The sequence below is a fragment of the Plectropomus leopardus genome, chromosome 2, assembly GCF_008729295.1.
Source record: "Plectropomus leopardus isolate mb chromosome 2, YSFRI_Pleo_2.0, whole genome shotgun sequence".
Lineage (NCBI taxonomy): Eukaryota > Metazoa > Chordata > Actinopteri > Perciformes > Serranidae > Plectropomus > Plectropomus leopardus.
Window position 1 is genome coordinate 21,439,081 of NC_056464.1, and position 125,535 is coordinate 21,564,615.

The 125,535-nt window shown below is 38.2% G+C and overlaps 8 protein-coding genes across 10 annotated transcripts in view; 1 reads left to right on the forward strand and 7 right to left on the reverse strand.

The window, feature by feature from the left end:
* Positions 1 to 5,585: 5,585 nt before the first annotated feature.
* Positions 5,586 to 26,258, reverse strand: vapb (VAMP (vesicle-associated membrane protein)-associated protein B and C). The gene is made up of 6 exons (XM_042505102.1): positions 26,010 to 26,258; positions 18,522 to 18,674; positions 12,170 to 12,273; positions 10,050 to 10,130; positions 7,700 to 7,879; positions 5,586 to 6,173 (listed from the first exon to the last, which is right to left on the reverse strand). Exons 1-6 carry the CDS (start codon positions 26,065 to 26,067, stop codon positions 6,018 to 6,020), a joined length of 732 nt encoding a protein of 243 aa, XP_042361036.1. The 5' UTR covers positions 26,068 to 26,258; the 3' UTR covers positions 5,586 to 6,017.
* A 5,268-nt stretch (positions 26,259 to 31,526) lies between these two features.
* Positions 31,527 to 47,855, reverse strand: rab22a (RAB22A, member RAS oncogene family). Its single transcript, XM_042505131.1, has 7 exons — positions 47,550 to 47,855; positions 45,172 to 45,251; positions 43,917 to 43,998; positions 37,753 to 37,824; positions 36,651 to 36,757; positions 35,991 to 36,100; positions 31,527 to 34,032 (listed from the first exon to the last, which is right to left on the reverse strand). Exons 1-7 carry the CDS (start codon positions 47,583 to 47,585, stop codon positions 33,935 to 33,937), a joined length of 585 nt encoding a protein of 194 aa, XP_042361065.1. The 5' UTR covers positions 47,586 to 47,855; the 3' UTR covers positions 31,527 to 33,934.
* A 67-nt stretch (positions 47,856 to 47,922) lies between these two features.
* ppp4r1l (protein phosphatase 4, regulatory subunit 1-like) lies at positions 47,923 to 71,827 on the forward strand. 2 transcript variants are annotated; one of them, XM_042505120.1, is made up of 20 exons: positions 47,923 to 48,153; positions 50,607 to 50,651; positions 51,202 to 51,331; positions 54,333 to 54,439; positions 55,791 to 55,933; positions 56,078 to 56,224; positions 57,435 to 57,542; positions 58,886 to 58,951; positions 59,230 to 59,388; positions 60,299 to 60,423; positions 61,615 to 62,126; positions 62,222 to 62,535; positions 63,659 to 63,745; positions 63,899 to 64,084; positions 66,097 to 66,258; positions 67,145 to 67,245; positions 67,523 to 67,643; positions 68,839 to 68,973; positions 69,320 to 69,461; positions 70,001 to 71,827. In XM_042505120.1, the coding sequence occupies exons 1-20, from the start codon at positions 48,147 to 48,149 to the stop codon at positions 70,144 to 70,146; spliced, it is 2,943 nt and encodes a 980-aa protein (XP_042361054.1). In that variant the 5' UTR covers positions 47,923 to 48,146; the 3' UTR covers positions 70,147 to 71,827. The 2 variants fall into 2 exon arrangements, with proteins under 2 accessions (XP_042361054.1, XP_042361046.1); XM_042505112.1 differs by lacking the exon at positions 47,923 to 48,153 and having other exon boundaries at positions 50,561 to 50,651.
* Positions 71,828 to 72,337: 510 nt separating this feature from the next.
* LOC121961561 (pre-miRNA 5'-monophosphate methyltransferase) lies at positions 72,338 to 75,463 on the reverse strand. The gene is made up of 2 exons (XM_042511606.1): positions 75,107 to 75,463; positions 72,338 to 73,871 (listed from the first exon to the last, which is right to left on the reverse strand). Exons 1-2 carry the CDS (start codon positions 75,452 to 75,454, stop codon positions 73,314 to 73,316), a joined length of 906 nt encoding a protein of 301 aa, XP_042367540.1. The 5' UTR covers positions 75,455 to 75,463; the 3' UTR covers positions 72,338 to 73,313.
* Positions 75,464 to 76,296: 833 nt separating this feature from the next.
* Positions 76,297 to 79,093, reverse strand: LOC121961568. Its single transcript, XM_042511620.1, has 5 exons — positions 78,922 to 79,093; positions 78,183 to 78,288; positions 77,874 to 78,058; positions 77,161 to 77,271; positions 76,297 to 76,983 (listed from the first exon to the last, which is right to left on the reverse strand). The coding sequence occupies exons 1-5, from the start codon at positions 78,928 to 78,930 to the stop codon at positions 76,582 to 76,584; spliced, it is 813 nt and encodes a 270-aa protein (XP_042367554.1). The 5' UTR covers positions 78,931 to 79,093; the 3' UTR covers positions 76,297 to 76,581.
* A 2,904-nt stretch (positions 79,094 to 81,997) lies between these two features.
* cers5 (ceramide synthase 5) lies at positions 81,998 to 112,343 on the reverse strand. 2 transcript variants are annotated; one of them, XM_042508598.1, is made up of 10 exons: positions 112,042 to 112,343; positions 99,999 to 100,104; positions 97,131 to 97,261; positions 96,714 to 96,771; positions 96,515 to 96,565; positions 93,714 to 93,806; positions 89,400 to 89,528; positions 88,276 to 88,382; positions 86,548 to 86,704; positions 81,998 to 83,105 (listed from the first exon to the last, which is right to left on the reverse strand). In XM_042508598.1, exons 1-10 carry the CDS (start codon positions 112,212 to 112,214, stop codon positions 82,941 to 82,943), a joined length of 1,170 nt encoding a protein of 389 aa, XP_042364532.1. In that variant the 5' UTR covers positions 112,215 to 112,343; the 3' UTR covers positions 81,998 to 82,940. The 2 variants fall into 2 exon arrangements, with proteins under 2 accessions (XP_042364532.1, XP_042364541.1); XM_042508607.1 differs by lacking the exon at positions 81,998 to 83,105 and adding an exon at positions 85,355 to 85,742.
* A 2,399-nt stretch (positions 112,344 to 114,742) lies between these two features.
* LOC121949806 (glycerol-3-phosphate dehydrogenase [NAD(+)], cytoplasmic-like) lies at positions 114,743 to 121,258 on the reverse strand. The gene is made up of 8 exons (XM_042495584.1): positions 121,164 to 121,258; positions 119,032 to 119,209; positions 118,800 to 118,940; positions 118,530 to 118,668; positions 117,657 to 117,769; positions 116,820 to 117,056; positions 116,598 to 116,704; positions 114,743 to 115,335 (listed from the first exon to the last, which is right to left on the reverse strand). Exons 1-8 carry the CDS (start codon positions 121,202 to 121,204, stop codon positions 115,239 to 115,241), a joined length of 1,053 nt encoding a protein of 350 aa, XP_042351518.1. The 5' UTR covers positions 121,205 to 121,258; the 3' UTR covers positions 114,743 to 115,238.
* Positions 121,259 to 123,916: 2,658 nt separating this feature from the next.
* smarcd1 (SWI/SNF related, matrix associated, actin dependent regulator of chromatin, subfamily d, member 1) overlaps positions 123,917 to 125,535 on the reverse strand; it is an 18,111-nt gene continuing 16,492 nt past the window's right edge. Inside the window, exon 13 of the mRNA XM_042505144.1 lies at positions 123,917 to 125,415. Within this exon, the coding sequence (XP_042361078.1) occupies positions 125,362 to 125,415 (54 nt within the window). The 3' untranslated portion in view covers positions 123,917 to 125,361. The remainder of the gene's footprint in view (positions 125,416 to 125,535) is intronic.

Sequence of the window (125,535 nt, forward strand, 5' to 3'; positions counted from 1 at the left end):
TGGCATTCTGAATATGAATATTTAAATCTCTTTAGACTCAGTTACACAATGATTAAAAATGGATGCTGTTGTGAAGAACTAGACCAATTTTTGTTTGATCTCTTTTTGTTCGAAACCAATGTGTGTTTTGGTGAATGGTACTGCATATGTAGACGGAGCTGTAGGGCTCTGAGTCTAATGAATGTCTTCCAGTGATGTCACTTGAGTCTGCATCAATTGAGTCTGAAGACTTCAAGTTTGAAAATAAAGAAATGTGGGGGAGTGAAGTCAGAAAGCAGTGAACTTACCAGACCTCCTCAGCCTGCTTCTCATGTCTGCTTGAAGCTACCAGCTCAAGGCTACATTAGCTGCTACTAATAGCATAACACACCCAAATAATGGCAAGTTGCATTGTGGGTAATGTAGGCACCAGGTTTTAAGAGTGTGTGAAATAATAAGGGCAATATCTCTGAATCTGCTGCATCACCTTTGATACTTTTTAAAAAACCATCCACCATGAGTCAGCATGGAGGAGATGGTGGATGGTGTATCTACTAGGTGAAACACCTGCAAAGCTGCAGACCACTGCAGACTACTGTTTGAGACCAGTAAACAACAAAACTTTTCTTGATTTAGTGAGTCATTGCTGTGTTTTCAGCAACTTGTTTTGTAGTGACCTGTCACTGCTTTTCCAGTACGGATTGCAACCCTAAAACCAAGTATTTATGAGCCAGTACATTATCATAACCATAACCAAGTAGTTTTTGTGCCTAAATCTAAACACGTTAATCACAGCATTCTTTCAAAGTAAAGTTTTATCACAACCACAGCATAATAACATGCAAAAGATATGTGTACGTTGCTCGCAGAAATGTAAAATGCTGACATTTTTTATGGCAATTGGGTTTGGATTTAACAGTCCTGTAGGAGAGCAATAAGAAATCGGCTGTGTACTCTTTTACAAAAAGAAACACCTCATACTGTTAATTTGCCCACAGTTATTCATGAGAGCTACATTTCAGTCAGATGAGCGTCATCTAGCAATTACTTCTCATTTAGTCTTCAAATTGTTCATATCTTGGGGCAACCCTTTAGCTCAATAGCTCAACTGAGCTATGATGTGCACCCCTTATAGGCTGAGTCCTTTGCAGCGGTTCTGGTTGGGTTCTGGCCCGCAACTCATTGCTGCAAGTCTTCCCCTCTCTCTCCTACTTTTCCTGTCTAACCGGTTGTGCTACTGCGATGGAGTTTTAGGGCTACATTGAGGGAAAAAAAAACTTTTTTTTGAGACTTCAAGAATAAAGTCATAATATTTTGAGAAAAAAGTTGTAATTTTGCGAGAATACATCGTAGTTTTATGAGAAAAAGTCATAAAATTATGGCTTTGTTCTCATAAAATTACATCTTTTTTTCATAAAATTTTGACTTTTGTTTTCAAAAAATTCCAACTTCATTCTTGTGATATTATGGCTTTTTTTCATAATGTTACGACTTTATTCTCTAAATTACAACTTAACTCGTAACATTATGACTTTATACTAGAAATCAAACTTTTCTTTTTCTTTAACATGGTCCTAATCCTCTGTCGTAGTACTATTGGTAAAGGCAAAAATGCTGAAAAATACAAAAGAAATGCTCTATTCTTTAGACAGAATAGTTTTTCTCTTGCTTTGATGGTAAAACAAAACCAAAAAAAAAATCTTTCCTTTATGTTCATTACTCACAATACTTTGTTTATCCTTGAACCAAATGAGCAACATCTCTGTAATAACAGCTGGCTGAAGTGAGCTCCACAAAAGAGGAAGACCTGTGCTATGGGACACATCACCAGATCACACAAATACATGTTTATGTCATATTTCAATACTTTAATCAATGTGAGCTATCTGCAGGAGTGCTCAATTCTGATTAAAATAACAATATCATTTATTTCCATTTTTTTTTAAGATCTAACTTTTCTCCTACAGTTTTCAGGGACACCTTTTGTTAACAAAATCCTATTGTGGCTTCATGTGAGCACCATGTAGCCTTAGTGCATACCAGGAAATGACTTCACACGTTTCGGTAGGGGCTTTATTCATTTAATTTATTAAGATGCTACATAGTCCAACCAGGTTGGGTTATTTTTATACACCAGAGAGACTACTTCAACTAGGAATATTAATTTTCTTCTTGGATAGACTTATTTATTTATTTATATACATACAAAACAGTTTGCCGACTGCTTACATTGATCACGGTGATGGTCAGAGACTCCAGGACAGGTCAGTGTATAGTGTTTTACAACCCGCGCCCAGATCAATTAGTATTCACAACTAATTATTAATGTTTGTTTAATCCTACTTGGAGTAATACATTGGTGGGATTTACTGCATCAGAGCAGAACAGTGGTAAAATAGTCATCACATAACAGTATATTCTGGTACTTTTAAATTTTTTTTAATGTAAAATGTTCTGATACTCCAACCAGGATTCATTAAACAAGAAGAATTGTCTGCAAGTACTATGTGACCCAGGTCTGATAACCCAAGATAGGAGTATAGCTCAGGTCAGCTCTGCCCTCCCTCTAAGCAGCAAGTCATTCTCAACCCAACAACTTTACAGAGATACAGTAGAAACACAAGCTCATGTATATTTTAATCTCATACCGTCAGTCATATCCATCATCTTCCACTCTACTTAACATGAAAAGATGGTGGAATTTTGTCATTTTTCTTTCAGTTCAACGGTCATAGTGCACTCCTGCATCTAATGTGGGATAAAAATATGCAGCTCTTTTTCCTTCAGATATTAAAAAGTAGAATACCACCCTCAACTGATTTTCCCCTCATGCAAATTTGGAGATGAAACAATTTGAGAGTATGTTTTTGTTTATTTTTGACCAAAATAACCACTGGCTCTGGAACAGTACAATGTCATGGTGTGGTCCCCTCGAGGATATAAGCTAGGCTGTATGCACACACCCCCTTGCCTAAGAAAAGTAAACGTATGCATCAGGAAGATCAAAGGAGACACACTCTTAATGTTAGTGCATTAAACACGACTGAAATGAACAATGAACACGACTTCAAATGCAGTGAGGATATAACATTAATAAGCAACAGATAAATGCTGAACAAACACCCAAAAAACTGAACACAGGCCTGCAGTGGAGTGGAAATAACCCCCCCCCCCAGCGAAACTCACCAGCAGCAGAGAGCTGGAGCGGGCAGCTTGAAACACTCAGTTGATCTCTGACATACATTTGCCCCAAACAAAACAGAACGTCAACAAATGTATGGCTCAGTAGGAAAATATGAGAGAACAAAAAAAAAAAAGAGCTGGAAATGACCAAGGTCCCTTTGTGAGGACACTGAAACAGGACCTTGATGCTGTTAATGTTGTAAGGGAAACACAGAACCATTCGCCTCTACATGCACCTCCTGTCCATTTCTCACTTTATGTATACATGCTTTCTATGTGTGTGTGTGTGTGTGTTTGTGTGTATGTGTACACTCTTAGAAATAAGGGTTTCAGGGTTCGTCCTGAAGGACTGAGATTCTACCCAGAACCATGTGTTTCTTAAATAAAACTCCAACTTTTTCAACCTTTCAGGGGTTCTTTCAGAGACTAAGTGCTCCATTAAGAACTAGGGGTGATCAATCTTATCAATTCAGAGATCAACAATCTAATGTCATCGATACAAAGTTAAAACATCAATCCATATCATCATTTTTAGGATACGCTTTTATTTTGAAATTCTATGTCACCGTTGAACAGCGCCAGGCAGATGATAGCAAGCAGCCAAGATAATGACGATGAGGGTATTGTTATTAACAAATAAATCAGCAGTGTGGAAATACTCTGGATTTTGGAGAAAATACAAGTAAACAGTCAGAGTACATGTCATACGCTATGAGATAACAATGCCAATGTGAGATAAAATGTAACACAAGGTATCTGCCTGGCTGGGCATCTCACTCTGTTAACTTCTCGGTACTGCAACATTAACTGTTCTGTTTCAGTAATTTTGGGCTAAAAAACGTACATGGTGGCTAAATTTCAACCATGCTGCTCTGCCAAGGGATGCAGTGACTTTAACTAACAGTGAGTAAAAAAAGTACCAACAATACATGTAATTTGTTAAGATATGAGTAGAGAAAAGGCTGCTAGCCATTAAGCTAATTTATGCAATGAAAAATGCTTGAATTGATCATATGTGACTTGCATGTTTTATTGTTATTTATGTTTAGTATTTATCTTCTATGGCAAAAGCAAAAAAGACGGGAGTGGCAGCTTCCTCTGTAACTGACTGTTACAGAAATGGGCAGATAATATTGTTTCATATTGGTCGCAGGTCCCTGAATTGAATTAATTTAAAATTGTATCGCAGCAGACTATTATATCAGCAAATGTTTTTTTTTCTCTCTGAAAAACGCTATATCGTTTTTTGATGAAAATTGTGATTTACACCCCTCTAAGGAACCCTTTATGGAAGAAAGAGTTCTTCAGGGATTGTTGAAAAGCATGGGTGTTTAAATCAGCCTTCAATCAGGTCTCCGCCCTTTAACAAAATGTTTACCCATGTTTTGTAGTATATAAAGAGTTTCCTGGTAGAATCCTCTGAGCGGGTTCTTCATAGCACCCTTAGAAGGTGTTAAAGTGTTGGATATAACCATTACACCACAGAAGGCTTCACTGTGGAACCTCTCATAGGGAGTACTGGGTATAACCCTTAGCAGGTCGTTCTAGTTATAACTCTTAATGTTGGGTCCTGGATAAAACCCCCTGAAAGCGTTCCAAGTGGAACACTTATAAAAGCTTCTTTCAATAACCAAAAAGGTTTCTCCTATGTGTTCAAGGCAAAGAACCCTATATGGTTCTAGTTAGCACCTTTAGTTCTGAGAGTGTTTATACTGTAGGGTGTATGTATGTTAACTTACTGTATATTAACCTCCATCTTGGCCTGAGAATAACTTGCCCAAATAGGTCACAAGGCAAGCTTTTCATCTGAATAACATTTACAGAAATGATCTAATCCTACAAATCTGGAGCTCATTTCTGGTAGCTGCAATATTCTTAAATGCTTCTTAAATGCAACAAAAAAGAAATTACTTAAAATCATAAAAATGCAACACAAAACAGAGAAAGAAAAAAAACTGAAAATGTAATTGTGCAAACCTACAGCCAAATGACATATTATTATCACCATTATAAAAGCAATTAAATTAGATTCAAAAGTCCAGATGCAACACTCTGTGTGTGAACGCATGCAATCAAACATCCCCCTCTGACAACTGGGGGTGTGGTGAGCACTGAGTGAGCGGTGATAGGAATCAGGTAGAGTGAAAATAAAAACAACACGAGGAAAGAAAACCCCTATGGTATAGTGTTTCATACAGTGATCAAGGTTGATCTACAATCAAAGACGAGCCGATTTTACAAAGCCTTTGATTGCAGGAGTCAGTTTGATAGCCCTGTGTGTAACCCCGACTGTGTGGATCATCTCTCTGGTACGTCCCTTCCTTAAAGGGGGTTTAGCTGGAAGGAACACCTGGATATACTGTACAGTGGGGGGGATTACGTATACATATACATCGGCTCTGGCCTCCGTCGTTTAGAAAAAGAAACAACAATACACTAAAATGACATTCACACAACTGCAAACTGACTCAGTCGCACCAACACCACCTTGCCGGTGTTAGAAAATTGGTCTGGATCACGAGCATTAAATCATGTTTCCATTTCCCCCTCCCCCATAGAACCAGTCATCTATATACATGAAACTCTGGGAAAGAGGGCCTGAATGATTATGTGATGATTACGTAGAGGCAAGACCTGTAACAGTAGGTTTGTTCATATCGTTTTTTCTTCTTTATTTTCTCATACATTACCTTTGTTTTTTTGTTGTTGTTTTTTTTTTACATAAATGAGACTGAATCAAAACTAGTATCACCCCCCACCCAGCGGATATGGCATATCTGATCCAAAATCCCAGACCCCGTGTTTGTTTTCATCCCCCTGAAAGCATGCTGCGGCCGACCGAATTGAGCTGCCACCTACAAGACCAACTTGCCAACGATGACGCCCACCACGAAGAAGAGCAGGATGAGGGCCATTGTGCGGGCGCTAAAGCCCTCGTCTTTCTTCATGCCAATTGAGGAGTGCTGAGATGACATCACGTTGCTCTTCCGCATCCGCAGACCATCGTCCTCCTGAAACACGGAGAAAAAAGAGAGTGGTGTAAGCGGGGTGACAGAAATAATTGAGCAATGATGAAAGAAAGGGAGCGTGTGTGAAGAGAAAAAAAGGGTGGTGGTGGGAGTGAAATAAGAAGGGGAATGAAGAAAAATAACAAGAACCAAAATATGACATGAGGGGGGAAAATGGTCAGTTGTCAATCAGTGGATAAGATAAGACTATTTATTTACAAGCTCAAAGAAAAAGGATCTGCTTAAATCTTCATCTGACCCAATCCCCAGAGGACTGCAGAAGGCGCCAGGCTTTAACACACTTCATTTCCCAGCAGCGGGTGGGGGGGGGGGGGGGCTCTCTGTTAGTTTAATCTCAGCCACAGGAGCAGCCAACAGTCGTTCTGCCTCTGGCAAGAACTTAAAGGGGAGGAGGAGGTGGTGTTTGACTTTCTCTTAGCTGTCTGTAGTGTGTGTGTTACTCATTCCCAACCAAACCTTGACAAAAAACTTTACTTCACTGATCATTGTGATTGATGGCATACTCATTGATTTGAAAAATTGCCTTACGAGCTCTGAACGCTGAGGTCGGCCACTGATTATGGATCTAAGTAGGTGCACTTAACAATAAACCTCAATCTTGAGTTACTGTCTCTATTCAAAAGAAATGCAGCAAAGGGTGGAGAGACGCCGCAACGTCATTTGGAACCACCACTTTGTGTGAATTAAATTTCCACTTAATTTGCTTATCTTAATGGAGAACATCAATCAGGATGAAAAAATAACCAAATGTGACTCTGGATGTTCAGTGATGTCATCTGCCAATTTTGATGATTGAGATAAAAGAGGAGCTTTATTTGCTCATTCAGTCTGTCTTTGAGTCCTGAAGTCCAATCCTGAAGTTAGGTTGTTTTGAACTACACCATGAGTAACAAAATTTAACGTACAGAATGTGTTAAAAGGTGAAACTAAAAGTTGATTAATCATTTTGTCGGTCGACAGGAACAATTTGACGATGACGTAATTGTTTTACTCATTTTTAAAAGCAAATATGGCAAAAATAAGCTGGTTTTAACATCTAAAGTGTGAATATTTGGGCTTCTATCAAAATGAGATATCTAACATCATATCATGTATCATCAATAGTTTACCACTACCACTAACTGATGTCCTGATGTACAACAGGTGTGTACATGTGAGAATGACATAACAGTAATACAGTTACCCGGAGAAACCCTGGGAGAAGAACATTGTTTATCACGATTGTCTGCCGATTTTTGGTAGTTTCCCGTGTTGCAGTTCATTTGGGATGTTGTTTTTCTGTTTTGTTTTGGAGTTTGTATGCGTTTCTTTTCTTTTTCTTTTCACTGGCTTTACACATGCAAGATGGGAGGATGTTTGTAATTGTTTCTTGTAATCCCATGTGTGATGGGAAAAATGATTTGGCAAAACATGAAAATAAAAACTAATGAATTAATGACACAAGACTTTACTGTCTTGAAAAAAATTGAATAATTAATTGACTTTTGTCTTTGAGTCATCTCACTCACCCTGATCTGTTTGTTTTCTTCCCGTAGCCTCTGAGCCTCCATTTGCAGCCTCTTACACTCCTCCATGATCTTCTTTACCTCCCCATCATCGAGGGTGGAGCTCAGTGACTTTGGAGGCAGCGTGGAGGAGTCTGACTTCAGCAAGCTGGACGACATCATCTTGTTGGACTCCATGTCATGCTGTAAGTGGGTTAACAGGGCGACAAGTTATAACACAACAAGTCTGTCTGTTTGCTGCTGCAATGTTTCCATGGCGATTCTGACCGATGACTTGGCTGGTACACCGAGGCAATTTTATGTTTATATTTGAAGACTTTCATATACAGTAAAGCAACACAGAGCCTCCTCTCAAGCCGCCTATCTCCATGTTGGTGGGAGAGTTCACCCTGGGGTGCCTTTCATAAGCGGATCAAGCTGGTTTCTATCAGCGTTATCTCCGTCAAAATGGCTCTGTGGTGCACGGTGCTGACTGGGAGCCGTGTGTGTGTATCGCCCAGCTCAAAATGAATTAAAAACAACTACCGCTGGTCCTTTTCCCTCCTTGTGTTCATGAAACCAGTAGACTCGGCTCATATCATGACGAGATAATGTCTCTGCAGCTGTGTGGGGTCTGAGAGGAATCACAACAAAAATAAACTGCATGTGAGAATGAACAAAGTGGCTGCTGATGCCTGAGAGTGTGGGGAAAGAGAGGTGGAGGTGGAGAAAAGTGGAGAAAGGAATGAAGTTTAATGCTTCAAATTTAGAAGTAACATAACCAAGACAGAAAAAGTGACAGAAAGAGAAGAAAAGAAAAAGAAGTTGGGAAAGTATTGAGGCCTTTGCACACTAAATCGACATTTTTAGTAAAAAAAAATAGCTTGTTTAAAGATAAATAAATGTGTAAATGTGAGTTTTTTCAGTCACATTTACACACCAACTTTGGAACTTTCTCTGTCATTAAGGTTTTCAGGTTCAATTTTAGCTTTTTTTTTGTTGTTTTTTTGCATCCGTCTGTGCGTGTGTGTGTGTGTGTGTAATTTTGAGCCCATTTCTGATCGAATTTTTGAGCCGCACCACACATTTTAGAGTGTGCCTGAATTTCAGCTTCATCTGGTGTTGTGTACCATGCAGTGTACAGGGGGAACGAGGACAAATCATGGCTTAATAGACTGCTCCCGATCAGCAGTCGAACATTCGGATGAGTTTCTGTCATGCCATAAATTTTGAACAACCATCATCAGGCTCTCACACAATTGAAGCGGAGCCACAATTTGATTCCCCAAGACCAGTGCACGTAATCAATCATACAGTGTATACCCGGCTGCTTTCTTGATGCTGTTAACTTGCTAATGTGTTTGTGTGTGTGTGTGTGTGTGGGTGTGCGTTTGTGAAAGACACAGAGAGGGAGACAGAGAGAAAAAGGGAACCAAAACTTGGACTGACCCACTTTTGCAAAAATTGACTTTTAAGCTGTTTTTGAGACCTCTGTCTCTACATTATTGTGAAATGTACTTCCACTAGCAAAATAACATATTCCTGCCCCAAAGTGGTCAAACAAATCTGTTCTTACAATAATTAATACCCCGAATGGCCTGCAAGCATAGACAGGCTGTTTAATTTTCTATCTTACAGTATAAGCACTCTGGTCATGGCTTGAAAATCAGACCACAGTGTAGGCAGATAAATACAGAGCTTTCACTTTACATCGCAGACGATTTACTCATATAAAAATATTTCTAAAACAGGCTCAAACTGTACAATGTATGCCCAGCTTTATACATACTGCCAGTCGTTGCTGTATTGAGGATCGAAATCAATAGTTCAATAAACTGTATCAGACTTGGTGTGCAAGGTTTATGTTTTATCGGGTGATTGATGAACATATACAAACAATATAGACCCGGTGTGCAAAGGCCTTTAGAGTGCAAAATGTAAAGGAGTGATGAACGCTGAGATGGGAAAGGATATAGACAGAGGAAGAAAAGGCAGACACAGCAGAGCAGTAAAGAGGTGGAGTCCTGGAAAACAACAATAACCATCATCTCCCCATAAATAATGCAGCCCCTCCTTGACACAAATATTAACAAGCAAACAAATGTACTGCGCAGAAAGAAACCATAAAAAATGAATCGTTATGTTATGAAATCAAGTAGCATAAACGATAATAGATGACATACCAACAATTAAATCACATTATGGCACTGTCTGCTGCTGAGGCCAATTAGTGTGATTTTTGAAAAAAAAAAAAAAAATGAAGGGAACAATGAAACAAATTGTTCCTTGTAGTGTCTTTGATATTTGATCTGTAGTGGCAACAAACAGCGACGTGCCGAGGCAAGGAGAGAAGTGGAGAACAGCGTGTGCTTACCGTTTTCTCGTTCTCCACTGGCATGTCAAAAACACACCTCAATTTGGAGTCCATCAGCTCATCTGCTTTGGCCTCCTTCCACTGGAGGGACCAAGGACCGGGAAAAAAAGAAAAAGAGCATCAACACATTATTTCTTTATCATTTAATCCAGTCAAAAGGGACCATTTACAACAGTCTGTTATTAATGGCTCTACACAGGAGGATGATAGCTCAGATAACCCTCCTGCTGTCTCCCATATTAATGTTTGACTGTGTAAACTCCTTTGACATATTAAACATATTCCTACATGAACACTCATTTAGGAATTTAAGTAGTAGGTTTCTGTGCCGTCTGGCTCCAACTGAATACAACATTGCATTTATTATTGAATGACCAACATTTATTTTTCTCTCTTTGATTAAGACACTTCTAACTGAACCCCTCATTTCCATGATTTAAGAGATGCATTTATTCAGATGGACTGCAGAATATTTTTTGTTAAGTTTTTTATTTTAATTTGATTTTTTAAACGTGCAGGATGTCTACAGACTGAACCAGGAACACGCACGCCATCTGTCCAACACTTACGTTTAACGGTTTGCTTATGGTGGTGCATGCTTTTTAAACTAGATTTTTTTTGGAATTTAAGATGTATCATCTTACTGTGCGTTCACAAAAAAAAAAATAAATAATTGCGTCGCGTGTTTATTTTTGAGCAAACTTGCGAAAATTCTCCCTCAGCAGCTGAGGTTGTGCTCAGAGCCATTTAAGACATTTATTCTAGCGCACTAGTTGCGCTTACGTTAGCCAGGAGAGGTGGCTAACGGCTAGCGTGGTTTGCAGTGATCAGACGCCTGGATGTAAACACGCAGGCTCCCTACTCTGAAGCAGAGTGAACCAAGACGCACACTCTTTATTATTTATGTCAAGGCACATTACACGCCACCTATTGTGTACTCTCCACAATAAAATACCAATTTAGTTACTCAGAGCGTTTTGCTCAGAAGCAAGTCAACAAAACTAACTTACACAGGTGTCTTCTCAAAGCTTACCATGTAACTTCGCTTTGCTCACTGATCTCCAAGCCCTTCAGGTCTTCTGCTCTGTCTTTGTACAGTACTGACGTTGCATAAAGCTCCGTGTCTCAGTACCGGCAGGAGAAACCCAAATGACACACTATTGCAATACAGCCTTAATCCAAATTCTTGCTCAAGTTGAAAAAAAATTCAATTTGCACGAATACGCATATCAGGCGTTTTCGTGTCCATCGCGCCGCCCGCCCTGAATTCGCGTCTGTATGCATCTTTGCATTGATTTTGAATGTAAACATGCTCGCTTCCGGTGTGAAGGCACGGTTAGATTTTGATCATTTACATAATAAATAGTAATTTACAAATATCCCAGGTTAAATCATTTCCAGTGCATAGTTTAAATCTTTTAGAATATGTTCATTTCTCTGAGAAGATCAAAGGGGTTAAATCTAACAAGCCTCCAGTGGTTCGGAAAAAAAGTGTCGGCATACCAATGTTTAGGGGGAAAAAAGCATTTCAGTGGTGACAACTATGAAAACATTATTTTGCAGATGCTTGCAAAGTACAAGTTTCAATACAAGTTAATCAGTTTTAACTCTGTTAACACAAGCAGATCTGGGAAGCAATTTACCATCCATATGATCAGTCTATCTCTTTTGTGCTGTTCTTCAGAAATCTGCCTTCATTTAAATGTGTGTGTGTGAGTGTGTGTGTGTGTGTGTGTGTGTGTGTGTGTATTTTCATATGAGTGTGAGTCATAGTATAATACCAAATTCCTAAAACACTTGTTGGCATGTTAATGATGATTTACTGTATGTATATTGGCCTGTGATTGCAAAGATGACTTAGAGACCACACACACATTTACGGCTAAACGGTGCTCATTGTGTTTTTTATGGCTGTGTGTCCAGACTGAGACACAGCCTCTTGTCCAGGCTGCCGATCGACTGCCTATTTCTTTACAGTTAAATGCAATGGATGTATTTCCTGAGTCGATAGCAGTGTCTGCTGTACGAGCAATATGTGTTTCCTTTTTGTGCAAAGCTGAAGCTGCTAAAACATAGGCTACTGATGATGAGAACTGATTTTTGGAAGAAGATACACTCACCACTCCCTCCATATCGGTCATGTCAGGAGGTGCTAGCACGGACTGGACCATGAACTTGTGTTTGCTCTTCTCATTTGGGTCATAGTCGAAAGGCTGCAGCATAACTGAAACACAAAATTATGTCCAAGGTCACACATGACACTACCATAAACTTCATATCATAGGACATTTTATGTTTTCATTTTTATTTATTTCCATTGGCATTTAGTAACAACATAAAACTAGGATTAACAGGAAATATTAGCTAAGCAAAAAAGGGGTAAAACTTGAATCCCTGAGGCCACAGTGTGAGAAGAAGTCCCTGTATGACTATTATAGTAATTATGTTTTGTTGTGACTCCCTCAGTTTTATTTACCTTATTTCAAAACCTCATCATCAGGAGACTCTGGAGAATGTGTCAAATAAAGTGTCTTGATAGTATCATTCAAAGTGCTGCAGAGAGGCAGGAACATAATATGATTTGTGGGTAAAATCTGTTGTCCCAAATACAAAACAAACTCCAGCGTTTAAGCAGACACCTCTCTTTGTCAGCAGTTTTCCATCTCTCTCCTCTTCTCGACTCTGTGTCCGCTCCTTGGATTAAAACGGAATTAGTGAGTATCAAATGTGTGTTCATCAAAAAGTTTCTCCAAGTTTTCGAGGCTCTATGCTCGCCCCTGCTGCTCGGAAAAAAAAGCAGTGGAGATGATTTATTTCTAAGTTTGTGTTACCATGACGGCGAAACACTGACGGATCTACAAATACCCCAGGGGGTAATCTTTCTAACAGCTTCCAACCCTGTCTTTTTCTTTCTTAACATTACATATCGCTCTAACAAAAAGCAGGTGTGGGGCTGGAATACGACTTCAACCCATCACCACATCAGTCCTCTCAGTCAGTGGTGTGTTATTTGATGTCATTCCAATGACTGAGAAGGTATTTTAAAGCTGTAGCGGTGATTTACAATGATCGCTTTCTTATGTCAGTATTCAAGTTGAGGGTGGAAGTACAGAGGGGATGAAAATGGCTATTGATGGGTGATCTTTTTCTCCTTTGACTTTTTAAACAAGGGTGTAATTGAAAGGCATATTTTGAAGTCAGGACCAACTATGTCTACAATGCCTGCGTGATTCTTTGGCTTTCACTCTAAACAAATGACCTCCAAATTTCAAAGCCGGTGCAGCTATCAGGATGGTTTTCATATATGGCACATGCCAATTCTCCCTAGAGTGGAAAACCTCAGAGATGTAGTGCACCATTACAGCAATCAGGGCAGTTCAATATCGCAAACCAGAAACAGACGGCATGAACAGATTGAGAACGTCCTGTTTCAGTCAGACTCAATTTGCACGGCCATCTACCTCAAGTCCAAGGGGACAATACTAGAGAATGGAGGCAGGAAGGCATGTAAGTTCTTTGAGCAACAGTGAATAGCATGAAAAAGGTCCTGAGCCAAAGTCTGAGAAGGAAAAAGCAAAGCCACGGGAGGGAGAAATAGTGATTTAAATCATCACTGATCGACAGCCTTTGAACACACCTTCACAAAAAGCTACTTCTGCTAATGGTGTGATTTAGTATTCCTGCTGGGCAATCATTTATAAAACTCACAGAGGCTAATTGTGTTCAACACGGTCAAGCAGGATGGTAATCGCCTGCCTGCTTGTTGATGATGAATGGAACCATTAGAGGGGTGAGGGAGGAAGGTAAGAAAACTTTCCCTTCCTGTCACTAATTAATTGTCTCCCATGAGACAAGATACTCACGACAGAAATACCACTGATTATTTGTGTTGAAGTGCTTACAGAGGCCCACCCATGGAATATGACTATTATAAGGTCTGCAAAAGTCTCTATTGTCGGGCTGCAACTTAAGATCAATTCTCACTTCAGTTCATTTAAGAATAATAATCTGCCATTACTGAATTAATCAATGAATTACTTGGTCAATCAAATGTAAAGGAAAAAAAGTTAAAATGTGTGTCCAGTTTTTCTCTGAAAAACATTTAAAAAAACAAGGAAATAATGACATTCCTTTCTCTGTGATAAGAATCAACAACAAAACAAAACAAAAAACAGTGTGTCACATTTAAGAAGCTAGAACCACAAGTTTTGGTATTTTTTGTGTAACTGATTGACTGATTAATAACCTAAGTGTTTCGGCTCTTCTCTGGGTATTGGGTGTTAGCGTTGTCAACAATATTGATTTACTGGTACACATCGATTCTTCATAGAAAAGGTTTCAATACTAACTTTCAACAGTCTCCATGTTGGTACCAGCTTTCTCGCTCTCTCTTATTGTTGTCATGTTATATCTTTCTTATATTGTTCTTTTACAGGTCCAGTGTGTAAAATTCAAGGAAATATATTGACAGAATTGGAACATTATATCAATTACCACATTTTTCTTAGTTTATAACCTGCAAATAACAAGTCTTCAGTTTTTTGTTTTTAGAGTGTGCCATTTACATCTACATAAAGAGCGGGTCCTCCTTTACAGAGTCCACCATGTTGTTTCCACAGTAACTGACAAAACAAACACTGATAGGGACATTTGTGTTTTAGCATCAACCACCGTAGTTCTCATTCTCCCTTCGCAGAGAGAAGTTTTAGTTCTGCAACCTCAACGCTTGTTTCCACTAAATCCTACACAGTGGACCTTTAAATTCAAAACCAACATGTATGACCTCAATGCCAATTGTACCCTTTGAAATCTAAAATGAATCAAATATTGATATTTTTCGAGTTACTGTATGGAAGTGAGAAATTCCATTATCGTGACAACACCATTGGGTGTGACAAAATTCATTGCTCAATTCCACACAAATCATGAGTCATGTGACATGTCCTCCATACAGGAACAGTAACATGAGAATGTGCCCTCCATTTCCATTTTCAGTACTATGTCACTCTGTTTCAATAAAAGTATAAAACATGAGGCTTCATTTCCCTGACACACTTAATGTGAATGCCTAGCAGCATGGCAGAAAACAGAAAGTGTCAATGATCTAACAAAAAAGAAACATGTCAAAAACAAAAGATTAGGTCTACAATCAACAAATTCAAAACAAGATATGAGGTGAGTTCACTTTAAAAGCTATGACACAAAATGAGATATGACACTCCACACCATACAGCTAATTGTTACACCCTGATCTATAAGAGTAACCTTTTCACACTTATTAAAGAAGCCTTACTCGTAATGAGGGAGCTCCCTGTCTACTTTGTTCAATATTACTCAACACAAAAATCCTGGTCAAAGATCAGCAAACCTACCGAGACACTATAGCGTGGGAATGGGGAAGAGAGTGAAGTCGACCGGTGCTGTTGCGATACAGGCCTAGAGGGAAAACTCACCAGGATGTAAGAGCTAACTCTTATAAAACGTATTCATGTTCGGGCTTCTCAGAGTAGCAGGATCTCACACTTCTGATTGTGCTCTCCTGGGTCCATCTAATTCAATATAATTCAAAAGGGGGAAAAACTGCTCATGATACACCAGCAAACCTATTTCAGGGCAGGAAATAACTCAGGAGTCAACAGCTTCTTATCCACAACACTGCAGGAATCAGCTACCGCTTAGAGATTAAATTATTTTATAAGAATCTAGTTGTTGGGAATAATAATGGATGCAGCTTTTAGATATTAGATATTTTTATTGTGGTATGCTTTTTTTCTTCATGCCTCCCTTGAAATCATAACAAGTCCCGAGCACGTGAGACAAACTTCTGACATATTCCCAAGAAGAAGCTCAATATTTGTGGACACAAGGATTTTTTTTTTAAACATTCACGCCACATATTTTTCCACTGGATGCTGCTACATAACACCAATCAACCTCAGCAACATTCCTGTGGTTATGGCTGTGTTGAACATATAAAGTTACTGCTGGGTTGAGCTTCAAAAGCACTGTGTGTATCCTCAGCTGAGCCAGCAAATGACACATCTCGGGTTTGTAGGTATCCTGTGGCAGACTGTTTCCCTTCGCCTCAATGCAAGTGGATGTCTGTGTAGTTTTTGTGCTGCTTTGTTAAAGATTACAGGCCAGAAAACCAGACAAACTGGAGTGCAACAAGTCACAGATCTTTTGCAATCGCCTTAGATGGAGAACAAAAACTTGGGAATGACTTTGTGCTTTCGGAATATCTCCACATAAGAACATTTCTTTATCAGTAATGTTGGTTTGACAACCAGGCGGTGTTTATTTCACTGACTCAGAACAGTCTGGTATGTTGAGATTTTTATCAATTAACTGTAATGTAAACAGCAAGGCAATCCAGGCACGGGACAAATATAAGGACAAATATATCAACAAGAAAGGAAATACTAAAAAGCAATGTCAGTCTTCTTCAGGGCTTTATTTAGCCACCACAATGAAGGATTTTTAATATTTCCTTCCTAAATTATATACTCTTAAATTTTGGATTGCCTTTCTGTTCATCCTGTTTTTTCCCCCGTTTTTCAAGTCCACCCACTTTTTTCAATCTACGTGTAATTATACAGAGCAACCCATCACCTCTGTTTTCCTGACTGTAATATAGCTTTTAAGAGCAGAAAGAAAGAGCACTTAAAAGGTGCCCTGCAGGGCTTCCTTGTCAGCAAAAAAGTTATGTTTACATTAAGCGTTAAACAAAGCACATTGTGCGTATCCTTGAGGTCTAACAAACAAGTCGAATGCTTTTCCTTTAGCATAACATAGTTACAAAGCCAAATATTACTGCACTCAAGTTAAATAGAGTGCAAGTGTATTACAAAGGTGCAGATACAATATTGAATCACTACCAGCCTATAATTGAACAGTAGTGGAGATACTGTGGCAAACTTTAATTTCATTTTTTGGTGGCATTTGATAAAATGTTTAAGGCAGTACAATATCTTTACCATTTGGATTCAGCCACAAAAAGACATGTAAAATATGTTTATAAGTCTACAATGTTTGTTACAATGTGGAAATGGCACAGATGTTGCGCTAAAAGAGAACCGTTTTTGTTGTTTGTTAGTCTCAGACAGTAGTCTGCAGCTTGAAAGCAGTCTCACGTTGATATAACATGATGCACATCCCCTCCACTTCCTGATGATTTAAGTCAGCTCATATACATGTAATAGGAACTACCTCCCTTTAGAAAAGTTGATATGATACGTATGACACATACAATTGTAACATACAATGCTAACATTTTCTTTTGACAACTGGCCTGGTTACCCTCAGAGCTCTTGTTTCTACATAGCATAGGCGAAGTCGCATGTGCTGTTTTGCATGCCGAATTAAAATGCAGCGGAAACCACACCCAACTGGATGTGGAGCACACCTTTTTGTAAAGGTGCATTTTATCCCGCCCTATGAGTTACTACAAAGCTAACAGCAGAGTCAGGTGGCCTTTACTAAACCTGGGTTTTTCATAAGAGTAACTGAACAATGCCTGCAAGATAACAACCCACAACCGCTTGTAAACCACAACCACTTGTTGTCCTGTAAATACACTTCTTTCAGAGCTCTCCGCGCTGAGGGAGGTTACAGACCATGTCTATACTGTATGTTTGCCTATAGTGACTATATTCTAAGAAAAGCAATGTCCCCCTTTGGGACTCAAACCTGTAACCTTTCTCAGCCTAATAAGGGTGAAAAATGAAGGTAACTGACAGAGGGGGCGGTGCTGATTTGTCGCCCAAAGCTGACTGCAGGCCCCAGTGACACAGTTTGCAGTTGCTGACACCAGATAGGGGAGTTTGTAAAATGAGTCTGCGTCTGTAAATGGCAGAGGTGGCACAGTGTGGAAACATTAGCCTGTACCTGTCTCCCTCAGAGTGCATGGCTGGTAGTGAGGTCTGCCAGGAGAGACTGGGGAAGAGATTCGGGGGAATACTTGGTAGCGAAAAAACAGTGGTGTGCGTGTTAATGTAAAAAGAGCAAACTCATTCAGGATACTAGAGAAACAATAATTTGCCTTTCTTTTCACAGATGCTTGGTCTTGAAATCAAGACACAAATAAAAAGTCAGTGATATTTACATAGCCTCACGGGTCACTGTTTAATCGGCTAGGGCTACAAAAATGATTAAATCTCAACACATACCTATTAAACCTTATCAGAAATGACACCTTCATGTTCCTTACTTTGTCTGACCAAGAATCAAAACACAAAGAGCTATACAGAAAAGACAGCACATTCCTCGCATTGGAGAAGCTGTAAACAGCAAACATTTAGTATTAGACTTGATAAAAGACTAAAAAATATAAAGTATAAAAACTGTCAAATTATTTCTCTTGTGATCTCCTAATTGTTTTAGCCACAGTAGCAGCTATGTTTTAAGGTAGCCTGTAAGTTAATAATAATTACCTTGAGGGGCCCTGCTCAGCCCCTCTCCTTCAATTTTTACCTGAGACATTGATTGAGGTGCCTGCATCGATGATTCCACTGTTTGGCCGCACACAGTACCGGCGCGGCGCTGTCGTCTTAACCTTAAAACACACATTCCTGTCTGTTGGGTTGGAGAGCTTGAGATTTGTGGTGACCACGTCTGAGAATGGACCTGTGAAGAAGGAAAATAAGGTGGACACTTAGAAACTCAAAAACATCACTATAGTTCTCCTTATAAAGATTATACAATTTCCTCCAGAGACTGACATCTTTTCAAGAAGAGTAAAAAAGTAAAAAGAATCATCAAAGACTTGAGGCAAAGACAAAATTTACAACTACACAAGTCACACAAAATGGCAACAAATCATAGTAACATCAATTAAAACTGGAAGGAGATCCATTTTAATTTTGATGTTGGCCTGTGTTAAAGAGTTATGATCTCACACACATTAATTTCAAAATACCCGGTCTATTCATCACTCAAATTGTATGAATGCCAAATGGTTGGAGAAAATGACACATGTACAGAATAAAACTGCCACTCGCACACAAACTCAGAAAAGCTCTTACTGTGTGAGCCAAGCAGTCAGAAGGTATAATCAAAGCAAATGAGTGTCTCTTAGTCAACTGAAGAAAATACATGAAAATGCAAAGCCATCAAAATGCAAATCCATCATCCACTGCAGCAGAAAAAGCACCAGTTTGAATGAAAAAAAAGAAAAAGAATTTACACCCAAGCTCAAGCAGACACTACTCTCATACAAAATGAAAATACTGTAAACACTGTCTTTATACTGTCATATCAAGGAAGAGAGAAGAGTGGGAGATCTATCGGATTGAGAAAATGTGTGGAAATTATAAATATTATGTTGTAGTATATGTTAACATTAATACTGAAAACCTTTTGTCACAACAGAGAAGTACATGAGAGCAACAGAGAAGTAAATAGGAAAGTTTGCCAAATATTTAACACAGATTTGACTGAAAATACCGTTATACTGTGCATAAACTGCAGAAAAAGACTTATTTATGGTTTTTCAAAATAAATGAGATGAGTGAAATACCAGTGGGTAAAGCCTATTAAAAATAAGTGACATGTATGTTAACACATTTAAATGTGGTCTGTCAAACTCTAACTGGATGTGACTGTAATTATAACAAATTCTTTTTAATGCCCACTATTTGGACCTTCTGTTGCACATTTTCTTTATTTGACCTGACATTTAAGATAAACAGGGGTTTGCCGCCAATTCAACAAATGCATATTTTTATAAGTTTGACTGGAAGTTGTCCTCAAGATAAATAATTCCAGTCTGTTTCTCACATTACAACTCAAAATATGGCGTCTCAGTAACACACCCTGGTGAGAAGTGGATTGTTGTAAATATGTCAAGGATGCAAACAAAGCCGTCTGCTTTTTCGTTTTTATTTGACATTGCTCTCTAGATTGATTTTGACTTCTGATGTCTAGTCTGACGATTTGGTTAGGAAAAACAATTCTAGAAATCAACTTACAAAAACATTTTAAGAGTGAACTGTGATCCACAAATCACAGGCCTCCGACGTTGCACTACCACGATCAGAATAGCTGATGCAGTTTGGCTTCGGCCAATTACAGATATCCTTGTTGATGCAGGCCACATATCTCTGAGGCTCTCACAGGCCGGATGCATTAGGCTGCACAGACTTGTCAATAATGCAGAAAACCCTTACAACAAAAGCCACAGTAACAATGTGCAAAATCTAAAAGTTGAGTGAAGGTTAAGTGAATTATCCACCCAGACTGCAGAGTGTTTTTAATAGGGCACTCACTTTTTTAAATTCATTTTAAAAATGTAATTCGTCTACACCATGATTTCAACCATTGTTGTTCCTCCTTGCCCCTGTATCAACTACTTCTTTTTTAAACTTCAAATAAATTGGTTCATTTAATTTTTTTTAATAATATCCCATCCCTGGGAAAGTCCATGTTTTAACACATTTTCCTCCGGTATAAACCTTTGTAAAACACCTGGGTAGACAGCAGCTACATCCAATTTGTGTCTACTAATTTCTATTGGTTATGAAATGACATGGTGGGCAGTCAAGGTAATGAGGAGATGAAAGGAATAAGAGGCCTGGGTATAACCTGCAAGTTCACATAGCAAGATAAGACAAAAAAGAAACGCATATTTGTTGCCTGATGTTTGCATTGTTAGTAATTTGGTATTTGCAAGAGTTAAACCTAAAATGGTCGATCACTGCTTCAATGAAGAGAAGTATCAGTCGAGAGTACAACTGTACAGTAGGGCTGCACAACGTGAGGAAAATATGCAATATGAGATAACGTTGTTGAATATCACGATAACAACATTACTTGTGATAGATAAACAGATCTTAAAGTGCACTCAATTCTTGACTCAGACTTTACAACATTACCTGTTGTGCCATGACGTCTCTCCTGTTTCTCTCCTGTTTCCGAAATATTGCCAGACAGCTAATTTTTAGCCATTTTCGGTTTGAGAGGAAGCATTATTTGATTGACAAATCAGCAATAACTCTTTTTTGGCTTTTTTTATTGTTTTATTTCTCTGTGGGCGCTTTTATTTGGCACACAAAGATGCCATCTCTATTCTTAAAGAAATACTTTATCTACAAAAAAACATCAGTATATCAATAAGATGTGTGGTGTATACCTTGAGTTTGTGGAGAAAATGTTTTTCTTGCATGCCTCCTTGTAAAAAAAAAAAGCAAATACATTGATTTAGTGATTGATTGGAGACAACGTTTAGCAACAGCAAAACATTATCAAACGTCAAGTGTTGTTTTCTGTGGAGGCATGTGAGAGACACAATTTTTTTTTCACAAATTCAAGGTAATACTCCATGACAAATTTATTTAAAAATTTATGGGTGAAGTATTCCTTTGATCAAAGATTTGATTATTTCAGTTGTTTAACAGCCATTAATGAGCACAGCACCAGACCTTTATGAATGGCTGAATATACGATCTACCGGCGATGGTTTAGAAATTCAGAGGCACCAGATAAATTCATGAGTATAGTTATTGCACTCACATTCAATACCCACCACAAGCAACCTCCATGTTGCTGTAAGGTTTTCCTTTCACTTTAATGGTAATGGCATTAACAGAAAAGTCAAATCTGTTTCATACGAGAACTCTTGCATTAACACTGTAAAAAAAAAAAAGACCAAAACCTAATCCAGCTAATGCATTGACCCTGGAGAAAGCCAAGAGTCTAATGAGCCTTCTTTGATATTATCAGCACATTATACACATTGGAAGGGGTGCAAATTCCAAAAAATCTCAGTCTATGTGTATTACCTAAGTGCTTCCTTGCAAAACCACAGTTTTAAATGTCTTTAATCTATTCCTGTTATTTCTGTCAAAAGTTTCTTTAGTGATCAGACACTCCAGAAACTGCATAGCGAAATGTATCCCGATCGCTACCTGGCAAACATTAGTCACTTCGGTGTTTTTCCAGTACCTCTAGTGAGAGCAGAGCTAATTCAAAGTCATGACGAATGAATGTATGACTTCCCAAACCTAGCGAATACGGTGCCAATACCACACACTTTACATCAGTTGGACTTACGGAAACTAAGTTTTCATTTTTGGGACTTTATAGTTTCATTAAAAAAACACATAAAACAAACATTATTCATGAATTCTCCGTCTATGAAAGAATTTATTTTTTGCAGCATATAAAGATCTACACATAGTGACCCACCAGCATATAAGTAGACATTTAAATACTGGTGGATTTTTTTTTTTTTTTGACACATTGATAGTCAGGTGATCTTTTTTGTTTGTGAAAACATTCTTCAGAAAAGCACAACTAATTACTTCTTCAAAGTGTTGACAGTGAACGCATTTATTTACCAACTTCCAGCTATACAAATATAATTTTAACATGATTTTCTGCTACATTACCACAAACCTGAAAACTCAGCCTGGCCAGGTTTTTTAATCAAGTATAGTTTTCTAACAAAACAACAAATCAGGCCACTCCAGTAGCTATTATGGCTTGCAAAACCTTTCGTGGTTGAGAGAGAGGCACACTCACTGTTCATGAAAACATGGGGCTATTTCAGAATTAGCACATACACCAGATTCAAGATAAAGTTTCAGCTCAGCAAACATCCAGAGCAACTGACACTTCCCTTCCCCTTTGAGCAAAGACAGAGAGGAAACTCAGACCCTCACAAGCTTGGCTTGACTTCTGAAGGCTTTTAATGAAAGGGACTCACGCCACCGACTACTGTACACCTGATCTACTACTTCCTGAGGGTTTCTCGGATAGCATCCAACTTTTGGAAAACCACAAACGCCAGTTAAAAACTATTATGAAGAGCTAATATTTGAAGTTGTCATCTTCCAAGTTTAGATTTTATAAAAAGCAGATATAAAGTGAGGAGCAGGGAGGTTTTTTGCAAAGATTTGTTAATAATACCCCTGACGAAGATAAAAAATTCATAAAAACTGAAGAAGTCCAGTCCCTAACACTTAAGCATTATTTGGCCCACAAAGGATCTGAGACCTAACAAGCTACTACTAACAGACTCACTCTTGATTTCCTGATGTTTCAGAACGTGTGCTTATAACTTGAGTTAGCATGTGATCTGTGGTGTTGTCGAGTATACTGAGAAGGCACATAATTCCTTCTGTCTCATGTATTAGCACCTATGAAGACACATCATATATGTCTATGCTGCTTGAATCTGAATTGCTGGTATGTGTCCACTAAAATCAAACACTTCAAACTTACTTTCAGTCAGTGGTTTCACCACAGTTATAAATCAATGCCCATTAAACTACAGGCACCCTGAGTAACACTGCTTCCGTTTCATAATGCTTAGTTACCTGTTATAGTTTAAAGATGGTGATATTCTGCCTTTTCTTATGTCAACAAATGCCATGAAAAGATAAAAAATCAGCAACGAACTGATCCTATTAACAAGTATTGCCTGTGTAGCCAACACCTGAAATAGCTTAATCCCCCCAAAACTATTTAGAATTACTATTTAGAAGTAAATGAGCCTTACATTGCATGGCATGTTCTTTTATTTCAATGGATTACTTTGATTGAATTTCACAGCCTCTTGGTGCTGTAAATACTCACATTATGTATAAATCTGTGGATGAAAATACTAGTACAAAACCTGAAAGTCCCTTAAGATTTTTTTCAACCACTGACCTTATTTCAGCCTTCTAACCAAAAATAAATAAATAAATAAATAAATTAACATTCAAAAAACTCATTGACTTCAAGATAAGGGAACCAGAGGTGCTGAAATAAAAAGTTCCAGATTTTAGGACTCAATCCTGGGGTACTCTAGATTTGTGCCTGTTTTTTTTGTTTGTTTGTTTGTTTGGTGTTTTTTTTTTTTTAGATTTACATGTTCAGTAGAAAAAAATGACCAACAGGCAGGGCAGGGAAGTTAAAAAGGATTGAGTGAAGAACTAATACATTGTTCCTTTTGGGTGATATCATAGCATTTGTTGCCAAAAAGAAAAATGTAGAATAACACAAGTGTTGTTCCTATAGTCTCACTGGTGAAACAGACCTACCCGAGGGTTAAACTGACTACAAACAAGCTTTCAAAATTGATAGCAATTTCAAAACAGCTTCTTTCTTTGCCTGTGGTACATTAGTTTAGAATACACTGAGGTGTCTAAAAGTGGAGAAGAGAAAATAACAGATTTGGTTGAGCAAACTGTATTGTAGTATGTTTTGCCTCTGCTTTGTTCATTATATCCATCAGGGCACCTTAGTGAATATTATCACTAATGCAGGCTCACTCAATAATTCTGTAATTCCATAATACCATGAAACTGTGATATTTCGTGAGACAACATACCGTGAAAATCTCATACCGTTGCATCCCCACTATATATACTAAAATGTGTTGAATATGTCATTACACTGTAATCATGGTAAATAGCATGAGTTATTAAGGCAACACCTTAGCTGTACAGTTGAACATTTATGTTATGTTACTTTAAACTGGCAGTTTGCATAAAAACGCAATATAACCAACTTGTAATCTTATCCATTGTGTGATCTATCAGATCAGTTTGGGGGTGAATTGTCAAGTCATCACACTACAATAAAAGTAAGGATGTTCCGATCAGATCCGTATCAGGATCAGTATCAGGTCTGATCAATGCATTTTTTAGTTGTTTGGGATTGGTTATTTTGAGCACGTGCCCCGCCCAATCCTAACTGGAATTGTGATCAGAACCACAGATATTTTTAGGTTATTTACTTTGTAAGTTTTATTTCGTAAAACATTATATTGAAAAAATCCTTGGGAAACTGTTTACATTCAGACATTTTTCTTGTATTGTATTGCAGAGCAATTAAACAGTCAAGGATATACACTGAATTGATTTTTAATTTGTTTAAAGTACTTGATGTGTGCATTGTTCATCTGAATTAACAAGGTAAATACAATTATTGGATCGTGATTTGATATTAAAGAGATATATCAAATGACTTGGATCAGGATCGTGGCAAAAAAACTTGATCAGGACAGCCCTAAATAAAAGTTGCTTTTGGGGCAAACAGTTGTATATTCTTTGGGTGCTACTGGTTCTTTTAAGTGTCATTTTGGGCGTGTTTAAATCATACACAACTTGCCACATTGTATTTGGGAGACCTACAGTTGATATCTCTGCACCTCACTACTGATAAGAGCAAAAGTTTTACTATGTTTTGAGGTTAATTGTAACTGAACAAAAAGAAAATGCATCACAATATTTAGCTTCTTAATCCAATGTTCAAAGTTCAATATTTCAAACGGTGGTAGGATCTCTATAATCTGTTGCAAAACGGAGTAGCATATGTGTTTATGTAACATTATTTGGGCCTAAAGCAACGTGACATCTTGCAGCCAAAAGCCGAGCTTCACTAAAATGTCTATTAGCGATTGTAAAGCCAAAGCGATCAGCATGTTGGGCATGTTGATGACCCGTGGCTAACACATATTAAGTAGCAGGGGCTGTCCAGTTATTTGGTCCTGTGAGCTGTCAAGTTATTAAATGACAGCTGGCTGACCAACAGAGCGAGACAGCCAATCAGAGAGCGAGCTAATGTTAGCTAGCTAGACCTGCTAAGGATGTTGTAACTTGTATGCAATGAGAGGTAATGAAGCTGAGAGGCGAGGCGTGTTGTTACATATTTATTATGATCGGTATTTCCCGGTGGACACGTGTGTTGTGTGCTGCACTTGTAAACCGCTTTAAAGGCAGTTGCTGCAGCAGAAATGTGTGACAGGGCCTGGCTAGCCTGGTGAGCCGCTGGAAGCTAATCCAGCTAACAGGCTAGCTAGCTGTCAGTTGACCCGCCGTCCTTTCAGAGCAGTCTTATTCTTCTCATACGAGGGCAATATTGTCAAAATGTAAAGCCCGGCTTCTCCCCCGTAACACTGATCTGCCCCCCCTCGTAACCCCGCTGGCAGAGGCAGCTCCCCCCTCCCGTCCAAGCCGGGCCCTCCCCTCTTACCTCTGAATTTCAGTTCGTGCTGAGGCTCCAAGAGCAGAACCTGTTCCGGCCTGGCCATATCCCAACAGCTGGAGCGGGGCGATCGCACTGCAACCAGTTCCTGTCCGTTACCCCCGTGTTAGGATGTTGTTGAGTGCTGCAACGCCAATAGAGTTGTTTTATCAATGAATAAAGCAGTGGATATCCTGTCCCCCCCGGTCACTAGTGCTACTCGAGCTACTGACGGCTGTTGTGATGCAGCAGGAAGGGAGCGAGAGACAGCCCGGTGACGTCACTGCCTCTGCATAGCCACCCAGCGGGGAGGGTGACAGGGTGATGATGGGTGATGCCAGGGTGCACCCAGGGCTTCACCTCAGGTTTTAGGAAACCTCAAAACATGGAGGTTTTTATCTCAGTCTCCAAAGTTCAGCATCAAATAATCATGAAGGGTGCAAACTTGCAAACTCTCTTAAACTCATAAGAGTTATTATTCTGATGGATCCTTTTGTTTAACATGGATAGCACTTTCATAATGAAATGCAATTTTTACATACAAAGTATGCTGAGGTTTTTTTTGTTTGTTTGTTTGTTTGTTTCTCTTTTTCTTCCTTTTTGGTACATTTCTTGCTTTTTTTCTTTCCCTCTCTCCCCTACATCTGAGGGGAGTAATGGGAGGTGGATAATATTCCTCTTTTTTTGTAGCCGTCTCAGTGCTGTTTCTCTTTTCTTTTTGGAAAAAATTTAAAGTAAAACATTTTTTAAACGTATGGATAGCACTTTTAAGTGGTGAAAGAGAACTCTCTGGTCTTTAACTTAAATAAAAGTAGTTCTGCCAGTGATGGATTATGTATTTGAAAGCCACACTTGTCATTTAAGTTTTTATTCAAGTCTTTGGTATTAATCAAACATCATATGAGGAAAAAAACAACAACAGACACTTCAATATAAAAATACAATCATCTAAAAAAAAACACACGCACACAAACACACAAAAAAACAAACAAAAAAACAGCCAAACAACAGCAACAATGTATGTATCTCAGCACATAAACATAACATAACAAAACATATCATCTAGGGGTCTACCAATGTTGGTTTTTCAGGGTCAATAAAGAAACCATTTATTAGTACTTAATGAGACTGATAATTGATATTTGGTACCAATATGCAAATACAATACAAATTTTAAAAAAAAATCTGTCAATATTTAGAATTTGGAATATAATAAATCTAACTCAAAACTTTGTTTAAATGCCTTTGGCAAATGTTCAGTCGAAACTGAGGCTTTCAGCATCACATACAGCAGGTTCCCAGTAACTTTTTTTATTAAAGTCAAGTGAAAATTTAAGTAAAAAATGAATGAATAAAAATAGCTCCCTGAGATTTTACAAAGTAAAAGTTTCTCCCATGCTGACACTTTCTTTGCATTTATTAACTAATTTTATCAGCGATCATTAAAATAAAATGGCATTACAAATAAGTCTTTTGATTTCTCTTACATCTCCATAGTAACAATAAAACCACGAGAACTTTTTTTTAAAGATGCTATTACAGTATTCCATGTAATCTCATAATGGAATCACTTTGTGTATAAGTTGGCATTGGCTCTTGTCTAATCTTTATCTGATGACTTAAAAAAATTTAGTTTCTGTCAAACTTGCTTTGACATTTCCTCAGCATGAAATATTAAAAAAAGTAGTTGCCCTTTTGAAAAAAAAATTTTTTTTGAATAACTTCTGTGTTTCTATCAACAGTTGTATCAATTAACATTTTATATTATTTTGAAAAAATGTACATTGCAGCAGCCTGGATGAAAGTAAATTTTAAGTCTAACAAATATTCAAATATTTGGGGCTTTAATGTTTTTATTTACATTTCATTCATAAATACAATGCATATAAAATATTTACCTTCACTCAGTTTGTTTTATATTAAATTCAAAAACCATAAAATTATTAAGCCTTTTTTTTTTTTTTTTACAACCTCAGTGTTAATCATACAAAGATTCTGCACTTTCACGTGTCTCAATACAGTGAAAAAAAGACTTGATATATAATCTATGGGCTACATATGTGCATTATGAATCTTCTCACCATGAAAAATCTGCATTATTATAGCAGAACAAACACAGGTGCAAGTTACAACATTAATAATGACTCCATTCCAATAAAGTGGATCAAAGAAAAAACATTTTAGCACCCCAGCACACTTGAGCATCTAACTGCAGCCATTATTAATGTTATTAGCTACATCTGTATTTGGCAGGTGAAAACTAGGGCAACAGCATAAAGAAAGACATTATGAAACACTTCCATGTTTTCCTAGATGGAAAGCAGCTCAATGGCAAAATCGTCTAATTGGAAATACACTGGTGTGTCAGTGTACCTTTAATTTATTTCATAAATCACTTTATTTTTCACCTGTCAAGCTAGCTTTCATTTACACAAGCTCCCATGTTACTCTCACACTGCCATGTAAAGTTTAATTATACAGTATAACTGACACCTCAGGGAAAGATGAGCCCTTAATTATTACAGATGGAAAATTTTACAGGCATACTTTCATATTTCCCATTCACTAGCCTACATAGTTTGTAAACATGCTTTATAAAGACAGTGCAGGCTCAGTGGGGGATTGTGGGGTTGTCAAATAAGTGTTCTGCGCTCTCAGCACTATTCGAAGAGCAGTGAAAAGCTCTCTGCCAGTCAAACACGCATCTCAAGTGTCATATTTATATATATATAGCCAGGCGGTTGTCTGCCAGCTGAACAACACAACCAATCACTAACAACATTGTCACTGAATCTCCAGGGATCCAGTTAATGCAGACATAACTCATGGGCCTAACACAAGGAGGTGAAGACATAGGACCTACACTCACTATTTCCCTTTCTCTCTCTCTCTCTCTCACACACACACAAAAGGAGGGAAAAACATATTTTTGTCAATCTTTTATTAGTAAATAAATTGACAATTCCCTTTTTACACATTTGGAAACACACTGCAAACAAGTGTTTTCAGGCATTTTGTTACAATCAATATGAAACATAGAAAAAAGCTAAATATGATAACTACAATGCTGATGGAATTACTGCAAATGGTGTACAAGTCTACTGTAGTCACACGACTGGCTTAGAATAGAATAGAGTCATTGTAATTTGATGGTATATATATTTACACTGAAAAATATACATAATATAGATTAATCACATTCCCAGGGCCAGCCCAAGACAAATGGTATTTTTCAATGCAAAACTGGTACACAGTCTCTAGCCATGCCGTTTCCAAATAAGGGGACAAAAGGGGATAATGTCATTATCAAACTCAAATATTTTAAAGCATTTGCGTGATTAGCACTTTAAATCATTATATTACATTGTCAATAAAAAAGGCTAATTATGTGCAGTGTAGCAAAATGGTTCTGACATTATTTGGCACTGTGTTCTTTTTAGCAATAAGAACTGAGCAAACAGTCGAAACTGAAAACAACATTGAGGGACATAAAGAAGTCTGTTTACAAGGATGTTCCATCAGGGGATTTCTCAGAGATTTTAACAGACTGCAGACAGATTAATAGTTAGTGAGGATCAATTAATAGTCAAAGTGCAGCTTTTTAAGTATCAGTGATTCCCTTTTTGATATAAATGCTGAAGCTGTATTAAATAATAGTTAAAGTTATCAATTACAATGTCACACAGGGACGAATATCAAAGAAAGCAGAGTGAATCAAAATTAAAAGCAAGTTTAAAGGGATAGTTCAGATTTTTTACAGTGGGGTTGTATGAGGTGCTTATCCATGTAGAGTGTGTGATATACTGCAGGTTTCTGTCAGCACGCACCCAGTTTGGACAAGCAGGCTGGAGTCCGACATGGAAGCTGAGCAATGCACTGCTGCGGACAACGTCAGCAACAAATCATATTTAAGCCACCTGAAAAAAGTCTCACCTAAAAAAAAAATATCTTTTTAAGTGTATGCTATTTTTGTAATATTTCCACTGCTTACCTAAGTTGTTATATCACTTTCTTCAAAGCCAGAGCCCACTGAGAAAAAGAGTATTTTACTTTGCAGAACACCGGAGCTGCTGATCTATGGCTGCCTTGATCAGTTGGTTTGTTTGTGTTATTGTGTGACTTTGGCATTTAAAAGGGTTAATTTGGATTCACCAAAGTCATACAATAACACAACATAACTAACTGATCGAAGCAGTGGTGGACCAGCATCTCCCGTGCTCAGGGAGGCAAAATTACTGTTTTTTTCAATGGAGTCTGGTGGCTTTGATGAGAGCATAGATGTGAAACTAAAACTGTTCACGGCTTCCCCATCTGAACAAGCTGTCTGTGTCGAGTAAAGACTGTGAAAATATTTTCAATGTGGCGTACACTTAAGCTGATATACATCTTTTCAAGTGGGCACTCTTTTGGTTAGCAAAAATACATTTTGCTGCTGCCCCCATGCACAGCTGTACATTGCTTAGCTTCCTGTGTTGGCACTCCTCCTGACGTAGGTTATACAATGACTATGGATGAGTACCCCACACAACCCCACTTCAAAAAACTCAGAACTATCCCTTTAAGTTTTAACCTGTGATGTCACTCTGGTTTTAAAGTGATTTGATCTGCCCAATCACACATTTAGATCAACCATGAATGAGCAAAATTGTCATTAATCAACATAAAATTAGATCGAAATAAATCGTCCATTACCATCTGCGTCACGAGTGTGTGCTCTGCTGTTTGAACATTATCACTCTGTATCTGACTTCTTGGATAAGGTAACATTTTTACCTTTTGTCTTAATAATAACTATTGCACTCCATAGGTAAGTCCTAAAGACAAAGGCAGCACTGCTTTGCACGCAACTCATGAATAACAGATACATTTAAGACACTGAAAGGCAAATATAGTGGCTTGCATTGTGGGAAAAGCACACAATCCAAATTTATAAATGTGGAAATGCAGTCCAATTAAGCCAGCATCTGTATTTTTTGGCAACTTTGAAAATAGATTTTGGGGCTAAAAGGGCTCAAGAGATACAGACGAGCAATTTAACAGAATTAATAAGTCTATGGGGGCTCATGAGTCTAAGGAAGTTCAATTAGGCCAGGTAAATCAAACTAACATAGCAAGGATTGCAGAGTAGTAAGAGGGGATCATAGAAAAACCTGTTGTATAGTGTACCACGTTTGTTTGAAACAAAATGAAAGCTGGACTTAACACAAGTGCCTGGAACAAGGCAAAAGAAGTTCAGAGAAAGGAAAATCAGAAGGCAGAGCTTGGAACGAAGCATGTACAGTAATTCAGAGCAGAATGGAGACCAAGGTTCACTAGGGGGTCAGCATGTCGACACAGTGCCACGTCTGATTCTGCACCTATAACCTTCTGCTGAGGGGAGATTCAAGCTGTAAAAGTCTGAGTTTCTTCTGAATGAGGCCGAAGTAGTTTCCAGATCTGTTTTTATCACAGGCCAGGTAGTAAAACAACATTGCATGTGCAAGCCTCTGCTGATTATGTGCAATAGAAAAAAAGAGAAAAAAAAGAAAAGATGAAAAATGTTTATGGGACAATTACAGAATTTGGCAAGACCTCACAAAAATCTGCCTCCTCTGTAAAACTGTTGAGAAGTAGCAGCAAAGGATTGAGGACAGGCGTGCTTGCCAGTTAAAATGAGATTAGAGAAAAATAAAGCTGAAGTAATATTGTGAAACAACTACACTGTGTGCACTATGGTGAACCTCATACACAGGATTCTGTTAATACCTTCTCAGTAATTACAAGTACAAGTGTGGCGTACACGTGAGCCGCTGGAACTGTTGACATGTAACAATAAACTTGAAGAGAGAAGAACAACACAGTTCACAACAGATATATTTTTTGGGGGAGAACTATGCTTGTTTGTTTTCTGGTGTGCGGATGGATGATAAGAACGATACCATTCTCATATTTGTCTATAAAATATAGGGCAACAGCCAGCAGCTGGTTAGCTTAGCTTAGCGTAGAGACCGGAGAGAGATAAACACCTGGCTCTGTTTTGTTCAATTTGTACAGAAATTAAAAGCAACAATTTTCCATTTTCCAAGTGGTTTATGTACCTGACTAATTCTTGGCTGAACCACTGACTTCCTGGATTGCTAGTTCCACACTTTATTTTTTGTACGGATTAAACAAACAAGATATAACGTGTTAATTGGTGAGCTTTAGAAACACTACTAGCTGTTTCCCTCTGTTTCCAGTCTTTATGCTAAGCTCCTTATTTGATAGGGGTGTCAGTTTTGGTTAATTTCGCTTTCAATAACCCAACATCCATTAGCGAGTAACTAATTTGGTAATTTCTAAGAAAAAATGCTAAATGATATGAATACTAAAAGGCCTTTCATTAAGTATGGCACTCAATTGCCTCTGAGATTAAGCGCTGCAATTCAAAGAGCTATCCATTTAGAGGTGGCAAAAGGTTAATGTATTGTGTAGTGAATGTCTTGCTTATTTTTCTGTTGGCTTTGCTGACAGACAGCTGATTAGCTGTGTTAACATTCAGAAATGTGGTGCCCACCGCTCAGCCTACGTTCTTCACTGGTTAACTAACATAAGCCTTGGCTGCTCTGCTACGCGCACCAACCCCAGCGGGTGCAAAATCTCTCTGCAGGTAACCCTGGTTTGTAAGATGCTTAATTTTGCGCTGCAAAACCCCATAGCATTGTAAACTATGTTAGCACTACTAGCTGTGCTGACACTACTAATGGTGTCAACATAAGTAATGCTAATAGGATTTTGTGGCCTAAAATTAAACTGTATACTCATCGGGGCAACCTGGGAGGAGACTGGAGGGTGAGCACAATATTTCGGCATCAACACTGTTCCACCACTGTGGGTCAGGCGCCACTAGCTATCTTCCATGTGGCCCTGGTGGTGGAACACAGCGCAGTATATTAAAAAGTCACAAAAACAACCTATAGACTGACACCCTTACACTGTCAAAAATAACATTATCAGCTGATAACTGATAAACAGCTGATCAGTGACATCCCCAATATTTATTGTTACGACATGAGTGGTATCGATATTCCCATCTCACCTGAGGCAAGAACACAAAAAAAGCATGTTTCTCTAAATATCAAACTGTTCCTTTAACGTAAAGGAAGTAGACTTCCAAACACCTTTCATTTCTTCATTTTTTACCGTGTGATTGTAATATTAATTAACACACCCTCTTGGTGTTTTGCCTTCAAAAACATCTTAATGAAAACTGCAAACACTGCTAGATTGCTTGCCTTGTTGCTTAACTGTGATTCATAAACATCGCTACAAAAATCCGAAATGCAAAAACTGAGATTGAATATTGATACAAACACAGGTGGCTACTGTAACCTCTTTCATCAAACTCTTATGATAAATTATTGATTACACATTAACTGTAAAGATGGATCCTTTACAAAGTTGAAAATGTTTTGGGTGGGATCTCCTATAAAACAAAAGGCAATAACTTAAACAGTTCGTGTTTTGGTTGAAAAGATTTGTACAAATTTACACGTACAAATGATCTCTAAATTCATGAATCTGTGGCTGTAAAGGTCCTCAGATCGGCCTGGGGCTATGGTACACCAAATACAGGCCATGATAGAATGTCCATAATAGAAGCTCATAGCATTATGTGTATGAGGGTCTTTCACTTACATGTTAAAGTTTCAATGCAGACATTTTTGTCGACGCTCAGTAAACTTGAAGTACTTCTCCTGCCAGAAATGTTCAGATGATATATGACAATTTGCTGTAGCTGAGTGCCGCAAAAATGCATTTGCTATGGTCGTCAGAGTGGAACTGCTTCACCTCGGTATCCGTGTCGGTTGGGTGTTTGAGGGTGTGTGTGGTGGCTGTAAGCTTAACCAGGCCAGGGACACAGAGGGTGAGCAAAGGTCAGGTCACAGGTCATGTGAGGACAGTCACCGGCATCATCAGCAGCACGTCCTGCGAGACTCTGAGGCCTGACGTCCCAGTTTGAAACCTTTTCCTGAAGTTCCTCCTGCTGCGTCAGCAACAGGGATACGCTTACCTTTGAGGAGACGCGCGCACGCACGCACCCACACCCACACACACACACACACACACACACACACACAGGTTACCAGCATTCAGCTTTAGAGTTTATGTAAAACACTGATTTTTTAATACCTATTTAAATATACAATTTTAAAAAAGTATGTCGATAAAGAGACGATAAATACATTATTTGCTTTAACTTATCACTACAATGTAAATGTTGACTGCATAATGTAATGGCTATAGTAGATGCAGTCATAATGCAGATGTTGTCATAATAATGACGACATCTGCATTTAGACTTGCTTCCTATAAGCCTTGTTTTCACTATGCAATTTTGTCTGCCACTAGGTAAATTTATGGCTAATTTTATGGCACAAAGGAAGTGGGTTCCCCATTGTTCAAACAACAAGAAGGGGACAATGCTTTTGTTTTCCCTGATAGCTATTGGTAGCTATCCCCAGTTATTAAAGAGTATCAATGTAAGTTCTTTGCAGTTAATATCCCCAGCTACACAAATGGCAGACAGTGGAACAACCAAAGTAATGGTGGAAAACAAAATGCAGTGTGTTGTGTGTTGATGGTAGTCACTAGGCTCTGAGGAAAAGTTGTCTGCTTCCACTTTAACTGACTATAGGTACGACCTTGTTTCCTACAGCTCACTGATTCTACAAAATGTTTCAGTATTGAGTGTTCACACTGGAAAAATGGGTTCAAAGTGGGCTAAAAAAGTTGGTATGCATACTAAAAACAGGGGGATCCTCTTCTGGCACTTTCTGATTGACAAGTTCTATTATGATGCTTTTTCTATGCACTCTGACTCCTCATTTACAATTTGAGTCCCAAAAAAGTTCCCAGTTTGAATCAATTTATGTTCATTGTGAATTAGAAAATAGGGTGCTTCAGTCTTCCTGAAGTCCTTAACCCCAGAAATGAGTTAGCATTTCAGTACCTCCGGTTCCCTGTCTCAAAGTCAGTGGTTTTTTTTATGGCTTACTGGTTATATGCCTGATATGAGGTCTGTGGTTAACAGGAGTTTAATAAACATTTACATTTTGTTGTACGACATAAAATATGTCAGTAAATATTCGACTGTGAAATTTGAAGCTTTAATGTTTCCTAAAAAAGGCATTTGCTAATTTTTTTTATTGTGGTGGCAAAGTTAAATCATGCCATTGTGGTGTAGTCATAGCCTACTTTAGCTTTTACTTCACTTCTTTTACTCTGGTGACTGCATTTAGGCCTCAAAAAATGGTGCACATTTGTGAAGATTATCTTGCTGAATAAGGCAAGCAAGTATCATAAACGTTTTCTTGCCACAGACCTAATTTTCTACAGAAATCTGACATTCAATGGAAAAACCCCATTGGCTTTTGATGAGGGAACCACGGCAAAGCAAACTCTCACGTCAGCCTACAGAAAGACGTCATTCCTGGGGCACTCTATGATCTGCAGCACACCCGACTCCCTTTCTACATATCTAGATGTAGCCTGTGGGCCATAAAATGAGAATCACTGCCCTAGGCATTGGTCAGTCAAAACCTGGTTTGAATTAATGTGTAGTATGAAACTGGGACTAAGGTAATGAGCATGTGTCTTTTCTCTCCATATTATCAGCAGCTTCTCAGAACTGAATCAACTGCTCCTTTAACCCCTCATCTTTGCAGATGTTTGTTTCAAAATTACATGTCAGGATGTCGTGATTAAGTGGATTCTGCTTTGGCATTATCTGTTGCTTACTCTGAACTGGCTCATTGCTATCAGAGTCTGATACAAACACAGAAAAGAATGATTACATTTTTTTTAAAAGTTTAAAAACTACTCCTCTGATAGGCAATGCTGTTCAAAACATAGTCAACCTGCTTTGAAACATTAAGAGAGACAGTTATCTTAATGCAGCAGCACAATGCTTAATTTATCACAGCTCAGTGGGAACCTGGGGATGTACAATGAAGAAAGAAAGACACTCACTTATCTCTATAAACACCTCATTGATGTTAATGGCATTCTTGGCGCTGGTTTCTACAAAGATGGCATGGATGGAGTCAGCGTAGTCCTTGGCATCCTTCTCTGACACTTCCCTGTAAATACGAGAGGAATTCCAAAATTATTATGTTGCAATATGAAAACAGATTCTCCAGTTTCATGCAGTACCATCAAACTGTATTTTCACGGCTATTATGTGGAAGATTTCACAATTTCATGGATGATATTACCAAAAGCATAGATATATCTGTGTCTGGGAAATTTTTCAATTTCTTTCAAATATTTAAGTATGATGGATTATTTAGCCAACTATACATAACCACAACTTTCCCACTGGAGTCTGATCGCCTTATTTTCCACAAGAGACCACTCACAAAGAATAACAATCAGTCCAAGAGCCAATATTCCTTGTTGCACAGCAGAATGCACTCAAACTCCACATACGGTAAATTCCAATGATATTTCTAGGCAAGTATCAGGTATTATTCCAGTGCTAAAAAGTTCATATTTCCATACAAGACATTTTCCCATCTGAGCCAGACATCTGAATCCCATCACCAATCTCAAACTGTAAATGTGGGGGCACCATCATACTGAACACCTGCGTTCATGACACACACAGTATCATCTCTATTTCGGGTTCACCTGGCATCTGAAAGGTCACATTTGTTTCCAGCGATGGCGACCACTATATTAGGAGGACCATGCTGGCGCAGCTCCTTTACCCAGTTCTTCAGTGTTTGGAAGGACTCCTGATGACACATAACATGTTTTAGTGAATGAACAAATAAGCAGACACAGAGTATCTCATAGGAAGGTTAAAAGGATTAATTAGACATCCATGTCTTTATGGAAAACTAGAGCCAGCAGTGGGGTCATTCCTATGTTTCCAGGTCCTATGTTCCACAGCTCTATATGGCACATAAAGGGAACCTGAAAGATGTTTCACAGCTCCATGTTCACTTGAGACATGGGTAAGGTTTAGGGTATTAACAAAATATTGAACTGGGGAACACTGGATCCAGGGAACACAGGACCTTGGAAACTTAGGATCCTGAGGACATAGGGCCTTGGGAACTTAGGACCCTGGAAACATAAGCCACTGGGAACATAGGACGCTGTAAATAATAGGATCCTGGGAAGTAACGATCTTGGAATATATGGACCCTGAGAACTCAGGACCTTGTAAACATAGGATCCACATAGGACCCTGGGAACGCAGAAACGCTCCCTCCAGGAGCCAGTGAGATTAGAAACAGCTAACTTGGTGCTGACCAAAGGTAACAAAAAACCTCTACACTTTACTACTGAAGAAATCACATCTTGTTCATTTAAAAACCTAATTTTTCAGTCTCATAGCGAGTCACTGACTTCTTGGACTCTGCTCTAGTTTCCTGCCAGCTGCTACTGACCAAAAATTATTCCAGCATTTAACTGAAATAAGCTAGAATTTTTGCTTTTACACGTCATTTTTTATATGGATTAACAAACAAGATAGGTGATAATTACTGGGCATGAAAGTTGGAGACTGGCAGGTTTCAATACCTTCAGACAGAGCCAGGCTAGTTGCAGACTCTGGATGTAGCTTTGTGTTTACCATACACATATGAGAGTGGTCTCGACCCTTTTATCTAACTCTTGCCAAGAAAGCTAGGAAGAAATTATGGAAAGACATGGAACAAAACAATGAAACTACACAGTAAGTACTTAGAGGATTAAGTGGCTGAGGAGAAAAAGTAAATAATACCTCTTTTGTGATGTCATAAACAATGATAGCCGCCGCTGACCCTCTGTAGTACATTGGTGCCAGAGCACGAAACTATGAGAGGACAGAGAAAGTAAGCAGTGATGAGTAGCAATACTTTGAAGACGTGCTGCAGGGCACTGTTGGACAGAGAGGAGGATCACAGGTCTAAAGCCTTTGAATGATTTTCATCTCTGTCTAAACTAGACTCTATAACCTGCATATAGCTTTGAAACCATGTCAACATGATGATCAGAGTATTTCATTTAGAGGAAATCAATGCTGACTCATCTTTACAGACAGTGTACCTTGAATTCCTTCCAGTTTTTCATTTTGGGATATGAAAAAAGTACTAAAAATATCATTGCACTTTATATATTTTCACACCCCATGGATCAGGAAACAGTGGCGAGGCTTTTCATGGACTATGGCTAATCCGTTACAGAGGCACTGGTGATTACTTCACGGCGAGTTTCAATAAAATAAATCATACTGACTGTGACAAAATAAAAACAGAGTATACAAATGAGCAAAAGTAGACAAAGAGCACCGTTTTACTAAACCAGAGGCCAAGTGTTCTGAGCCTATAAGCCAAGTAGCTTTATTTAAAATGGAAGTACGGCAAGTCTTTCCACCAAGACCTCACACATGTGGTAGCCATCAAGAGAAAGATGAGCAGAATGTGTCAAAAGCTGTTAGCGTTCTGATATTTATGGAAGACTATACATTTGATCTCAAACCAATGCATCACAAAGCCCCACATAATCAAAACAGCATGTGCACTTCTGAATCCATAGCTGCCTGAGAGGCGGGAGGTTCTTCTTTGTTGCCAGGTTTTGGTATTTTTCTGGTAAAATTCTTTCCAGTGCTCGTTGAAATCCAGCTTCAACAATAACCCTGCTGTCATAATATCTTCAAACATTATTTTCAGCCATGGTAGAAGCATATCGGTCTGTCTGTTTGTCTGCCAGTTCATCCACTACTATGGACTGGTTTTGGGTGGTATCTATTTTTTCATATCTTCCTTGCATTGCACTGGGGTAGACAGTATATGACAGTATTTGTGTAAAAATAAAAATAGAAATACAGTATAAAAGCTACGCTGCTGGTGATAGAAGCCATTGTAACATGAATGACATTGTCTAGCCCACAATGCTGTATGTCTAATATGTAATTAGCCTACTTTGTTAAGTCTTGATGGGTTCAAATACTTGTAACCCATAGAATAATGAACAGTATGCTGTCATAAAAGCACCCTTCCTCCATAGACTCTTGCTGGAGGACCAGATGACACACAAAGTGAATACTGACACATTAGTGGCCTGAATGCAGATGATGTGCAGGTGATGGTGGCAATCTGCCAGTTGAATAAAATCACGTGGCTAATACTAAAAAAGTGTTTTTTTAGTTGGAATCAGTCATCTCAAGATAAAGTTATGGCAATATTTTCAGAGGCATTTTTCTCTTTTACAAGTCCTGTAATGTTTTCCCCACCATTCACAGTGACTGCCTTTCTCAGCTCAGCTGCCTGTTCCACCAGTAGAGGCTGACCTCTGGTGCCATGTGCTGTACACTACAGTACATCACCTCAACACAGCATCTCTGTATAAGCTGAATATAAACAAGAATGTCTGTATTTTTGTCGCGAAAATCATACCGTTAGAATTTTCTAACTACCCTGCTATACCGTGAATACATCCAAGGCTTTTCCAGAATGAAATATCAAAACAGCTACTGGAAAGATTGCCAAGAAATTTGGTATATACTGTATATATTACTTGTGCCCAGAGGATGGCACTTACTGACTTTGGAGATTCCCTGACTTTCCATCTTTCTGTCATCAGGTCACTTCATAATTTCTCCAATACTTTGGCTGACATTGTGTGACTTAATAATCGCAAAGCATTCCAGTAAGCCTCAGCTGCACTTTCTGTTAGTGCTAATTAGCAAATGTTAGCAAGCTAACATACTACACTAAGATGGCAAACATGGTAAAACGACAGCTGCCTCAGCATTTATGACAAAGCACAAATGTGCCTAAGTACAGCCTCACAGAACCAATGGCAAGGCTGCAGACTCTCACACCATATTTACATTACAACAGAAAAACAAGGGTCTATGTTTGCATCCCTCAAACAGTGTTTTTTAACAAATGCATTAACACGCTGACATTTAACCAAGAGAATAGTTATCTTTTTGTCTAGATTTTTACCATTCTTTGACTTCAAACAGCTTCGAGCCAATCTCTTCCTTTTCTGCCTCCTTCCAAAACACACAGAAAATAGGATAACTATCTCAATTTTGGAGAACATTTGATTTAAAAGTTGTTTTGGCTGGCATAAAAAGAATCTTACTTCAGATTATATAATATATTACTGTGTATATGACAAATAAAAATTGATTTATTGATTTGATTATGAGAGCAACACAAATGCTACAGATCCAAAACAGTGAATATCAATATTGCCTCCTGTCTGAAGGCACCCTAGCAGAAAACTGGAGACTTAATCCATTTACTCACTGTTTAAATGATTTTTCTGCTGAAAAAATATGCACATAAGCTCTAGGGCTGCAAATGACAATTACTTTCATTGTCAACTAATCTGTCGATTATTGTCTTAATTAATGGTTTAGTCTATAGAATATCAGAAAATAGTTTTAAAAAAAGCGAATCAGTGTTTCCCCCAGCCTAAGATGAGGGAGTAAAATAACAAAATATTCTTATTGAAGAAGCTGTAATCAGGCAATTTTACTGTTTTTTATTTTTATTTCTCAAATCAATCTAATAACTTAGTTTGCAACTATTTTGATCATTGCTAACTAATTAATCAGTTGATTAATTGTTGCAGATCTTATTAGCATTTGATCTCAATAAATACTATTACTGGCCTCTATAGGACTTTGCAGTTGTAACTGTTTCAAAATCTTTAAAAAAAACTGACTTACAGAATACTTCAAGATATGAAGTGATTATTTTCCCTGTCCAGCTCCTATCCACTTTTCATGCCTTCCTGCAATATACGCTGGACTAGGGCTTTTAACAGACTAATAAAACCATGTGTCATGTATTAACTAATGATATTTATTTTAATAGAAACAACCCATGTCTGAAAAAGACCTTCACTTGGAATGACCCTGCCTTCCCGCCAATTTTATTTTCCTTTACAATACGATGGAATAAACTATCCATCTTGGAGTGACACTGTTACCTCAGGAAAGCACACATTCCACATAATTATAGTTGTTACTGGCCCCAGGTCCACCAACGGGAATCCAACTCGGGATACTTGGCAGAGGCACTGAGGAGAGCGCTGCCTGTTTCATTGGCTAGTGTCGGGCTGCACCACCACCAGTCCTGTGTGGTCTATCTCTGCCTTAACCCAGAGAGCAATCACAACGAGGCCAGACGTCTGGCCACACAGCAGCCCAGAAAACAGCCCCAGTGATGCCTGGTGAGTGCTGATTAATTGCTGAAGCCGCAACCCGGGTGCATAATGAAAGAATGAAAGGATCCCTCCTCTTCCAGTAGGATGCAAGGTTCCCCTCGCTTGTTTTGTATGAGAAGGAGGGGGGAGGATTCGACGAACTGTTGACAGCTGGGCTCAGATGTACTTGTGAGGCCTCATCTGGTCTCGAGATATGGATTGTGGAAATCACAGAGCTTTCCTTTTTGCTCCGGTCTCTCCTTCCATGTGCATTGGCTGGCTTTGTGTTCCCCTTTCTCAACTCAACAGATTCAGAAAGGCCAAAGCTCCACCGAAGCTAGAAAACAGGCCACAAAGGCTTCAAAATACCACAGCAGCTTTGTATGAAAACACACACACACACACACACACACACACACACACACACACACACACACACACACACACACACACACACACACACACACACACACACACACATATGCAAAACCAACCAAAGGAATGTTTCTACTCTTTCACACACAGATGTAAAACCCTTGGGGAAGCCTTGAGGCCACATGGAAGTAAAAGAAGTGGATCTGTGGGAATGAAAAAGGTGGAGAAAATGGAAAAGAACACAAAAGAATCACAGAAAAAATAGACTGTTGCCAAGAAAGGAAAGATTCCACCGGAGAAAACACAATGGGAAAAAAAGAGGACGTGGAGTAGCAGTGACTCTCAGATAAGACACAGTGGCAGCACATGCCAGTGGGCTGAGGCAGCTTGGGTTTCATCCTCTCATCTTATCTCAAACGAGGCTGCATTGATGTCCCCTCAAGGCCGTGAAAAAGCCGAGGCCCAGGGGGAAAGGAAGATAAAAGGCATCTTATCTCACCTCTCTGGAGAGGACAGAAGCAGGGATAAGACATTACAGCAGCAGGGGATTGTGCATAAGAAAAGGAAAGGGACACGCAGGGAAAAAGGGGGAAGTGATGTGGCGATCTAATGCAGAGCAATGCAAGATGCAGTGTGTGAGTCAAAAGAGAAAATAGTTCCTTTCGCAACAACCGTCTGGTGTTGTTTGGATAGGCTTAAATGTGAAAACTGTACTCCAACACCAAGATGTATCCTGTTTCTTCTATCATATATCATCTGTAAGTGGTTAAAGTCCGAAACTCCCTCTGGGTGATCAGGCATTTCAAATATTCTTGCTACAGACGCACAGGAGTGAAGATTACACAAAAAGTGGCACCTAGACATGACAACTGCTGACAGATAACACTTTTCAATCGTTCATGCAAGATATAATAACACAAAAAGAATGGCGCTCCCTTATTTGTGTCGCTAAATGCAATGAGGAAGAAGGAGTGAGAGGCAAGACAAAGATGACAGAAGCGATAAACTGCGCAGACTTGCCGATGTTTCTACTCAACCAAACAGACGCCACTCACAAATTCAAATTCATTACACCACACACGTCATTTAAAAGTGGGCTTCTGAATGAAGAGCACTGAAAGAAGTAGGTTAGCAGGCAGAAAGGAAGGTAAATGTTGCCCCCTATCAGAAGTCATGAATAACTGCACTTTCTCCCAGCCTGCTTTAGGGAGTGGTGCACATAGAGGCAGCTTTCTCACTTCCTCTAAAAACTACATGGAAGAAATGAGTACATTTTCGAATAAACCAAGTCAAACTGATTTAATACCATCTCAAAAAAAATCTGTGTTGTTGTGGTTTGACTGTGCAAACATTTATTCAGAGGTGTAATGCATTTACGTTAGAAAAATAATAGGATCATCAAATTCATTTTCTGAATTAACAAGGTTATCATCTCAGAACTCTGAGAAAACTCCTCTTTTTTCCATTTTGTTTTTAATTGGAGAAGGGAATATAAAAGATAAAAGCCTTTAGATATGTTTACATTAAACTCTTTTCCATTTTTTAAATGCATGTTAATATGCATATGCACTGAAAAAGGGAAGAGCCACAGTGGTAAGGGCCACAACCCAGTCCTCGTGGGAAGCTTTCAGTCCTCTATCTTCACTTCCAGGAGTATATACCCAGTACAGCCTTCCTCTTTTACAGATTTAATACATCTTCATATACACATAATCACCTGCATATCCACATGTGTACAACTACCATATCTATGAATACTTTATACTCACTCTGTCTGCAATTTTTGTGTTAGTCTTTCTTACAAAAAAAAACTTTTTATGGGAAAAAAAATGTGCTCTTGCTTTTCTAAAAGAAAACAAGAATTTACTGGATTAATTATTATCTGTAACCGCTTATCCTATTTAGGGCCCTGTGGGGCTAGAGCCTATCCCAGATGACATTGGGCGAGAGGCGGGGTTGACCATGGATAGGTCACTAGAGGGCTGACACACAGAGACAGACAACCATTTACCCTCACATTAACACCTCCAGCGATTTTAGAATCGCAAATTAACCTAAAATGCATGTCCTTGGATTGTGGGAGGAAGCCAGAAAACCCGGAGAGAACCCATGCTGACACGGGGAGAACATGCAAACTCCACACAAAGGAGCCCCAGCCGACCCTGACCTTTGAACCCACAACCATTTTGCTGTGACGCAAACAGTGCACCACCATTTACAAGATTATAATCTTATTAATTCAGAAAAAGACGGACAAATATTTTTTTTCTCAAGTGAATGAATGATGCTTCTGTAGGTTCACAAATCACCAAAATAAAAAATAAATTAAAAAACGCTGAGGCCAAAACCTCAGTCGATGTTACCGACCCGCTCCTGTCCTGCCGTGTCCCAGATCAAAAACTTGTGCAGCTCGTTCTGGTATTGCACTGTCTTGGTCATGAAGGATGCCCTGGTGAAAAGAAATGGCTTCATGATTGATGTGCCATGTCAAAATAAAAAAAAAAATACAGACAAGTATCAAAGCTACAACTAAAACTTACAGGTTTTTATTCCAACTAATTCTCAAGAGTCTAAGTGAGAAAAACACATATAGCCATTTACATCATCAGTTCATTTTGAGATATCTTCTGGTGAACAATAAAATTCCAAATGTAAAACATTATTTATCTACATTAGTAAATTAAAGTCCAATGTATACTGTACTGCACTGTACTGAAGCTGATGACTGCATTCAATTTCTAAAGAAAACTTAGACTTTGTTGTAAAAAATTAATAACAATACATCTGCCAATATTCAGTGGGTACTTTTCTGTTGAAAAATAAATTAATCAGTGTAACGACGAGGCTGTTTGAAATGTACCTCAAACATATCTGGCATACCTGTACTGCCAGTTCTTGTTTATCACCCAGCATATGCTGATATATCTGGAATAAGCTAAATTTAGCAATTCTGATATACATATATTGGTCGGGCTCTTGAACAGACTGACCAAATTGTCCACAAAATGTCAAAAAGGACAACAGATGTCACAAGATGACAGAGCAAGGTCTTCAAATTGCTCACCTGATTTTATCCAAAGCCACAAAACACATTTTTTTTATAAGGTCATGAAACAAAAAAAGCATACACATGTGCTTATTTTGTGAAGATGGAGCCAGCAAATATCGTATATTTTTAAATGGGTAAAGGAATAAATATGTAAAATATCGAAATTGGAATCAGGGCTGCAACTAACGATTATTTCATTCTGTCTAATCTGCGAATTGTTTTCTTAATTAATTCACTGTTTAATCTATGGAATTCCATAAAATAGGATATAAATACATAAAATGCATAATAAATAAATCCAATCACAGTTCACCAAAGCCCTTCATGACATATTAAAATTGCTTGTTAAAAATCCCAAACCCAAAACTCCCCACATGTGAGAAGCTAAAACCGAAAGTTATTTTAACAATCAATTGATTATCAAAACTGTTGCTGATTAATTTTCTAATCCAGCTCTATCTGGAATTGATTAATCCACTACATACATTAATCATCATTATGTCCTGCGACAACCCTAAACACAAACCAATGGACAAATATAACATTAAGCGTGGGAGTCAGGAAGGAACTTACCCAATTGTTGGGTTGATGTTTGGGTCAAAGCTGTCCTCCACAAATCTCCAAACAATACTTGACTTTCCAACGCCGGTGTCCTGCAGAGACAAAATAAAGTTGATGCTTAATAAACATGGTCGGATACAATTACTAGAAGTGCAATCACAAGTAAAAAAGCACATTCTCTGGCAAAATGCCCAGACATGATTGCTTTTCTGAGGCATCTTCTTCCTTCCTGCTCCATTAGTAGGCCTGTAACTTGAGGATAGTTAAACAGGACAGACGTAGTTAAGCTTTCACTGTTTGTCTGTTTTTTAATTGTGTTAGTTCAGGAGGAAAAGGAAATGTGATAATGTTCATACAGGAATGTGTTCATGAGATATTGGTAGAGAAAATGATATGCTCTTGTTATTAATGTTATTACTGTGACTAATGTGTAAACAGAGACTGATGCAAGAAGCAGTAATATTATTTAGTTAAGTTAAAAAAATATATCTATATATAGAAAAATAAAAAAATCAAAATTTAATTTTACTTTACAGTAAAATTACATTTACATTACAGATGATTATTTATCAAAAATCTAATTTTGTAAATATTCTGAAAAAGCACCAATAGTCAACCCTACAATATTGTCACAATATTGATAGAGACATTTTGTCAAAATATTGTGATAATCAATTTTCTCCATATCACCCAGTCATAGTTAATAGATTATCAGTTTAGTTATCAGGCTTGGACGGTGTCAAGGTAATACAGTATAGTGGGGCATTTAGAATTCCTGAGGGCATGATTCAGTGCCTTCAAAAAATACAGACGCTCCTCTTTCTTTTAAACTCATATGGAGATGCTGCATTGAGGCGATGTATTGTAGTGCACATCATGTGCCACCAGAGGTCTGCCTCTATTGGTGAAACAAGCAGCTGAGCTGAGAAAGATGGTGACTGCAATGGTGGGGATAATGTTTCAGGACTTGTAAAAATGAAAACTGACTACCCCTGTTTGAGAGTATGACAATATATATCTTTATTCTGAGATGACTGCTTTCAGCTACAAAAGCAGTTTATTAGCCACATTATTTATATCAGATCAGACTGAGATTGATATTTATATTTTGTCCTCTGTGGAGAAAATGTGTTTTTACTGTGTAAACAAATATACTCAGAGCAGTTAACACACAAAAAAGTACACAGACAAGAAGATCACAGTAAACAAAAACACGAAAAACAAGTTTTTTGTTTGTTCATTTTTTTTACTCAAATACTGTCATATTCTGTATACTCCAGGAAAATGTCAGGAAGGTATTGAGGTACGAAAAAATAGCCTATAATTAGTCTATTAATTGATTAATCTATTATCAGCATTGTTGAACAATACAATTAATAGACTTATTGTTTCAGCACTATTTTAATCTTTTAAGTATATGATGTAGAGGAGATGTTAAGAGGTAACTTCAGGAAAGTATTAGCGGGATGTAGCTGGCTAGGAAAATGATACCTGCTTTTTGTTTATATATTCATAAATGTTGTTTGTGACTTATTTTGAAATACTAAAGGCAGCAAAGCCCTACAATTATTTAAGCCACCTGTATAAGGATAAGGTTTTATTTTCATCAGAACTTTAAAAATTAATTTTCCAGGCTTTAAATTGTCAATAATTGTTAAAGAAAAAAAAGCCCAAATTTATTTAGATTTAGATTTAAATTTAAATATTGATAATAATTATAATAGTAACAAACAAATTTGTTCATAAAGCGTTTTCAAAACAAAGTCACAGTGCTATTACATGATTGAACCTAAATTTAAAACAGTGCAGGATTTAGGCTAAATAAATTGGCAAATTTAAGAAATACAAAGATGAAGGGCCCCAGCAATAAACCAGATTAAAAAAATAGATCAGATTACATTAAACAGATAAGCAATATTGGAAACTAACTACCCTGAAGATTGCAGTGGGGCAAATTAAATCCTTTAATTATAATAACGTAAAAACAAAACAAATCATGTTTCAATATGATTGATTAAACAGTTTCAGCAAAATTTAAGCTTATTATGGTGAAGAGGAGATGTGCGGAGGATACTTCGGGGATGCATTAATAGGTTGCTGGCAGCAAACATATGGTCTTGTATTGCCTTTTATGCGGTTTAGACATGAAATACTGCCGTTCCTATTTTTACAATTTCCAGTACAGATTAGTCATCACAGTAATAAAATACTGGTATTGCCACCCACTTGATCTCATGTGTCAACACATTTAAACTATGTAAACACACCTGTCTGGATATAAGGGTACACACCCTGATGGAGGAGCAGTATGGATTATTTGATGCCACAGGTACAGTCAAATGTACAGTGGGGACTAATACGTGATCACATCAAAATCAGCGTTGACTTACCCCCAGGAGACAAACTTTTAACTCTCTCAGCGCCATATCGATCTCCTCTCACTCAAAACGAGTTTGTAATGATGACCATTGACAGTTTTCTCCTCGGGTTGCCTTTTAATCTTGAATATTCTTCAGGTGTTTGTATGTTTACAAATAACAAGACTTCATTGTGGTCAAAAGCTGCCAAAAGCGCATCTCAGGTTAAGTCATAACACTCGATAAAAGCATTAAAACGTCGATCAGTTCGTCATAATTGCCATATTGTTAATATTGTAAACAGCTAACTAGCTAACAGTAAAGCGACCAAATCGTTCAGTCTCCATCTTGAACTACGGCGTGTGGTCACGTGACTGTTCCGGCTCTTTTTTTTTTTTTGTTTGGAGAAAACACACAAAGCCCACAGTTATTTATGCCCAGTTATGCCGAGTTTGTGCCCAAGCTGAGAAACGGCTATCAGTTCGAGTTGTTTTATAAAATTATCTACCGGTGAATCATCGCATCAGGAAGTACCTTCAGGAAGTAGTTTGCTCCGTGTTTGAGTGACAGCTGTGCGGTGGTGACAGCCCACACGGGACGGCAGCCCGCAGAGCCGAGCCGATACTCAAGATGGCAGGTAATGGTACTTTTCAAATACTGCTTTCTCTAATACTTTGACGCGGTGTTGCCACTTATAAAGCTGTATTTTAGTCTACAGAGCACAAATATTTAAAATAGCGGCTACATTTTTACTGCATTTGTGGTTTACTCGGCTAAAGCCCTAGCTTAGGCGAGTCCAGTCAAGCGAGAGGACTGGACAAGCCTTGTTAGCAAACTTAGCAGCCAGCTAGCTAACGGTAGCTACTCATGGGTATCGAAATGTGTGACTTCGAGGCCACATTTAAACATTAAACTACTCAGTATTTGTAGATGATTTTGTAAATTACGACTCTCTAGTGTAGTTAGCCAGCACCGCGTGATTTCAGTCGTGGTTATTATCGAACTGTTGTCATAGCAAAGGCTAGCGAGTTGACCTAGCTAACGTTAGCCGAGTTGCTAAAGTCATTTTCAGCCATAAGCTGACCAAATCCTCCTTTATACCAAAACAAAGGGGAGATGTTGTTCTTTGCCAGCATGTTTTGTGGGGGTGTTGTTAAACCAGTCGTAACGCTTTTTACTCCACAAGCGAAACACCGCGTTTATTGTGTGTTTGCGGGATATGAATTGTTTTTATGTTTGGAGCACATTCCCCTGCATGCCCAGCTGTAAACACTGGCGTTAGCCGTCCCAGCACATGCGTCTCCTTCTGAGATATCTTTCTAGGCTTTTCTCCGACTACAGTGGTCTGAGCTATCGTTCTGCATGTGTGGCTTTATGGCAGTGAAAACAACTCAAGAAGGAAAATCTTCTTGAAGTGCCTGTATTCTACGTTATCACGCATATTAATCTGTTAATCTTTGCATGTTTGCGTCGATCACGTTGGATTGCGCGATAATGAGATGTCAAACTGGAAGATTTTTTTTCCAACCAAATTAATTAGACATCATCCCAGGAGAAGTGTGACTTAGTGGCTGATTTGAAGCTTAGTCTAAGCAACGTATCAGTTAAATGTCCTAAAAGGCCTTGCTAAAAACAGGCTTAACTGTTCGTGATATGACTTAGTTGAAGATCAAGTCTATTTACTGTATTTAAAAAAAATAATAAAAAAAAAACCCCAAACAAAACAAAACAAAACAAAAAACCTTAAAACAGACACACATAATGATGTATTTTGTTCCTAGACTCTTAGTGAAACCATGTGTAGGATCCACTCGAAACATTACATTGAATTGCATACTAATGGAATAACAAACTGAATATGCAATTTTCAGCCACATGCTGTAGAATCTTCTTCTAGAAAAAGTATGATGTAGTAGCTGCTTTGTACTTTAGTGCATGCAACATAACAAATGATGTGGCCTTAATAATCTAACTAGTTAGTAAAACTGTATGTGAAGTGATCCTGTTAAATATCTACTGTATTTAAAAAAACAGACAAAACGTGTGATGTTCCTTGTCTCTGATTGAAAGCACTGTGTAGGATCCAGACGAAATATGACATTGGATTGCATAATAATTGAATAACAAACTGAATATGCAATTTTCAGCCTGTAGATTTTATTGCATGAGGATTCCAATTTAGATCATGATTTGTAGTCTTCATTCAAGTCACCTAATTGCCGAAATGATCCAACAAAGTCTGAGGAGATTAGTCAATATGTTTGATATCTGATCTAAAGGAATGTGCAGTAGTTAAGTTGATTTTATCTTAATTGATCTCATGCAGGGACATGTATGTGCTACAGGTGGATGTTATACATAAGCAATTTTAAAAACTTGATTACTTAATACATTATTAGTATGTGCTATGTTCAAAGTGAAGCAAGAAACAAAAAAAGTACTACATACTATACTCACCAATCATAAAGGGCACATATGAAGGGTATTAAGACAAAAATTGGGGGCTGGTAAGTGAAGTAAATCTGAGAGCAGCCACTTGTATATTTTACCAGCATTTGGCCAGTGCATGGGGCTAATTTCGTACCATGTGCACACTGAAATGAGAGGTTCTTTATATTGTGATGATTATTTTGTATTATAAGTTTATATTAGCAGCGTTTGAACCGAAAGGGTGTATATATACATACATACAACGAATTGACCACTGATGACCAGTACATTTCGTGCACATTAAGCTTTTAGATTATGTCTCACTTATTGCCAAGAGAATGTGTCAAAGAAAGATCAGCTAAAACAGTAGTTAGACATTACATTCATATTTACTTACTCGTTTCTTTTTTTCTCTTGTAAGCCACTACACCGAGAGTGACATAGTCTCAGTTTTGCAGAGTGGTTAATCAGTGAGGCCACTGTGATTTATTGTCAATATTACTGAAGAAGACTCTGTCCCTCCTTGGTAATTGTCCACCTGTAAAACCTGCCAACAGAGACCTCCTTTCATTTTGTAAAGGGAGTGGGTTGTGGAGTGATGGTATGTTGATGACATGTTTGCCACCATGGATTCTCCTTCTAACTTCCTTATCTTTGCAGGTCTATCTTTATACTTTGAAGATGGCCATGACGATCTGGATGATTGTGAGTACTTTTTCAGCTATTTTAATAAGATAACAAAACCATATTAAACAGTTCTTGGATTGGTGGACTCATTTCTTGTATATATTTGGGACTTTGTTTTCCCTCCCTTTAGCAGGGAGGTATATGAAAGTGTCATCTTTCTGGGCAACCCCATTCACCCATATGAAATATAAAGCTGTCAACAGTATTTCAAGGTTTTACTTATGCTATTATTAGCTGTCATACAGGCCGACATTCCCTGTTGTCTGCATTAGCGAGGGTGATGGAACAGTGTTTGGATCCAACTGCAAAGCCAGTGTGTGTATTTATGGTTGGAACATTAAATGGAATAATTAGTTAGACTTGAGACTTTGTGCTTTATTCACACATTGGAGGTTCTTTGCTCCTTACATTTAGACTGACTCAGTTTCTTCAGCACAGCGCTATGACTACTGTGGTGCTTCTGTCAGTACCTCATTCAAATGTTTTGTTTTTATAGGGATCAGCTATGTGCTTCGGGAATGGCTCCAGTTTGTGTGAATATAAAATAATCTTTTTTTCCATCCCACAGTTGGATTTGATGACTATGGTTCAGAGTGTGACGGCATCCGTATCACAGCCTTTCTTGATGCAGGACAAGACAACCTCACTCCTCTCGGGAGACTAGAGAAGTATGCCTTCAGTGAAAATGTCTTCAACAGGTAAGTGGAGGCCCGTAGTCATGCTGTAAACTCAACACAGTAGTAAAGATCAGGACAGCAGTTCTATTATAACTTTTTTATTGGCACACAGACGTTTTGGGCCTGACGCCCTTCCTCAGCGTGTAGATTTGGCAATATTACAAAAGAACCCCATAGACAGGGCAAATAGAAGTCACCACCTCAGAACATAAATTGTACATCTCAACAGGGGGAGCCAATTTTTTTCAAGGTACAGAATCACAGTAATTTGTCAATTCATATGTATTAATATGTATTGTTGCATGTGATTCTGTCTCTAACCTTAATGTCAACACTAGACTTGGGGTGAGTGAAATGACTCCCCTTGATCATAGAATCACAGTGTATTCATTTGTGACAAGGAAAATTACCACTTTGAATTTTAGAAAATGGGAAGGTCTCCTCGGCAAATCAGACTTCAATTAGGTAATCTCGCAAGTTGGAAGACGTCTTATAAAATATATAGGTGGGTTTTGAGAGGAACTTAAAATCTGAGGGTCTCTTTTAAATATGTCCCAATATTTACTTACCACTCCTTTAGCAGACTTTGTTACAGGGCTGTAGAAACAAATGCAGGACACTGGGAGGTGTCTCTGGAGCTGGGTTTTAGTAAATCAGAGTAACAAAGTACTTTAGCTTGTGTTTCAAAAGATTCATCAGAGTAGAAAATTTGTTTGGCCCAAAATGTCCATGTGGCAATAAAAAAAATAATTGGAGTGCTGTCCTGATCTTTACTACAATGGGGATTTAGCACCCAAAAAGTAAAATTGCAATCAAGCGCGTTGTGTCTTATTCTACTCATTTTGTTACACAAGTGCTAAAGATGGGTCTGCACCATTGCGATGCTGGCGTTTGCCTGTGGTGTGCTGAGTAGGTGCAGTCTGCACACCATTTGACAGTTATTGTGGCTGGCAGATACGCCTGATCCGTCGCAGAATTGAGTGGCCAGAGCAGTGTTTACGTCACCACAACCATATGGCCCATGCAAACAGAAACAAGTCAAGGGAGATTGATGAGAAGAGAAGACAGAGAACTGATGAATCTCATTTATGCTGACATGAAATCATATTGTGAACACGACTGTCCTTACAGGCAATTGTTTGTCAACTAGGAAACGTACCATGGCTTTTGCTGTGTAGGCTGACATTGTTGTTTGTTTTGTCAGCTGACAATTATGAGGTTGCTGCCGCTGACTGACCGATTACACTTCATTAAAACAGCTTGGCCGGCCCTTGCTGTTATGTGTTAAGCAGTGCACTGACGCATTGTAATGGAGCGGACCCAATAGAAAAGCTTAGAACAGATTTTTTTTTTCTGACCGGGATGTAAATTTGTCTTTTGTCCACCATACACAGGAGACAACATAATAAAAAACAGACAAGACAAACACAAGGTCATTAAAACACTTTACACATAAAATCAGTTTATGTCAGTGTCCGTTTATGGCATGTATCCCATCAGTCACTTTGTTTAGCTAAGAATATACAAACAAGCTGTTCAGCTGATCAGAGAGACTATGGGATGTTTATGATAATTTCTTTGGGTTGTGAGGATACATTGCCAAACTAGTGCAGTAAAATGAGAATTGAAGAACAAAAAAAACACACGCACATATATTATATATATATATGTTGGTAGCTTGATTTCAGAGATAAAGTGATGCAAAACTTGATGTTACACTGCTTCAACTGAGGTTGAAAGTAACTGTATTTCTACAAAACAAGTCACAAATGTACAGTTACACAAAAAAAGTAGCCAGAATTGTGCATTAATCCAGCTGCTGTTTCCTTTCGTGGCTTTTTCCACACAAATATTGGTATTTCATTTTTCCATCTCTGTGATCACACATTTTATATTTGTCTTTGAACACAAAGTTGTGATTGATAAACTGCATACCAATTATATAGCTGTTGTTTTTGTTTTTTACAACCACTACAAAAAAAGAATGCATTTATTTTGTTTTGGCATTTTTGTGTGGAAGCCAAACTTGTAAAAGACGAGAAAATGGTCAGTGTGAGCAGAATCGTGTTTGACATGTAAACAGTGATCTCCTCATATTGATGATTTGTGCAGTATGTCACCCCTAGTGACAAGCAAGAAGGAAACATCTGCAACTGAGTGGAACTTAGTATCGAGGAAACACCTGGCAAATGGCTCAGAGGTGTCATGCAAGAAAATTCATTATTTGCATTGTTAAAAAAAAGTTTGATTGCTAGATTGTTCACTTTATTCTCACTCATTGCAAGAAATCATTGCTGAAGGGTTTTATGACTCAGACAAGTTTGGACATAATTTTGCACAATAACTTGTTTTTGTTGTTGTTGTTTTTGTTTGATGTTCTTGCCTTCATATTAATTGTATAAATTGTGTTAATAATAGTGGCTAAATTGTATCATAAACCCCTCGTCTGAAAATTTGAATGTGAGATTAACAATCTAAAATCTTTTCAAGATGTTCAGTTGTTTTTTAAGTCATCCGGGTGGACGTCTGCATTCCTTTGCATTTACTAATCAAATACCTGCTTCAACTCTGCAGTGCAGGAATGCCTAAAGACTAAAGTTGAGCCATGGGTGGATGGTGTCTGCTTGAGTTTATCGTAGCTTTAAAGTCATGAATGTTGACACATTTTAATTTGGATTTTAGATTTATATATTTTGTGTCATTTATAATGTGTATTTTAATGCTCTACTTTCTGCATAGTAAACAGCGAAAGCCTGCCAGATGGCCTCAGTGTGTTAAAATCCTCTGCAAACATTTAACACTGCTCCATTATTCCCACACAAACATGTTTAGTTCCTGTCTTCATGCTTTTCATGCTCAGCTTTGCAGGGTTCAAGCCCTGCTGTCATTTACAAGTCCATGTGTATGTGTGTGTGTAATGCACTAGACAGCTCTGTCAGGGTTGGGTGTCACGCTGTGTGCATTCAGCACTTGTAGGTATTGGCAGGCAGTCTACTAACTTGACGCTCCTGTTGCTTTCTAGGCAGATCGTGGCTCGCGGCCTGCTTGATGTGCTTCGAGAGTTCAGTGACAATGAAAATGACTTTATCAGTGTCATGGAGACAGTTGCCAGAATGTCAGAAGACGGAGGTAGATGCTTTTCTTTTTCATCAATATAGTTGTCATGTCTCCAGATGATTGTACACCTTTTGACTGTGGTTTCTTCCTCTTTTTTTTAAATGCAGTAGAGAGGTGAAGTCCCTCCGCTCTAGTGTCCCCTAAGGGATGTTATTTTGAAAAAAAAAAAAACATATTTAGGGTGGTCACAGCAAGAGACAAATAATCTTTTGATCCATATTCATATCCTGAGTTACACATATGATGTTTGTGCTTTTCTTGCCATGTAAGCTTATGATTTAAATGAGCAGTTGTAGCACCACTTAGTTTAGTATGAAATTGCTCAGTGAAATTCAGACAAATTACAATCAGCAAATCTGACCATTACCACGGCACATTTCACTTAAATCTTTCAGAACAATGGATAAACTGTTAAAAGAGGTGAAAATCAGTTTAAAGCCTGGCCTTGTTGAGAGCTGCACCTATGAGAGGAGAGTTGGGGCTTATTTATGCACACTTTATGTATGATAATATATATATGTCAGTTTCAGATGTTGCAGACATCACTGTTTTCATACTTCCATGCGTTCTTTATTTTTGCATAGTTACAGACAAATGATGGCCCCAGAGGGCAGAGTCAAATGTTTTAAACACCAACAAACAAGGCAATAGTGGAGGTTGTCATTAAGTACCTTTTAACCGTGGCAATGTTATAGACGGTAGTTATCTCTGAGGTCATTATATATATATCACGACATGTGGATGGGGAATTCTTTGCACTATATTATAGATTTGTTCTGGTCTGCTATCTCCTATGGCGTATATCGCTTGAACTATGCTACTTTGTCCCCACCATCTCTGTTGGTACTGCTCCACTTTGTCCGTATACGTGAGCTTTCAGGAAATGTGCACAAATCTGGACAAAAGGAAGGTAGAGTACAGATAGAAGGCTCCATCCATGTCCACATAGGCATGTAACACTGAGCATAAATTAGCCCTTAGACCCAATGCTTGTGTAAGTACATCCCACTACAAAACATAGAGGCATCATAGCTTCAGCGAGAGATTAAGTTAGGGCATCATTTAAGTGACTTTTGGGTGTTTCGTCATTCTACTTGCATATGTTCACAACTTGATATGTGTAATTTATGGCACAATTTAAACAAGATCAAGAAATTATGTCTCTTGCTTATGACTGTTGCACATATTTTTCCTTAATTACAGTCTCCTGGTGGTCCTGCCAGAAGGGGAAGGACTTGGCCTTTCTATTAAAGCCTGTCAGGATCTAATCTTTGCATTGTTGCAAGCACATAAAGCTTGTTGCCTTGTAATTCCCACACGTAATGTTTGTACATTAAGTTTATCCTTGAATGTGTGCACTCAGAGCCCACAGTACGAGCTGAACTGATGGAGCAGGTCCCCAACATTGCCATGTTCTTGCACGAGAGTCGGCCCAACTTCCCGGCAGCTTTCTCAAGATACTTGGTACCCATCGTTGTCCGATATCTCACGGATCCAAATAATCAGGTGGGTTTGAAATTCCCCTCTTTTCTAGCTGTTTTTTACAGTCAAAACAACAGGAAATACTTGTCTTATTCCATGTGCTCTTTTTCTCAGCTTTTAGGAAATAAAGGCAGTTTTAAGAGTTTATCTTATTCTCATCTTGTCCAGGTGCGGAAGACCAGCCAGGCAGCGCTGCTCGTTCTCTTGGAGCAGGGCCTCATCTCTAAAGCTGATATGGAGACCAAAGTTTGTCCAGTTCTGCTTGAGCTCACAGAACTCAGCAGTGACGACGACTACAAAATTGAGGCAGTTGCTGTAAGAAACCTCATCTATTTTATTTTCACTAAGAGATTTAATTTTAAAAAACATCTGTGATTTATTATGAGGGAAATGGTCTTGAATTAAATTTAGCTGAAAAACCACAAGGTAACAGACAAACTGCAGAGGCACAGTTGATTTCTTTTATTGCTTTACTGCGATCAGTCAATGTCATTATCTGATCCATTCACCAATCAAGGCTTCTATTTTGATGTAACATGATGGATTCCAGAGGAGTTTGGTTTTGAGTTATCTAAACTGTGGTTTGTCTGTTTTTTATCTGGTTGAAAGCTTTAGTATGTGTTGTTCTTGTAGGACTGGGATACCTTTGATTAAAAAAAAAAAAAAAAAGGCATTATCCTGTTCCCAGTAGAAGGGTGGATCTAGGCTATATTTTAGGAACAAATTGTAATATAACTATTAAATTGGTCAAATATTTACACATTTATTTATATTCTGCACTTAAGTACATAAAATAGACATTAGGCTACCTATTAAGCCTTTTCACTAAATTAAAATTCAACAGAAGGATGTTGTCCCCATCAAATAATCCCCCAACTAGCTGTCGATATCAACAAAAAATAAATATATATATATATATATATATATATATAAATATTCAGACAAAAGAACCCATAGCCTGTTTAGCAGTCCTGGCATTGTTTCTTGACAAGATCTGACTTTTTGAAACAACAGTGCAGCAGTATGAAACACTGTAATACTGAAATTGTAATTGGGTGTTTATTGAGTATTTTACCATAGCTTCAAATGCAGCTCAGTCATATCAATAATAAAGGACCAGAATTAGCTGTTTAATAATCAAAAACTGAAAAAAACTGTGATTATTTATGTTTTATTGTATTTATATTACTTACATTATGGAAATTCTATCCACTAACTCACACTTAAATTTCAATCTTTTTTTGATTTTTTCTCAAATCAGGTTCAGTCTCCTGAAATACACACGCACACGCACACGCACACGCACACGCACACGCACACGCACACAAACACACAGACTCCACTTTCCGTCTCTACCCATAATACCTCGATTGTTTCCCTCAGTTGCACATTTTGTAGCTTTCCGTAAATCTTTCACTTCAAATCTTCATCTAATTTTCCTTCATCAGTGTGGAATAGTTATGTAATCGAAGCACAGTCTGACCTGTGATGGCACTAAATGCTCTCCATACGTATCCTCTTACAGATCATGTGTAAAGTCGTCACCATGCTAAGCAAAGACACAGTGGAGCATCTATTGCTGCCACGCTTCTGTGACCTCTGCAGTGATGCCAGACTCTTTCAAGTTCGCAAGGTAATAACCTCCAAATCAGTTTCACCTCCTCCTCCATCTCAAAGGTCACAACACTTTTTAACAATTTAAAAGTACTTATGATTATAACCTTCAAGAAACAGCTGAGCAAACAGGTTTTTGGAGCTTGAGTATAATGGATAAATTCAATAACAGTGTGAGTCAGCCTTAATTCTGTTTTGCACATCAGTGACACTATGCTGTTGTTTCCTGTGAGGAATGTTAATTCTCCGGTGCAGCTGGTGCCAATAGGGGAAGGGTATTTAGGAGCTGCAAATGTGGTTAAACATTATTTTTTGAGCACTTTCATAATTGTGAGTCTACACCCCCCTCTTTTGTAATCTGTCTTTTCCCTGAAGCCAAACTTTAAAACTGCATGGATTTCTTTGCTGCTTAAGCCTAGAACTCCAAATTAGCATCTGTGTTGCACAGAGCTGCAGTCTCAATAAAACACAATTCACGGAGAGCAACTTAGGAGGGATCCCTCTGCCAGGAAGGAAAAACATGCAACAGATGGTGTGTGTACAGCAGACCAGCATAATAGAATTACAGTAATTCATTGTACTAATCCGTAGTTCATTCAACGAATCATCACAACTACTGTATGTGTGAAAATTGTTCAATAAGAATACAACTTTACATTTGTTAAGTAAATGCAGATAGTCAACGTTAGGACTACGACTCACGATTATTTTCATAAACGATTAATCTGCACATTATTTCTCGATTAATTGTTTTGGCAATAAAATGGCAGGAAAAAGTGTAATTGGCTGTGTAATTTCCCAGAGCCAAGGATGGTGTGTTTTTTGTGTTTTTTTGACCAGCATTTAAAAAAATCAAAAGCTTTTCATTATATTATCATGTATGACAAAGAGAAGCATTAAAATCTCACATTCAAGAAGTGTTAAACCAGCAAATGTTTGTTTTTTTTGCATAAAAAATAACCAAAACCATTGTTCGATTAACAAAATAGTTACCAAATTAATTATTTGATCAATTTATTAATAATAAATCAGTAAAATTGACTATTATTGCAGCTGTAGTCTACATATCTAAATTATTATAATGATCTGAACACTAATTTACTGGTAGAAATGTTTTCCTTAGTATTTTATTATTATTATTATTATTATTATTATTATTTTTGTTTATTATTATTATTATTATTTTTACTATTGTCATTATTATTATTATTGCAGCAAAAGTTAGAACTATAGACCAAGTCACCTTCCTTTTGAGACTCCATCTATAACCTCTTTAGTTGGATTGTTTAAAATAAATATTATTTACTCTTTTTTTAGCACTTAAACTGTTGTTCATTATTATGGTTGTATTATGTGTTACAGGTCTGTGCAGCCAATTTCGGAGAGTTTTGTTCTATTGTGGGTCAGGAAGCAACAGAAAAACTACTGGTGAGAAGACATCTTTGGCTTTGATTGGAAAATCGGAAACCACAACCCCCATTTACAGCTTTATTATGTTACATGTTTCACACTGGTGTGCTGAAAGGATTTCCTGATGTTTGATTGCTGTGTAGTTAAAGTGCTGTCCTGTAGCTTCACAGTATATAAAATTTTGCCTTCCATGAATGGCTAAATAGTGTCTTTGCACCACGGCTGTTGATAAATCCATTCACAGTTCAAACACTAAATGGGAGTTTCAAGTTCTTCTTACTTGCTTTTGTTTTTAGATGCCCAAGTTCTTCGACCTGTGCTCAGACAGTCTGTGGGGCATCAGAAAAGCCTGTGCAGAGTGCTTCATGATGGTCTCTAATTCCACCTCTCCAGAGGTGCGACGTGCAAAACTGTCCCCCCTGTTCATCAGCCTCATCAGTGACCAGTCTCGCTGGGTAAGACACACACACACACACACACACACACACACACACACACACACAGAGTAAAAACTGCATTGCATAAAATTACATCATATGTATGTGTAACTTCTTCTGTACTATGATGAAAATAGAACAGTTGATGCTTAGATCTACAATCTAGAAATAATATTTTATTATTTCCCCATCACTGTGTGCTTTTTGGGGTTCTTTTTCATACTGTTCAACACGTTCAAATAATAAAATAAATAAAGTTGTGTTGCTGCCACTCATTCTGCAACATACTTCCACACCAAATTCTTCTTTTTTTTTCAATTACTATTCCAAATATTCATCAGTCCAAAAAATTAGATCGACTAAATAGCACTTATTTAATAAGAAAATATGTCACTTTAAAGATGGTTCATACAGTAAACATTGGTTAAGAACACCAGGAGCAAAGGCCAGGAGTTTTCATGAAAACAGCCTTCGGGCAGGTGTGTTAACTGCATGCCAAATTAATTAGAACACACCACGTGCCTTCTAAGTTATCACTGTTTGCTCTAAGAAATGTAGCATTTAAAAGACAATTTTGCATCTTTCTGCATCTGTGTTGGTCCACATGACATGGAAAATGACACATGTATATTTGGCATCTACCCGTGTCCAGCCCAAAATTTATGATGCTTAGACAGACAGATGAACATGTGTGATCTTGTCTGTGAACGCAGACACTTAGTGTACTATAAACTGTTCTGCATGCTGTTCTGCTGTCAGAGTCTGTGCATTATTGTTAACTCCACCCCTTAAGATGATGGTGCCCCGTGCAGATAGTCCTGTTCATGAATGATTTAAGATCAAATGAAAATGACTGGCTTCAGATGTGAAAAATCTTGTGGTCGTGAGGCTGGTGTTGCTGACAGTTTCCTCTCTGCTCCACCTTCAGGTGCGACAAGCTGCCTTTCAATCTCTGGGGCGTTTCATCTCCACCTTTGCCAATCCCTCCAGCACAGGCCTTCACTTCAGAGAGGACGGTGCCCTACTAGAGGTCCCCAGGTGTACATTGGACAGGTAAGACCACTTCACCTTTATCACTGCAACAACTGACATATATTCACAGCTGTTGATTTAAATCAGTAGGTCAAAATTTGACAGAATATGTGTTGTTATTTCATTTAGTGAACTCTATTATTTATACTCTGGCAGTACTATAAAAATACGCTGTAGCACTACGCGAGTATGAGTTTGTATTTGCACAGAAAGATTTCAGCATTGCGTCATAGGTCAGGTGAATCACCATTATGATTCACTGGGTGTGATCAGGTCAGACCAGTTTTTTTGTTTTGTTTAAAGGTTTTAGCTGCAGAAACAGGGAAAAGAAAGGAAATGAAGTGAAACTCCTTTTTACCCAGAAAGTCATGTTACCTGAGTTTGAAATTTAATCGTAAATGCTTCATTTTACACTTATATTATGTTTGACCAATTCTGAGCTTTATGTTTGTTTCCATTCAAAACTTAACAATGTTGAGCTCAGATGCAGGTGGAAAAATGTACTCGGCTTCCAGTAGTGCAGCTTAAAGATCCTCACAACTTAAAAATGATGTTTTTCTTGTGTTTCTGTTTATTTCCCTTACAGTGTCTAATCCTGACTATACTGACATGTATCTGTGCAGAGTTTGTCACTGGAGAGCTATTTTCACAATCTTTCCCAACATCATTCTGTGTACCTTCTCTGATTTTTCTGCATTTCTGTCTCTCTTCAAGCATTTTCCCCCTCAGCAGTAGTTTTATTATGATTATTTATTTATTTATTTTTAAGTTGCAAGGTGGTAAATTGATCAGATGATCTGTTTGTGGTGGGATGTATCAGAGTATATCAAATCAAATAAATGGATGAGATGATAAGATAACATTAGAGGCGCAGCTGTCACAGAGGTGAGTGAAAGCAAACTTTTAGATCCATAGCCGTGGGTCCATAGTTTCTGTGGGAAAGCTGCTGGTTTTGGTTAAGGGCCTGTGTCCCAATAGGTAGGTAGCTAATGAGTTGCAAGCAGAGGTAGTGGGCCAGGTGGAAGCCAGATCCAGAGTATCTAATGAGGGAGATAGTTGAAATGCTTCTAGCCCCTTTTTTAAGAGTTTTTTTTTTCATGTCTGGTGGGGAACTTAAACATTTACACAGGCTGATGGCAAGTTTCGTATGTCCTCTCCAGTTATTCTGTATTAGATGTCAGTATTTCATACATTTTGTTACTCTCATTTCAGCGACTGCTCCCTAAACTCTCTGAACTGCTCCGACATCAGCGGCTGCCACACAGGAAGAACCATCGCTCACACACCTCCCAACCAGGACGGCCGTGCCACACCATCCCCAGAGCACGTTTCGACCTCTGACGCCGAGGAAACGCACAATGATGATGACAACCACGCTTCTGTTCCCAGAGAGATGCGCAGTGGCTTCACCCGCACAGTCTCAAACAGCAATGCCAGCCCCATGACCACAAACAATGCTAAGAACACGAAAGACACGGAGCAGACGGACGAGAACTTTAACTCTTTCCACTATTGGAGATCTCCTTTACCAGACATCAGCGGGGAACTGGAGATGCTAAATTGTCAAAAGTCAGAGGAAGTGATAGAGAAGGAGGAAAAGAAAGAACAGGAGGAGGAACCTGCTTGTCCTGATTCCAAGTCCAGCCCGGGCAAAGCCACCAGTGACCAGATCCAGAAGGTCTTGGACTGTTTGCAGCCGCACATGGATGACCCTGATGTACAAGGTGTGTATACAGAGATGGAATATGTATGATGAGCTGTAAACTTTAGGTGATTTATTGGCGTGCAGACTGAGCTGGACATGTGAATTTACCTGCAGCTCAAGTCCAGGTCTTGTCAGCGGCTCTGAAGGCAGCACAGCTCGACAGTCCAGGAGACGACGGCCCGACAGATGACAGTCCGACTGAACCTGAGCCAGAAGAACAGCCTGACGACGACACCGCCAGCCCGTCTGTGGAGAGCAAATCCGTGGAGGTTCAGTCTGAGAGTGAAGAGAGTCCCACAAAGGAGGAGCAGACAATGGAAACTCCTCCACCCTCTGAGTCAAGCCCTGTTCAGGAGCAAGGGGACGAGGAGACACAGACCGAGCCCCTGGAAGACCAGGAAGTGTCTCCTCCTGACTCTCCGATTTTAGTAAGACACTCCTCAGATCTTTGTAGTTTGTTATGTGAGCTATTGTATGTTGAATAACAGAACAGATAGACTCAGTAATAGGGGTTAACAGCTATGTTTTTTTTTTCATAGCTGAAACTGATTATTAGCAATCAAGGAGGCCGATGACAAATACTTGAACAGATTTTTTTGCAAAAAACTATACATTTTAGTGTAAAAAAATTAGAATAAAAGAAACTTTGTTTAAATTCATTATGTTTACTTTAATGGAGAAAAAGAGGGTTTTTTTCAACATTATATTTAAAAAAAAATTTAAAAAGTCCATTGCTCTTCCCATACTGACACCTTCTTAGCATGTATTGTCATGTCTGGCTTCCCTGGTATTAGTTGTAATACTCCCATACTGCACCTTTAGTCCTTTTTTAAGTCCATCGTGAGTGCAGAGAGAGACAGGGAAGGAGTATGGACTGAAGTTATGACGCAATACAAAAACCAGAGTGGTGACTGCAGACAGAGAGCGGTGGTTGCATCAGAGCCAGGGTAGCGGTGGGGTGCAGCAGAGATGGCTGTGTGTTACTGAATAAGAGATTACTGAGCCTTTCTTCAACTCCCTCAAGGTTGTCTTAGCTCTCAATAGACTTTACCAGTATCTGAACCTGATAGGAGAAAACACAGTCATAGTTCCCTGTCCCCACACGTATATTAAAATTCGAAATGAGATTATAAGTTATCTTCGATTTTGCATATTTTAAGTGTTGTCTTCCTGATTGTAAAGGCTTTATTGTACTAAAGTGATGCCATTGCAATTGTTGCAGCTTACCAGACTGTTTTAGCTGTTCTATTGTTTGCCTTTACACACTTCATCATCGCATGATGATTTATCAAAAATTACCAGTGGTCAATCCCACAAAATCGTTGCAATGGTGATGTTAAAGTATCTGGTCAAAAATATTGTCATATTTGATTTTCTCCATATTGTCCATTCCAACCTACGTGGTATATTTGTAGCCTCGGGTTATAGTTACATATTTTTAGCAGTTAAAAGTCAGCATAGATTTAGCCAAGGGCAAACACGCTATTAGCATCATTTATGTGAAGTATGTTTGCTTGTTCCCTGATGTGTGTGTGTTTGTATTTTCCTCAGGAGTCTGAACTAATCGAGAGCGTGGAGGAGGAGGGAAAAGACGAATCTGCTCACAGCCCAGGGTTTGAGGATAAGCCTAAGATCCAGGTCAGTCAGCACTTCTGTCATCCATCCCAGAACATATTGATCAGAACCTTACAGCTGATCAGTGCAGACATGGATGATTAAATATCTTCTCTATGTGCATCCTTATTCTTCTTTGATCATCACACTCTTTAATCTCTCTTGCTCCGTCTCCAGAATGTCATCCCACAGCAGCTGTTGGATCAGTACCTCTCTATGACGGACCCAGCCCGGGCCCAGACGGTGGATACAGAGATAGCCAAACACTGTGCCTTCAGCCTGCCGGGTGTAGCGCTCACTCTGGGACGACAGAACTGGCACTGCCTCAAGGACACATATGAAACCCTCGCTACTGATGTGCAGGTAGGCAGAGAAATATATATCAGATGCCACTCCCTTAATGTAAAGCTCAAGCCCTTGCCAAACAACTTCATAAAATGCTAGTTAAGCCTATTGCCACCAGAGAAAACTTTCTGTATTTCTCTGTATACCAAAGTTTTGGTGCCTGTGGCAAAAGTGATTTTTTTTTTTATCAGCCAGCCAGAGTGAAAGGGATGAATTTATTTATTTTACGTAACCTTTGTTTTATTTTGGTTATTTTTTTTCTGTTTGGCACGACTTTTTGTTTTGATTTCTCAATGCTTGATCACTGTGTGTGTGATTCTGATGTTTTCCTCTGATTCTGTGTATGTTGGCAGTTTGAAATAAAGATTAAAAAAAGGAAGGAGGGAGAGCTGAAGTATGCCGAAAGATATGGCAGAATGTCCTGAGTTGATGTTCCAAATTAATATGAAATTAGCTCAGATGATGGAATAAAGTCAAAGAAAGACATTAAGAGAGCATTCCTGGGGGTGGGGGAGATTCGCATTCACCTGCAGGCATATGTCAAAAGCACACATCGATAGTCTGTAAGTACTTACTCTCACTGTCAGAACAGGGAAACTGAAGTTCTGCGTTATGGCGCACAGCTTGATAGTGCTTGACATTGGCTTTAGTTCCACCCATGCCACTGATTGTGTAATTTTTGGTCCCTTTGCTGACTTTTCTGGTCATCTTGTATTTCAACCGAGAAACCGATTTCCATTTCATGTTATGATGCCATACAAATCAGTCAACTCTGTTGGGTGAGCAGATTCAAAGGTCTGGACATAGGAAAGGGAAATACTTTAGCCCTAAAAATCTGCCGCAGTTGTTTTTTGTGATCACTCTATTGAGTTACTCTAAATTCAATGAGCTTTATTGGCATCAATGTTAGTTATGTGGTTGCCAAAGCTAAGTTACATTATGTTGAATAATTATGTTTTACACAAGAAAACAAATTGGATCATCAAAAAAAAAATGAATAGACTTTGAACAACACAATGATTGTTGACTGTTTAATTGATGAAAATGTTTGGACATGTAGGATCAATAAGGAGATGCATGTTTTCTCTTTTACTGTGATAAGGATGTATGCGTTATGTAGCTAAGAGAGATGTGGTAGAGGACCTCTTGACATGTGATGCCGGCTTTGTGAAGAACTGATTATACTTGGTTCATTTAGGGAGGAAGTCTCAAAGGCTTTTAGATCACAGAAAGAACTGTCATGTTTCGCTGCGTCTGCCTGTTTCGATGGCCTGGCTGAGGTCAGTGAGTCTGCTGACATATGGGGCAAATGTGTAACTGCATCAGAGGGCCAAATAACAACCGAGCTTGTGTTGTGTTTTTGGTTTTTTTTTGTTCCAATTCCAATAGATGCAGTGTTTTTTGTTTGTGTGTAATTTGGTTGGCATTTTTTATTCCAGTTTGTCATTCTGATGCTCCTCTGTGATTGTTTGTTCCTCACAGCTTTTTAAAGATAATTAGTGAAGCGAGCTGTTGTTTTCAGGTGCTGCCAGAACTTCTTTCAACCATGTTAACAAGAAACTGATCCACAACGTACAGGATTTTTGTGTTTGTAATGTCCTCAGCTTGACTTGAGTAACAAAGAGCTTGTTGTGCAAATGCATCGCTTGAAGATGTGAGTGAGAAAGGGATCTGTATGAGGGGAAACATTGCTTCACTTCACAGCAGCAGAGACAGCGTGACACCACTCAGTCACACTGTTGCTCATTACTTCATCGCAGGACTGAATGTCACTGTTGGCATGACAACATTTCACTGTACAATGGATTCAGACCAGTCACTGGAGGGGTTCAGATAAATGGTTTCTCAGCATCATTTTTGGGTTTACAGTTTTCCTGTATTATCACTAGACATAAATAAACCAAAAGGCAGTTATTATTCAGTATCAAAAAGTGTCCAAATCTTTTTTTTGTTATCAAGAAACTTGCTTGTTCACGATTGGTGCTTGAATCTACTTGTGTTTCTTTCTCCTTTTTTCTCCCCACCCTCAGTGGAAGGTGCGGCGTACGCTGGCGTTCTCCATCCATGAGCTGGCAGTGATCCTCGGGGACCAGCTGACAGCAGCTGATCTGGTGCCCATCTTCAACGGTTTCCTCAAAGATCTGGATGAGGTCCGCATTGGCGTGCTCAAACACCTCTATGACTTCCTCAAGGTGAGATTATAGATTCATACACTACTGATTTCGCAAGTAAGATGAATAAGTTTAGTCTTGTTTCATAGTTTGAGCATCACAGAGCAGCAGACTTGTAAGTTTCAGTTAAGCACAAGGGCAAGGCAAGGAAGCATTTTGATCTACAAGTAAATTAAAACATTACCCTGCAATGAGAAAAAAAAGAGGTAAAGGTATTTTTTTACCTGGATATATGCTCACTTCGTCCCTCCTCTGAAGTTTCAGCTCTCTACTTTTAACAAGGTTCCCACAACCATAGAAAACCTGGAAAAGTCATCTTGTTTTCCAGGCTTGGGAAAGTCATAGCATTAGTAAAATCCTTCAAAGTTTTTGTAAAATTATGGGATTTTGTTGTGTGTAATGAAAATAATTGTTAAAACAATCTTCTGTGGATAACTTTCCACATAATGTAATGTAACAGCAAATTTATTTTCTGTAGCTGTTGACGTTACAGAGCTTTAATTCATGTTGATGTCTGACATTTTATTTACTGTCATGTATGTTTCTTTATTTTGATCTATCCATCCATCCATCATGAATCTCAAGTTTCCACACCTATGGTTTGCCCCACTACTACTTTTTCATTGTGCTACATTTTTGAGATGGAGCAATGTTTGTGTAATAAAAATTTTAGTATTTGTCATTGAAAAGTCATGGAAAAGTTTTGAAATGGTGTCTCTGATAATATGTTGGAACCTTGATTTCAGCAATACTGTTGTGATAGGTGGCTAAAAGGACTCACTTGAATTCAGTTTTGTTAAGATTTAAGTTCACCGTTTTGCAGCTGTTTTGGTTGCCAGTTAAAGAGGAAAATCACACGATTCATCATCGATAACTGAACTGGTTCTTCTGCCTCTTTGTGTTGCAGCTGCTGCACGCGGACAAGAGGAGAGAATATCTGTACCAGCTGCAGGAGTTCATGGTGACGGACAACAGTCGCAACTGGAGATTCAGATATGAGCTGGCAGAGTACGTCTCCTCCTCTTCTTCCAATCAGGAAATAAACATTTAGTTTTAACTGATTCTCTTATCCAGACTGATTTCCAGTCAGTGTGAACTGATCTGTGTCTGCTATTGTGACACTGAATATGGATTTGTTTTAATTCTTTGGTGGATTTACTGTCAGTGTCACCTAAACAATGAATTTCCTCAATTTTGATCCATAATTAGATATTAAAAATTACCGTTTAATTTTGGTCATTTGGTTTCATGAAACTGTACTTTTATGTGCTTTGTCCCCATGCAGGCAGCTGATCCTGATCATAGAGTTGTACAGCCACTACGATGTGTATGACTACCTCAGACAGATAGCACTCACACTCTGCTCTGACAAAGTCTCAGAGGTCAGGTGGATCTCCTACAAACTGGTAAGTGTACGATATTGATTTAGTGTTTTGACGAAGGGAACATCTGGTGACAGATGGTTTAGGTCACAAACGGGAAATAAGTCACTCTGATGGATGATGCTCAGTACGTGTTGTGGGAATGTGATAAAGTAATGCCCTGACAGATGGTCGTATTTGATCATTTTACTCTGGCTGCAAAGTGTCTGGAGGCGACTTACGTAGTCACCCAGAGGGTTCTTGTACACCTGCTATAGTTTGGGGTCATTTGAGGAAATTGTTATTCCCCTGGCCTAGAAAAACTCACTGATTATGTACACAAAGACTGAGCTGTCTGTTTAACTTACAAAACATACATTTTCCAGTTATCTGGAGAAAGTTTGAAAGAAGAGGGGAAAAAATACTCTTTATTAAGATAACCTGTAGATATTTAATAGTTTTCTCATGGTAACAGTTCATTTTTGGAAATTGCTTTTGTTTTGTTGTTGGGTTGTTTGTGTTTGTTTTTGCTCACGTGCTTTTTATACGCAAAAATAGAAGTTGTTTGTTCAAATATGGTGTCTTGTAATTCCATGTGGGAAGGACTGCATAATTTTAAAGCGCAAAGATAAAAAAGAGTGAATGATTAACTTGAGTTCCAGGAAGTTTCTGTAGCCCTCCAAGAAATGGAGCCTATAATCAACCATAAAACCACAGCCTGTCCTTGTTACCCTCATGTATGTATTTTGTACAGATCAAACAAACAACATATGACCTGTAAATTAGTGACTTTAATAAACTACAGGAATATCATTTTGGTACCTTTAGACAGAGCCAGGCTCGCAGTTTCCCGTTATTTCTATCTGTTTTTCTAATCTTAGATAAGTAGCTACTGGCTATAGCTTCATATTGAATGGACAGACAATCGCATAGATCTTCCCATCTAACTTTCAGCAAGAAAATAAATAAGCATATTTTTCAAAATGTAGAACTATTTTAAATGGCATTGTGAGATTTTCTGGCTATTCAGCAATCACTATAGCTACTAAAAACAGCATCTTGTCTTTTCATCTCATAGTTTTTTTTGTTTTGTTCATTTTCCCTTACTCTGTCGGTCCAATGTTTGCCTTTGAACTTAATTAAATTTCTTAAACACCTCAGAGAGTTTCCTTCATTGTAGATTAACTGCAATATAAAATCCTATTTTTTTTACGGGTGTGATCACCTCTCATGTTCTCAGGTTGTAGAGATCCTCCAGAAGCTGTATGCATGCGGGGCCGATGATCTGGGCCTGAACTTCATCAACGAGCTCACCGTCAGGTTCTGCCACTGTCCCAAGTGGGTGGGGCGGCAGGCCTTCGCCTTCATCTGCCAGGTCTGATCTCACTTTAAACATCAGCTTCTGCACTGACTCTCTGCCTGCCTTTCAACTCCATAAATAGCTGTGTACCAGTTTGGTTGCTTGTCTGATTGTTATCTTAGCTGCCTCTTGAAAGTATTCACTTGAGTTTTGGTACAGATAAACTTCAAATCCCATTTATGGTTCCTGAAACATTTAATGCTCTTCCTTTTCAATTTTTCACTTAAAACATGAGTAAAAGTTTTGTATGATACTTCTGCTGTCATACAGTGTTGTTAAATCATCCTCGCTGAATGTCTCGCTCCTGTGTTTGACTACCTGTCTTAAACACCAGCCTGTGTGTGTCCTTTATTCTCTGCAGGCCATAGTGGAGGAGGACTGCATGCCAATAGAGCAGTTTGGCCAGCACCTCTTGCCCAGCCTGCTCAGTCTCTCCTCAGACCCGGTGGCTAATGTCCGTGTACTTGTGGCCAAGGCTCTACGACAGAGTGTCATGGAGAAAGGTAAAGTTCAAATAAACAACATTTTTGATGTCGTCTTTTTAACCTGAAGTGCAGGACTTTTACATATAAATGAGCACCTGTTACATTCAAGCCCCCGCCAAAAGAGTTCACACAATGCTGATTAAGCCTATCACCACAGCGGGAAAGCTGTGCGCACACAGTTATGGCGGCCACACTTTTGCTGCCTGCTCTTTAGCTTACGCGTTAGCAGTTGTGTCAGTGCAGCTGGAGGTATTGCTGTCAGCAGAATTCAACACGAGGGATGGTCACACAGCACTTGGTCCAACCCATCGTCAAATGGGCAAGTCACAGAGCGTTAGCACGCTGTCACCAAAACAACCACCACATCCTGCACTGATGACGTACTCCTTGTCAAAGATGTATCAGGATGGTGTTAGGGTTTATAGTACAAAAGATTTGAGTTAAAATGGGTCCCAGACAACCTCAGCAAGTGGTTACAGTGATCAGATCACCTGAGAAGCATGTCAGCACCAGGTGTAAACGGGGTGAACTGACGGGGTCTTGTGTTTTGTGTGCAGCTTACTTCAAGGAGCCCGGCTGTGCCTACTCTGACGAGCTGGAGGAGACCGTGATGGCTCTTCAGTCCGACAAGGACCGGGATGTCCGCTTCTTTGCCAGCCTGGACCCCAACAAGGGCTTGATGGACACGGCTCCCTTGATCTAGCCTCTGATCCCGTGACCCCTCACAGCCCACCTGCCTGTCTACCTACCTGTTTGTCTGACTGATGCACAGTCGGCGTAACCTGCAAAACACCAGCACCCGACCAGATCCCAGACCACTCGCCTGCTGGGCAGACCTGCACCAACGACCACTTGGGAATTATGTCAGATGATCGATATAAAAGTATGAGCATGCTCAAACGACACAGCGCAGTCTCTGGTTGGGCACTACACAGCGCACATCGCATTCACAACACAAAATGCATACTTGTCAGAGTTTTCAGCAAATGAGCAGGACTCAGAGGTTCAGCTGCACCACTCTGTGGGAGCTGACGTATTCACGCCTAAACTCTTCCCCTCACCCTCCTCCACACTAACATCCTCCCCCAATCATAGACTTGTAAAACTACAACGGGCTGTTTCTCTCCAAAGCTAATTGTAAGCTTGATATAAAATTGCTGAATTGATTTTTTTTTTTCTTAATGCTTCTTTTTTGTGGATTTCTTAACGAACAAGCGGGCAAGGCCTGCCTGACTCTGACGTGTGCACTAACTCAGGGGGACTCATCTGAACCTAAACAGCATTATTAGCTTACATGATAAGCAGCAGCTCGTGGATCCCTGGTGACAAAAACAAACAAACTCCAGCTGTCTGAGCAACAGACCAGCCAAACCAAGTAGCTCTGCTGGTGTCTCTCGCCTCATTTTCTCTTAAAATGCCTCCGTTGATTCCTTTTGTCTTCTGAGACGTCCTCTGCGTTATCGTCTGTTTTCCCCTCCACCTTCTTCTCTTCACTCTATCTCTCTGCATTTCTCCACCTGGTCTTCACGGGCCGCTGAAACCACTACTGCACAGAAGGAACAGTGATTCTGCCACTCAGCGTTGATTAAAACCATATCTTTTTGAACTCCCCCCTTCGTGTCTGTTTACCAAAAAATGTGACACAACGCGTCTCCCAAACGGCCGGAGACTAATGAAATACCTCTGTGTGGACATGACTGGCCAGTGTTGGCATATATGTAGAGGAACATCAAACAGGCTCTGAATGTCCTCAACGGGTGACTAAAACATCTTAACAAGGGCTCATGATGAAGTGACACAGGGTGACTCAGAAAGAGGAGGAAGACAGAAAGCACACTGTTGGATTATGCATGCCCCCCCTCCCTCCTCTTGTGTATAGTCTATTCCAGTTCCTTAAAGTCGACCTCCTGATTTTGAATTATGTGACCATGGTAGCTTTCAGTGGATCTGACTGACCAGTTGTACAGTAGGAAATAGGAATGGCTGCGAGACGAGACTGAAAAAGACAGTCTTTCTGTCTCGGTGGAATGATTTTTAAGGTCTCTCCACATTTTGCAACTCTTTTGTACAGTTTAAACCTGTGGAAAACAGTTTGTGTTTATGGAACCAAGGCCAGTGTAGTCGGGTTTTACCCATCGAGATGCGTGTGTGTGTGTGTGAGAGAGTGTGTGTGTGTGTGTGTGAGAGAGTGTGAGAGTGTGAATACTGGGAGCAGTCACCAAGTCACTTTTTGTAGTCTCTTGAGCTCGTTTGTTCTCCTCTGTTGTAAATGGTAACCCCCTCTTTTTTTTTGAACATAGACATAACTTGAGAACTTAAAGCTGATTGTGGTGTGTGCTGTGCATCTCAAGTCTTTCTTCCTTCGAAAGGAGAGCGCACCGCGGTAATGGCGGTGTCCACTCATCTCGTCTGTCTGCGACTTGTGTCCATCTCATTTTTTATGTAGTAGAACAGTTAATATATACATTTTATGAAAATTATTTTTCTTTTCAATTATGCACCACTGTTCAAAGATTTTATATCCTAACTTTACAAAATTTACAACCTTTGTAATATTCAATGGTTTCTTTTAAAAAGACATTTTATGTAATGTTATTTTTAGTATTCTGTAATTAAAATGATGAAAATTAATATGTTGTAATTATTTTTGTTATTGAACTAGGATTGTAACAGTATGAGATTTTCATGGCACAATAACCATCTAAAAATATCACAGTACGCAGTTTTTCACAGTTATCATTTTCCATTACTATGACTCTTAAATACTCTTTTTGGATAAGCAAATATACACGGTATGATAAGCATTAATTTTTAATACTGCTGCAACCTTATAATGACCATCATGGTCCACTCAGCTCTGATACAGACGGAAGAAGCTACTTGATAACGGAGAACACCGTTTCATCATTTAATGTGCACTGTTATGATTGCATACATAAACAGTTGTATAGCTAGCTTACTTTTTGGAAGTTTTTTGTTAATGACAAAAAACAAATGTTTTACAGTTTTGGCCACAAAACATCTTTAAATGTGTTACAGCTGCCAGTTTTCCTGTGACAATCAGTTAAATTTGCAACAGTGTTGATAATCAAATGTTTTCATTTTTAAGCAAAATGTTTAAATATCCTCAGGTTCCAGCCTCTCCAGTGTGAGCATCTGATGCTTTTCTCTATTTCATGTCATTTGAAAACAAAACATTTTTAGGTTTTTTGTTTGGTTGGATAAAACAGGATACTGGAAAACAAAACCTCAAAATCTCTGACAAACTGTAATTAACATTTTACACTCTTTTCTGTCATTTTATAGACAAACAAGTAACTGAGAAAGCAATCTGCAGTTTAATCAAAATTGGAGGTAATTGTAAATTGCAGTCCTAATATTCTCTATTCATCGGTCAACAGTTTTGTCTACAAAGTGCCAGAAAATGTATAAAAATGTTCTCTGATCTCTGTTGCCACAGCCCAAGGTTACATCTAGAATTTGCTTGTTTTATCCAACCAAGAAAACAAAACCCAAAGACACTTGGATCACTTTATCACTTTTCCCACAAAATGACCATTTGTCAATTATTCACGCAAGTCAAGGTCACATGATTAATATAAATGGTCATTTTGTGGGTGAGTTATCCTATTAAGATAAAGGAAACATAAATCTTCACATTTGAAAAGCTAGAAACAATACATTTGTGCCATTTTCGCTTAAATAGTGAATATAAACAAAACAGTCAATTGTGATAAAAGTCGTCGTTTAATATCTATCCACTAATCAGTTCAACTTTTCTCTCATTTCCTGCAGTAGTGTCTTTGGTCTTCCTGATCAGGTCGCTGCAGCTCCTGTGCAGCACCAGATGAAAACTGCTAACGTCGTCCCTCAGTCTCGTCTCTTCTTGAAGAGCAGCAGCTTGCGGTCCCATGTGGTGCTGCCGAAGCCCTGAACGAGCTCCATGCCACAGTGTCTCTCCAGGTGCTCCCTGGCATGCTTCGCCACGTCCCCGCGGATCTTCAGGGTCTTGAAGTGGTCAAAGTCTGAGCGGCCCAGCTTCCTCAGCCGCCGGGCCGCAGAGCGATAACACTTCCAGGGCTGCGCCTCCAGCAGGAGGTGCTGGCTGATGGAGGCCAGGCGAGAGAGCAGCTGCAACAGGCCAGCGTCTCCGTGGTTGAGGTGGACCCACATGGTGACAGCCAGGCACAGACACAGATGGAAGTGGGAGCAGCCGTGCAGGCTGAGGTAATCCTGCAGCTGGTCGGTGTCTTCAGTGATGTCCAGAGGGATGAAGGAGATGCTGTCGGGCAGAGGGTTGTTCTGCTGAGCCCGCTGAATCAGCATCTCATCCAAGTCGAAGCCCAGCAGATTCACTTTTTTCTTACCCGACTCCTCTCGGCTCACAGGCTCCTGCAGCAGGTGCTTATAAAAGGCTACACTCAGATCCTGACGGAGGAATGAAAAGAGAGGACAACTTTCACTACAAAGAAAAGTGTTAAGGTATGTGGACAAATTCTGTCATTTCAAATCCTGGTCATAGTTATAAAATGAGCGTTGAAGATAACAAACACCCCGTGCCTAATCTCCATAAGCATCACTGGCAAATGTGTAAAAAAGACATCAGATGTGTACAGTGGTAGAAGAGGTACTCAGATCTTAAGTAGCAGTACAACAGGATAAAAATACTCTGTTACAAGTAAAGGTCCTGAATTCAAAAATGCATTCAGCTCCTGAATTCAAAACCTTATTTAGGTAAAAGTACATACGAAATACAGCTATGACTTTATTCTGCACACTTTTTTTTTTAAAAATGCTATACAATGCTTTTTTTCCCCCAACATACATTACTATGACTTTTTTCAACATACTATATTGTGACTTTTTAAACCGTTTTTTCAACATACAATACTTAAACTATTTTTTAGACATTCTATACTGCAACTTTTTAACAGTTCTTTTTCTTGTGCTATACTATGAGTATTTACCACATACTATACTATGACTTTTTATGTCATATTATATTATGACTACACAGTACATACAGTGCTATGTTTTTCACTGGATTATTTTTTTTTTTATGTGTTCATTGACCATTGAAACGTTAAAATCTGACAGTAATTTCTGCTTTGACAGTTTCTGGCGATGGTAAATGGTGTAATTTTGGAGATTCTTAACCCTCGTGTTGTCCTGGGGTCAATTTGACCCCGAATGAAATCTTGTGCTGTCAATATATGTTTTTTGTACGTATGTCAACAAGGTCTGTTGGCCCTAAATTCCAAAACGAAGGGACAAATGTGAAGTAATGGGTTGGACTGAAGTAAGCCTATAGGTGCAACACAGAATTGATTGACAATTTATACAATATGCTTTAAATAACAGTCAAACGAGGCGGGGTCATTTTTTACCCCAGAGGACAAAAGGTAAAACATGTCATATTAATACAAAGTACGACTATTTAAAGTTGCATGTCCCTTCTAACAAACGCATGTTTCTCTCCAGTCCTCTAAAGATTATTTCACGTGCCGCCCACGTTTTGCGCCACCCCGTACCCCTCATAAATAACGAACAAAAAAGTACTTATACTTTGTGTCATGTTGTTGAAACATGGGAAAAATTTAGTGATTTCCCCAGTCCAAACGCGTAAAGATAAAAACATTGTTCACTGTCCCTCAGTGTCATACCCCTGAATTACAGCCCACGTCCAGGATCAGTGTGGTCTGATGTCCGTCTTCGTATCCTAAATCCTGCAGTAATGTGGCTGGAATCAGACTCAGGCGGTTCTCCGGAGGGTTGAAGGTATAATAGTTTATAAAGTTGCCATAAGGAGCAGCTCCCGGATCATTTATTTCATCAACATCGCCGCTATCTACCAAACATGCTGCCATCGTAAAGGGTGCGCCTCCAAAATATATCCGGGTAGAAACACAGGCTGCAGTCACAAAACGACCATGGCGGTCGTGGTTATTTTGCGGTAACACCAAACTCTGTATAGGTAGATTTGAATTTACTCTGTGGAAAAATAGAGCCATTACAATAAAGACAGGGATATTATTTATACAAGAGTGGTACGAGAAAAAAAAGTAAAAAAATAAATTTTTTAATACAACTTGATTCGCTTATTGAAAAAATCAATTAAAATTGCTCCTACAGAGAATATAATAATCTTTTTAAAGCCACTGAATTGTTTTGTTTTCTGGTTGTTGTCTAGCCCGAAACTACAGAGGCTTTGTTTTTCTCTTGTTCGGTTACACGCTGATTTTTGGAAGATCTTTTCATCTTGAGGAATATTGCTACTGAAAATCCCTCAATTTAAATTAACTCAGGTGTTGATCTATTTGGATGGTCTCCCAAAGAAAGTCTCAAAAATGGTAAATATAATAATGATACTTGATAAATATCATATTCACAAGTGCAAATGGAAACCAACCAACAGCCAGCCGTCCATAAGCTGTTTTATAAATGAGGTCAAAAACTACTTATCTTCCATAAAGATAATCTGAAAAAAATCAGTCCCTAAATGAGTTTTACAGTGTCATGTCTAAGTCTCTTGCACTTTAAGTTATTAGTCGAAGCTGGAAGAGCAATAATATAAAGAGTTAAATGTACTGCGTGAACGAGTAGTTACTCAATGATGAGTGTTGCTGCCTCATAAATTAATGACACTGGTTGACATGAGTTTAATCCCCGTTTGTTTGTTTTCTAAATAACTTTTCAGATCTCCATATAATAATAATAAAGTAGTATCAAATGAAAATACTCAAGTAAAGCTACCTCAAATTGTAACTAACTGGCTACATTACCCGAGTAAATGCACTACTTCCTGCCACTCTGTGCTGTGGAAGCGGGTATGGCTCCTAACAAAGAGTAAACATTTTCAAATTGGTCAGATACATTTATTTGACAACAATAAAAGTAGTGCTACATGCTATGAATCCATATCCCCAACGTAGACTAAATGACGGGTCCTTAATATTCTGGCGCTCAGGATTCTGTGAAGGACGACGCAAACAGCCTCGTCTTTATTTAGCACAACTCAAAACAGAGAAAGGGAGGGGGGGTCGGGGGAGACGACGGCTGGATCTACAGGCACTTTGTGGGCGTACTGCATGCTTTTGGTGTGAGCTCCCGCTCTGCCAGTGTAGCTGGATGGGGGTCTTCAAATGGACCTCTGAGGCGATGGGGTTGTTACGGGTACGTCTGATGAAACTCGGACCCTCTTTGCTTGTAGATGCAGCGGCATCCCGTCCTCATTCCTGGTCTGAGGTGTGAGGTCTTTCAGCAGAGTGGTTAGTTTTTGTGAAAGCTCCTTTAGGGTGTGTTGGTCCTCAGTGATATAGATTTTTTCCATGATCTGTTCGGTGAGTTTGACACATGTCCTCCTCAGATCTGTTTTCCTCGCACGTCTGCGTTTGGGCAAACTACAGCCTGTTGCGTGTCCAGCATGCTCACTTTGGTGTGAGACAGCGTAGCGTGTTTCCCATACAACTGGATCTCTCTCCAAAGCCGCTCTCAGCATCTTGGAAGTTGTCTTCTTACTCCATTCCCTGTTTTCCATCACCTAGTACAAATCATAACAGTGATCATGTACAGAAACCCAAAGAAAATTTAACAGTAGATAAAATCGGCTAAAAGGGCCAAAAGAAAAACTAAAATAGAGGGAAAACCAAGTATGTCTGTCCAGATGATTGCGTAGGCCCCATCGCATCACTGCATCAGTACGATTTGTTACACCGACCTTAAATTCAGGGAATGTTGCAATCTTGCTGATCGATATGGCTGCCGGGCATCCCACTTTTTTTGTGTCTTGCCTGAGAGATCTGTGGCTGCCCAAACTGCAGTCCACCATCTGTGTAATGTGAGGGAAGTTAGAAAATAATAAAATAAATGTTTGTAACTTCATTCAATTGCATTTGCTTTCTGTACATACTAGGGGTTAACCGATATTGGTTTTCCAGGTATACAGATACAGATTATTAGTATTTAATGAGACTGATGACCGATGTTTGGAACTGATATACATTAACAATAAAATTGAAAGTCTTTCTGTAAATATTTAGAATTTGATGTTAAATCAAAACTGAGACATACAACATCATGTACAGCAAGTTTCTTTATAAAGTCCAGTGAACATTTAATTTAAAAAAAAATATATAAAAATAGCTCCCTGTGGTTTTACAAGTTTCCTCCCATGCTGACACTTTCTTTCTACTTTTTAATTAATTAATTTTATTAGCGATCATTAAAATACAGATCGCTGATACAGCTAATCGGCAAAATGCCAAATATCAGCCCCAATAATCGGACAGGCCGATAACCTGTCAACTCCTAGTACATACAACATAGTCTTTACCAAGATCAGTTAACATTTTCACACTCTGAGTGTGTGTGTGTGAGTGTGTGTGTGTGTGTGTGTGTGTGTGTGTGTGTGTGTTTACAGAGTAAACTCACCATCTTTTTAGCCTTTTCCGCCGCATACCTCTGCTTCTGGGCTAAGGCGAGGTCTTTCCCTTGATGGCAGACAAGCTTTTTCATCCCCACAAACATAAATGGGATCCCAGTAAATTCAATGGCCGGCATCCCAGAGCCACCAGCCCACTGCCAGTAGACCCGGTTAACGGGTAAAGGTTCCCAATCTGTTAAACAAATAACAACACTTGTGACAAGAGAATTTATCCTCATTAGCTGATTAACTGCTGGCATCTATTAGACGAGTTAGTAATGTTAACGTTAGTTAGAAATAATTTGCTCATTCTTTACCTTTGTCATTGTAATGCCGGTCCACGCTGTAAGTGATGAATTTAGTCTTCGACTCCTCCTCCACTCCTTTAATAAAAGAGTCTAACTCAGCGGAGTTATTAAATTTCTGAAAGGGAGCACAGTCAGATAACATTAACCCAAAGCCCAACAAAATCAAATAGGTTTCTTTTAAAATCAGACATTTAATTTATCCTGTCTACCAGGTAATCGCTAAATTCAGAGATGTGGAAAAAAAATTATCTTTTGTAAAAACAAAATCAAAAGTATTTGTCATTTATCTTATGACTGCCTTTGCATTAATTTATTTTGGATGAAAACTGACTTTAAAAAAAAAAACACTGACTAGTTAAAAGGTTCAATTGGAAAAAGACATTTTTTTTATGGTAAAAATGATTTTTAAAATATTTGCATGTATTTTTATGGTAAATATTACATTCATAAATGTAAATGGACTCAAAAGAAACCCAAAATACAAGGATTCAAAATAGAAATTAAACATTACATCCAAACATTACACGGACTGAAAGACAGTAAAGTTGAAAAAACACATTTGTAATTCCTTAAACGTTTTTGTTTGATATTTTGTACATTACCCCTATATATATATATATATATATATATATATATATATATATATATATATATAATATATGCGCATGCATATAAATAGTTCTTTTGTTTTTTGTCTCGTCTAACGTTAGTTGGCCAGAAATCATTTGTTCTCTGTTTTGTTGCTCACCTTTGTCATTGTGAGTGATAAACGCTCTCTCCTCTCCCTTCATAAAACACTCAACTAAGCAAAGTTATCACACCTCTGGACCGCAATGATACAAACCGAAAAACCGAAAAGTAACATAAAAAAATAAACCAAAAAATCTGCCAGACTCATGCTACTACACACCCATGGCATCAACCATCGTAACCAGTGCGCCTCCAAAATACTCCCGAGTGGAAACACAGGCCGCAGTCACAAAACGTCCATGACGCTCGTGACCAGGTGCGGTGACGCCAAACACTCTGTTTATGTAGATTTGATTTATTTAAATGTCTCCGTTATGTTTGATGTGACTTTATAAGTTGTGGTCGACGAAGAAAACTGCTAACTGTCTTTTTTTTTTTTCTCCGGGTCACCAGGTGGCGCTCTGTGGCTCGATCGGCGGAAGAGAAAAGTTCCTCCTGGCTTTCCGTACCTTACGAAAGCGAAGGTTGGTTATCTCGTGAGCTCACTTCACTCGTCTGCGCGCTGACATTGAGGACAACAACCGTAACCTGCGCTGCGTATCGCCTTTAAAAACAATAGGTAAGAAATATGTAAGTTTTTGCTCTGAAAGGAGACGTAACAAAGACAGGAGTGACGAAAAAATAGTGTAAACAGCACCGCTGACCGTTAACCGATGGTGCTAGCTTGTTGTGAAAAAGGAGAAATGTTTAGTCAGAAGACTTTAACTTTTATAAACATTAAAACAGACGCACCGGAGTTCAGTGTGCTTCACGTCAGCTGCGATTCATACGGAAATCTGCGTGATAACCAGCAGTGTAACTGTTACCAGAGCTTTAGTGCAGCAATTGTGCGGATGTGAGGCTCAAAACTGTTTTAAATTAAAAATAGAAAAATAAAAGAAGAAATTAGGTTTAAAACTCCCACTAGATAGCACTGGGAGGCACATAAATTCCACACCATCTTAGTGTACATCATTTGTAGACTAAACCAGGAAAATTTCATGTAAATTAATTAATTAATTAATATTAAAACAAAAACTATTTGGAATATCAAGTTTGAACCATCCAGGGCAGGTTAGTTTTACAGGCCGCTTCCCAGAGAAGATCTTCATGTGCAAATTAAAAACTCTGTTGAAATGTCTGAAGGTTAAACTCAGTTGGTTAGAGTGCTTGCCTGCAACCTATCAGATTGTGAGTTCATCCAGAAAAGGTGACTTTTACAAGCAGCTGTCCACACCAGAGAGGGAAAAATAATGGCAAAAGTGTCATTTGGATTAGTTCTAAGAGTGTTTCAGGTTGTGAGATTTAACTTTATCTTTCTTTCTTTCTTTCTTTAAGACTGCTGTCCAAACTAGAGTGTGAAAGATAACATCAGAAACAGTTAGTGTCAGGAGGTTTGGCTCAGTGGGTTTGATGGCTGGTTGGCATCTTTGAGGTTGTGGGATCAAGCCTTATCGGGGACAGGTGACTTTTAATGGTTGTCCAAATGTGTCCAAAACTAAAAGGAACATCCAAAAGGGTGTAACGGTGTAAAGGTAACTGAATTATGGTTCAGGGGGTAAGACAGCCAGCTGGAGTCTCCTAGGTTGGCAGTTCAAGCCTCACAAGCAAAGCACTTATGCAACAGTACAAAATCCATGGCTTCAGTTTAACCAGATAATGCCAGAATTGTGAAAACCTTTCATATACAAGGGGGGCAAGGAGTCACAGACACACAAACAAAATACCATACACTTGAAAATTAAAACATGTCAGTACTCTCTGATGGACAAAGTATGTTATTACATCACAGTTTCTAAATTACCTCAGATTTTACTTTGACATTTCTTTAGCAATATTCCTTGATTTCGACAGACGCATCTGCCAACACAGGTCTTACTTGTATCAGGACAGCTTCACCTGCTTTATCGGCCAAAACCATATACCACTCAACTTTACATGCTTTAATTTGATCTGCAATATCACAATCAGAGTCTGAACTGTATGAATCTATAGTCAAATTATATTTTAAGGCTTAAATAAAATAAAATATTGGCAAATATATCTGTCTGCTCTGCTGATATAAGGGTCATATGGTGTTGAAACATAATATTAAGTATCCGCAGTGATGTCTGATGAAAACTCGACTGATATATGAGTCAGGACGATAATCAACAAAGTGCTTGGCATGGAAAATTCAGTATTCAGTATATGTCATGTCATAGTATTGCATGTCGAAAAAAGGCCAAAAACGTCATAATATAGTATGTCGAAGAATGGCATATGTTTTTTTTTTGGAATTTGGCGGTTTGTTATACTATGACATTTTTTTTCTTGATTTTGGCAACAAACAATACTATGGCATTTTTTGGTGATTTTGAACAACATACTATACAATGATATTCTTTTTTGATTTTGGACGACATACTATATTATAGCGTTCTTTCGTGATTTTGGACGATATACTCTACTATGGCATTTTTTGTGATTTTGGACAATGTACTATACTATGACGTTTCTTTTGTGATTTTGGACGACGTACTATGCTATAAAGTTTTCTCTTGATTTTGGATGACATACCATACTATGACGTTCTTTCTTGATTTTGGACTACATACTATGATGTTTTTTAAAATTTTGGACGACATATAATACTATGACTTTTTTTCCTGATTTTGGACGACATACTATACTATAATGTTTTTTTCATGACTCATGATTGACTCCCGCTTGTTCCCTTCAGGATCCTCACAATGGTGTCTGGAAAGCGGCTTGCTGACATTGGCTATAAGACGTTTTCTGCCACGATAATGCTGCTGATAGCTCACAGAGGCTACCTGTGTGTGATGCGAGGATACCGCAACATGCAGAAGCAAAAGCAGCTCAAATTGGCAGCAGAAAACCAGGACCCTTAAGCCATTAAAGACTGATTCGAGATGTACTTTCCTTGTTTTTTTCCATTCCTCCTTTGTTTTGTTGGTTGCTAAATCATGAATGCGTTAATTCTAAAATCCATGACTTTTCAGAAGATGGCTGTAATTGTATCATAAGATATTAAATGCCTCTAACCACGCTAAGCAATGTAGTGTTTAGAAACACAACTGCAACAAGAAACACAGCTTTCAACAACAGAATATAATTGGAAACATATACATTTTACAAGGGACTCAAGGGAGAACGTGATACCAGACATTTAGTACAGTTCTCATACCTTGATTCCTCTATAGGCAGTGACAAACAATTTCATAAACATTTGGTCTCAGGAGAAGTAAAAAACAGTAAAACAGAAATAAACAAATCACAAAGTTGCCAAACATCATTAATGGGTAAATCCACAATAAATCGCAGAGGGCAGAAACTGCTGCTGTTTAAACTTTCAAGTGGGGACAGCTCACTCCTAAAATCAAAAAATACATAAGTTTCCTCTTACCTGTAGTGCAATTCATCAACCTCGATTGTGTTGGTGCGAGTTGCAGTGTTGGAGATATCACCTGCTGAGATGTCTGCCTTCCTTAAACACAGATTAGAAATTAAATATACTTCAACTTTAAGCCCCCAATAAAGGTGTTATCTGCCTGATCCAGTGTGAAATACCCCTTTACACAAAAATAATCAAGTTCATCTGACCAATAAAACTGGGAGAGAACATTGAAACCAATCTACATCTGCAGCTATACTCAGCACAAAATATATCCCATCATTTGAAAATTAAGGCTATGCAAATCACTTGGTTTAACTGATTTTCATATAATTTCAGCGTTAACATGTCACTCCTGGAGTTTTGTTGTAAATATCATTACAGGGCTCTTCAAAGCAAATGTCAAGTGTCTGCATGTCTGCATATCCATCGTCAGTTCATGTATCTGTGCGCACCCACTGTCAGTGTTATGTGTGATAGTAGACTGTGTGTGTGTGTGTGTGTGTGTGTGTGTGTGTGTGTGTGTGTGTGTGTCTGCGTGCGTGCCTAAGCCTTGCACTTCAAGGGAATGTCAAAAGACAAAAAACGTTCTTAGAGACTTGGATGTGAGAGACAAAGTGCAGGAGGCTCCCAGCTTCATGTCACCAACTGCTGTGGTTCTGCACTCGAGCTTTGGCAGAAGCACAGTGGCCGTTTGTGCCGTTTTCCCCCTTGGAAGTATGAGGAGCAGCCTTGAGGCCGTCTTTGAGCGTGTCGGGCTCTTCCTCTGAGCTGCTCTCAATGTCACTGCGGACATCGTTGCATACCTAAAAAACAGGCGAAGAAGGAAACAGGATGTTATTTTTTTATATGAGCAATACTACATTCTAAACTATTGTGTTTTTTCGTGATTTTGGAAAGCGTTCTCCACAATGGCATTTTTTCGTGATTTTGGACGACGTACCATACTATGATGTTTTTTTGTGATTTTGGATGACATACTGTAATATGGCGAATTTTCGAGATTTAGGACGACATATTAAACTATGACTTTTTTTCGTGATTGTGGACAACATAACTGAACTATAATGGGTTTTTTTGTGATTTTGAACATATACTTTACCATGGCGATTTTTTTCATCATTTTAGACGATTCTATACTATGGCATTTTTTCACGATTTTGGACAAGTACTAAACTATGACGTTTTTCCGTGATTGTGGACAACATACTATACTATGATGTTCTTTTATGATTTTGGACGACATACTATATTATGAGGAGCGTGTTTTTTGATAACATACTATAATATAATTTCTTTATGATATTTTTGACCCCATACTATACTATGGTGTTTTTATGATATTTTTGACAACACATACATAACAACATATATTATTTAATTCATACTATAATTTCTTCTGACATTTTCAGCTCCATACTGTTATGTTTTTATTGTATTTTTTTTTTTGAAGATATACTATGACCTTCTTGGGGTATTTTTGAGGACATAATACACTATGATGTTTTCAGATTTTTGACAACATACTATACAATGACATTTTTTTTTAACATTTTTGACAATATACTATACTACATATAGTTGTTCTTATAGTTCTGTCAACACACTTAACTGTGACTTTTTATGTTTTGTTTGAGGACATACCATACTATGAGGATATACTACACTATGACATCTTTGTCATATCTTTGACCCCAGACTATTATATGATGATTTGATGATCTTTTTGACCACAAACTATACTATGACATTTTCATAATATTTTTGACAACATATGTTATTATGAAGTTTTAGGGTATTTTTAAAGACATACATTACTATGATGTTTTCATGGTATTTTTCACCACATACTATACAATGATGATTTGTTACAATTTTGTGACATGCTCTAATCTGACTTTTTTTCAACATAGTATACTGATAATTGTTTTTCACACTATTGCTTTACACAGTTATTCCATCTTTCCTCTGAGCACTGGAGGTCAAAACACACCAGACTGTTGGATGTTAGTACCCACAAGGCAGTCCCTGCTCTACTAACAATGCTGCTTGACTACTGATTGATAATTTCAGACTCCAGACTCGGGTGTCCACCTTGCACTTGTGCAGATCGTATAGTATATACGATATAATGATATATATATATCTTCTGTGCTGGCGGGGGAAGAGCATCTTGACTGGTTCGGGAGGCATACAATGCATAACATATGACCAATGATTGCATTGCATTCACTTTACATGAAGGGGTCACAAGCAGGTTGGGAACCACTGGTTTAGTCCAGTGACAGGTGTGTTTTATCATGCAGCTTCATGTCCCACAAATTTCTTATTACCGCAAATAACCACAGGGTGGTGGTACTGCACAGTTTCATCATGCTGCTGCCTAATGAGAAACAGTTACACATACCTTACATTCATGACACTATTACCACATTCACTTATCATTTACAATTCTTACTGTCGTCTTTGTGAGTGAGACTGAGCCTAGGTGATTTTACTGCAACATCTGTATAATTTAAAGAGAAATAGTTTAGATCCTTTTAAATTGGGTTATATAAGGTACATATCCGTAGACAGTAAATGGCTATGGGTATGCTTCTGTTTGGTGAGGCAGACATGAGTACCACCAAAGAAGCAATGTATTGCTGTGGAAGGGGTCAGCAGTAAAATAATTCTAGCCATTTAAAACACTATATCACTTTAAGTCTATGCTACATTTAGAATATTTTCACTGCTTTATCTTGCCCTCAGGCAGCAATTACAAATGGGGAAATAAAGCTGTTTTATCCAACTATGCTCTCTTTAAAGCCACCAAAAACAGTGCTTGTACCTTGCAAAACAGAGGAGCTGTTGGTCTACCGCTGCCTTAATCGGTTAGTTTGCGTTTTTGCATGGCTTTGGTGAATCTGCACTAACCTTTTTAAACATCACAGTCATTCAATAACGCAAACTGACTAATCAGTTTTTCTCACTAACGTCTGGGACTGAAGAGACGGATAAAAGGGCAGATCCCCAAAGGAAATCACTTTCTGACAGCAGTGTAAAGCTGTGAAAATATTCTCAAAATAGCATACATTTTTATAGGCGACTAAAATAGGTTTTGCTGTCGCCCTTGTCCACAGTAGTATGTTGTTTGTGTTAGTCCTGCCTGTTTCTCCAAACTGGTGGCATGCAGACTGCTATCTATTATACACTGACTATGGTAAGAACTTCATACAACCCAACAAAAATCTTAACAATCCCTTAAAGATGTGTGAAAAGAATCACAGCAGGAGGGAGTCAACAGAAACTTACAGCCAGAAACAGAGAAGGTAAAGGTCTCAAGTGGACAAAGCAAACGAAGAGGAAGCGAGAGAGAAGTGGAGAAGGGCTCATTGGACAAAAACAGACAGAAAGACAGGATCTCTCTCTCTCATTCCAGAGGGAGAAGAAACAAACGCCGTCTGCAGAGAGAATGAGACAGTGTCAGAGACAGCTGGGAATAAAAGTATAGAGGCAGCAAATGCATCACCAAATATAGCTATGATGTTGTTTTCCTGTAAAGATCGTAGTCATAGACAGCTTTCTGGGTGGGACTAATATTTATTTGACTTGATTTTATTGTTGTATTTGATTTGTAAAGCCCTTTCAAGTCAATGTTTTGGGGTCAATAAGTTTAGGAGAATTTTTTCATCTTCGCTGACATAATAGCATGAAAGAAAACTTCTGAACCATGTGATTGTTTTCCAATGAAACCACTCTGGACAGAGTTTGAGCTGCACTAAACCTCGTTAAATTACACTGCACAGAAGTGAAACTAACAGGTGCTTCTTACAGTAAACTAAACCAGTCAGAAGATGATCGAATGTTTTAGTAGATGAGAACAGGTGTTCTTGTGCAGAGATAGTTTGGATTTGTAGGATGTCAAACCACTTAGTAGGTTAAAGAATCAAGATAATAATACTTTGCTCAATAAAATTTCAAAAACTATTGCAAAGATACCCATTAGAATTTCTGAAAGCCCAAAGGGGACATCTTTAAATGTCTTTTATTGTGTGACCAAAAAACCTAAAATCAAAATATATATACAACCTTGTAAGAAATGGAAAATCTTCATATTTGAGAGGAAGTTGTGAATTTTTGTTCTGTTCAAACCATCATAACAGATAGTTTAAGATTAATTTTCTTTCCATCAACCAATAATTTAAATCACTAACTGTTGCTCTACACTAAAGTACTTCTCAGTATTGTGTTTGTGCGATGACCCACCTTGCCTCGCAGGATGGCTTTAACAGCTATACGTGCTATGAGGTAGAACCAGATGATATGCAGCACTTGGAGAACCAGCAACAAGAGGTTGAAGAGCCACCAGGATGGGTACGGCCCAACTATGGCCCAGCTCTCAAACATAGTGGAGTTCAGTACCCTGGAAGACAAGGAGACAAAGAGATGTTATGTTTAGATAAAGATCATATTTTGGCTTAAAATATCAAGTTTTGGTGTCTCAATTCCAGTGGAAGACGCAGCAATGTCTAAAAAAAAAAAAAAGATTTTAGTGGCACTATCTCAGCACAAAATCAGCAATGTCTCAGTAGGAAAACATCTGCTGTTCGTGGCACTATCCCAACTGGACACTCAGCAGTGTGTCGGTAAAAAACATCCATTTTTCGTGGCACTATCCTGGCGGGAAATGCAGCATTATCTAGTTAAAAAAAACAACCACTTTTCATGGCACTACCCCAATTGGATACAAAGCAATGTCTCAGTATAAAACAACTGCTTTAGGTGGCTCCATCCTGGAGGAAACACAGCAATGAGTTATAAAACACCTAGGTTTTGCGGCTTATAAGCCACTGAAAACGCAGTGATGACTCACTAAAAAAACAACTGGTTTTGTCAGTTAGCCTTGAACAGAGCTATGCAGTGGTCTGCAGCTTGGAGGGAGATTTAACTACATTTCATGCCACCCACCATCCCCTCCACCTGTTGATGAGAAAGTTATTTCATATACTGCGTCACTTTAAAAACGATGATAGGAAATGAAGTATGAAGTATGAAAACACACTATGCCAACATTTTCTTCTGGCCGTTGGGGTCAATTAAGGTCTTTATGTTGTACTTAAATCATATCATTAATCAGCACTCTTCTAAAAAGACCCAATATAAAAGTACTGATTGTAATTCCCATTTGAATGCCAATTGCAACCAAGTAACAAAGCTTGACTGTAATGTTAGGTGAATGGTTGGTGAGGTCACGTCTTCCTTTAACTCCAGGTGAGTGACAGGAGGTTGTCAACAGACCCACCTCCCCCAGCAGAGGTATAGATTTCAGTTCAGGGAGCTGTACCGGCAACACTAGCTTTATCACTCATCCACACCAAGACACTGAATATAGCTGCTCAGGTTACGTTCATCAATGATAGGTTCTCTATTGTCTCTGGAGATTCAGCCTCAACATCCAGGTCTCTGTCGAGGAACAGTCGGTATCTGATAAGCTGCCTTAAACCTAAACATGAGCTTGCAGCTCTGCAGAGCTCTGGGCAAGAAGCAAAATGATAATGAAAGTGCCACTGGTCTTATTTACAAACTAATGGTAGCTGCATCACATTAGAGTTAATTCTATACAACAGAACATGGAGGTTTCCCACATCACTCTCAAGAAGTACAGGTTGTGTGCTGCTGACCAGTTACTATTTTTAGCTACAGGATATGAACTGAAATTACAGTAATTGAAGACATGAAAGCACTGTAAGATTATAATGTGTTCTGTGCAAGCAATAAAGCTAGCAAAACAAAGCTCAAATAGTGCATTATCCTGTCATTCTTTAGCCTGAGCTCAGCCACACCTTCAAAGCTTCAAAGCTAAAGCTAAATTATTATTTCCTGTAAAAATACAATCATTGCAAATGGCTCTTATGCATCTATAAAATTCATAAATGTTATGGCAGGGTAGTTATAATATTTACTCTGAATTTGCAGGTCTCACTGAGAACTCACCATATTGGATATATAACTAGTCGTGTGATGAAGAATGCCACACTAAACACAATGAAGAGGAAGTCACACAAGCGCTGGTACTTGGCGTAGTTGGCCAGCTTGGCAGCCTGTTGTAAAAGAAAATAACAGAAGTTAAAGTCAATGGTAAGTTATGTAACATACAGTATTTTTTTTTTTTTTTGCCGTAGATCAACACTAATCTAACTGGATCTGAGCCACGATGAAGTGACTAGAAACATTAACAACCATGACAAGTCATATGCATTGTTTAAGAAACCAACTGAAATAAAGCAAAAAGGCTGCTGAACAAGAGCAAACTGCATGTAAATGTAAAAATGAAGGCTACACAATTACTGTGTCAACAGCAGTTTTGTATGAGCATTTTAGTGACAACTTGTGTCTAATATCAGATGTGCGCAAAATAACAAAACACACATCATTACATCACACACTGTGGCCTTTAATTAGATACCTTCACCTTTTTATGCTGTATCAAAAGCTGTAAATAAAGTTGAAGTCTAACTGAAAAATGGCTAGAGGCAAAATAAAGTACAGCACATTTGATTTGTATTTCCTGGGGGTGGGTATTTCCATTCATATGACAACAATGGATTATAAAAGGTTTATCCATACATTTTCATGCATTAAATTTTAAATTTTTGATAAATGATTATTACTTTTACTGTGCGACTGCGTGCTACTTTCAAAACACGTCATATTGCAATGATTTATAATTAAAATAAACAGATGCCTTTACTTACATTATCTTTTATTAATACAGTCACCATCCTCAAAGAAATCAGGAACTGACATAGCTAGAATGTAAATACGACACATTTATGTCCTAAACGTTCAACCATCAAATTAAAAGCACGTGCAGCTGGGTCTCACAAAATTGTTACGGGCGATCATAATGTTGAGAATTGGGTTTTAAATTTGTGATAACTGACTTTTCTGCATCAAGATATATCCTTTCAAGAATTGTGATGCGTCAAACTATTAATTTTCCCCCACCCCTTGTAGTTACTGTAGTTGCTTAAAATATGCAATCGTGTGGTTATTTCAAAACAATTGAATCTTTAAGTTTTTGTGTGTGATCACAGTCCCCACTGTGTCTGACTGACCTCCAGCAGGAAGTCAGAGGCGTCATGTACACACATCACGAGGGTCCCGACTCGCGTCATGTTGTTGACGTAAGAAAAGCTGATCAGGGCGACTGTCGCCAGGTGATGGATGAACATGATCAGGAAGTCCTGAAATCACAATGATGGAGAGAGAGTGACCGTTAGCATGCATGAACACTGATCGTTTACCTGAAAACACAAATCTCTCCTCTTTGTTAGGTCATTGAGGGCATGGACTGGTGTGTTACAAAGTAAATGCAATTGAGATTCAAAAGTTTACCCATCCTTGCAATTGCACAATGGTGAACAAGTTGTTAAGACACATGCATTTAACCCAGATGTCCCAGGTTCAATCAAATCATCATGTTAAGACATAGCTCTTGTAAAACAAAGAAAGAACATATTAAGACACATATTAAACACATGGCAGATTGCTTAAACAGCAAGAGAAGAAAAAAGAGGTAGTAATTTAAGCTGTGATCAAGTACATTGAGTAAATGGCTGAAACCACAATGACGAGGGAAATAAAGTAAAGAACAAAAATGCAAATGGCAAAAGGAGGCAGGAGCTTTGCAGAGAATGCAAATGTATAAAAATTTGTTTTAATTAAATAGATATGTAAAAGAAGTCAACGGCTTGCTTGTAGAGGTTGGTCACAGAGCCCAAGATAGACATTTACTGAACACAAAAGCTTGCAAACCTCTGATGACACTAGACAGTTGGATAGTTTACAGTTGATATGTAAATTCAATGCTAAAATCAAGTGTATGCTAGTGCACAAAAGTTTAATGCGATATGATCACTAACATACAGAAGCCGAGAATGGCCACAATCGCAATGATTTTTTTAATAATGTCGTTATCTCAAGTTTAAGAATTAATTGGTTTGTTATCTTAAGAAAATGAGCTTTGTTATCTTGAGATAACAAGATAATCCTTTCGTTATCATGAGAAGACAAAGAGGATGTTTCCTCTTACTACTTGTAATGTATAATGTTATAACGTACTTAAAATGCATGAGGTCAGGCGTGACATGCTGGCATGCACAGATGGCATCTACACAATTATACCACTGGAAATGTCAGAGGAAGCCAGAAGCTACGCATTACTGATCAATGCATCAGCCTGCACTTTAATCAAGGTCAAACACAAACAGAAATTGCATTGGTTCTTTCTAAGATAACACTCACATCAGTTGCTGTCATTTCGGGAAGGGACTGGCTGGAAGCAGGCTTCATACTTATACCACCATAGATTATGTTGTTATCTAGAGAAACCATCCCTTTGTTTTCTCAAGAATTAACATAAATTAACCGCTATTACAGAGAAAAACAAACAAAAAACAGGCTTTGTTATCTCAAAATCACAAATAATTAACTTGCGTCCAGAAATGGGCAGAAATGGCAGATTGTGCATCCAAAGGCCATGAAATAGTGAATAATGCAAAATATACAAGACATGATGCAGTCTTTTAGGTGGATGTGTGTCAGTGCTCTTTGCACTGGAAACAGTTTTCCTCTCTGAGAGTTTTAGTAATGTGTCTCCTCATTCATGACATTTACTGCTGCACTTTGAAAAAAAGCTGTAACAAAAGACTGGTGTATGGTGTATGAATGTGACAGGGTGGATCACATTTTGTAACAGCATGAACAACAGAACAAGGTTAACTTTTTTTGAGGAAACAGATAAAACTGGATTCATACAGCCAGACTTAGACCCAAACAGAAGATGAACAGTGCAGAACAACCAAAGACAAACACATGTAGAGACTTAAAAGCAAGATAGGAGACATGTGCATCTGACAGTCAAGTCATCTGGGCTGACAACAGCAGAATGCAGGATGGATAGATAGGCAAAATGAGGTCACAATGAAAAGGAAAAAAAATATCTTTATTTGGTCTTAAAATATTTATTTTCTTAATCTGAATGGGTTGAGGTCTGATTGCTCCATATTTCCAGCCAACCTTCTATAAAGTATCTCAGTCTTTTAGTAATTTAAGATTATAATTTCTTTTTTTTCATTTCTATCAGGGCTTGAAATATGCACAGTGATATACGTAAAATTTGAACTGTGCATGTAATTCTCAGCTCCTCTTGCACAGGCGCACATAACTGTTCAGGGCTACGAACTCTCATACATTGGCTTTGACACAATGAACAATTTTCACACGCTCTGGCACCACACCTCCAGTGTCTCACACACGTAGTGAAAAATAATTTATTACTGATAAAATTGCAATGCAGAAGAGGACACTGACAGCGCACAGACAGACAAGACAAGACAGAGCAGCACAGCACAACAGCAGCACCGTAAAACAGCAGTCAAGCCAGCTTAGATTTTGTTGCGCTTGTTAAAAATTGTTACATCACCAAAGAAGTCCTAATGATTAAACAGTTTCCATAATAAGTTTGCTGAGTAGCACAATGAAATTCTGCTCAGGATGTTCCAGTAAATGACCATTAGTTCTCTCACTACATTACTGTGCAGCAAAAGTAAGCTCAAATGAAGATGTAATACATTTGAAATGTTCTCAATTTGAAATTCTCATAAATTAAATAAATAAATGTTTTCCTGCAGGGGTTTTCTGAAATTTTCAATGTAACCTTTTTTTTTAGGATGTTCAGGATGACCGTGACTATGATCATGTAAAATCTGAAGTTACTTTATTGTACAGTTATGGAGAAAATTCAACTCTGATAAAATTTCATTATAACAGTAAATATTACTTCATATCTGAACTTTCATTTTAACAGTTCTTCAATAGGTTTGTTGAAATGTTCTATAAATATGACTATGTCAAATTTGAGGTCATTTTTATTATCCAACTCCAAATTAAACTGAAAAGTTGGCAATCTGTCTGCAGCCATGGTGAAGTGCTGAGGGAAATGACAAATAAACAAAATGATGCAGTAACAAAATAAAGTGCATATCATTTTAAAAGTCACATGCACCAGTGCATGTATACAGAAAAAAATTATTCCAAGCCCTTCTTTTACTTTATTTTGGTTTTTTGTTTGCAGTGCAAACTACAGGTACCCTTTGTATCATTATTATTTATTGTTTTTCATTTTCCCTATCTGTACTCATGTCTGTGCTTGTGCTGCTGCAATAAGTGAATTTTCCTCCTGGGAATCAGTAAAGGTGTATCTGACCTGATGCTATCTCTTAAATGAACATACATTCAGCACTTTTAATGGTCTGCTAGTCTCGACAATACAGTGAAGAGCATTGTGTAAAATGCCATCAACATAATGTACATTTTGGTACTAGAGGTTTCAACATTTTTGACAGATTCTAGGCTGACTTCTTCTCACTGTGGAGTATTAAGTAAATACTAAAAGTCCAAACTACACAGACTTTGGGAGTTGAAAAGTCAGCAAAGCACAACATCCACAATCACAGAATATCTCTGAAAAGGTCCTAAAATGCTACAGTCTTCCTCTGTTGAAGTTCAAATTTGTTCAGTTTACCATAGATTGCATGAATTTATTCTCTTTTGCTTGTCAATAAATACCTTTTAATGTGCATACTTACTCACTATCTTTGTGGATCGGAGCAAATAGCAATCACAATGTGACTGAGCAAAGGTTAAAACTTGAGACAGGCCTTTAGCTTTATTTACGTTAGCTTGATAAACAAAAATTATAAAGAAACAATCAGCTGAGCAGGAGCTTAATCTGAACACCTCATCATCAAGATAATATGAATTATACAGAATATGAAATCAGTCCAGCTGCCTCTCTGCGTTCAGCTCACAGCCGTCAAAATAAAACAAATAGCACTGGCCTACTTTCTGAGCTTCACACATTCCAGACATCTGCTGTGTGAAACATCTAAAACATTAAAATGTCTGTGACTAACTGCAGCTCTAATACGCTGGCATTCACAGGAATTTCTGTAATTCTAATAGAGTTAGGCCTGCTCCATCCTGCAATCACATGACAGTGGTTGCCCTCGTGCTGCAAATACAAAGCATTCACAGACTGAGGAGCACCACCCAACCCTCACCGAAATAAAAAAAAAAAAACATGTGATCATCCAAAATTAAAACAACTTTTAGAGCTTGTAACAAAGCAAACTCAGAGTCAAGTTTTGATGCATTGTGACTGACAAAAAACTTTGCATCACACAAGGACACACACACACACACACACACACACACACACACACACACACACACACACACAAAAACATATTTTCTACCACGCCAAAATGAGGAACAATAGACCCGTTAACAAATGCTTATCAGGGAGTGGCATCTGTGGAGTATCCAGTGTGGTAAAGCCCAAACAGAGACAGTGTTGTTCTGCTCACCTTCCTTTTAATGTCAGTGAACTGGGAGAACATGAGCGACCAGTAGAAAGCCAGTTCTGTCACATAGTAGCGGTAAAGACCGAGAGTCAAGACCTGAAGACACAGAGTTTAGACAGGGTCAGGAAATCTTTTTTTTTTTTACACAAACTATATTAGATATCACACAGTGTTAAATGGAATATTCATCCTCAAATCAAAGATGCATATTTTCCCCTAGTTATCAATCGAGACTGTTTTGGTGTGAGTTAGTTGCCTAATGCTGGATATATCGGCCACGGAGACGTCAGCCCTCTCTCAAAAACATTTTAAGTCGATGGTGGTGCTCAAAGCGAAAGCAAAAAATACATCTGAAAAACACAGCAATGTCTCTTTTCAGAAATCATGGCCCGATTACTCAAGATAATCCAGGGACCTTGTTGTGAGCAGTTTCATGTAGTAGCTATTTTCTTTCTACTAAAAAGCACCCTCCAACTGTTTGACCACACAGAAGGAAGGATGCATCTACTGCTAGCTCTCCTAGCTCCACTGAGCTAAATGATGTTACAGTTCAGCTGAGGAGGACAGCATTAATGTTCACATCCTGCGCTGTCATCAGCCTCTCGTCTATGAGTAATGGTGAAACGGTTGGAAGGTGTCGCTCGGTAGAAAGAAAATAGATCCTACATAAAACTGCTCACAACAAAGCTTGTGGATTATCTTGAGTAACCAGGTCAAGATATCTGGAAAGAGACATTGATGTTGAGTTATTCAAATGTATTTATTTTTTGGCACTTTGTGCACCACAAGCTGAGTGCGATCTGGTTTCATGGCATTCAAGAGAGAGAAGACATCTCTGTAGCTGATATTTCCATATTTTGGCGACTCACGCCTAGATTGATAAATAGGACTACAGGTAAGAGGAAAAATATGTATTTTTGATTTCAGGGTGAACTGTTCCTTTAAGATTTAAGAAATGACCAACAATGTGCTGATTCACAATGATGTCCTAACTTACTTAACCAATAAAGCATGCGAAGCAGTGCTATCCAGGAAGCTGTGTCATGTCTGACTATGTGTCTTAAACTGGGTGCAATCTACATGATTTCATAATAAAGGCAGATAAGGATGGACAGTCAGCAGTTTGTAGAGTGTGACGGTTAAAATCTCTGTTGTCCTGAATAAATGCTGAAACAGATGAAGCCTTTTGTTGTACACCAAAGCATACTCTAACTTTACAGCTGTATTCTGAATAAATATGAAAGGAAACTTCCAGCTTGAGTTTCTATATGATAAAAATGTTACCAGTGGACCTGTCTTGGACTTAAATCTGCAAGAGACAGTCAGCTGACAGTTATAAACACCGATAGTTATATCTGCAACAAGAAATTCCATGAAATCAATGAAAAAAAGACTTTAAGACCTTTTATAATACCACTCTATATGAAATTTAGAACTAATTACACACCAAAAGGGGCAATATACTCTTTCAAATAAACACTGATGTCCGTTTAAAATGAACAGTGAGGCTAAATTACATTTATTATACTCTCTGAGCTTACGGAAAAAATTACACTAATGAGACGTCTGGCTGGCAAGGCCTTAGTTTAATGATGCAGACAGTGTGGTCCAAACACAAAGGTAAAAATAGAGTTTGTATGGGTGTTATAACAAAGTCTGTTCTGCCATGAAATAGAGATTCCTTCTGTTAAAATTATGTTTCCCGTAATGCCACCACTGAAAACAATCATGGTGACCTGACTAAAAAACATTTATGACCAGTTTAATCTGAATTTAAGATAGTTCATCACTTTTTAAAGCCTTTTATTAGTAATTGTGTATTTGAGATATTTTAAGACTTCATTTTTGTTTTTGTATACTTCCAGTGAACAAAGAATCCAGAAATCAATCCAAAAATTGAAATCATAGAGGTATGTGTTTAACAACAGCAAAACTATATCAAGAAGAATCATCTGTTTACAAACTCTCACACAACTTGTGCAGTATAATCCAAGTCCCATTGGAGCAGTCATATGCTCAGTACTTCCCTAACAGACAGCCTTTTCTGACGGGGAACTGGACTAAAAGTGAAATTTAACAAGGCCAGACTTCGTTGACAAAATCAGTTATTTTACCTCTCAACACAGGAGCTGCTGGTCTACCACTGCTATCATCCGTTAGTTTGTGTTATTGTGTGACTTCAGTGAATCTTAACTAACTCTTAAAACACCAAAATCACACAATAACACAAACTAACTACAGATTGAGGCAGCTGAAGACCAGCAGCTCCCATGTTCAGCAAGGTAAAATTACTGTTGTCAATGGACTCAGACTTTGAAGAGCAAACTGATATGTTTCAAGGATTTCATTTTAGGGAAGCACCGAGCATACAACTGGATAAATAAGACTTGGAATATACTGCAAAAGATGTTTGAGAGTTTTGTTGTTGTTAAACTTGGACCCTTATGACTTCAATTTATCAAGAAATTTCTCGGCTTTCAGATTCTTAGTTCACAGGTATGCGAGGGTATGCTTTCTTCAGGAATACAACATAACATGCGGTGCAGGACAAAGGCAGTGAACTAAACACTGTGCCGTTCACTCAAGCATAATGTATCAGGAGGAAAAAAGTCAATACAAGCTAAACTTTTCATGGTTAACTTTTCACCATTTTATTAGGTACAAAGTAATGCAATCCAGTGTAATAGCCCCGCTATAAAAGTTCAGGTTTCGACATTATAGTTTCAGCTCAGAGGTCATTTTTGAAGTTGTACTTGTTGTATTATACAGAGGATTATATGGCAGAGATTAGAGAAGCATTATACCTGATAGGGATAACCGTACCAGCAATGCCGTGTATCCCACATCCAAGGAGACTATAAAACAAAAAAACTCGTATTAGTTATAAAATTAATCCATAATGCTATTATCTTTGAAAATAAATTCAGCAAATCAAAAACTTTAAATGAAAGAACAAGCAATGCTTAGCTTATTTTCGATTAATTGATCTAATCGTTTGCTCACCTGCCACAGAAACCGGAAGCCATAGATAAATATGCACAAATAAAATGTAAACCTCCACCTGTGGGTACACAAAAAAGGAGTTACAATACAGAAAATCGAGCATCAAAAATCAATTGTGAGCATATACTTATTCTTTACCAAACAATTAGCTTGACAATTTTCACCACAATCCTTACTCTAACGTAATCTGACTTTCATACTGATTTTCTAGATGAATCCAAGTCTTCATAACAACAGGGACAAGCCAAAATGTTCTCAGTCTAATGGTCTTAAACTTGTCCTCACAAAGATAGAAATACTGGAGCACACACACATACTGCACATACACACACCTTGCAAAAAAAACCATCAACAACAATCATTGTGCGCTCAATCCTGCAGAGAGGTTAAAGGTGAACACAATAGGAATAAACCTACATGCTCTCGCAGAACTTAGTGTGTGTGCTGGGTTTATCTTGGTTTCTGCGGTGTCTGAACCAGCGCTGGACCTTCCGCACCTCCCAGTCCAGCTGCTTGGACAGGCCATCCAGATGGCGAGTATCTGGATTCTGTGCAGGGAGAAAAGAAAATGAAAACAGCTCAGCTCTGATTAAAGAGCCCAACAAGAGTGATAAAAGAAATAAAAAAATGTAAAAAAAGCTTGGCCATTATGTAAACAGTATCGAGTTCGAGCATATTGCAATTTAGAGCTTTAATCTCTGAAACTCTCAAGATAACATTCTCCATGAAAGCATGAGAAGTCAGCGAATACAAACACTATCAGGAGAACGTCTGCTCCAAAAGTTTTTTAGTGAAAACTGCAAGATGCTACAATAGAAGTGAGAAATTTTCTGCAAATGTTACCATCAGGACAGAAATGTGCTCTTGCATAACAGTTTCGTCACGCACGTCTGTGCCCAAGTTCAGTCCACCAAGTAAAATCCATGTGATTTCTTTTCATCATCTTGTTCTTGATTTGATTCATTAACAATCAGTTTCACCGACTGGATCCATCTTCCTCTTAATCACATGTAAAGCCACTCACGACTTTTTAGTTTCAGCTAAACTGTTGCATCTGATTTCATGACAGACTGGTTTTGGTCTGGTAGAGGGTATACTGTAACTCTGAGAAATATTTCAGCTTGTGTGTGGTGTCTGAGATAGGATGTCTGCTTTAAAGGCAGGCAGTTTCCCGTTTCTGAATGTAGGTCAAATTGAACAAACTCACAGAGGACCAAGAAAACAGTAAAATAAAATGTGTAAGCCTAATGAATAGACCATATCACCATTATGCTGCGTAAATAACACTGCAAGGTAGACAATTAGCAGTTGATTTCGATTGTGGCCGTAATTGTAACACTTAATGATATAGAGTTAAAAACGGTGGTCCAACATCTGACGTTTCTGCTGTGCTTTTTTGTACTGTGTTGCCTTGCTATCATCTTTGATAAATCAAATCTACCAGCATGGAAGCTGAGCTGTGGACGAGGGCTGCTGCAGTATTACGGCCACCTAAAAACAACAAACTAAAAAAGCAAGCAACTCCCCTTTTTAATGAAGTAAAATATTTGTTTTTGTCAGTGGAGTCTGGTGGTTTTGAGAGAACAACTTCAGATCCCCAACAGAGAAAAGCTTTCTGGCAGCAAGGTAAAGCAGTGAAAATATTCCAAATATAGCGTACACTTACACTGATAGTGTTTTTTTTATTTTTTTTAGGTGTGCCCTTTTTGGACAGCGTTTGCTCAGTGCTATTTCAGTTTATGTGCATGATGCGTGGGTTTTTAACCCGGCAGTTATTGTAAACAAACATTTTTATTTTGACCTTTTCTCATTGTTATTTAGTTTGCCTGAGCAACAGCTTTGGTCCCCGTTTACTTTCTGTCAGCTACTGCATCCAAACAGTCCAACGAAAAATACAAGTGACCTATGTAGAATGTTAATCTTGTCAAGTTTAAGACAACCTATAGTTTGAGACCTAAAAAGGAGACTCCAATGTTGTTTAATGGTTAAAGCTGACACATTATGTATCTGATATGTTCTCCTCCACTGTGTTTAATACAAATACCGTTTAGTGGAATATGCATTCTGGTGAATCTTGGAAAAAGAAGAAGGATAAAACATTACATTTTGTAGACACGCTTATCTTCAGGTAGTTAAGAATGATTATTTTTAATTATTGAAGATGGTGTTACTTGATTTTTTCACTTGTCTTGGGCAGATGAAAGTGGACAGACTGGAAATGGCCTTTCAGCTCTGGAACTTGCAACTAAATCCCATTGCTGCGGTTCTATGGCAGTCTCTGTAACAGGTCAGGTACCGAGGTGTTCCCGAGATCACGTTACTTTTGCTATGTTGTTAATTGAACAGTTGTTCCAATAAAGTTTTGGTACTTACACATTTTTGACTTGTAAATACCCTTTATGTCAACATCTAAGTTCAAATTATGACAGAGAAACTCGGACTTTTCTGAAAACTCCCATATATACGATTATTGTTCATTACTGCAGAAGTCCCTTAAAGCCAAGCAAAGATCAGTCACTTACAGCAGCCTAAACATGCATTGTTTTTGTACTTAAATCCAAATTTCCAATCAAACCAATATTGAAGACTTTGGAAATCAATGAAGGGGGACCTGATTTTAAATGATGCCAAGCATAAACAAAAACATAAAACAAAAACAATTATTAAGTAAACTTGTGACCAGTATGCAAACCAGTTAAAGAGAAATAAAATCTTACAAAACAATGAACAATATATAATAGCTAAAAGTAAAGTAAAAGTAAATATACAGGATAATTAACACATTATGGTGATGATGTATAGTTAAAAGCATTTACAGTCAATTAAAATGAGATCTGACATTTGGTATTTATAGCTGTAATGGTGGCAGCGTCCAAGCTTAAGGTCTTCTGTGGATTATTATATGTATAAATTGCACCGTAAGAGAAAGACATTTTTCATAATTCAGTTCTGATGAAGAGAATGTTGATCAACAACTTATTCTGTGAGCGAGTACCAGGATTATGAGTTCAGCGTTAAAAGGGATGAAATATAGGGTGGAGACATCTGCATCAAAGCTTTATGGTTGAATAAACACCAATGCTGGTCCCGCCGAATAGCCAAATGTGGCAAGCCGACCTTTTCGTATAAAAAGGATGTATATAGTGTTTATTGTGGATGCGGCATATTTTTAACTCTGTAATCTTACATCCATCGTAAAATCATTGGATAATATTAACCACTAATACTCAAGTATATAAAGGCTTCTTTAAAAGGAGAAAGGAGACGTAGAGAAAGAAACTGAACCTTTGTGATGGATGTAAACACTTTCTCCAGCACTGCATTGGGCTGAGCTCTTCGTGCAACACCTGGATGGATGTGCAGACTCCGCGCACAGGTACTGGCGATAAATCTGTGTCAGCAGTGAAACAGAAGAGATGTCAAACAATGTTGGTAAAACATTCACACCAACATGCGCAGAGGAAAACTCACAGGACCTGTTTGGCACAAGTTTTAAATAACACAAGCTAGGGTTCCTTTACTCAATCAAAACAGAGAATCTTTGTATTAAACACCTGAAGTGGGAAAATATTTTACAGGGATAGCTGCTTTTGTTGACATTAGATGGTATGATATTCTCACAAGTAAGTCAAATCAGTGCATGGATAATCAGATGGGAGCCAAAATATGCACCAGGAAAGGCAGAAAAAAGATGACTTGGAAGTCTTGCTGTTAAACATGAACGTAAACAATGCAGGTTTCATAAAATGATCAGCTTTGCAGATGTTTCATGAGGAAGGAAATGCATTCGTCATGTTTGTGAGTCCTCAGGGATACGTTGTGTTTTTGTGAGAAACGCTGAATGTAAAAATAACTTGTGTTTGTATACAAAAAACACTCCATAGGGCATCTTTAAGTATTGTGATGCACTGTAAGAACCACTGGTGCTTCAACCACTTCTACATCAGCTACTAGGATCTCTTAGGTTCAGGCCAGGGTTTGGTTATTTTTAAACAGAATTTACAAACACTTTTTCCCTCTCTTATCTCAGTCTGTCTTTCTCTGGCTGCTCCAGTGTGTGTTATGTGTTTCCAGCAGGAAAACACAGCCACAGAGCGTGGTTAATGTGTTGCATTAGCATGGCTGGCTAACAGCTAGTAATGGATGCAATAAGGAGCTTCTTAAAATCCCCAGTGATTCTGGGATGTCGCTTTCATTATGGGAACATTGTGACCTTGTATGACCTCTGCCTGTAGTTTTATTCTGCATTATAGCTTGACTGTCACCTTCAGCTTGGACAGACACTCGTACAGCATACCATTAACGTTTATCTGAAATATTTTAGGAGAGCACTGCATTGAGTAACAGCTGCCATTTATTGTGTACAATGAATAGCATATTTGCTATTTTAGGCAACTTGTGTTTTTTTACTTGTTGGAATACCTTCTTGCATGTCTATCGCACGCATTAATCCTTCTTTTTATAGAAGGTATAGTTCAATTATAACACAGATAGAATACAGAATAAAATTAACCTGCAATCCGTGAGTAAGGTGGAGTCAGGTCTGTTATCATTTGTTAGAAATTGTCATTGAGTTATATTTTATTTCTTATTTAAAGGATGACTTTTGGTTTTTTTTTCTGTACTCTGTTAAACCAACAACATTATTTTGTTTTTTGTTTGTCGTCTTTATCCGTGGTGTTGTTAGTGTGAATGAATGTACTGTATGTGTGGCCCTCAGGAAAAATAGCCAATGCTTATGCTGATGGGGATACAAACAAATAACTCAGAAAGAAAGAAAGAAAGAAAGAAAGAAAGAAAGAAAGAAAGAAAGAAAGAAAGAAAGAGTCTCTGTGCAAAGTAATACACTGGCCTTTAAAAACATTAAAAACACATGCATGACAGAAGAAGTAATTAGCAGAAAATACTTTCATTGCATGTTGTACTGTGGCGAGAGATGTTTCAGTTTTAGGGTCCTGTGTGCGGCAGCTTTCTTTCATCTGACCACTTGCTAAACATCTCTGAACAAACCTCACAACTACCAGTAAAGCAAAATAAGTATGCATTAATATTTTACCATTGAGTCATGCCATCTTGTGTCAAGAATACATCTGTACTATCTCTTTAAATACATTTATTGACAAGCAGAATAAAAGCAGCTCAATCAATCATTAACAAGCTTGTCAGTGTGGCTGCTGCAAAAATGTTCACAAAAACTCTTAAAGAAAAACATTCCTGTGGTCTTTACTTGTGAAATCTAGATCTGTGAATGTGAAAAGGCCTCTAGCATGAACTCTTTTTTAAAAAAAAAAGTCATTTGTGAGGCAAATATGTGGAACTGCTTGACTGAAACTGACTTTACAGCACAGACACAGTGGGGCTGAGACATTAACCACAGTGGCTTTCCGAACAGCTCCCACTGGTTCAGGCTGAAGGAACACTAAACAACAATATAAAGCTATTTGGACACTTGTTCGGTTTACAGGGTAATTCCAAATTTGTTTCTGCAAGATGGCTCAAGGTCCAGTTCGCTATTGATTTAGAGCCAGATATAAAGCTGTATAAATAAATAAATAGGTAAATAAATAAATGAAATCCAGACCTTGCTATTATTTTCACAACTGCCACCATGTTTTAAACACGGATAAACGTGGATAACAATGGGCGATCAACTGATCCTCTGGTCATTTTGGTATCTATTAACTGTAGATATTTAGGCCTGCTTGTAAAGAAATGACCTGTGAATGTACAGCACAGCACCACAGTTTAATGCAGTTACAGCATATGTAAACAAGTTGTCGCTATTAATTATTGAACATTCGTCCCAAGAGTCTTTGATGACCTTTTTTTCAGGCAGACTTTGTTTAACTAAATAATGGAAGCCAACTTCCTTCATTGTGATGAAAAAAAGAGATCCTGTAAGTCATAATAAAGTTAGTATCTCAAAATATGACATAATATCTACCAATAATCAGAAACTTTCTCAAAATAGTTTTAAGTTACGAGTTATAATGACTTGCAGGATTACCTTTTCATCACATTGGCAGAAATGGACATCCATAATAAAAAAAATACAGTATATAAATTGTCAACATAAAGAACAAAAGTGAAAACTCTAATGTTTAATCCTAAATTGCAAATGTGTCCTTGATTATTGTTTTATTTTTATTTACATAAACAAATTGTCAGGAGTGTGGGTCACTTAGGGGACAGTTAAACATGACGCAGCAGTATTTAACACAATACTGTAAAGCTGTGGATGTCTCGTAGGTGCTGCCTTTATATTCACAGAGTTCCCCAAAAATAAAGAATAAGCAATAAGAATGTGAAACACAAAAAACACAACAGTTTCCTCAATGGGTTTTTCTCCGCTTAAGAAATTCCTAGTCAAATCAGTCACAGTGAAGTTACTCATGGCCCTAAGGAATTTGTCAACTAATTGTTACATTTATTTAAATCAAAAAGTACTCAAACTGTGTCTCCATCAGAACAATGCAGTCATGAAGAAGTATCTATTAAACTCTGGAATTCAGCAAAGACCCAATTATAGTCTATACTTCCTATTTTAATTGTAAACATTACTAATAGCAATATGTATGATAACTTCTAAAAATATTTTCAGGCTTTTTTTGTGATCTCTACATCTATTTTGCCACCATTTGATTTTTGACAATCTCTCATAGCGTGTGTTTATTTTTTTTATCAGTCGATCACGACATTAGCAAGATCACTTTTGTGTTAAGTATGTGTTAAAGAAATGCTGAACCCGTGTTGCAACATAGAGGAATTCTCTGCACCACACAGACGATGGAGGTTTCATCATACAAAGATCCAGAGCCACATGTTTCATTATGGCAAGGATAAAGAAAACTCAAAAAGCAAAAAAAAAAACGCTTTTTGTCTGACATATAACCACTCACACTTCTTGTCCTCCCTGTTATATTAATGTCTCCCTCCAATAAGAAGCTTTACCTCAGAGCGTCTCTTGTCCTGAAGTCACCTTTAGTTTGAGCAATGACAGGAATGTCGGGCAAAGAGGCTGAGTTGAATTATTTTCATACCACCCAAACTAGCAAGCGCACTTAAGGTACAAAGACGAAAAAGAGTAGTTTCAAACCTACATGTGATTTACTTAAAACCGGCTCTTTAACCAGTTTTTTTTTTCTGGAAGTTCTTTAAGTGACCTTTAAAGAGCAGTTTCACTCCACACATTGACTGAATTTCTCGACACTTAAAGGAAACTGGCCCAAAACCGCAGCGTACGGATGACTCTGTGGCACTGACTAACATTCACACACAAGTTAGACTGGATGGGTCAGCTTCATGTGACATGGTGTTGTTAAATATTACTAAGAGCAATTTACATGCCAAACCTCATTTCACCGTTTAATGGCACCTTGAGCATAAACATGCATCATGAGCAAATACAACACGCAGTACTCAAATCAGTGTTTGGTACTTTGAATGTGATGCAGCCTCTTAGTCTAACTGCCCGTGAACTGACGTAATGATCGAGCTATGAGTACTCACATTAGCTATCAAACAATCTCCATCAGGCTGTTACCTGCACATTTCTTTATCGTCATTGCAGTGTCAACTTGCACGATAAACGCAACGCAAAATACTGTGATATCACACAATATTTTATAATATTTAATATCACTATATCACTATACAAAAAATACCTCAATATCAACACTGTGAAGATAATGTAAGGTTGACTATTGGTGCTTTCACTTTTACACAGCAAGATTTTTTTTTAAATAATCATCAGTAATGTGGATATAAAGACTAAGTGGGTAAAAGTAAATACTAGAGCAGCCAGAACAGTCTGTTTACTTCAGAAAATGAGATCCCTTTACTGTGATGCAGTCTTTAACACCGGGAAAAGACAACACTTATCCTAAATCTGGTAAAACATCTAGTCTCATATTGCAATATCACAAGGGTTTGGTGTCTTGAAAAATTACAATATCAGCAACACCACCAATACCCTGACAGTGATAACAACAGAGTTCTTCATCTGATATGTTTTTTTCTCCTACATTGTTTCACATCATAAGAGCAGAGTGCTCCAGTCATGAGTCCTAAAACCCGAAAACGAATTTGCATTTCAGCACTCCCTGTTCCCTCGTCTCAAAGTCAACGGGTTTTTGAGTGTTTTTTTTGGTTAAATGCCTTAAATAAGGTCTTAGAACAAGCTTAAGAGACATTTACATTTTGTTCTATGAAATGAAATACCCCACTTGCAAAAGTGGAAGCTTTTGTGTGTCATTAAAAAGGCGATGGCCAACAAGTGACTGAATGAGACTACAGAGCGTCATCCCGCTGTGCCGCACACAGCTTTACAGCCTCGTTTTGGTGGCAACATTAAATCATGCAGCTGTGGTGTAGTTGGTGGTCTAACGTTAGCTTTTTACTTCTGGAGACTGCATTTTCGCTTCAAAAATCCCAACAGTGTCGTTCACCGGTGAAGATTATCTTGCTGAACACATCTTGTGTCATATATGTCTGTTTGCACAGGGCTTATTTTCTACAGCAATCCAGGATCCAGTCAAAAAATCCCAAAGACTTTTTGACGAGAGAATCAGAGTGACACTAACTTCCGGATTAGCCTCCAGAGAAACATTATCCATGTGGCACTATATATAGATGAATTGCCCACTCCTAATGCACTCAGGGATTGAGTTAGTGGAAAGTTGCACTCTAAAAACTAAATATCGATCTTTTTTTAAATTTGGTGCCTTTTGTGCTCAGTTTTTCAGTGTTTAATTTAGTAAATTAATGAATGCTGGAAATAATTTCCTTTCATTTATTTTATTCAACAAGCAATTTATTGTATTTTGAGCGGTATACTGAAAGGAGCGGAAATGCAGAACTGAGTACACTTTATGTTTATTTATCGCACGATATTCAACATTATCAAATATTGCATATTTTTCCTCAGATAACGCAGCTCTGTTACCTAATCCCACGGGTAAGGTAAAAGACGAGCTGATGTGGCACAGAAACTGGCATCAGTCTGGCTTCTCTTGTGAGCACAGGCCTTTCAAACTTTAAGAATAAATAGCTCGCGCAGGCCCGAGCCTGCAGTGCCGCTAATCGGTGGATAGGAAGCAATAGGAGGGGAAAAGGCGAGAGATGCAAGATAATCTATTCATGTCAAATGTCAAAACATCCCTGTTCTTTCTCAGACCCTGACCACTCCAACATACACAAAAGCCTGTTACCAAGAGACAGGCTCAGTGTGGTCTGTGTGCACGGACGCTAGTGGCTCTGACAGCTGTGAAGGGAAAGCAGCAAGCTACATGCAATCTGGGAAAACTTCCCAGACGCAAGGCCTCGGCTGAGGCACAGGCACGACTATTCATGGCACAGTGCTGCGTGTAATTATGGCCTTTGTTTGACTTGTGAAGTTTTAAAGCAGAATTGACAGTTACGTGTAAGAAATGTGATTTTAAGAAGAGACAATGCCAGATTATGAAGGTAATAAACAGAACAGCTGAAACAGGAGGATGTTTAATGCAGCACGTCTTTGTTTAATGTCTACGCTCACTTCCTTTTGACAAAGAGAATACCTGCCTTTACGGGGAAACAGTCAAAACGGGCTACAACTGATTACACAGGAAGTCTGGCTACTCACAATCTCATACACATCCCAGTTTGTAGTCTTAACGCCGTTCAACCCATGACACGGCTTAGAAAACTCAAGGTTACAGCCTGACTGCTCACATCTAAAGAGTCACTGCCAAAAGCAAAGCCACGATTACAATCAAACAAGAAGAAACTAGTCTCGAAGAGGCGGTCTGGGTTGGGCTCTCGAGGACAGCCGTCACATTAGTTAGAGAGAGGAACTGCCTGCAGGTAGAGGAGGAATCCTGCTGACAAGCTTTCTGATTACGTGAGAAAATGCTGTCTTTCAAGGACAAACACAAAACTGTGTGGAGATAGATGCTGGTGAAACGCAAGACAATGATGAGGTGATAAATATATGATACTAAGAATGCTAGAAGTAAATTTTATCTCATCGTTTGGCCATGTTATCACTCACTCCAGCTGTCTAAGATAAACCTGTAAGACGAAGATTTAGTAAGATAAACGAGCAGGTTCTGTGGCTTTCAGGAGAGCATAACTTAAACTAGAAAAAGCAGCTTTTTTTTTTTTTTTTTTTTTTTTTTAAAGAAAATGCACGTGTTCACTGCTGAAATATTTAAAATAGTTCAAACTCTAAATTGTTTAACTTTCTGGTTCACTAGTGATGTTTAAATAGCAGTTAAGGAAGGGCTGGAAGAAGTCTAAATTTGACCTCAGTGTCAGTTTCACTTTGAAAGTAATTTTGTATGAACAGTGGAAGTTGCTTAAGTTTGAGAAGCAGAAGAGGTTTTACTTTTGTTGTTCAAATGCAAAGACCTGACACCTGACAGGGTTGGAGGTAAGGCTGCAACTAACTATAATTTTCATTAGTTATGATTAATGTGCAGGATTTATTGGTATCAAGCAGTAAGGATTGTAGATTGCAAATCAAATGGACCTAGTGATTTAAACTGATACAAACACTGGATAAAGCAGTTTCATGTTTTAAAAAAATTGTACAAATAAAATTTACTATAATATATGGCAAAAGTATCAAATCCTCGCATCTGAGAACCTGGAACCATGAAAGTGGTTTGTTTTGTTTTTCCTTGAAAAATGACTAAAACAATTAATTGACTGTCAAAACAGTTGTGCATGTATTTTCTGGCAGTGAAGCATTTCAAGGAGAAAAGTCAGTTACAGTGTCAGATGAAAGCAGTTAAAATGTCAGCTGACGTGAAAGAAACAACAGCAGTTAAATTGCAACTGAAGAAAAAAAAAAGGCTCAAACGCATAAGTGTGTGACTGTGTGAACCTGACCCTCTTTCTGTAGGTTTGTGTTGGTAAGCACAGAGTGTGTGTTATATTAAGCACATTGTGTGCGAGCAAACAGCAGTGTTCAGTGTTCAGCTTCTGCAGAAAGCAGGAACTCAAGCTGCGGTGTGATGTTTTTATCTGATAAATAAATGAATGAACGAGGCAGCCAGCATCAGACAGTGACAGAGTTAACACTTGATAACATCAGCGCACATCAGTCTCTCCTCGAGGAGGGCCTCGTGTTAGAGAGGGACGCGCAGTCGAGCTTTGACATCTGAGACAGGTGACTCAGCGCTGTGTGCATCTCATCAAACACCTCGGCAACTCTCCTTAGACACCTCCAATATCTGATTGCTCCTGACTTACAGCCACTTGACCGAGTCTAAATTAAACAGACAAAGATTGATGCTTTGGAGCTGCAGGTGCTCAGACTAGAAACCATGTGACAACAAGCAATCTTCCCAATTCAGACTTACAGGATTATCTACTATTATCAGTTACACCTGTGCTATCTGCAGTGTTAAGAAGCCATCATTGTTGCCTGTGTTCCTACATGTTACGTATAACAGTAGAAGTGTAGTCCCTGACGGATGTTTGTCTTTGTTATCAGACAACTATAATAAACACTTTGATTAAAGGTCACAGAAATGAAGAATTCTGAAGGCACGCTCTGTCACTCCTTATGGGCGTGTAATGTGGTTAAAAGTTTTTGGAGGGAGGTTCTTGACATGGTTAGCCAGGTAATTAAATTGAGGATCCCTTGTTGGCCAAAGCTATGCACCTTGGGTATTTATCCATGGGATTTTATAATCTGGAAAAGTGACCAAGCATTAATAGACTTGTGTCTCTTACAAGCTAAGAGAGCAATTGCTATTGGATGGTAGGATGTGAAAAAAAAGAGTTTAAAGCAATATGTTGGGGATTTATCAGCATGTGCTGCCTCGGAAAAATTAACATACATTGCAAAGGGAAAGTTGGCAGTTTTTGAGAATATATGGGGAGCTACATAGACTTTTTGAAACGGGGTGTCGACGGGGACCAATAGAACCAAAGACGGGAGTGGGTTTGGGGCAATAGGAGGTGAGAATATAATACACTGTTATAATAAACACTTATAATATATAAGTGTCTCAGCCTTTGTGGTTTTCAAGATTTCTATGCATTGTAACTGCTGAGATAGCATCGGTTTTTCACCTCTGCTTTAATTTCTATTTTCATATATTCTTTATTATGAAGTTATTATCATCATCATTATTATTATTGCTTTGTTTGTTTGTCTGTTTGTTTGTTTGCTTGTTTGTGTTTTGCGTTCCTATTTTCTTGTGTGCTATGTTTGCTGCCAGGACTATTTTGTTTGTATGTAGTGTCTGCTATAATTGAAAACCCCAATAGAGATATTGTTTAAAAATGGACACATGAATTAAACTGTGATTCCTGAGCTCTTTATGTGAACCTTGATCAAATAACTGAACTTATACAGTCATGCATTTGGCTAACAATGGAGACATTAGCAAAATATGTCAATGACGATGCTTGTCCTGTGTTGTAACGTTATAATCTTACACAGAATAGTCACAGTCAGTCAGTCTGGCCGTTATTTTAAACATCTATACTTCCAGCATGTCCTACGACAAAAACAGTGAAATTATGGAATGGTGACATGAATAAAATAGTCTCGGTATCCATGTCATAGCGTCCCATTTTCTGGAGAATCAATTAAGAAAACATTAACAGACACAGCCCTGATTCTAAAAAAAGGTCGGGGTGCTGTTTAATATGTAAACTAGAACAGAACGCAATGATTTGCAAATCCTTTTTGAAAAACAATATTGCAAATAACAAGTCCATTTTTTCCCGTGGCACATTTTTCAATGCGGCTATTCATATGAACTTTAGACCACACATTTGCAAATCATTGTTTTCTGTATTTATTAACATTTCAGTGTCCAACTTCTTTTTTTTAATGAGTAGTAAAATTTCAAGATGTAATGTCTCTTTTCTACTACTCTTGTAAATACCTGACAAATCAAGGTACTTCATTACACTGATGCTAAACTAACAGCAGTATTAAAACTATGTGCAGTATGACAAAATCATCAGAGGATATAAAATGCTCGACACTAACCTCAGTGGTTTAATTTTCTTTGTTTTATCCTGTCTCATATCTCTACCGACTTATCCAACACCTATAGCATACCAAATGTTGCATATCAATTGTTCCTCCTATACTGATGCTCTGCACCTGACCTCAAATGGCTTCAACACTGTGCAAACAAAACACTATAACAACTGTTAAGCAGTGGAATATGAAAAGCATCCAATAAAAAGCTAATTATATTCAATAAGAATATCCCAAAGGATTTTATCTGAACTTTGAGTTTATGCATGCTGTAATGTCCATGTTATTGGATTTAGTGCAACTGTCTTATACTGAAGCAGCACAGAAAGAGCACATCGTCCCTCGAGGCATCAGTGGCTAAACAAATAGTGAAACTGATGTATCAGGCCATTCAGCACAGCAATCAAGGTTTCAGTCAACACATGAGTGAATTGTGGTTTTCCTGTTGCCTGTGTCAGTGTATTCACATTAAAGTTCAGATCTTCCAGCAAGACTTTTACTTTCTGCAAATGAAATGAAAAACTTGTCAGCAAAGTCTTTAGCTGGACCTTACAGGTTTGTTAAGGCAGGCTAAACAAGACACCAAAACCTCCTGAAAAGCATCTGTTATGAGTCAGGTGGGGATCACCAGAGACGCCAATATTATTACAAAGTATTATTGCAATTTTTTAACTTTTTGCAATATGCTGAGCATTGCAATAACATGTAATATATTGTGACTTCTTAGCTTTATTCATACGTAAATTATGTCCCCAAATGATTTTTTTAATGTAATAAAATAAAGTTTCAAGACAAAGTTTCTCATTTCAGTCATTTTTGTTGCAGCAAAAAGGAGCATTGTTTTTATTATTCGAATAGGCTACCAAAAGTTTCATTTGTATTTGCAATTTTAATAATTTACATTTAAATTTTTTTTTTAATTCTTGCTTGGTGTCTGTCTATCGATACTATGTTGCCACAAAAAAAAGAAAAAAAATTGCATTACTATGATGTATCAACTTTAAAAATCAGAACTTTATTGACCTTCTCTCCCTAGAGAAATTATGACTGGTATAGCCACTCTGATTTTAAGCAATAAAGCATGATAGAAGTAGAAAAAATAACTTAAATTTAAAATTAAAATTACACAAAAAAAGAAAATTAAATGAATTAAAGATATAAATAAAAATATAAAAAATTTCAAAAACAAAAATGTGCACAAGTGAAAATATTAAATATGTGCATTATGCCTCAGTTTCACACTGGTATGTAAAAAAGTTATGAATGTAAAATATAATATATATATTATATGCTGAGTATATAAAGTGTGTAGTATATTTTACAGGATTTTTCCCCCACCTAGCAATTTTGATATATTTTGAGGATTCAGGACAAAAACCTAAAAAATGTATATTGCACTCTTCCTCTCCTATCACTATTGTAAAAATGCCTCAAACTGTCTTATCTTTATATGAGGAAGAGGGTCACAGGTCATTTGCAGTTTTAATAATCTATTTAATTTTTTTTTTTTTAAATCAATACAACATAATATTGCCACACAAAATAAAGCAAATCAATGACGTGTCATTTTTTCCCCCCAGCACTAGTTATCACAAGGGAGCAATTGTGATGTATTTTGAGCATTTGGGACAAAAATAAATAAATAAAAATAATAAAACAAAATAAAATAGCTGTGTTATGAGTATTGAAGAAAGAAGCTTGGATTTAACTTTGTATGAGGAAGAGCGTCAGCGAAGATGAAATAAGATAACTCAACATCATCTCAACTATGTAACAACAGGCAAATGAATGACATAATCCACTACCAAAGCAAAACGGGTCCAGGATCTCTCCTCACACATATATGACACTGATGCCTTCTCTGCCTTTGAGCACAGCTTAACCTCAGCTTGCAGGACTGGGTGGATGCCTGCTGACAAGAAGAGGCAGTTTTTGGCAGGGCAGCACTCCCTATCCTGCATGCATGCATCAGTTAAGGGCAGCTCAAGACTTAAAATCAGATTGCTTAACGTTAATAGTCAATTATTACCAACCCAGAGTTGGTCTGGTGTCACCAAAACATCAAGTGTCTTGGAGGGGCTGCCACGGTAAAATGAACGCTGTAGCACGCATTTGAAGATGGCTCCCAAGAGAGGAAGGCAAATTTAAATTCAAGCTTGACTTTAGACGTAGTGGGGACAGGAATTTAAAGTATCGTGGGAAGAACTTCTGACAACGAGGAAATGATTAGAGTTTGACATCACTACGCTGCTGTGAAAAACCTCCGATCAAAGTCATTTTAGGAAACCCTCCTACCTCACTTTCAGGAAAGCACCCACAACGAGCGGCGAGTGGACTCACCTTTCAAAGAGTAACCTGACGGCGAAAAGCCCCAACGCCAGCGGCAATGCAGTCAACAAGTGTCCAGCTTTGGGGTACTCCACCCCGGGAGCTGGATCCGCCAGATCCGCCCAGGTTACGTTGTGTGGGAGCCAGAACCTCTCGTTCCAGAACCAGGCTGAGAGGGCAGCCATGTTTCACGGTGTCCCGGTCCCCGGACGGTTGGGTTATATTAGTTTATTATCCGGAAGAAAAGGATGTGTTAAACTTGATGAAAGTCTCTCCCCACCGACCGTGGGCCACTTGCGCGATGACTTGTCCCACTCAACTTTACCGCACTGGCGCGAAGGAAAACAGGGACTTCCTGTACGCACTTTCAGAATAAGATTCCCAACGGTTCTTCTTTTTTTTTTTTGACAGGTTTTAAGTAGCCTAACATTACGAAGTAAAAATCACTTTAATTTATAATTAGGGTACATAAAAATAACTTTTTTTGTTCAGTTGAGGCTTTTTAAAATCTAACTTTGGTAATTATTCTATGTGGCAGAGAAGAGCAAATGGATTTAGAAAACACCATATCTTAAAACAGGAGTCCATAAAACCTGGCCTCAGGTTTATTTGTTTATTTTTTGTTTGTTTATTTAGGCAAAATGCAATGATATTACTTTCAACACCTCATTACTCAACTATTATCTACAAAATAAAAATAATTATCTGATGTAATTTAGGCAGTTATAACAGACCAGAAAGACGTGCAAGTTGGGGGGCAAAGGGGCCATTGACCCCTAATATTATATATCTAGAGAAATATATAGGCCACATGAAAAAGAAAAATCACATAAAATAATCCAAATGAAATAATCTTATGTAATATATTTTATTCTATTCTTTGAAAGCAATACGGCATCGCAATTGCAACTTAATGTCATGCATGCTTTGTTCAGTCCATGAAATCAAGCTGTATATTTGACTTTTTAAGTTAAAGGGGGGGAAAACAGTGTATTTGAAGTACAATGAATTGCCCAGCATGTACAGATACATAACACATAGAAACTGGATTACTGTGGGACTCAACATGTTGACTGTATTGGTATTAGTCTATGCACATCATGTGTGTACATATATATATATATATATACACACACACACACACACATGTATATGTGTTTTTCTTTCAGCGTGTGATTCACTGCCACTGCTTGTTGTGTATAACGCCAACATTTTCATCGTCTCACATCTGGCCACCCTTATGAAAAAAATCTGGGGGCGCCACTGCTGCACGTCAGGTACCAAAGACTCCAGACGTGTCTTTTGACTTTCATTCGTTTTACTTTTAACTGTGAAGGTTACGCCGCGCAGCTTCCTGTGTGTAATGACTGTCACCCTCTAACTTGACAAAGGTTGCTGCCGCCCTGAGATGAGGACTGGAATTGAGGAAGTAAGGCGAGTCCCTCCTCCTCCTCCTTCACTGAAGGGATGGGTGCCATGCATGTATGGCATCCATCCCTGCTGTTTCTCTGTTGGAGCCATACTGTTGTCATATACTGTAATATTTGATTTATGTTACCTTATTGCCTCATGGGAGATTTCCCAGCTTTGGCTCAGACTGATAGGTTATCTCTACAGGTGCCGTATCAGAGGCAGATAACGCTGATGGGAGTGACGGGTTTGTGATTGATGTGATGGCACACCCAAGTGTTCAATAGATGTATTACAACTACAAATTGTTTGGGGATATTATGTAACATCTTGACCTATGCAAGTATAAGGTTGTTTATTTCTGTCAGAGCTCAGACATACACTGCACCCCATTGAATGTCACTATGAATATTATAATTGCGCATTTTAAATGCGAAATGTACAAAATGTCGTTGAAAAATGACAGCCACCTTATGAATTTGATTGCACCACAATGGTATAGTATTTCAAAAAAATCAGTGTTGTTAAGCAGGGATGGGGCAGCTGCAGTTCTGTCTAATTATAGATGGGCTTTTGCCCCTTTGGAGTGCGTTATTATTAGAAATCTCACAGGCCAGTTGACTCAATAACTATGCAAGGGGTTTCAGCAGGGGAATTTTAAAGTGGCAAAAGATGGCATCGCTGAGCAACAGAGCTGCTAAAAAATGTAGAAATTAACACATTTGAGGGATCAAAGAGCATACGTGGAGAGGAGTTCTGCTCGAGTGTTTTATCAGTTACAATACTGGCATAGCTGGGGATGTAATACCACCTCAAGGACAGAGGAAACAGGCTACCCACTGTCTTTCCTGCTGCTTTTAGCTGAAACTCTTATCCACAGTGACTCAGGGACTGATGGGATACACTGGCATATGGTGCGGGGCAGATGGCTGTTAATGGCCACACATTGGCGTCTTGCATTTTAACAGAATCCAAAAGGCAATGACATCTTCAGAACAGAAAACAAAATAAAATTGTTAATTAAGTGGGCTGAAAAACACAAGGAAATATTGCTTGACTGAATTATTTACAGTGCCATCAACACAACACAGCCATCACTTCTGAGGGGTTGAGTCAGGATGTGTCCTTTAAAGAAAGGTTGAAGTAGACGCTCTAGAAAATGGTAAAGGTGAAGAGTTTAGAGTGGCAGCCCGATGGAGCTCAGGTCAGGTTACAGCGAGGCTGCTGCAGAGTGTGTGAGAGTCAATCCTGCAGGCAGATACCAGCAAGTTAAAAAAGAAAACATTACACATGAAAACGGGCACAAAGTCAATAATTTATTCCAAAATAAATCATTAAAGAAAGTCCAGAAGAAAAACAACACAGTGGGAGTGTCGACTGTTGTGTGTTCAGCGCTTTGTTTACCCTTGAAAACAAAGCACTGTCGGTGAAAAGGCACATTGAGGCAGAAATTATGTAACATTTCATAACATTCAGGGGTTTGAGTATTGTGTAAGTAAATTCTTAGACTTTTAAGACTTGGTGGATTTATGTGTGTATGTTTCTAATCAGATAAAACGGAGGTGGCAGCAGAAGTTACACTCCTGTCAGTAATGTTACCGAAGCAGGTTAAACACAGCAGCTCAGGTGAACAAGGCAACTCTGCTCCACTTTTTTTCTTTTCTTTTTGAGATTCAAACATGACAGTAGTCAGGGATAAGCAAAGTCTTTACCTATCCTTTTCTCGCTAAAATCACCTCAGTTATACAGTTATTCTGGTGTAAAAGTCCTTTCCCAGCTTCTTCCCGTTCATCAGTCGCTCACATGTGTTCTGGGTGGTTCTGCAAGCAGCTGATGAACTCTGTGACTGGGTGTCCGTTGAAGCAGATCTGGTGAACAGCAGTGAAAAGAGGAAACCTACAAAGGCGGAGGAACAATTTAAGAAATGATTAAAGGAAAAGTTCCACATTTGGGGATGTAGGCTTACTTGCCTCCTTGGGGGTTAGGTGACAAGATTGGTACCACTCTCACATCCACTCACTAAAATATGAAGCTAGAAGACTTGAAACAGCTAGCCTGGCTCTGTCTGAAGGTAAAAAAAAATTCAACTAGCAGCGACTCATTAATTAACATGGTACATCTTGTTTGTATCATCTGCGCAAAAAAAGTTTGTCTGGGGCTACAACGTGTTCTCATCCCAGGTCATCAAATACATATGCTTTTTTCACACCACTTGCTTGTGATACAGATGCTTAAGGCGCTCTTTTGCAGCTCTATGAGATGCACCCTTTACTGTCTGTATGTGACACACAGCTCACGGGCAAAACTCATAGTAGCACAATAAAACACGTGGTTAAAGTTGTCAGGCATGGTTAGCTTTAGGCAACAAAACTACTTGGTTAGTTACAGAAAGAACATCATGTTTTACTCCATGTGAGTGATTATCACACCATGGATAGAAATAAGATATGTAACATTATGTTTAAACAGCATTGACTTTCGACTTGACACTAAACACCAACCGCAGTTTTCTGGCTGAAAATCAGTTTGAACCATGGATCAACCCTCCTACCCAACCAACAGTACTTTCTTTGTCGTTATACAACATCAGTTGCTCCGAGCATCAAATATGGCCACAGATGGGTTACACTGGTAGTGTGTTTACATTGAAAGCCTGGTGTGTCTCATAGAGAAGCCAAAGTTCGCCTTCGGCATTGGTATCACACGCAAAGGGGTGTGACAAAGTGTTGGTATTTGAATGAGAACTCTTTTACACTTAATGCTTTGGTATGGAATAAGCAAGATATGTATTTAACATGTTACTTGGTGAGTTTTAGAGGTGCTGGTAGGTAGATTTTGTTACCTCTGAACCAGATGTTTTGTCCTTTGATCAGTCTTTGTGCTAAACTACGCTAGCTGGCTGTTACCTGTAGCTTCATATTTACTGTACAAACGTGGCACTGATGTTCTCATTTGACTTCCGGCAAGAAAGCATGTTAGTGTATTTCCAAATACCATGTTCATTTTTATAACTCAATCAAATTTCTTTTCTAAAAATCAATCCTTATGTAAATGCACTCAGTAAAACGGACATGTATAAGTAACTGTAGGAATGATAAATGTTCAAAGAAGATGCCTTGGGATTAAGATCCACTTTATAAAATGTGACTCAAACTTACTTTTCCGCCATGTTCTTCTGTTTCAAGATGACGTGGACCTCAGATGCAGTCGCTGGACCCTGAAGCTTCTGACCGTTCAGCAGCTCATTCTCTAACTGCTCAATGGTCTGTAACAGAGACATGTGGTGTTGTTTTAGTGTGTGATGTTACATTATAATGATTCTCATAAGAAGAAAGTGAGATTATCAGAGAGAGAGGAGAGACAAAATCTGTTCCTCATACTTTGCCCGTTTTGGCGAAAGCCTCCCCAATCTTGCGGTTGCGTCCACCGTAGCAGGTAGTGATGAGGTCAGCGATGCCGCAGCTCTCCAGGAAGGTGGAGGGGGAGACAGGGCCGTCTGAGCAGAAGACCTTGGCGAAGGCGATCATCTCCATCAGGCCGAGACGAATCACAGCTGCCTTGGTGTTGTCGCCGAATCCCAGGCCATCACAGAAACCTGCTCCCACTGCTACGATGTTCTGCAGCGACAGAAAAGAGAAGATGCTGCTGTTATTGAGTTACTTTTTTATGTTAGGGTTAGTACTGAGGATTCTCACTATTTGGGTGAAAACGCAACACCTCTGAATAGATCTTTTTATGATTTTTTTTAACAACTAAACAGCAAATTTGGTCTCTCCTTTTGATGCAGACACATCCTGTCAAATACTGTTTCCACAAAAAGGCAAAAAAATATCTTAAACTTACACCAATTTCTAGTTTTTCTGGAACAATTGTGCATCTTGAAGCAGACTTGTCTCTTAAACATTTCATTTTAAAGTTTTCATTGAAAAAGTTTTCAGCTGACCATGCTGCTAACCTTTCAAAAAGATGTCTAAATAACTACAAATGGTGACTTTGAAGAGTATCTGCACAGTATCTACAAATATTAAACTACAAAAACTTTGTAGTAAGTAGACTTTTTTTGACCATTCAGTATCCTTCACCATTAGAACTTTATATGCAATCTTCAATGACATACTCTGAAGAGCTTCAGCACAGACATGACATTGAGATTTCTGCTAAATGGTTGTTGGGAGAGAAAGGAGTAAAACATGTTTTGAAAGAGAAGAAATGCCAACCTTGAGCGCCCCGCAGATCTCCACAACATCAGATTCCTCCACCACAGTCACACGAAAGTTGGTGGTCTGCATCAGCTCCTTCAGCATAGGCCCATGAGCTTTGTCTTTGCACCCTGTGTCCAAAAATATCAACTACATCATCCCTGGTTTACTCAGTGCTGCACTAATGAAATGTATACTGTGTATATATATATATAATAATCATTCTGTCAAAGCCTTTCAAAATAAAGTTCTGTGTTAAATACTAAGGATTCCATTACAAATACACCAAAATGACTCAGCAGTATGTGAGCACAGAAGTTTATGGGGCTTTACATCATAATGTGTTTTAAACATAGGAACAGAGTACTCCACGCTCATTCACTTTGAATACATGAATGGATAATAAACAAGATTTTTGTGTCTGGTCAATATGACATGAGAAGTCAAAATCTAGTTTTTGACAGCAGAGGTGTGGACTTAGATCACATGACTTGGACTCAAGTCACATGACTCGAGTAGTAGCGTTGTTAAAATGGCATTACATTTGGCAAAGAGCGCATAATGACTTGACACATAATGACGCATAAAGTGTAGGTCTCTGGATTTGCCTGTCTTGACTTGGGACTTCAGTGCAAAGACTTACTTGTAACTTGCAAAACACTAACTTTGTTCTACCTCTGTCATACCCTGGTCATGCCCTCCTTAACTGTGTTACTCTTATTTGCTGTTTACATCTAGTAAACAATTAGATTATTTGTTTTTATTTTATCCATTCATTGCCTTCAGATTCAAAGCATGACTGTGCTTTACTTCCATATAATTATTTCTAAAAGACAAATGTCAATCTGTGTCTTTAATTGTAGACATGAAATGTCCATCTTTCCCCCATACCGATTGTTGTTTCACAGAACTTCTCCTCAGCGACCTCATTAGCGATGTTTGCTCCCATGAGCACTGTCGTGGTAATGCCCAGCTTTGCTCGAATGACCTGTGAGATCAGCTTCAGACCCTCTGGACCCGCATCGACACCCTGGAGGACGCAGAGAACTCCAAAATCAACACATGAAAATCTCTATGGATCATTACTTCTCGTTCTTTATTGCAATGTGAAATTCCTGTACACCTTGGGGCTATAAAATATTTTGATGAAAAAAATATTACCTTGATGAGAGACATCCCTACAGCGTCCTTCTTGATGTGGTCTTTAATGGTGTCACACACTCTAATGATGAACTGGTGGGGGACCACGAAGATCAGGATGTCGGCTCCTTTCACAGACTCAGCCAAGTCTGGAACAGCCACCTGATGAGGAGACAGGAAACATGGTGAAACTTGAGTCATACAGCAACTCCAAACTGTCATTAAAGCCATCGCAGAGTGTTTTCATGCTCACCACGTTGGGGGGCAGCTTGTGGCCGGGCAGATATTTCACATTTTCATGGTCTGTGTTGATGATGTCTGTGAGTTTGCGGCCGTTCACCGTCTCTTCAAACACCCACATGTTAACTGTGGTGTCAAAGCGGTCATACTTGGCTGCATTGGCACCCACAATCTTGGCAATGGCAGAGCCCCTGTGGACACGGAGACACACAATGAGCATCCTGCTGCAGAGACATCAGCTGGCAAAACTCATTGTTGTCAAAAACCGGTTAAATGTCCTGATTTCAATTAGCTTTCTTGTTAACTCTTACATGTTTATATCTTCTATTTTTATGATGATGTTCATTAACATGCTCTATCCACATTAAATAAACAAAAAAAAACATTAGGTTTCTTACTCTGTATTTCTTCAGGTGAACAAAAAAAACGAAAATTACACTTGATCTTTGTAGTGAAGGTGTCACATGACTTGAATAGTTTTTCAGATGCGTTTCCAGACAAAAGTGTCACTCCAGGTGAAAAATATATACCACAGGAACTTTATTGCTGCCATGAGGAGTCTCATATAAACACATGCTATAGAATATCAAAATGACATGGACTAAGTGCTGTGACAAATCCCTGTTTAAAATTCAAACATCAATATTAATTGTCATTAAATTGACATTTATTCACACGTATCAATTTGTTTCTCCTTTTACAACTGATCTTAATCAAGTAGAGTACAGTTTACCTCTACTCCACTAAACGCTGCAGATGAAGTTGTTATCATCACAAAGCATGATGAAATGCCCAAATGTATGAAGTAATTTAGACGATTCCTCTCTTAAACAGCTACAGTTTTAAAATCCTACTGCCATTATAATGCATCAATAATGATTATTGATATGATAATATAATACATTTTAAACTGACAAGAGCCACTTCACTGTATAAAGAGTAGTTTTACTTCTAATACTTCACGTTGTTTTTAAAATAAATGTAGTGAGTTTAAAAATATTGGCTTCTACAATATTGTGAAGCAGAAGTAGCATAAAATGTAAATACACAAATAAAGTACATCAAAATAAGTTAGAGGTGGGACCAAGTCATTGTTTTGCAAGTCACAAAGAAGTTTCAAGTAAAATTTATGGAAATCGGGAATGCTTTCTAAAACTTGTATTCATTTGTTAAATTATTTCTTTAAAACTTACTTAGCTGTTAGCACAGCTGAGGTAAAAAAAAATTTGAAAGATGTTGCGTCCCATCTGTAATTTTAATTTTTTACAATCAATTATAGGTAGAAATTACCGGAGAGGAATTGATTCTTGGCAAACTTTTTTTCCTTTGAGATCTTTTTTAATATTTGGGCTAAGGGGAAAGTAGCCTGTCAAGTATATCTAATCAAAAAGCTCAAGTCCGAGTGAAGTCGGGAGTCACTGGTGTTAAAGTCCAAGTCACGTTGCATGATTTTTTCCATTTTATTTTGTCAAGTCAAGTCTTAAGTCATCAAATTTCTGGCTTGAGTAAGACTCAAGTCCAAGTCTCATGACTCAAGTCCACACCTCTGACTTAAATACATTACTTGAGTAAATGTACTTAGTTAAATTCCACCATTATAACAACAACTCTTTAGTTTTTCATGGGTATAATTCTGAATGCAGGCCTTTCACTTTAGTATGTAGTATTGCTTCCCTGAGTATCTTTATTATCTGCATGCTTCTTCCTCCACTGGCTGATCTAAATGTCATGCAGGCTGAAGGATATCAACACCACATGTTGGCTGATTCAGCACAAATATGGCAGAATAATAAAAAGTCAGGAGTTGCTTCTTTAATAAAGATTTTGGAGTGTTGAAGCATCAAAGGTCATCAGACAGTCAGTCTCAGCAGGATCTCCACTCTGCAGTCTTTGCACAACAGCAGGCCAGTTTATTAACTTTATGAATTATTTATCCGCTGTTAACAAAGACTGAAGTTGCCCTCTTTCTGCTAAGTTTGCCAACTTTTAGACAACATTCACTCACACAGACAAAAGCCCTCTGGCCCGCTGTGTGTCAACTCCAATACCGATATGCTGACTGTAAACTTACTGACAGATTTCTTTGTTAAAAGACATCTAAAGTGCACTGAAGTGAATAGAGACGCCTCAAAACCCTTCACTCACCAGTTACCAGAGCCGACCACACAGACTTTCTTCGCTGCCATGATGTGTTTGACCTTCCAGACGGAGCTGCTGCCGGTGCGAAGACACACCGCCGCCCGGAGGGAGTGTATTTATACCGGACACGCAGCTGAGGCTCGGGCACACCCTCTGCTGCTGGTTGGTCTGCTCTGTCAGTTCTCAGGGACAAACTCTCTCTCTGTATCACCTACAGAAGCGACAGGAAACAACGCTGTTTAATTAAGCTCACAGTGATGTATTGCATACTCAGAATCTGAATCAGAATCTGGTTTTATTGCCAAGTACATTTACATATACAAGGAATGGGACTTGGTGTTTTGGTGCAAAACAATTAACGTAAAGGAAGAATAAAAATATGAATACTACTTATAGTAGTAGCTACTTTTTTTCAGTTCAGTTCAGGGAGGCTTTATTGGCTTGACCATAAGAAAAACAGTATTGTTAAAGCACATTAACAGTTGTTTCCCACAGGGAACAAGAACTACTATGTCAACATTATTGGAAGCAAGTTGAATATATTTATGGACATCAACAATAATTTAAAAAACAAAAACAAACCAATAATAATGATAATAATATAAAATAATAATTGAATATATTTATGGACATCAACAATAATTTAATAAACAAAAACAAAACAATAATAATGATAATAATATAAAATAATAATTGAATACAAATACAACATAATAATAACTGAAGTTATAATCATGGTAATAGTTAACTCTCTCTCTCTCTTCTCTCTCTCTCTGTTTCTTTAAATAAATTGGTTGGTTGAATTAGTAGAGTGGGTTACTGCCTAGCAACTAGTAATTATGAAATGACAGTCATAGGAAATAAACGGAAATATTGTTCCCCCAAACACATTACAAACTAAGGTGGAAATGATAAGTACTTAGAAATTAATATAGTCTACAACAATTTTGATAAACAATCATGGTTTTGATTTAATTTCAGTTTACATGTCAAACATTTTAAAAGTAGCCACAGCTGCTCAGGTGTTAAATTGTATGTTAGAAAATGACTAAATACATTTTCTCAAGTACTGCACTTTATTCTGCCGTTCTACTTCCAGAAAGTATTTAAAAGGGAATTTCTGTACATTTATCTGACAGCTGTAGTTACTTTTCAGATTGAGGTCGAAAAAGAGTGAAGAACATGTGATAATCTTAGAAAATAAAATGCAAAGGAATATATTAAAACAGTGTTTCACTACCCTTTTGGCTTGTGACCTGTGACAAAACCAGTTTAATTGGGGTCTTTGAGTTGATGATTTTCCCGAAGACGGATTCTTAATAAAATTTGTTTTAAAGATCTTAAAAGGTAAACTCTCTCTTATTTAGCCAACTAAAAAAAGACCACGAAATGAAGACAGATTTGTGCAGCAGAACTTTTTTTCCTTTCAGACCTTTTCTTTCCTACCCCATTACTCACCACACCATCCCCCATATTTACAGTAATGTGTGACCCTCATGAGTGGTCTGACCCTGAAGTTAGGAAACACTGGACAGAACAACTGAACGGTGCAGAGGAACTAGTTTGACCCTGAGCAGCAACTGTAAAATTCTGCTTACACACTAATGCATGAGTATGAATAATGTCAGAATATTAGTCACACTTTTACTTTTGATACTTATTGGTACATTTTGTTATTACTACTTTTGTAAGATTTACAAAGAAGACTTTTACTTGTAATGAAATATTTTCACATTGTTACAGTGACATCTTTATATAAAGGGATAATTCACCTTGAAATACATATTTTTCCTTTCACCTGTAATGTTATTTATCAATCCAGATTGTTTTTGGTGAGTTGCAGTGTTGGAGATATCAGCCATAGAGATGCTTGCCTTAGAAAAAAAAAAAAGAAATAAGATTTTTAAAAAAACTAAACAGCAATGTAGCTTTCCAGAAATCATGACCTGGTTACTCAAGATGATCCATAGACCTCGTGAGCGGTTTCATGTAGGAAATATTTGCTTTCTACAGAACTACACCGAATCACCATGCAGAAGGATGTGTGCATCTACTCATGGACGACAAACTTTTGCTTTTGATAGCACGAGATGTAAACATTACCAGCATCATCCTTGGCTATAGTGTAACATTAGCTTATGCTAGGTCAGCTGGTAGGTGATAAGGTTGACAGGTGTAGTTTGGTATAAAGAAAATAGTTCCAACATGAAACTGCTCACAGCAAGGTCTATGGATTATACTGAATAACATGGTCATGATTTGTGGAAAAAGAAATTACTGTTGAGTTTTTTAAATGTGCATTGTTTTTTGGCACCTTAAGCACTACGGACTGTCATCTACTTTAATTAGTTTATATTCAAGAGAAGGTAGACATCTCTACGGCCGATATCTTTAACACTCCGCAACTCCCAAAACAATCTAGATGTAAAAACAGCATTACAGGTAAGAGGAAAAAGTTTTGATTTTAACTGTTCTCCCACCACTTTGGTGGGAGAACCACCTTTTTGTTGGCTTCTTTGTCTTGATGAGTAAATTTAAGAAGTTAATTGGGTTTTGGACTTACTGCAGTCTGAAGGGCTTCATAGGCATTTTAAACGATTTTTGACATTTAAAATAAAATGAAAAATGGCTTAATTTAGAAACTAATTGCCAGATAAATCAATACTGAAGATAAATTGCAGTCCAATTATAAGCCATTCGGGAATACTTAAGTATTTTTTCATTATGCAGAAGTCAAATAAATCACCAGCAGACACAGGAACATTTTACATTTCCTTTATTATAACATAATAAGAACATACAGAAAAATAGGTTTGGTCCATGAAAAAGTCTGCAGATTCAAATACTACTACAGTACCCCAGTATTGTTTTACACCCCAGAGGTTCCCACCGCTTGTTTTAAATCATGTACCTGCCCCAAACCCACATTAGTGTATTCTTGGAATTCGTTAATTAAATGCACACACGTTAAAGTTTCAGCCAGGACACTCATCTTTACTTTCAACAGGAAAAACAACCATTAAACAGGGTCTTCAGCCAGTGTATGAAGAAGCTGCGACTTCTTCAAGTGTTTATGGCTTCTCTGCACATGATTAAAAATACACAAAACTAAAAGCAGATATTTAACTTTTCCCTAGCTTGCAGGCGACATGAATGCCGTGTACATTTTATCCCCCAGAGCAGCGATTCGTCAAACTTGACTGCCGTATTTATGTTGAGGAGAGCTTAATCACTGTGCTCCAACAGCGAGGGCTTATTAATAATATAAATACTGGTTCAACTATCTGAGCGTAGACAAAGAGTTAAGAAAAACATCTGCCAGGATAAGATACAGTTTTACTTCACGTCCATCTTCAGTTTTTTTCTGCTCAGTATTTACAAAACTATATAGACTAGAGGTACTCATACAAGCTACTTCCTTGATAATCTGTACTAGCTAACAAGACAAGTACTGATATAATACATACTTTTAAACAAGGATCATTGATAATAACACAAAAAAGAAAAGGAAAACTTCATACTTAATGGCACCCTTAACAAAAAGATGTATATTCTGCCATGATTAATCTCTAAACGTCTCTCGTACACCATGACGATGGTCGGAATAACAATGAGCTTAAGACAAAGTGAATATGAACAGCCAATGTGCAGCAAAGTCGCCTGATTGATTACAAACACAATCAATATCTAACTGTAAGCATCCAGGGGCCGTATCGGGAGTGTAAAATGTAAATTTACTTTCCAAAAGGGGAACAAAGAGCCAAGGCAGAATCAACACATTCCTGCTGATTTAAGATATTTTTAGATTCAGGGACAAAATACATTAAAAGTCACCCTCTTGCTTTTCATTTGTGTACAATCTGTACTTTTGTGCGGGCACAATATATCAAAATGAAAGGAATGCTTCCAGGTAAGGCTTACACATGCAAGTGAAAATACATTGCTCTGGTGTGAGAAGAAAAACAAATCATACAAAAAAAAAAAGTGGAAGTAGCAAACAAACTGCAGCAGTAGCTGAGTTGCAGGGTGAAGATGAAACAAAAATAAGGACATCCTATATAACAGTAAAGCCACCTAGTATCTATGTCTCTCTACGTTTGTCAGAAAACTCCGGGGGAATTCATTTGGAACATCCCACACATGCTCACACATCACTCTTGTCTGACAGCACGTCATCTCATCTGCCGCTTGTGGATTCATTTCTTTAGGTGTTCCTGATGCCGAGCGCCTGCTCCAGCTCCTGTCGCCTCTGCTGGACCTGAAAGACATCGAGAAGATTTAATCATCTGAAGACAATGCACTGACAAAAGCTCAACAGAGGCCATGATAAAAACAACATGACTAAGGCTACACTGGAATCAGACAGAAGAGAGACAGT

Excerpts from the sequence above, each read along its gene's own strand:
- vapb (XM_042505102.1), bottom strand. The coding sequence starts at position 26,067 with ATGGCCAGGCCGGAACAGGTTCTGCTCTTGGAGCCTCAGCACGAACTG. Across the intron at positions 18,675-26,009 it reads GCACGAACTGAAATTCAGAG|GTCCATTCTCAGACGTGGTC; the intron begins GTAAGAGGGGAG and ends CCTTCTTCACAG. Across the intron at positions 10,131-12,169 it reads TGACCGATATGGAGGGAGTG|TGGAAGGAGGCCAAAGCAGA; the intron begins GTGAGTGTATCT and ends TGGTCCCTCCAG.
- rab22a (XM_042505131.1), bottom strand. The coding sequence starts at position 47,585 with ATGGCGCTGAGAGAGTTAAAAGTTTGTCTCCTGGGG. Across the intron at positions 37,825-43,916 it reads ACACGGCAGGACAGGAGCGG|TTTCGTGCTCTGGCACCAAT; the intron begins GTCGGTAACATC and ends GTCCTCTCATAG. Across the intron at positions 34,033-35,990 it reads TGAGGTGTTTATAGAGATAA|GTAAGCGTATCCCTGTTGCT; the intron begins GTGAGTGTCTTT and ends GTCTCCTCAAAG.
- ppp4r1l (XM_042505112.1), top strand. The coding sequence starts at position 50,561 with ATGTTTGCCACCATGGATTCTCCTTCTAACTTCCTTATCTTTGCAGGT. Across the intron at positions 60,424-61,614 it reads CCCAGGTGTACATTGGACAG|CGACTGCTCCCTAAACTCTC; the intron begins GTAAGACCACTT and ends CTCTCATTTCAG. Across the intron at positions 62,536-63,658 it reads CTCCTGACTCTCCGATTTTA|GAGTCTGAACTAATCGAGAG; the intron begins GTAAGACACTCC and ends TATTTTCCTCAG.
- LOC121961561 (XM_042511606.1), bottom strand. The coding sequence starts at position 75,454 with ATGGCTCTATTTTTCCACAGAGTAAATTCAAATCTACCTATACAGAGT. Across the intron at positions 73,872-75,106 it reads ACGTGGGCTGTAATTCAGGG|GATCTGAGTGTAGCCTTTTA; the intron begins GTATGACACTGA and ends TTCCTCCGTCAG.
- LOC121961568 (XM_042511620.1), bottom strand. Across the intron at positions 78,059-78,182 it reads CCGGCATTACAATGACAAAG|ATTGGGAACCTTTACCCGTT; the intron begins GTAAAGAATGAG and ends TTTGTTTAACAG. Across the intron at positions 76,984-77,160 it reads CAACATTCCCTGAATTTAAG|GTGATGGAAAACAGGGAATG; the intron begins GTCGGTGTAACA and ends GATTTGTACTAG.
- cers5 (XM_042508598.1), bottom strand. The coding sequence starts at position 112,214 with ATGGCTGCCCTCTCAGCCTGGTTCTGGAACGAGAGGTTCTGGCTCCCA. Across the intron at positions 88,383-89,399 it reads CCTCTGACTTCCTGCTGGAG|GCTGCCAAGCTGGCCAACTA; the intron begins GTCAGTCAGACA and ends CTTTTACAACAG. Across the intron at positions 86,705-88,275 it reads CTAGTTATATATCCAATATG|GGTACTGAACTCCACTATGT; the intron begins GTGAGTTCTCAG and ends CTTGTCTTCCAG.
- LOC121949806 (XM_042495584.1), bottom strand. The coding sequence starts at position 121,204 with ATGGCAGCGAAGAAAGTCTGTGTGGTCGGCTCTGGTAACTG. Across the intron at positions 118,941-119,031 it reads ACAAGCTGCCCCCCAACGTG|GTGGCTGTTCCAGACTTGGC; the intron begins GTGAGCATGAAA and ends TCTCCTCATCAG. Across the intron at positions 115,336-116,597 it reads CAGAAGAACATGGCGGAAAA|GTTTCCTCTTTTCACTGCTG; the intron begins GTAAGTTTGAGT and ends CCGCCTTTGTAG.